The 144179-nt window shown below is 35.4% G+C and overlaps 4 protein-coding genes and 2 long non-coding RNA genes across 11 annotated transcripts; 4 read left to right on the top strand and 2 right to left on the bottom strand.

Annotated features, from left to right (window-relative positions):
- Nucleotides 1-58731: 58731 nt before the first annotated feature.
- LOC110632373 (GCN5-related N-acetyltransferase 3, chloroplastic) lies at nt 58732-61152 on the top strand. Of its 4 annotated transcripts, none has more exons than XM_058133922.1 (4): nt 58732-59340; nt 59900-59958; nt 60335-60391; nt 60793-61152. In XM_058133922.1, exons 1-4 carry the CDS (start codon nt 58813-58815, stop codon nt 60887-60889), a joined length of 741 nt encoding a protein of 246 aa, XP_057989905.1. In that variant the 5' UTR covers nt 58732-58812; the 3' UTR covers nt 60890-61152. The 4 variants fall into 4 exon arrangements, with proteins under 4 accessions (XP_057989905.1, XP_021636281.2, XP_021636282.2 ...); XM_021780589.2 differs by having other exon boundaries at nt 58733-59340; nt 60680-61152; XM_021780590.2 differs by lacking the exon at nt 60335-60391 and having other exon boundaries at nt 58733-59340; nt 60680-61152.
- Nucleotides 61153-77579: 16427 nt separating this feature from the next.
- LOC110632372 (uncharacterized) lies at nt 77580-83780 on the top strand. 2 transcript variants are annotated; one of them, XM_021780587.2, is made up of 6 exons: nt 77580-78038; nt 78141-78249; nt 78421-78512; nt 78604-78862; nt 82485-82628; nt 83461-83780. In XM_021780587.2, the coding sequence occupies exons 1-6, from the start codon at nt 77698-77700 to the stop codon at nt 83554-83556; spliced, it is 1041 nt and encodes a 346-aa protein (XP_021636279.1). In that variant the 5' UTR covers nt 77580-77697; the 3' UTR covers nt 83557-83780. The 2 variants fall into 2 exon arrangements, with proteins under 2 accessions (XP_021636279.1, XP_021636280.1); XM_021780588.2 differs by lacking the exon at nt 82485-82628 and having other exon boundaries at nt 77586-78038.
- Nucleotides 83781-85312: 1532 nt separating this feature from the next.
- On the top strand, nt 85313-97327 carry LOC110632374 (uncharacterized). The gene is made up of 4 exons (XR_002490656.2): nt 85313-86320; nt 86967-87025; nt 95705-95832; nt 96980-97327. It is a non-coding gene; the product is annotated as an uncharacterized LOC110632374 (long non-coding RNA).
- Nucleotides 97328-99450: 2123 nt separating this feature from the next.
- LOC110632369 (autophagy-related protein 18c) lies at nt 99451-104499 on the bottom strand. 2 transcript variants are annotated; one of them, XM_021780582.2, is made up of 6 exons: nt 104343-104499; nt 104147-104221; nt 102332-103184; nt 101443-101701; nt 100373-100496; nt 99451-99766 (listed from the first exon to the last, which is right to left on the bottom strand). In XM_021780582.2, the coding sequence occupies exons 3-6, from the start codon at nt 103079-103081 to the stop codon at nt 99673-99675; spliced, it is 1227 nt and encodes a 408-aa protein (XP_021636274.1). In that variant the 5' UTR covers nt 103082-103184; nt 104147-104221; nt 104343-104499; the 3' UTR covers nt 99451-99672. The 2 variants fall into 2 exon arrangements, with proteins under 2 accessions (XP_021636274.1, XP_021636275.1); XM_021780583.2 differs by lacking the exons at nt 104147-104221; nt 104343-104499 and adding an exon at nt 103264-104129.
- Nucleotides 104500-106275: 1776 nt separating this feature from the next.
- LOC110632352 (uncharacterized) lies at nt 106276-108573 on the bottom strand. Its single transcript, XR_002490653.2, has 2 exons — nt 107948-108573; nt 106276-106765 (listed from the first exon to the last, which is right to left on the bottom strand). It is a non-coding gene; the product is annotated as an uncharacterized LOC110632352 (long non-coding RNA).
- Nucleotides 108574-137548: 28975 nt separating this feature from the next.
- On the top strand, nt 137549-140297 carry LOC110633903 (40S ribosomal protein S11-like). Its single transcript, XM_058133921.1, has 6 exons — nt 137549-137680; nt 137783-137824; nt 137931-138024; nt 139264-139414; nt 139515-139641; nt 139747-140297. The coding sequence occupies exons 1-6, from the start codon at nt 137669-137671 to the stop codon at nt 139816-139818; spliced, it is 498 nt and encodes a 165-aa protein (XP_057989904.1). The 5' UTR covers nt 137549-137668; the 3' UTR covers nt 139819-140297.
- The last annotated feature ends 3882 nt before the right edge of the window (nt 140298-144179 follow it).

Raw genomic sequence — 144179 nt, 5'->3', positions numbered from 1 at the left:
ATGCGAAATATAGGTCCACATTCGCCTTGCATTGTCATCTTTGCTTCTAGTTTCGCTCCATATGTTATGTATAAATATGAGTCTATAGAGCTGTAAAATGTGCAGTTATGAATGTAGTTGGCTAATGCTGCAGAATTTCAGTAAAATGCGTAGAAGGTGAGAGCCGCCATCGCACAGAGCCGATGTGCCTCGACGAGGTGTCAAGACAGATGAGGCGCCGCCCCGAGGAGGCGGGTAGAGGCCTAGAGCCGCCAAGTAGAAGAGCGCTACCCACGCTCAGAATGGGCTTTCATGGCACAGGTCCTATGGACCCCATGGCGCCTACTCTAGCCGGGTTCGCAGAGAACCATCGACATGATGGCGCAGTATATGGTCCACCCTCCACAGCAGCAGCAGTCCACCGCACCAAGAGAGGAATCTTACAAACAGATCATAAATTTCAAGAAGTTGGTGCCTGGTACCTATGATGTGTCAGACGATGCATATCGGTTTTTGGATTCCTGCAGACAGGCAGGAACAGAATTACAGTTGACTGATAGAAGATTGATAGAGTGTATGCAGCACGTCATGGGGCCCATGCCTAGGCAATGGATGAATGACTACGTGTTACCCTGGATGGAGGGTTTGACATGGGCCTGGGCCAGGAACTTTTATCAATCGGTTTGTGCCGTAAAGTTTCAGAGATCGTAAAAGTGGCCTTTGAGGCCTTAAGACGTAATGGCAGTTTGTAGATGAATATGCTACAGCACTTCGAATTGAGCAGATATGCCCCTACAAAGCAGATTCACAGAGACTATTAAGGTGAAAAGATTCCTAAAGGGGCTTGACAGAGATATGCAAACCTAGCCATGATGTCCGATCGCCTTTGATGTGGTGGTTGACCGAGCTAGACAGATTGAGATCGCTTATGCCAGAGATGACAAATGAAGAGCAAAGAAAATAGAGCAGAGGGTTCCTCGTGTGTCCTTCCATGGGTACTCTGATAGTGGTGGCCGAGTAATTACAGAGGAAAGAGTAGGAACAAGAAAAGTGGTTTTAGACACAAACCACGAGGATCTGCACTGTGGTACTGATCCAAAGAAGCGGTCACAGCCTGGTACAAAGCCTGGTCCTGCTCAGATCCTCCTTGGCACCTTGTGCACAGTGTGGAAGAGGACATTCAGACCTTGTTTGATGGGATCAGAGTATGCTTCTGTGTGGCCAACCGGTCACTTTGCTAGAGAATGCCCCATGTTCAATGAGCCACGATGGGGTCACAGGTTCTCATGTAATGTTCCTCGACAGCTTGTATCCGGCGCCCAACATGGCAGCAGCTAGTTCATGGCCAACAGGCCGAGGACAAGGGGGACATGGATTTGGAGGCGATCAGAGGTAGAAGTCAGACGTGGTTCTCGCCACTCAGTAGGGGTCAAGCTCGGGTTTTCACCCCGACCCACCGTGATGCTCAAGCTTCAAATGCGCCAGGCGTGTATTCTTCTGTCCTGCTTCATGAGGCTCGTGTTTTGATAGATCCGGTGCTACGCACTCATTTGTCTCCCCGTGTTTGCCATGAGGTTGGGTAGAAACCCTACAACTTTAGAGTGCCCTTTGTCAAGAGCTACCCCACTTAGTGACAACATAGATGTAGACATGGTATTTCCGGTAGCCCAAAGGGTAGTGGATGGAAAGATCCTCCCACAGACTTGGTTCCTCTACCAAGAATGGATTTCATGTAATCCTGGGGATGGACTGGTTGGCAACTCATTATGCCACCTTAGACTGCAGGAACAAAAAGGTATACTTCCACATACCTGGTGTGGAAGAGTTTAGCTTTGATGGTGACAGGAGCGTGGCTCCATATAATTTGGTGTCAGCGATTAGTGCCAGAAAAATGTTGAGGCGTGGATGCCAAGGGTATTTGGCATTGGTGAGAGATACATCTGTAGAAGATGTCAGCATGGAAAATGTTCCTGTTGTCAGAGAATTCATGGATGTCTTCCCTGAAGAGCTTCCAGGGTTGCCACCAGAAAGGGGAATAGAGTTCTGCATTGATGTTATTCCGGGTACAAACCCCATATCCATGCCACCTTACAGGATGGCACCAGCAGAATTGAAAGAGCTGAAGGAGCAACTACAGGAGCTTTTGGACAAGGGTTTCATACGTCCGAGCACTTCACCGGGTGCTCCTGCTCTATTTGTGAGAAAGAAGGATGGGTCATTGAGGTTGTGTATCGACTACGCATACCGAACAAGGTGATCGTGAAGAACAAGTATCCACTTCCTGATCGATGATTTGTTTGATCACCCAAGGAGCTAGATTCTTTTCCAAGATAAACTCGCGTCGTGCTACCATCAATTGAGAATCAGAATGAGGACGTGTCCAAAACGGCTTTCGTGACAAGATATGGTCATTATGAGTTCCCGGTGATGTCTTTTGGACTCACTAATGCACCAAGAATTTCATGGACTTGATGAACAGGTGTTCAAGCCATTTTTGACCGCTTTGTCATCGTATTCATAGATGACATTCTCGTATACTTCTGATCGAGGAAGAACACGGTGGCACTTGAGGATGGTGTTGCAGACTTTGAGGGAGCACCACCATACGCCAAATTTTCAAATGTGAATTTTGGCTAGAAAGCATCTCATTCTTGGGACACGTGGTTTCTAGAGACGGTATTCAAGTGGATCCCAAGAAAATTGAAGTCAGAATCGATTGGCTTAGGCCTACAACAACCACCGAGGTGCTAAGTTTTCCGGGTTTAGCCGCTACTATAGGCGTTTGTACAAGATTTCTCCAGATAGCGGCTCCTTAACTAAGTTGACCAGAAGAATGTTCCATTCATTTGGACAGATGATCGTGAGGTGAGTTTCCGTGCTTAAGGAGTGTCTAACCACCGCCTCGTGTTGACACTACCCGTGAGTGGTGAAGGATACACCGTGTATTGTGACGCTCCAGAGTTGGCCTAGGTGTGTTTTGATGCGTAATGGAAAGGTAGTGGCTTATGCTTCAAGGCACCAAGAGGCATGAGCAGTAACTACCCCACCCATGATTTGGAAATGGCGTCAGTAATCTTTGCACTAAAAACTGGAGACACTACCGTATGGCGAAGTGTGCGAGATATACACCGACCACAAGAGTTTAAAGTACATCTTCCAACAGAGGGACTTAAACTTGAGACAGAGGAGATGGATGGAGCTCAAAGACTATGATTGCACCATCCAAGCACTCACCCGGGAAGGCCAATGTTGTAGCAGATGCCTTGAGCGTAAAATCTTCCGCGCTTACGACATTTCAAGAGAGAAGAGACCATTGATTCAGAGGTACATGAGTTGATGGATCAAGGTTTAATCCTAGATCTTTCAGATGAGGGGGTATTGTTGGCTCACTTTTCAAAGGAGGCCGACTTGAGGGACAGAGTTAGAGTTTCCCAAAGACAGAGACCAACAATTGATGAAGATCATAGAAAGAGTACAAAGAAGGTGAAGGTGGTGAGTTTGGGTTTGCCAATGATGGCGCCCTAGTGCAAGGTTCTAGGATATGTGTGCCCGATGTGGACAACCTCAGAATGAAATCATGCGAGAGGCACACTATACACTGCATGCTGTCCACCTGTGTTCCACCAAGATGTACCATGATGTGAAAGATAGCTATTGGTGGAATGGCATGAAGAGAGACATTGCAGACTTTGTGTCCAAGTGCTTGACTTGTCGTAAGGTGAAGTTTGAACACTGAGACCGTCAGTGAAGCCGCAAGAGCTCCCTATCCCGTAATGGAAGTGGGAAATGATCACTATGGATTTTGTGATCAAGGTTGCCTCGCACTCACGCGAGGATATGATTCGATATGGGTAATTGTAGACCGCTTGACCAAATCAGCTCACTTCTACCCGTGAAGACTACATATTCTCGTGGGCACAAGATGCCCGCCTACATTCGAGAAATAGTCGATTGCATGGAGTTCCTGCCCATAATATCCGATGAGGGCCCCGCCACTTCTCGGTTTTGGAGAAAGTTGCAGGAGGCTCTTGGCACACAGCTTGAACTTCAAGATGCCTTCCACCTCGCATGCATCGGACAAATTGAAAGGACAATCCAAACACTCTAAGACATGCTTCGCATGAGTGTCTTGGATTTTGGAGGTCAATGGGATGAGCAGCTAGATTTAGTGGAGTTTGCCTATAACAACAGTTATCACTCAAGCATAGGGATTGCACCCTATGAGGCACTATATGGAAGAAAGTGTAGGTCTCCTCCGTGTTGGACAGAAATGGGGAAGCGAAGGTGCATGATGTAGACCTAGTGCAAGACACTTCGAGGTAGTTCCTTTAATCGTGAACGATCAAGACAGCTTTTCAAAGCAGATGTAAGAGTTATGCACTCTGCACGGAGGGATGTGGAGTTTGCAAAGGCGACTATGTATTCCTCAAGGTTTCTCCAATGAAGGGAGTCATGAGATTTGGAAAGAAGGGCAAGTTGGCACCTCCTGGATATTGGACCTTTGAGGTTACTGACAGAGTAGGAGCAGCTTGCTCACCGGCTGAGCTACCACCCAACCTCTCTCACGCTCATCCCGTGTTTCACATCTCCATGCTCAGAAATACATTCCCGATCCTTCTTATGTATCGCAATGGATGTGATAGAGCTAAAAGAAAATTTGACATTTGAGGAGCAAACAGAGCCATAGTGGACTACCAAGTGAGACAAACCGAGATCAAAACAGATCCCTATGGTTAAGGTTTTGTGGAGGAGTCACTGTGGAAGAGTGCACTGGGAGTCGAACGGGACATGTAGCAAGTACCCTTATTTGTTCAATGTATAATCATGTGCTTTATTCTCGCTTGTGTAAAAATTCGAGGACGAATTTTTCTGTAAGGGGGGGAGAATGTAACACCCCAAAATTTTATTATTTATGAGTATTTTTGGTATTTTAATTTTATTTGAATTTTAGAAATTTTTTTGAGATTTTTCGGATTTTAAAAATCGGGTTTGATTTTCCGAAAATATAAACTTTGATGATTTTTTAAAAATTAATTTAAAGACCACGTGGCAAAACTAAAAATATATTTGGAGTCTACGTATTTTTTTGAGTTTTATGGAATTTTTCGAATTTTTGACCTCGCTGGCCCCGAGGCAGTAAAAATTCAAAATTTTGTGTCTCGAATCGAACCGCCGAATCGAACCGGACGGATCGGACTGGCCGAATCGGACCGTCTCTTCTCTTTTCTTCCTCCGCGACGCCCTCCCCTCTTCTCTCTCGCTTTCTCTCTCTCTCACCACCGGCCACCACCAAATGGGCCAAGAAGACGGCCACGCCTCAAATAGCCGGCCGCTCGAATGGCCGAAAACGCGCATGAACGCCTTCTCAAGGCGGCGCGCTTCCAGCCTTTCCCGCCAACCGCCGATCCGCCACCGATTGGACCGGGTCTTGTGTCCAAATCATCTACTCGAGAGCTTTCCATAGACACCAAGAACGCCAAATCCATCGAGCGATTGTCCGATTTTTGCTCGGAAGATTTTAGCCCATTTCGACTTTTGGGCTAGATTTCTAAAACCGTGAATCCCACAAGGAAACCGAGGCCACCAAAGACGCTCCATTCGCCGAGAGCTTCGCAACGACATAAATTTCGAATTTTTTCGACACCGCTTTTCGATGGGTCCCACTAACTTCGCAGCGTATTTTCGACCATTAAATGAGCTTAGAAAATTCTGAAAATTTATGTACTAACCCCGTGTTATGGGCTTCGTAGGTATCCTCGATTCGCGGAATTCGGCAGCTGACCGGTTCGCAAATTTCGCCGCATGCACTGCACGAAAAGTCTCCGAATTGGACCGAGGTTTTGGCTAGCCCCATTGTCGACGCCCCGAGCGCTGCCTCAAGTCGGAATCGCAAAGGTAAACCCGAACCTTATTTTTCGTAATTTTCTAGTGCTTAAATAGGATTAAAAATCCATAAAATATTCGTGGTAGCTTAGAAAATTACGATTCTTTTGCAATAGCTTAGTAATATTGCTAAGGACCACGGGCAAAGTTTTATAATTTTTAGAGCTTGTTTGGGCGCTTTTGCAAAAATGATCAATAATAAGGACTAAATTGAAATTTTGCGTATTGTGATGGATGATTGATTTGATGGGCCCAGAGGGGTCGTGTGATATGATTGAACTGTTGATATATGGATTGTGAATATAGAAGTGCATTTTTGCCCTTTTGCAGTTGGGTAGGTCCTAGGTATAGGAGACTCACGGATTTTCTGCACGACTTAGGACGATTTGATCTTTTCTTTGTTTGTATTGAGTCAAATTTATTAAATAGATGTAATGTAATTGTCAGTGAGCGATGCCTTTCTTCCTCCGCCCACCGCCACAAAGAATTTGTCGCCAAGTTTGTGAGTAAAATATTAATTTTAATTGTAATTTCGATATTATTATATGTTCAAAGATGCCCATGCATCACTTATATGCATATATTTATGTAGTTAAACTCTAGGCACGAATTATGTTGCATTCATAATCATAATGTGCCATGAGTGTTGTTGTGGTAATTTGGAGCAGCAGCGTGCGCATGCGTGGCGCATGGTGATGTGGTGTGGACTATGGATAGGACGGGGTAGTCACGCTTGAGTTCTTCACGGGACCCGCCTTCGAGGGGTAGTCACGGCTTGAGTTCTTCACTGGGACCTCGATTTGGTTTATTAAGCGAAAGTCCGCTTGAGTTCTTCACTGCACTGTTGGATTTAAGAGAGTCAGATAGGGATCACCCCAATATATTATGATTGATGCTACAGGTGTGTGAGTGCTCCAAATTACCTTTTGATGCTATGATGTGAATATGATGTTGATGTTGCATTTCACTCTACAGGTGCATTAGTTACGTATAGTTATAGAGATTATGGTTAAAATTGATATTTTACTCGAGTCGAACGCCACTCCTGCTCAAAAATTTTTACAGCCGCAGGAGGATATTTTTATTCGGGTTAACTCGCTTATACTTCGCAGTTGTTTATCGATATTTGTGTAATTTTATTTACTCCTAGAATTTCCGCATGTGTTAGCAGAATTATTTGAATTTGGTCCGTAATATTATTATCATGTTGGACCAGAAACTTAATATTTTAATTCAGATTTTATGGAATGGATGAGGGAGCTGAGCTACCATTTATTATAATTTTAATGAGGATGTGGAGGGTGAGATGAGATCACCAATTGATTCTTTATTTTGTTTAAACGTCGGGTGAGTCAAAAACTCCCCGTTGGTAAGTCCATTTTATGGCCGGACTCTGTCCGTTTGTTTTCTTGAAATTGGGCCCAAATGGGCCTCAGCATTGGGTAAATGAACAGTTAGGCTTACTACGGGCCTCGGGGGCTTTAGGCTGGCCCAGGTCCTAGTGCCGGTCTGGCCCATAGGTTGGGTCGTGACAATTTTAATTATTAAAATATATAGCATGTGTTGTCCTTTGTAGCAACCCAAGGGGGGGGGAGGAGGGGAATTGAGTGTTAATTAAAAAATTTGAAGGTTAAGAAAAATTTCGAGTGAAGAGCACAAAGAAAAGGAAAGAAAAAAAGGACACAAGAAATTTTATAGAGGTTCGGCTATCCCAAGCATACGTCCTCTCCTTAAGGCCTTCCTTGAGAGTTAACTCCACTAAAATCCTTCTTTGGGTGAAGAATAAACTCCTTACAATCACTACAAGAGCAAATCCTTACTCCTTTACAAATCCCTTTACACTCAAGAGCAATTTAATGCTCTCTCACACTCAAGTTACAATGAATGTTCACAACAACCTTGAACTAACTCTTAGAACAAAGAAATCACAGCTTAAAATTTCAAGCTCTCAATAATCAATTATAGTAGCTGAAGTTCTAGAGAAAGAGAAGAAAAAAAAATCTTTTGAACACAATAAATTCTTAAGAAATAATTGTTGTTCATTTCCTCTAGTTATAAATAGCCCCTATTTATAGTTTTGGCTAGAAAATAATTATTGGGGTGCATTAAATGTAAATATAGCCATTTAACCATCCAAAACTCTATTTTATCGAGTTTTAGAAACTCAGGTTCGGCTGTTGAAATTCTTTACTTCGGCTGCCGAAGGTTAAAGCGCCAAAAAATACCATTCAAAAAGTAAACTTCGGCTGCTAAAGTTTCCACTTTCAGCTGCTGAAGTATTCTTTGGACAAAAAAAGTTTAAACACTCAAAAATCATTATTTAAGGAGTGAATTTCAGCTACTGAAGTTTCTACTTTTGGTTGCCGAAGTGCTCTCTAAACAAAAGGGCACTTAGACTTTAAAAACTCATAACTTTTTGACTCGTACTATGATTTTCGAACTGTTTGAACTGTTAGAAAGCTAATTTAATAAATTTTTCAATGAAAATACTTTCAAAAACAAATTTGCATTTTCCCAAAAGTGAAAATTTCACTTTAATCCTCCTTGGTCATGAAAAGTTAAAAATAGAGATACTAAGAAGTTTAGAGATTCACAAACTCGTAACTTTTTTACTTGAACTTGGATTTTTTATCCGTTTGAACCGTCGGAAATCTAATTTAATAAATTTTTCATTGAAAATACTTTTAAAAATAAATTTGCATTTCTCAAAATTAAAAATTTCATTTTATTCCCGTTAGTCAAGAAAAAGTTAAAAATAGAGATACTAAAAAGTATAGAAATTCACAAACTCATAACTTTTTGACTTGAACTCAGATTTTTGATACGTTTGAACTATTAGAAAGCTAATTTAATAAAATTTTCAATGAAGACACTTTCAAAAACAAATTTGCATTTCTCAAAAGTGAAAATTTCATTTTACTCTCATTGATCAAGAAAAATTGAAAATAGAGACACTAAGATAAATTTTCGATCCGTTTAAATCATTAGAAAGCTAATTTAATAAATTTTCAATGACAACACTTTCAAAAAAAAATTTGCATTTACGAAAAGTGAAAATTTCACTTTACTCCTCCTTGGTCAAGAATAGTTAAAAATAGAGACATTAAGAAGTTTAGAGATTTACAAACTTATAACTTTTTGACTTGAACTCGGATTTTTGATCCGTTTGAACTGTTGAAAAGCTAATTTGATAGAATTTTCAAAGAAAACACTTTCATAAACAAATTTGCATTCTCCAAAAGTGAAAATTTCATTTTACTCTCATTGGTCAAGAAAAAGTTAAAAATAGAGATATTAAGAAGTTTAGAGATTCATAAACTCATAACTTTTTTACTTAAACTCGGATTTTTTATACTTTTGAACCATTGAAAAGCTAATTTAATAAAATTTTCAATGAAGACACTTTCAACAATAAATTTGCATTTCTCCAAAGTGAAAATTTCATTTTACTCCCCTTGATCAAGAAAAATTAAAAATAAAGACATTAAGAAATTTAGAGACACCTACACTTGAGCCACCATAACCAATCAATTGAGATTTATAAGATAAAAGAAAAATTTACATTGTAGTATCTCCTTGATCTTTGCTTGAATTTTTTGCTCTCTTTCAAACTTGAATTGAATCAATTTTTTAATTTTGAACTTGGGACCTATAACCTTAATACAAACACTTCCAAGGTAGATTAACAGTACACTAATTGTTTATTAACATCAAAATATGGATTAAGACCCCTGGGTCCAATAATCTCCCCCTTTTTGGTAATGACAAATAATTAGTGGATAAGGAAAATTAATCATAAGTTAAGTGTGTGTTTTTCTAAAATTCTCTTCCTTAATGTACTATCCCTTTCAAAAAATAGTTTATGCTTTAATATCTAGAATTTGTAGAGCAAATAAGAGAGGTTTTAACTTAATAAATCCTAGATAATGATGATTTAAAGGTTAAATTACAATCCAATAGATCAAAATATATATCATATATATACCAAAAAGCATTATATAAATATACAAAAAACATATATAAAGGTATTTCTATTCAGATTCTATATCAATACTATGTGTCACATCCACTATTTACATATATCCCCCTTTTGGCATCATTAAAATACACTATCTATATATCTCCCTAACAATGGCACCAATTGTAGGATACCAATTCTAAGATTGAGCGCTTACTACCATGCCAAAGCCTTAAGCTTAGCATCATTCGAAAATTATTTTAGTTGTAAGAGAGTCAACACATATCAAATTGTATGGTCAATCCAATAAGCACAACATTATCAAGGTGACAAACTAGCTGGTGAAATTATTAGTATTTTAAAGGGAAAAATACAATAGTGTGCACAAAGTAATGTCAATGGCCAAGAAATAATTTAACACGACCAATTGTGCAAGGTATTTTCAAACCAACCAACTATTAAAAAATATATATCTAACCTTAGCAACTGTAAAACCAATTTTGAAGATATAGAAACACATGGTAATATATGAAGATTATAAGAACACTTCATCTAATGAAAAACTTATAAAGTGCATTTTCAAGACAAGGCATAACTTATTTGATTTGAATCCTAACATAAGTATAAGTGTATTGATGAGACATTTAAAACAAATATATGGTGAATGCTTAATCTAGAGGCAGCATACTAAGCAACTACTCTCAAGAATATCCTACAAAGAGCCAAAAAGACTACAATACAAATTCAATAATTTCATGTGAATATGACTTGTAAAACTATCATGGAGTCCATTTAAAGCAACAAACAGAATTTTGGCAAATAATTTTCTTAGGATAATCAAAGAGAATGATCTAAATTAATGAGAAGTAGTGTTGTGATCATGTGTTAACCAAAATAAAAAATCAGTATTCTATTCATGTGAACAATAAATCACAATATGCATGCAATATCATAAAGCAAGCATAGATATGAACCAATAAGTAAAGAGAAATCTAACTCACAACAAGTAAGACTAATGACTTAAATTAAGCAAAATCTCAACATTGGACTTTAGAAACCATGATGCCACAAACATATATATATATATATATATATATACATACAGCAACTAAGAAAATAACATTGAGCTATCTCTGATCAATTAATATTGTATAACATGAAAATTAATTGAATAGATTGAATACTTATCCAAAAGAAAAGAAACTCAAAAAGAATTTTGAAAAGAGTTCCTAAGAGCCACAACAAATTAACAACTAAATGGAGTATGAAACCCTAAGGAGGTCCAATATAGCAAATTATGGTAAAATCGAGCTTAGGAAGGTTTGAAAATAATGAGTGCAAGGGAAAATTGATTTAAAAATTGAGTGAGGAGAGACTCGGGGGTGAGAGAGGAAAATAAAAGAGAAAGAGCTGAAAAGTTGAAGAGAGAGAGGGAGTTTAGGGGTTTTACAAAGTTTAGGTTTGATAGTCGAAATCATGGCTTTCAACTGTCGCTTTAGCTACTGCCCGATTTAAAAAAATTTGAAGGTTCGGCAGTCAGAACAAGGACTTTCGGCTGCCTAAAGTGCCTCTGCTTGAAATTCTTAGAAAAACATTTTCAATACCACAACAACATCAAAAACCTTTTCTTTTGAGTAAATAAGACTCTTAACACATAAAAATTTTGAAAAATATTAGACAAATCTTAAAACACCAAACATACACTAATTTAACAAGAATTTTCAAAAAATATATACACATTCAATCATCAAAGTTATCAAGCATGCCTAATTCTTTCTTAATGAAATTAAACATATCTTCACATAAAAGGTTTTGTAAATATATCAGCTAATCGGTGATTAGTATCAACAAACTCAAGAACAACATCACTATTCAATACATGATCACATATAAAATAATGTCTAATGTCTATATGCTTAGTTCTAGAGTGTTGTATGGGATTCTTGGTTAAATGGATTACACTTGTGTTATCACATTTAATAGGAATATGATCAAAAGACACTTTGAAATCCCTTAATTGTTGTTTGATCCAAAGTCTTTGGCTATAACAAAGACCCGCAGTCACATATTCAGCTTCGGGTGTAGAAAGTGCAATCGAGTTTTATTTTTTGCTATGTAACACCCTCCCTGTAGCAGCTCCGTACATTCTACTGTTCCGATGACCAGTGTCAGTCCGAATAGTTAGAACGATTGGAAAAATATTTAAACTAAAGTGAGGAACCATAATTAACTCAAATATTAATAAGAAAAATTTAGGAAAAATTTTAGAAATAAAATACAACCAAGTTAAAATGAGCCGGTGCCTTAGCGATGGGTAACCCAGTGGGAAGTTGCGGTTCTCGCAACTAGGAGCCCTAGACCCAAGAGAAAATTCATAAAATAATTTTTAAGACTCCAGAGAAGAGTCATTGAGGGTTCTATGGCATTAGAATGCCAAGAAAATGCTTAGAAAAAATTTTCAATCAGTACAGACAATTTTAGTCTGTTAAGCCAAACGAAGGGCATTTTGGTCATTTCGCCTTCAGAGGTGATTTGTGGCCGACTTGTCCAGTTAAGTAAAAAATTATTATGAATAAAATGTGAATAAATATTGCTAAAAATTAAATTGAAAATAAATAGAGAAGAGAAGAAAAGAAAATGAAAGAAAATGCTAATTATGACATCATATGATGTCATTAAACACTTACCCACCAATCCCATTAGATAACCACTTAATTAACTAATGAAAGAGGATAAATGAGACCAAAAATTAGAAAAGAAATATGCTCCTTTCTTCCTCAACATTTCAGTCGTAACCCATTTCCCCAACCCAACCTCCATGAAAGCTTAAGGCAAGCTTGGAACCACCCACTAAATCACCTTGAAATTACTACCTTGCTTCACAAAAAAGTGATCTTGCATATTGAACAACCTCTAGCCAGCAAAAAGAAGAAGAAAGAAGGAAGTTTTGGAGACTTGGAATAGTTAGCAAAAGAGGTTAGTGTCCAAATCTTTGATTCTTTCCTTTAAATTTTTGTTAGAATGCAAATTTGAGCTAGGATATGTGTAAGTTCATTGAAGATAAACATGTTAAGGTGTTACTCTATTTTTGGCAGCCATGGATTTGTTGTGGTCTTGATGGTTTCTTTAGATTAAATGAGTGAATGGGCTGCCCTTGATATGATTGTATCACTCAAAACATTAGTTTATGAGTTTAGTGCAAGAAAATGTAACTTTGGAATGTTAGGGTTAGGGTTTGAAACTCAAATATGTGAGTAGATATAATTGGACACAAAATGATGTTGTAATGGTCAATTAGCGACCATTTGAATATGTATGAGTAGGAATTGAAGTGAGTAAGGATAACCAAGTTGACCTTAGGCATGCTGCCCTTGGTGACCTGCAGGACTAGTTGTGAGTCTAGTAGGTTTGGGTAGCCATAAATGGAGTTGTATAAGTTCAATTGGTGCAAGGCTAATTGGACATGAAACTAGACACATAATGGCACAACTTTGGTGAAGAAACCTTACCCAGAAAACTAAACTAAGTTGACCTAAAAATTATCCTAATCTGGGTGACTTGCATTCTGCCTGGGCAAAATGACCAAATGAACAATATCTATTCATTTGGTCATAACTCAGTGTAGAAAGGTCCAATTGACCTGAAATTTTACCAGCAGAAAGCTGAGAAATAGACCTACAACTTTTATGAAAAAACACAAATTCAAATTCTGACTATAACCTAGTCAAATTGCCAACCAAACTTAGGTTACCAAATCTGATAGAACCAGTTTTGCCCAGAATTTTGGATTCTGTCTAATCCGGCCAGTTATGGTTTTTAGGCCATAACTTGATATACAAAACTCCAAATGGAGTGATTAAAAAAAGGAAATGTAACTAGACAAAATAAGAAACAACTTTCATGAAGACAATTTTACCAAATTCCTACTGTACAAATTACCAATAGAACAATAAATATGAAACTTAAAATCTGAAAATTTTGAATAACTAACACAAAGCTTAGAAATGGTATTGGCAACCAATACCAACAATTTTAGAATGCAAAATATGGTATGTTGGGAGTATTAGAACCAATGTACCTATTATCTATGCAAAAGTCAACATTTTAGTTGACTAATGAAATGAATAGTAACATCTAAACTTAAATTTCAAGAATTGTAAAGTTTAAAAGTGTAACATGCCCTAGTACACCACCTAGTAAGATTGGTTTGGATGGGTTGGCATACCAATAGGGTTCAGTTAGCAATACTGCATATAGCATTATGTCATTCTGTGATTTTATGACTTTTAGCAATTCTGATATTGTGTTGATACTTGGCCTTGTGCCTAATGTTATTACAGCTTATCAGTTCTGTTGGACACTGGGAGATGCATATGTGACCGATGGTGTGACGGCCCGAGGTACTAGATACCCAGTGCCAGTTTATCTGTTTATCCAGTCCAGTCATCTAGTATAGGTTACTTGGGCAACCAAAAATGCAAGTGGATAAATTTAATGAAATTATGAATATAGCAGGTACAAAATAAATAAGATTACCAATAATGATCGAAAAAGTGTTTGCATAAGACATCAGGACATGCACTGCATATTTATTTTATGTTATTTCTTTTTATTTTATTATTGGCACCACTAAGCATTATTGCTTAGCGCGTTACTTTTTTCCACGCGTAGGTTCTGGAGAGACCGACCGAGAGCCCAGTAGACCACAGACTGGGTGAGATCTTCTGCAGCTCTGCATAGTGTCCGTGTCACCTCACCGTCATCAGTGCATTGGTAGGACACTAGGTTTTATTTTGGTATTTTGTAATTAACTTTTATTTTCTCATGTGTAATTAAGACTTATGTAATGTATTTTAGTATTGATGTAAATTATGGAAATTGTGTTTATGAATGAACAAGTGAATATTTATTTATGACTTTTATATGAATTTCATATGAAATGAATGAATGAGAATGGGAGTATATATGAGAAATATTGGGATTTTGTTGATGAAATGGAGTTTGGGATTGATTGAAAATTTTGGAAGTGTTTTTCATAGGTTCCAAAGAACTGTTTTATTCATTTTTAGCCGGCATTCTGCCGGATTTTTTATAAAATTTGTAGAATCTTAAATAAATTATAATTTCAATAAATGACTTAAATAAATTATACTTTACTTCATAACTATGAAAGAAATAAATTAGGAAGAATAAAAATGATTAAAATAAAATAGGGTGTTCCGGTACACTGTGTGACATATCTTACTCAGCTATACTATAGACGAGTAAGGGGTGTCACATGCTATACCAAGAAACTAAAGAGTATCATAGGAGTTGACAAGTACCTAAGGTACTCTTCCTATCAAGGATACTTCTTGCAAAGTCAGCATCCGAGTAGGAACACAAATCAAAAGATGCATTTCTAGGATACCATAGGCCTAAATGCAATGTACCATTTAAGTATTTGAGAATGCATTTAACAGCATGTAAATGAGCCTCTTTAGGATGTGATTGAAAACGGGCACATAAACATATGAAAAATATAATATCCGGTCTACTAGCCGTGAAGTATAAGAGACTACCTATCATACCTCTATAGAGCTTTTCATTAATCGGTTTTCCTTTTTCATCCTTGTCAAGTTTGGTGTTTGTGCTCATTGGAGTTCTACTTGGCTTGCTATTCTCCATCCCAAGCCTCTTGATTAACTCTTTAGTATACTTTGCTTGGTTGATGAAGATGTCATCCTTAGCTTGCTTGATTTGAAGCCCAAGGAAGAACTTAAGTTCTCCCATCATACTCATCTCAAACTCACTTTTCATGGTGTTAGCAAACTCTTCACACAAATATTCATTAGTAGCACCAAATATAATATCATCAACATATATTTGCACTGTAAGGATGCTATTTTCATGATTTTAACAAAAAGAGTTGTATCAACTTTTCCTTTTGAAAAACCATTTTGTAAAAGAAAGTTACTAAGCCTTTCATACCAAGCTCTAGGAGATTGTTTCAAACCATACAAGGCTTTAGTCAATTTAAAAACATGATTTGGAAACTCATGATTTTTAAAACCAGAAGGTTGCTCAACATATACCTCCTTATCAATAAAACCATTTAAAAAAGCACGTTTAACATCCATTTGAAAAAGTTTAAAATTTAAGTATGATACATGTGCAAGCAAAATTTTAATGGCTTCTAATCTAGCTACAGGGGCAAAAGTTTTATCATAGTCAATGTGCTACTCTTTTTTATAGCCTTTGGCTTCTAACCTAGCCTTATTCCTAGTGATGTTTCCATCCTCATCTACTTATTTCTAAACACCCATTTGGTGCCTATGAATGGATGATCCTTTGGCCTAAGAACTATGGTCCAAACCTTATTCCTTTTAAATTGATTGAGTTCCTTTTGCATTGTAAGTATCCAACCTTCATCATTAATGGCCTCATTTATGCTCTTAGGTTATATTTGAGAAATGAATGCAAGATTATTATATATATTTCTAAGAGAGGATCTAGTTGTTACCCTTTTTAATGTATCACCAATGATTAGGTCCTTAGGATGATCCTTTTTGAAGGTCTAATCTTTAGATAGATCTTGTTGAACTCCTTTATGAGGAACTAGTTGAACTTGTTGCTCTTGAAGCTCAACTTCATCATCTCCCAATTCCTTCAAGGGATCTTCCCTGAGTTGATCTTGATTTTCACTAAATTGAGGATCTCTAAGAATTAACTCATTAAAATTATCTCCAATATCAACATCACAAGAAATATCCTTTCTAGGATTAAAGGGGTTAGCTTCATTAAATACAACATGCATTGGCTCTTCAATAACTAAAGTTCTCTTATTGAAGATGTCGCAATGGGATTTTGCGGTCGCCTGGACGATCACTCACCGAAGTGGGAAAAAGTGAGGAGTCGCCACCTTAGTTTTGGGGAAAACTAAAGAAAACCATTTGAGAAGTTAAATTAAAAATGAAACCACTTCAAAACAGAGATTCTAAGTTCGGGGTCCGTAAACGGGTGGGGAAGGTGTTAGGCACCCCACCTCGTCCCTTAATAAGGGTAAGTAGATTTAATTCTGCGTCCTTTATAAATTAGTTAGGAGGGCTTAGGCGGCAATGTTAATCCTTTTGGTAGAAGGAATATTTGATTTTTCACTAAATTTGGATTACCCAGATACATAAGTAAATGAGACAACCTCAGTGAACGGGTGTGAGAATCGGATAAGAACTCTCCTCCGATCTCTTTTAAGTTATTTATTAAAATTTTGAGGGGAGACCGGATAAGAACCCTCCTTCGATCTCTTTTAGAGTTATTTATTAATGTTTTGAGTTGAGACCGGATAAGAACTCTCCTCCGATCCCTATTTAATGTTTATTAAAATTTTGAGGGGAGACCGGATAAGAACCCTCCTCCGATCTCTTTTGGAGTTATTTATTAATGTTTTGGGTTGAGACCGGATAAGAACTCTCCTCCGATCCCTATTTAATGTTTATTAAGATTTTGAAGGGAGACCGGATAAGAACCCTCCTCCGATCTCTTTTAGAGTTATTTATTAATGTTTTGGGTTGAGACCGGATAAGAACTCTCCTCCGATCTCTTTTAAGTTATTTATTAAAATTTTGAGGGGAGACCGGATAAGAACCCTCCTCCGATCTCTTTTAGAGTTATTTATTAATGTTTTGAGTTGAGACCGGATAAGAACTCTCCTCCGATCCCTATTTAATGTTTATTAAAATTTTGAGGGGAGACCGGATAAGAACCCTCCTCCGATCTCTTTTAGAGTTATTTATTAATGTTTTGGGTTGAGACCGGATAAGAACTCTCCTCCGATCCCTACTTAATGTTTATCAAAATTTTGAAGGGAGACCGGATAAGAATCCTCCTCCGATCTCCTTTAAGAGTTGATTTAAAACTTTTAGGCAAGGATAGGATAAGGACTCTTCCAACCTCTTCTATTTTGACGGGACCCGGACAAAGACTTTTCCGACCTTTAAAAAAATTTAACCACAGCTACGGGTCCTAAGAACCTAAAACTAAGAATCCTGGCATTCAAAAATGCTGGGGATAAGGTTTCTGGATACCCTGTGGCTGAACGGGGAACACTAGACTTGATTCACTGACCTTTTCATGTAGTCATTTTACCAATATCTATTAACATCCGATCTATTCTGTTATGTTTACTTTGGTTCTATTTCGCTTTATGACATCTTGCCGAATTGCTGTTTACGTCAGCCTAATAGTTTGGCTATCTTCCTAACGTATTATTCATGTTCTCTCTTTTAAAAGAGACCCCTAAGTTGCAGCTACCTACGTTTACCCAACCATTTACATACTACTAGGAGTTAGAAAAACTTGTTTTTGAAATGACGGAGATCAATAAAGCAATCGATCACTAAAAAGATGATTTGAGAGTGACTTTCTTTGGGATTGCTTGTGCAGAAATGATCTTGAAGAAAATCGCAGATGTGAGAAGAACAAGGAAAATGCGGGAAATAAACGTAAACACTTAATAAAACAGTAGCATGAACTCTTACAACAACATTTTTCTTGGGTTCTCTTGTACAAAATAATCTTGAAGAAAGTTGCAGATGTATGAAGAACAAAAGAAGTGCAGAAAATAAACGTAAACAGCAGTATGAACTCTTACCTGTGAGGAGCCGGGTCTACTAAAATAGTTACGGGGTGGCAAATAGGGATAAGACCGTGGACTGATTAGCCTGAGAGTGGTGTTCTTCGTAAACTGGAGGGTGCTTAGCTAAAATGCGACCAGATCAAGATGAAAAGAACCGAATAGAATGAAGTTGAGCTTGGACAGAAATGATAAAATGGCAGAAAGTGAGAGTGTGACCAGATAATGAACAAACTGGAAATGTAGAGTTCCAGTATTCAGAATCTTTTCAAGAAAAACACTTCAGAAAACTTGTTTCAAAAGTCTTTTTGATTGACACTTCTAAGTAGCAGAGTAGTAAGCCAAATGAAATTTCAGAGTTCCTCTGCTATAATAACAGCCTCTTGTCTATTTTTTCTTGCCCGTCCCTTGAACAGTTTTTATGCAGGTATTTATAGGAATCCGGTGCTCTTCGTGAAGGGTCAGGATTTATTTTGAGGGAGATGGAGGGTCAAGATTTCGAAGGACATGATCGAAGGTTCAGGAATTAAAGAGAATCAAAATGAATGGTTGAGATCACTCTTCATAATATTTGTCATTTTCTTCTTTCCATCTGACGGTCCAAATTTCCTTGTCCGGAACGATCCGAGGGCTAAGAGCGAAAGGCGCTGGTATTGTCGTCTTCTCTCTTGATCTAAGGGTTCCGGGTTTGTCCTTACAAGTGGGATCAACGGTGGAGATTGGGATGTACAGGACTGTCATGACATACCCTGGCACCTGTCAGCATTGCGGGCGATTCTTTGGCGTGCGGTGGAGATCTCGTCTGCAACGCCTTAACTACCTCGGCTCTGATTCTGACGACGGTTATTGGAATTTGTCTTATTCTTTTTGCCTACCGATCCCTCCTCTTTCTGATCTCTTTCACATGTTCTTTCCGACCTTTCGTGCTGGTCTCCCACCTTCCGATCTACTATTCCGATCTTTTCCCTTCTTCAGGTCCGGTCTTGGTCAAAGTATTAATTGTCCCTCGATTCCCGAAGCGTTCGCTTCGTTTTCTGCTCAGCAATAAATGCTCATTTTCCCCTATATATACTCCTGTTGACAGAGACATTTCTTTCATCTGATTTTCCTCTCTTCCTTTCTTACTTTCCCTGTTCTAGCTGCTCCGGTGGAAGTTCTGGCTATAACTGTGGCTTTGATCTTTTTCCGATGAACTTCTTTACTCACCGACTGAAAATTCACGATCCCGGTGATCGAATGACCTTAACTGACGATGGTGAGAGGACTGGATTTGATCGATCTGTATTGCGGACCTTGGTTGTACCGATCTCGAGTCGCTCAACTGAGTTCATTCGGTTTCTCATCACATTGAGTGTTCCGACAGCGGTTTTCCTCCACATTGGGTGTTCCGACAGCGGGTCGGTTTCGAGTGGTAACATCGGTGACGATGTCTCTCATCTTCATGGGAGTCATAGTCACCCCATCTGAGCTGCACATCTATCCGATGCCAACAGCCGGTCTCCTGGTCAAACACATCTTTTGATTCAGCCACAAGACTAGGCTTTGACATAGGCCTTTTAGATAGGATGTTCCACCGGTCTCTAGAGATCGCCCAAATGATGTAATCCTAAAATGTAATCAGATCTCTAGAGATCGCCCAAATGATGTAGTTAGACCTTTATTGTAGTCCGATCCCTAGAGATCGCCCAAATGATGTATTTTATTTTCAATGCAATCCGATCTCTAGAGATCACAGAAATGATGTGATCCAATGTTAGTGTAATCCGATCCCTAGAGATCGCCCAAATGATGTAATCCGATCTTTTGAAAATAAAGACTTTATTTTGTCGGTTATCATCTTATTATTTTTGCATTGATTATTTTCCGATCTCTAATGTGGTTATCCGATCTGGTTCTTTACCTGAATGACACTTAACTGATCCTTTATTCAAAATATTTAACTTATTATGCCGATCTCTAATTAACCGATCTCTGAACATTCGGATATTTGAGAGAAGTGTCAGAACAGCTGTCGAGTCCCACCAATCGATGCGCTGCCTAGAACCTCGCGAGCATTAAATGCTCGGACTAGTATAAATAGGGGTGGGAGGGTTAGCCAGTTGTTCTCTCATTCCATTTTCAATCCCCTGCTCACAACTTCGAAGTTCTCGTTTTCTCAAGTTCTTAGACGCCGATCGGACTCGGTAAGGGCTTTGATCCTCTTTTAATTTAAATTCTTTGTTTCTTTTGAAAATGAACGGTGCCGAAGGTCAGAGAGCGGCGAGCCCTCCTTCGATTCAGTTCTCGTGGTCATCGTCTGAAGAAGAGGCAGTCGGGCCAAGCGTTCAACAAGAACCTCCCAGGGCCTCCGCTCCAACTCGGGGGCGGGTCATACCATCGAGGCTCGCACCTTCTTCAAGGAGAGACCCTTCCTATAGACGAGCTTCCGTCGGTTCTTGAGAATCCGATCTGCAATCGTTTGTTCAAGAATACAATATTTGTCACGATTCATATGAGTGATCAAGTGCCATGGCGATCTTCGTGTCGATCACTCTTTTGAAGAGAGTGACATGTTCATGGTGTACGAGGAACAGTTAAAGGTCGGTCTGAGGTTCCCTCTAGCCGATTTCTATAAGGAGGTCCTAAAACTTCACCGAGCATCCATTGTTCAAATTCACCCCAACTCGTGGCGGATCTTGGTAGCTTTCCGAGGTCTATGCCGAGCTAAGGGAATCAGACCTACGGCTAAGGTGTTCGCCGAGCTGCATGCACTAACTCACCAAAGGATGACGAACACTGGTTCTTTCAGTGAAGCCTCATTCGGACTCTTTTCCGATCTGCCTCATCCCTTAAGAATTGGAAGAACCGGTTCTTCATTCGAGGAGTAAAGATCCGAAGCTTTGAGGACTTTCCTCGTAGTGGTGGTACCGAGGGCCCTGCCAGAAGCACATTACCACGAGTCAAGAGGAAAGCTTAATAGTGATGGAGCTGAAAAGTCGGCCGCCACTCTAAAATATTCTGTCCAAATGCGGTGATCGCGAATCGCACCATTGGACCATGCAATCGATCACCGCCAAGATCGCGAACTTCCGCTCGACCTCGGCATTGGTATTTTCTATATCTCGGTTCTCGGGACCTTAGCGATCTCACTAACCTCTTTTACATGCGGTATGGCGGGTGGTGAAGGTTCTAGGAAAGCGAAAGAAAGAAAGAGAGATCTCGGAAGATAAAGGAGATGAAGCGTTGAACGACTTCAAACACCGGTCACGAACACGGGAGATACAAAGAGACCCACCTCAACCTTCGGTCCGCCGACCATCAAGTATCAGATCTCCTCCTAGATCGGAAGAGCAGCCCCCGCCTCTCTCAGTTATTCCAAGCACGGAAAGGGAGCCTTCTCAATCTTCTGGGAGGACCTCTTCTCGTGGCGCTCAGATACTGATCGATTCCTTGAAGGATAACCGGACTGTTAGGGAGAACCCCGATTTTGCCAAAGTCCTGGGGTCTACCATCTTCTTTCAGGAGGATCGGGACAAGCTATCCCGGAATGGTCTCGATGATATCTTGACTCGATCCATGAGCTTGAATGTGGAGTGTCCGTGAACGGACCATGGTTGGGAAAAGATTCAACGTGCAGGTAAGGAGGTCGGGAAGAAAAATCAGAATTGGCTTCCTCCGATCCCAACTCTCATCCGCTCGGGATTATATATCTCAAGTCGAGGGACGGCGAAGTACCATGAAGACCGGTGGCGAAAAGTCTCGTGACTGGTGAAGAGAACGGACTCTCAGAGAAGTCCAGGCACTTCAGGCCAACGAAGCCGCTCAGGTCGCTCAACTTATAGAGGAGCTTAACGCGAAGGATAAGGAGCTTACAGAGAAAGACAAAGAGCTTAAGGAAAAAGATGAAGAGATGGTATCAGGAATAGCCGGAGCCTATGTGAATGCTCATAAGGATCTCTTGGCCGAACTCCAAAGCGCTACCACGAAGAGGACTTCTCTGGATGGATGACTGGCTCCAGGGGCGAGGCGAAGATAGTGAGGAGGAAGCCGAAGGTGAGGGAGAGAGGAGAGTGATCCAAATGTAGATCAGTGGGGTGATCCCCACCAATAACTGTACAGATTATGACATGAAATGGAATGCCTCTTTGTTCAATGAATGATTGTGATCGGAAAATTTTAAACCATTGTTTGTCTGAGTATTTGATTGTATGAGCACAGCAAAACAAAAACTAAATGTGATTATTAATCTAAGTATGAGAGATCGGAAAGCACTTTAAGCATGAGATCGGTAGGGAAGAAATCTTTGAACGGAACTTGATTGAAAATTTAACTTGAACACTTAAGATCGGAATCCTCATTAAATCGAACCAAAACTTTAGCTCTTAAACTTTCGGAAAGGAGGTCGGCAATAAAACTGGTAGGAAAAGATCTAGTGCCAATTCATTTTATTTATCAACAGAGATCAGGAATATACTTGACAGGTCCGGAAATTCGACAACGGGTTTGGGAGGTCGGTAAATGATTTGAGAGATCGGCGAGGCTTTAATGAATGTGAGGACTTAGCATTGATTCAATTCTTTGTGAGGAGAGATCGGAAATGTGACCGCCTATCAAAGAGGGATCGAAAACGTGATTAAATTTGTTCAAAGAAGAATTTTTATTGATTCTAGGGGTCGGCCAAAATATGGTGTCGACAGCTGCCCCTCTTTACATAATTTCTATTAAAGGAAAAATTTCCGTATAGGAATTATGTAAAGATTCCGACTCATATTTTGGGCGATTAGGTGTTTGAAGTTAAGGAACTAAAGCATACCTAAGTTAATGACCTAGAAATAGGCAACAGAAGTTAGACCCAAATTAACTTGGATCAAAGAATCGGGAATAAAATTAAAATCAACTTTAGACAAGGATCCAGAAACGTAAAATTGAAATTAAAATCAACTTAGATCGAAGAACCAGAGGTTGATAACAGAAATGTAAATTGCATGAAATCAAAATCAACTTAGATCAAGGAACCAGAGGTTGATAACAGAAATCAAAATCAACTTAGATCAAGGAACCAGAGGTTGATAACAGAAATGTAAATTCCATGAAATTTAAAATCAACTTAGATCAAGGAACCAGAGGTTGATAACAGAAATGTAAATTGCATGAAATTAAAATCAACTTAGATCAAGGAACCAGAGGTTGATAACAGAAATGTAAATTCCATGAAATTTAAAATCAACTTAGATCAAGGAACCAGAGGTTGATAACAGAAATGTAAATTGCATGAAATTAAAATCAACTTAGATCAAGGAACCAGAGGTTGATAATGAAATGTAAATTCCATGAAATTTAAAATCAACTTAGATCAAGGAACCAGAGGTTGATAAATGAAATGTAAATTGCATGAAATTAAAATCAACTTAGATCAAGGAACCAGAGGTTGATAAATGTAAATGTAAATCGCAGAAATTAAAATCAACTTAGATCAAGGAACCAGAGGTTGATAACGAAATGTAAATTGCATGAAATTAAAATCAACTTAGATCAAGGAACCAGAGGTTGATAATGTAAATGTAAATTGCATGAAATTTAAAATCAACTTAGATCAAGGAACCGAGGTTGATAACGTAAATGTAAATTGCATGAAATTAAAATCAACTTACAAGGCAAGTCTAACCTCGACGCATGAAGTTCTTTCCCGACGAAGTGTACTTAACAAGATACCAAGGCCGATGATTAACGGAAAAGAAGTTGCAAGACTTGACCTATAACCCCATTTTCTTCAAATGCCCTCTTACATTCGATTTTCTTCTTATTCTATGGAAAGCGCCTCTGGTTTTCACTTTCTTTCCGTCCATTTAACTGTAAGCCTTTCTGTTTTCACCTCTAGTTTTTTTTTTTTTTTTTTTTTTTTTTTTTTTAACGGCCATTCCCTGCAAATCTCATAATAAAGTACGTGAGGTTATCAATTTTTTAATTCAAATCTTATGGCAAAAATTTAACTAATTAATAGCACATTAAACAAAGATAAAGGATAGTATTAAAAGGTGAGTAAATAGGAAAACAAAAGCAGAAGGAATAAAGTATGACTTTATTATGGCTTCAAGAGAAACATGGATAGACTTTGAAAGGGAAGGTACAAGGATAGATTTCGCATAATCCTTATAGTTGGTTTTGAAGTCTTTTAACTGCCATAATTTCAAGTTCTCTGAAGCCTCCTGTCGTAACGGTCTCCATCCTTGGTTTCATACCCCCTTCCTTATTTCTTCGTTTTGGTTCTTGGGATGCCCTTTCGGGTTTTCACCCCAAGTTTTTTTTTTTTTTTTTTTTTTTTTTGGACGCCCTTTCGAGTTTTCATCCTTCACTTGTTTATGCATAATACCTCTTGACAGTGTCGGCATTCACAGGTCTCTGAAACTCTTCGCCATCCATTTGGGTCAAGATCAAGGCTCCTCCGGAAAATGCCCTTTTAACCACATAGGGTCCCTCGTATGTTGGTGACCATTTGCCCCATGGATCGTTTTGGTTCGACAGCACTTTCTTCAGAACTAAGTCCCCGGGTTGGAATTCGCGTGGGCGAACGCTTTTATCAAATGCCCTAGCTATTCTCCTCTGATATAATTGCCCATGACATGCCGCTGCTAACCTTTTCTCATCAAGCAAGTTTAACTGATCCAACCTTGACTGAATCCATTCTGACTCATCAATTCCTGACTCATTCAGGATTCTTAGGGAAGGAATTTCAACTTCAATGGGCAATACTGCCTCCATACCATAGACCAAATGAGTATGGAGTTACCGGTTGAAGTCCTCACTAAGTCGGTATGCGTGAAGAGCGTAAGGGAGCATATCATGCCAATCCCTATATGTGACCGTCATTTTCCTGATTATCCTCTTTAAATTTTTGTTTGCGCCTTCCATCGCTCCATTCATCCTGGGACTGACGGGAGGAATTGAGATGCCGGATTTTGTATTGATCACATAATTCTTGAATCTTTGGACCATTCAAGTTCTTGGCATTATCAGTGACAATTTCATTCGGGAGACTATGCCGGCAGATGATGTTGCTTTTGAAGAATTTAAGGAACGTGTTCTGCGTGATGTGAGCATACGACGTTGCTTCGACCCATTTGGAGAAATAGTCGATGGCCACTAGGATGAATCTGTGCCCATTGGATGCCTTAGGATTGATAGGACCGATCACATCGATGCCCCACATTGCGAAAGGCCATGGTGAGACGAGGTTGAACAGTTTATGAGGTGGGACGCCATCGGATCGGCATAGATCTGACACTTATGGCACTTCCGGAAATACTCGATGCTATCCCTCTCCATTGTGGTCCAAAAATACCCACGTCGCATGATTTGCTTAGCCATCATGTGTCCATTGGCATGGGTCGCACAATTTCCCTCATGTGTCTCGAAGAGGATTCTCTTTGCTTCTTTTGCATCTACACATCTCAGTAATTCGCCGTTGGAGCTCCTCTTGTATAGGGTTTCTCCACTGGGGAAGTATCCCAATGCTAATCTCCGAATCGTCTTCTTTTCATTTTTGGTTGCCCCTGAGGGGAATTCTCCGGTTCTACAGTAGACCAGGATGTCATGATACCAAGGCTTTCCATCGGGTTCTTCTTCAATCGTGAAGCGAGGGTCGGTTCATCCCTTGCTTTAACCCTCAATGCTTGAGTTGTCTGCCCTTCTTCCATTTGGGCCATAACGGCTAGAGTAGCTAAAGCATCGGCAAATTGATTCTTGTCCCTGCTAAGATGAGTGAAAGAGATTTCTTCGAATTCCTTGATCAGCTCCAGTAAGTATTTCTGATATGGGATCAACTTGGGATCCTTAGTTTGCCATTCTCCCTTGACTTGATAAATTATCAGAGCCGAGTCTCCGTACACCTCCAACTTTCTGATTTTCATTTCGATAGCAGCTTGTAGACCCATCACACAAGCTTCATACTGCGACATTGTTGGTATACCAAACCTCAACTTGACAAATATCGGGAAGTGTTTTCCGTCCGGGATATCAAGATACTCGATTCCGTTTCCGGATAAATTGACTGCTCCATCAAAATACATTTCCCATACATCGGCGGGCCTCTCCTCTTCGCAGTCTACTTCATTAATATGCTCATCCGGGAACTCAAAATCCAGAGCTTCATAATCTTGGATAGGATTTTCTGCTAGGAGGTCAGCAATTACGCTGCCTTTCACCGCTTTTCGGGTCATGTAGACTATGTCGTACTGGGAGAGTATAACCTGCCACTTGGCTATCCTTCCTGGCACGCATGGGCTTTCAAATACATACTTGATAGGATCCATCCTGGAGATAAGCCATGTCTTGTGATTCAACATGTAGTGCTTGAGGCGATTTGCTGTCCAGGCTAACGCGCAGCAAGTCTTTTCTAAGGAAGAATACCTTGACTCACAATCATTGAACTTCTTGCTCAGGTAATAAATGGCCCTCTCTTCGGCAGATCATCATGTTGTCCCAAAACACATCCCATTGAATTCACTGGATCGCCATGTACAGATCAAAGGCTCGCTCACAGTGGAACCAATACCGTGGATTTGACAGATACGCTTGATTTTCTCAAAAGCCTCTTGACAAACCAATCCCATTGAGTAGAGTTGTTTTTCCGAGTAATCAAAATAGGCTCACTTTGGCAAGAAGATTAGAAATAAACCTCAAATGTAGTTCACTTTTCCTAAAATCGCACCTCCTTTCTGCTTTTGGGGATGGCATTTTTTGAATAGCTCGAACCTTGTCCGATCTACTTCTATCCCTTTCTCGCTACTATGAATCCCAACAACTTTCCGATTTAGCTCCGAATATGCATTTAGCGTGGTTCACTTCAAGTGGTACTTCCCGAGCCTTTCAATACCCTCCTCATCACCGAACGTGGCTCTCTTCTCCCCGGATTTAATGATCATATCATCCACGTACACCTCCACTTCTTTATGCATCATGTCATGGAATAATGTGACCATTGCGCTACCGTAAGTAGCCCCGCATTTTTCAACCCGAAGGGCATGACCCGATAGCGTAATACTCCCATTGAGTGATGAAAGCGCTTTATCCTTGTCTTCTTCGTCCATTGGGATCTGATTGTACCCTGATGCCCCATCAATACACGAACACCTGCCCAATCCCGCAGCATTGTCAACTAACACATCAATGTGGGGGAGAGGGAAATCGTCTTTCAAGCTAGCTTTATTAAGGTCCCTGTAGTCAACGCACACTCTGACTCTCCCGTCTTTCTTCATTACCGGAACGACGTTAGCCACCCATTGGGGATATTTGACCACTTCCAAGAATCCGCCATATCGCTTTCTTGACTTCATCCCGAACCTTGAGCAGAGTGTCGGGATTCATTCTCCTTAGTTTCTGCTTCACCGGAATTGTTCCTGGGATTAAGGGAATTTTGTGCGTCACTATCTGAGGGTCCAAACCCACCATATCATCATAGCTCCAGGAAAACACGTCGAGGAATTCCTTAAGCAGACATATCATATCTCCCAATTCCTCACTCTCCACTACCTTAAGTTCCCTTTTACTTCCTCCGTGCCTAAGTTTATTGTGCGCTTCGCTTTCACAAGGCATGAGGGAGGGTTCATCTTTTCATCGTCTTCTTCTGTAAGGTCTTCCTCGTAATCACTTGAAGTAATGGCGCTATGGGGATTTCAAAATTAACTGCAGGATTTTCTGAGTCTATTGGATTATTAGGTGTTAATTGATGAATGGTCCTGAATGAATAAAGAATAGAACATGTTATAAGGATGGAATTTAAAAAGGAAAGAAAGAGAGTGTTGGATTTAAAAATGCGCTATCAATTCATTAATAATATTAATGCCGTAAGAAAAGGTCCATTTACAGTATTACACTTGTCACCATGGACAAAGTGATCAAGTGTAGATAACCAGAGGTACTTTACTCGAGATTGAGTACGTGGATATCCTCCGTTGTCCAGCTTGTTCACTCCCGCCTCAACCATTTGGCGAGACTAGGGCCTCATACAAGGAGTCCAGTTGGATGACATCGATGGATGGATCATCGGGTGATTCTTCTGTATTTTTCGGATGTTGAATGACCGGTTTGGTGAAGATCTCCGTGATCCTCGGGACTATTTTCATCTTTCCCATCTTCTGGTCAAACCTCTGATCCCGAAGTATTTTCCTCATCCAGAATCGCCCATCCACGAGGGCATCCTCCTCATATCCCAAACCACTACGGCCCACCTTCTGAATAGCCGGTATGGGTTCCACGATCCCTTGTAATGTGGCGCCTAGGCCTTTACCCTCTTCATACCCGTTCTTTGACAGCACTTTGGCTACCATAGCCATAGCCCCCTCCTTCCCGGTATCTTGCAGCTCAAGGGACTCGAAAGAACTCTCCAACGATTCTCTACCGCTTCCACATAGGGAAGTGATTGCGCTTGGTGACCAAGATGGCCTCTTCGCCCCTCACGGTGATGATTTTGCCGCCCCTTAATGTATTTGATCTTCTGGTGCAAAGTCGAAGGAACAGCATTCGCAGAATGGATCCATGGCCTCCCCAACAGCATAGTGTAAGCCGGCTCAATGTTCATGACCTGGAACGTGACGTTGAAAGTACATGCACCGACTTGGATTGGCAAGTCAATGTCTCCCAGCACCTCTCTCCTGGTACCGTCAAAGGCTCTTACCACCATAGCACTCTGACGTATATATGATTGGTCGACCGGCAGCCTGGCTAAGGTAGCGCTAGGCAGTACATTGAGGGCTGATCCGTTATCGATGAGGACCTTGGCCACTATACAACCCTTGCATTTCACAGTTACATGCAGAGCTTTATTGTGCCCTAAGCCTGCGGGGTCTACCTCCTCTTCAGAAAAGGCTACAAAGCCGATGCCCGGATTTGTTCTACTATCTTCTCAAATTGCCCCGAGTAATGTCGGGTTCACAAAGGCTTGATCCAGATTCTTTGTAAGGCTTGTCGGTGCACTTCCGAGCTCGTGGATCGTGATAACAGTGAAATCCGGCGGTGTTTTTCTCAACCGCTCCACCACATCATACTCGCCTGTTTCATTATTTGGAGTAGCGCTTCTTCATCTTCCTTGTGCTCAATAGGCTCGCTTCCTCGCTTTCTCAACCTCCTCTTCCGTGTTTCTGGATGACTCTCCCATTTTTACTTTCCCTTTTCTCTTCTCTCTTTCTTCGTTCCCGTAACACCTCCCACTTCGAGTTATAAACTCGACTTCTTGCTCAGGTGGAGAGGATTTTGTTGCAATAACGGGCCGAGAACTGGTTTGGGGAGTAATGTTGCTAGTGTGTCCAAAGATAAGTCATTCTGAAGTGCTCGTGAGGAGCGAAACATGGTTTTGGTGGTGCCGGATGTGAGGCAAGACTAGGAGCGGATGTACTGCTTGACGCTCCCTGAGTGAAAACTTGGAAGTTATAGTTCCAAGGGACAGCGTGAGTATTGGTGATGGGGAGCTGAGGTGGAGTTTGGATAACTGTTACCGGTGGTGAGGCTACCGGGGGTGAGAAGGTGATTCTGGGTTTGGAGGTAGAAGCGTTCTGGCTGTATCCAGTGGTGTTCACTCCTTTTTCTGTCTTCAGCCTTGTCTGGCATCTCAGAACCCTGAGAGACAATAAGTTCCGGACTTCTTGCCTGAACCCCTCACAATCTCGCAGCTCGTGGTCAGCTGCCTCTCCATGGTAAGGACACCTCGTATTCTCTTCGAATCCCGTTACCTGAGGGCAAAGGTAGCCTTCCCTCGTTGCTACAGTAAAAATCTCCTCAAAGTATGGAACCAGCTCATCCACTTCTGGTATTGATCCTTCTCCCTTAGACTCTATCATATTTACACCACTGCCCGCATTGTGGTTAGGCAGTGGGTTTGAGGTAACATTGGGGAGGGAACCATTTCCCTCGATCTTCAACCACCCGTTTCGGATTAAAGCGTGCACTCTTCCTCTGAGTGCCCCGCAGTTGTCGGTTGAGTGCCCTTGTGCTCCTCCGTGATACTCACAACGGGCAGTGGCATCATACCACCTGGGATATGGCGGCTGGATTGGGTCCAAGGGGACTGGTACAATTTGGTTTATACCGACAAGGTATTGGTATATTTCACTGAGAGGGAGGGGAAGAGGTGGATCAGGGTTCCTTGGAGGTCTCGGGTTGTTTTGTGGTGGTCTTGGTTGAGCTGGAGGAGGTGGTGGTCTTGGTTGGAAATTTGTAGGTGGGGCGTATTGTGGGCATGGTTGTGGATGATTAGGGAAAGAAGGTGGAATGTTTGCGATGGTCTGGCCATGAGAGGGAGGATATGGCCGGTAGTTATTTTGGGGAAACTGGGAGTAATTATTCTGACGGGTGACAGAGTGCACATCACCCTCCTTCTTCTTGCCAAAGCTGGCAGTCTTCTTTACAGGGTTCTCAGCCAACTCCTGTAGTCTTCCTATTCTCAGATTAGCTTCAATTCTCTCACCAGCTTGGATGATATCTGAGAAGCTGTTGGAGGTATTTCCAATCATCAAAGTTGAAGTAGGAGCCTTCAATGTTTCGATGAATAGGGAGCAGAGTTCATTGTCAGTCACCGGAGGATATACTTCTGCAGCCTTCTCCCTCCATCGTTGGGCATACTGCTTGAAACCTTCCCGGTCTTTCTATACCAGGTTCTGGAGGTCTCTCCTTGTGGGTGCCGCATCACAATTGAATTTGTACTGCTTTAGAAAGGTATCGGCCAAATCCTTCCAGGAGTGCAGCTTGCTCCTGTCCAATTGTATACACCATCTCGTAGTCGCTCCGAGAGGCTCTCGTGAAAGAAGTGAATGAGAAGTCTATCGCCTTCTGTTAAGGCGCACATTTTGGCAATGTAGGTTGCCAAGTCGATGCGGGATCTGAGTTTCAGTGTACTTGTCAAATCCGAACCTTGAATTTGGGTGGTACCACCACATCCGCACCAATCTCGGTGATTTACACATCGATCGAACCATACATGTTCAGCCCCTCTATTGCCCTCGCCTTTCTTCTAGAGCCGATAGTTTCTGCTTTCTCTCGCCCTATGTTCTCCTTCCACCGTATGATGCGCTCCTCCAACTGGGAGCTGAGGGGTGGAGTAAACTGGAGGGATCGGGATTGAAGGGTGAGGCTCAGCATTTGAGATAGCGGGGTAATAGGAAAAAGGTGGGTCATTATTTATGGTCACCTGATTGACAGTGAAGGTCGGGTCCCGGATTGATGGCTGGAAAGTGAAGGAGGTTGAAGCTTAGTGAGACTAAACCGTTGTAGGAGGTGGGTGAGGTAATGGTAGGTTAGGGTCAGAAGTGAGCCTATTATGGGACATCTCCCTCAACATCTTCATAAGTTCTGAAACCTGGTCTTTTAGTTCAGACACTTGACCCTGTAGGTTCTGTACTTGTTCCTGGTCTTCCATTAGACTTCTTCATCGAGATCTTGTTAAGTACACTCTGAGGTTGAACTGCAGTTTGGTCAGACTTGCGTTGTTAGAAGCAATATTGATTTCCTGTGAGGAGTAAAAAAGAAAATTTTAAATAAACTTCGAATTTTGCAAAGAAACTAAAAGTCCTGGTCTGGACGAAGGATACAGTGGCATTTGAGAGCCAGGTTGAAATCTGTAAAAAGGATAATCGCCTCAGCTTTATCATGGCATCGTTCGATAGTCTGACCGTGAATGACGGGATTGAATGCGCATTTATGATACCTGTTCATATAGCGCATTTCAATTTTTCACATAACCCTAGCGAGGAAGTTCCTACGGGAGTCATACTATTCATTCACAAATTTTGCTAAACAATGGCCCAAAAATCACTTCATTAACTGAGTAATTTGTACATCGTATCTTTTACATTGGCCTAGGCTCTGGAAGGTTCTTTATAATAAGATGACATTTTCTCGAGATACTCATATAACCTTTCTTCTTGCTTCATGGGTCAAATGCTTTCAGAGCGTACTCGGATTCAGGTAATAGTTCTTGTTTTCCCCGTGCTATTGTTCTCTCCAGCTGGTCAACATTCTCTTTCAGTCCTTGATAGAGAGCACCTTGTTTTTCTTTCTCTTTCCTTTCTTTAGCACACTCTTTCAAGATATCGTTGATGAGTAGTGCTTGTTCTTTCAATTCGAGCTTCTTCTTTTTGTTTTCTTGCTTATACTCTTCGATGAGTATCTCTTGGTATTTCATCTTTCCGAAACTTGCTATTCTCGCACTTTTATTTCTTTGGTCTCACTTGAAGAGAGTCTTTTCCTTTTCCCATCGCACCTCTTGCTCCTCGAATCCCATCCTTTCGGCCCTTACCTCTTCCTTAAGTCTTCTTACTCTCCTTTTAAGTTTCTCTGTTGGTCCTTCAAATGCCTTATTTGTTCCTGCAGCTTGTGAGTTCTCGATTAGCCTCTCGTAGTGAGTCATCCAGATGGCCATTCGCTTCTTCTAATAGGACATCTCTGAGCGGGTTATCGCTTTCGAATTTCACAGCTTGAATGTTCTCGCCCCGTCACTCTCCATTTAAGATAATCGCCCGAGGTGCTTGGGCCCTTAGGCGATTTCTCCATCAGAGTGACGTTTTCCCAAGATTCGCGAGCCTTTTTCAACCCTTCTTCTCCTTTGAGCTCGTGGTAGAAGCGACCTTGGTGGTATTCTTCAATGTTGATCACAGACTGTGTTGAGCCGAACTACCTCATTACCAATGCCGGAGTGTAACTTGTGTATCCGGTTACTCCGATCGTGACACCGATCGAATACCCCTGCATCGATCAAAACGGGTTGGCTTGACGCCCACGCCTTCCTCCAACAAGAATCATGGCTATTGAAACTCAAAATCCGTTCCCACCACTGTTTTTCATTTTTCGGGCTGATCACTAACCGGATCATCTTCTCCATGGGAGGCTGGTCAAGGTACCAAGTCAATCCTTTTGTCTCCACAGGACACATGTGACTGATAATCCAGAGGTATAACAGTTGAGAACAACACTTAAGGGATCCTCTACCCTGTTGTCTGCAGTAGGTAAGGGTTAATAAAGTCTCCGCAAGGATTACAGGTATTGGATTAATCTGCTACCTTTCCACCGTCCAGAACACTTCCACCGCGTTGCAAGTTATGATTCCCAATGGTCCCGGAATGTAATCGCATCGTAGATTCCCAAAGCGAGAGCTACTGAAGCCCGGTCCCACTGTTTCTCTTGGAGGCATTGATCTAAACTTTTCTGGAGATATGTCCAATACCAACCATGTGTTTTTCCCTTGGCAGTTTCTTTGGACTTTACTTCTTCTGGGGGAGAACCCAACATATGTGCCAACCGTTTCCAGGTTTGCCTATGCTCGAGGTGTAAGTAGATCCGGTTTTGCAATGAGTATGGGATCCCCAGCAATGCCTGATATTCTTCCATAGTGGGGACCGTATCAATGTCATTGAAAGAGAATACCCCGTACTTAGGATTCCAAACCGACAACATGGCTTTTAATGCCGGGATTTGGACCTTGACTTGCATTAAGGTTGCAATCCTCCCGTACTTCTCTTCAAAATGTACCTTGGCCTGATCGGGAAGCGACCTCCATCCGTTAGACAGCACTTCGAGGTCGTTTCATTCTCGACTTATTTTATTCAGATCTAGCGAAGGTAGCGAGCCACAGTGCCTCGGAAGCATCATTTTGCGAGGGTACCGGACTATGAGCTGATTTGGACCAAAGTTTAGCATTCTGAACCTTTTCTGCCGACTGACTCGAGGATGCCATGATAAAAATGATGCCTATCCTTTTACAGACTCTTGGTTTGGTAATGCCTGTGAGAAAATTCGTTAGTAAGACAAATTAGGGTAACTTTGAATCATACTGTTGACAGAGTGACACGTACACATTTATCAAAGTAGGAAAATGTGTAGGTGTTCTAGTAGGATTCAAGATTACCCTCAAAAGAAATGAAATGTAAGGAAATTAAAGCAGAATAGGGTAAGAGAAAGTATGCCCCTTTTTGTCCTATAGTAAGGAGACTCCTAACACCGGGTGAGTGCTACCTACCTGGATAGTTCTATCTTATGAGGTAGTTTACTACGGCCTTCAACTATTGTGATAGTTTAGCTCAGGAACTAATTTTCTAAAAGCCACAGGTTCCCAAATTGCCTCATCAGAAAGAGAGCCCCATTCTACCCCATGATGTTATCGGAAAATTCCACGAGTATCACAAAGGATAGAGCGAGTTTCAATTTGAGCGTAAGCCTTCACGGATACTAACGGGTAAAACCCACTGCACCGCTACATGACTCCCTCCTACTTTCCTAAAAGGGTAAGAAAGCCCGGGTTAGGACCATAGTGTGTGAGGACATTGTGTGAGTGTTCAGTGTGTGAAGGGACACCTTTACCTCTTCCCAATTTAGGGGGATTTTATTTTTCCATTTTTTTCCATTTTTTCCTTTTTGAAATGAAGAGCACTGTAAGAGATAGAACAGGCAAAACAAAATAGTTAGCAGTAATGATAATTAACATATAAGACATCGCCGAGTGAACCCATCTAACTATAATTTGATCAGACAAAATTAAATCTACTTTTGAACCACTAGACCGGGGATAATATCCCCAGTGGAGTCGCCAAGCTGTCGCAATGGGATTTTGCGGTCGCCTGGACGATCACTCACCGAAGTGGGAAAAAGTGAGGAGTCGCCACCTTAGTTTTGGGGGAAACTAAAGAAAACCATTTGAGAAGTTAAATTAAAAATGAAACCACTTCAAAACAGAGATTCTAAAGGTGTTAGGCACCCCACCTCGTCCCTTAATAAGGGTAAGTAGATTTAATTCTGCGTCCTTTATAAATTAGTTAGGAGGGCTTAGGGGGCAATGTTAATCCTTTTGGTAGAAGGAATATTTGATTTTTCACTAAATTTGGATTACCCAGATACATAAGTAAATGAGACAACCTCAGTGAACGGGTGTGAGAATCGGATAAGAACTCTCCTCCGATCTCTTTTAAGTTATTTATTAAAATTTTGAGGGGAGACCGGATAAGAACCCTCCTCCGATCTCTTTTAGAGTTATTTATTAATGTTTTGAGTTGAGACCGGATAAGAACTCTCCTCCGATCCCTATTTAATGTTTATTAAAATTTTGAGGGGAGACCGGATAAGAACCCTCCTCCGATCTCTTTTGGAGTTATTTATTAATGTTTTGGGTTGAGACCGGATAAGAACTCTCCTCCGATCCCTATTTAATGTTTATTAAGATTTTGAAGGGAGACCGGATAAGAACCCTCCTCCGATCTCTTTTAGAGTTATTTATTAATGTTTTGGGTTGAGACCGGATAAGAACTCTCCTCCGATCTCTTTTAAGTTATTTATTAAAATTTTGAGGGGAGACCGGATAAGAACCCTCCTCCGATCTCTTTTAGAGTTATTTATTAATGTTTTGAGTTGAGACCGGATAAGAACTCTCCTCCGATCCCTATTTAATGTTTATTAAAATTTTGAGGGGAGACCGGATAAGAACCCTCCTCCGATCTCTTTTAGAGTTATTTATTAATGTTTTGGGTTGAGACCGGATAAGAACTCTCCTCCGATCCCTACTTAATGTTTATCAAAATTTTGAAGGGAGACCGGATAAGAATCCTCCTCCGATCTCCTTTAAGAGTTGATTTAAAACTTTTAGGCAAGGATAGGATAAGGACTCTTCCGACCTCTTCTATTTTGACGGGACCCGGACAAAGACTTTTCCGACCTTTAAAAAAATTTAACCACAGCTACGGGTCCTAAGAACCTAAAACTAAGAATCCTGGCATTCAAAAATGCTGGGGATAAGGTTTCTGGATACCCTGTGGCTGAACGGGGAACACTAGACTTGATTCACTGACCTTTTCATGTAGTCATTTTACCAATATCTATTAACATCCGATCTATTCTGTTATGTTTACTTTGGTTCTATTTCGCTTTATGACATCTTGCCGAATTGCTGTTTACGTCAGCCTAATAGTTTGGCTATCTTCCTGACGTATTATTCATGTTCTCTCTTTTAAAAGAGACCCCTAAGTTGCAGCTACCTACGTTTACCCAACCATTTACATACTACTAGGAGTTAGAAAAACTTGTTTTCAGAAATGACGGAGATCAATAAAACGAACTGATCACTAAAAAGATGATTTGAGAGTGACTTTCTTTGGGATTGCTTGTGCAGAAATGATCTTGAAGAAAATCGCAGATGTGAGAAGAACAAGGAAAATGCGGGAAATAAACGTAAACACTTAATAAAACAGTAGCATGAACTCTTACAACAACATTTTTCTTGGGTTCTCTTGTACAAAATAATCTTGAAGAAAGTTGCAGATGTATGAAGAACAAAAGAAGTGCGGAAAATAAACGTAAACAGCAGTATGAACTCTTACCTGTGAGGAGCCGGGTCTACTAAAATAGTTACGGGGTGGCAAATAGGGATAAGACCGTGGACCGATTAGCCCGAGAGTGGTGTTCTTCAGAACCGGAGGGTGCTTAGCTAAATGCGACTGATCAAGATGAAAAGAACCGAATAGAATGAAGTTGAGCTTGGACAGAAATGATAAAATGGCAGAAAGTGAGAGTGTGACCAGATAATGAACAAACTGGAAATGTAGAGTTCCAGTATTCAGAATCTTTTCAAGAAAAACACTTCAGAAAACTTGTTTCAAAAGTCTTTTTGATTGACACTTCTAAGTAGCAGAGTAGTAAGCCAAATGAAATTTCAGAGTTCCTCTGCTATAATAACAGCCTCTTGTCTATTTTTTCTTGCCCGTCCCTTGAACAGTTTTTATGCAGGTATTTATAGGAATCGGGTGCTCTTCGTGAAGGGTCAGGATTTATTTTGAGGGAGATGGAGGGTCAAGATTTCGAAGGACATGATCGGAGGTTCAGGAATTAAAGAGAATCAAAATGAATGGTTGAGATCACTCTTCATAATATTTGTCATTTTCTTCTTTCCATCTGACGGTCCAAATTTCCTTGTCCGGAACGATCCGAGGGCTAAGAGCGAAAGGCGCTGGTATTGTCGTCTTCTCTCTTGATCTAAGGGTTCCGGGTTTGTCCTTACAAGTGGGATCAACGGTGGAGATTGGGATGTACAGGACTGTCATGACATACCCCGCACTCACAAGATTGCGGGCGATTCTTTGGCGTGCGGTGGAGATCTCGTCTGCAACGCCTTAACTACCTCGGCTCTGATTCTGACGACGGTTATTGGAATTTGTCTTATTCTTTTGCCTACCGATCCCTCCTCTTTCTGATCTCTTTCACATGTTCTTTCCGACCTTTCGTGCTGGTCTCCCACCTTCCGATCTACTATTCCGATCTTTTCCCTTCTTCAGGTCCGGTCTTGGTCAAAGTATTAATTGTCCCTCGATTCGGCGTTAAGCCGTTTTACGCTCGAGAATAAATGCTCATTTTCCCCTATATATACTCCTGTTGACAGAGACATTTCTTTCATCTGATTTTCCTCTCTTCCTTTCTTACTTTCCCTGTTCTAGCTGCTCCGGTGGAAGTTCTGGCTATAACTGTGGCTTTGATCTTTTTCCGATGAACTTCTTTACTCACCGACTGAAAATTCACGATCCCGGTGATCGAATGACCTTAACTGACGATGGTGAGAGGACTGGATTTGATCGATCTGTATTGCGGACCTTGGTTGTACCGATCTCGAGTCGCTCAACTGAGTTCATTCGGTTTCTCATCACATTGAGTGTTCCGACAGCGGTTTTCCTCCACATTGGGTGTTCCGACAGCGGGTCGGTTTCGAGTGGTAACATCGGTGACGATGTCTCTCATCTTCATGGGAGTCATAGTCACCCCATCTGAGCTGCACATCTATCCGATGCCAACAGCCGGTCTCCTGGTCAAACACATCTTTTGATTCAGCCACAAGACTAGGCTTTGACATAGGCCTTTTAGATAGGATGTTCCACCGGTCTCTAGAGATCGCCCAAATGATGTAATCCTAAAATGTAATCAGATCTCTAGAGATCGCCCAAATGATGTAGTTAGACCTTTATTGTAGTCCGATCCCTAGAGATCGCCCAAATGATGTATTTTATTTTCAATGCAATCCGATCTCTAGAGATCACAGAAATGATGTGATCCAATGTTAGTGTAAGCCGATCCCTAGAGATCGCCCAAATGATGTAATCCGATCTTTTGAAAATAAAGACTTTATTTTGTCGGTTATCATCTTATTATTTTTGCATTGATTATTTTCCGATCTCTAATGTGGTTATCCGATCTGGTTCTTTACCTGAATGACACTTAACTGATCCTTTATTCAAAATATTTAACTTATTATGCCGATCTCTAATTAACCGATCTCTGAACATTCGGATATTTGAGAGAAGTGTCAGAACAGCTGTCGAGTCCCACCAATCGATGCGCTGCCTAGAACCTCGCGAGCATTAAATGCTCGGACTAGTATAAATAGGGGTGGGAGGGTTAGCCAGTTGTTCTCTCATTCCATTTTCAATCCCCTGCTCACAACTTCGAAGTTCTCTCGTTTTCTCAAGTTCTTCCGACGCCGATCAGACTCCGGTAAGGGCTTTGATCCTCTTTTAGTTTAAATTCTTTGTTTCTTTTGAAAATGAGCGGTCAGAAGGTCGAGAGCGGCGAGCCCTCCTTCGATTCGATCTCGTGGTCATCGTCTAAAGAAGAGGCAGTCGGGCCAAGCGTTCAACAAGAACCTCCCAGGGCCTCCGCTCCAACTCGGGGGCGGGTCATACCATCGAGGCTCGCACCTTCTTCAAGGAGAGAGACCCTTCCTATAGACGAGCTTCCGTCGGTTCTTCGAGAATCCGATCTGCAATCGTTTGTTCAAGAATACAATATTTGTCCTGATTCATATGAGCTGATCAAGTGCCATGGCGATCTTCGTGTCGATCACTCTTTTGAAGAGAATGACATGGTCATGGTGTACGAGGAACAGTTAAAGGCCGGTCTGAGGTTCCCTCTAGCCGATTTCTATAAGGAGGTCCTAAAACTTCACCGAGCATCCATTGTTCAAATTCACCCCAACTCGTGGCGGATCTTGGTAGCTTTCCGAGGTCTATGCCGAGCTAAGGGAATCAGACCTACGGCTAAGGTGTTCGCCGAGCTGCACAGACTAACTCGCCGAAAGGATGACGAACACTGGTTCTTTCAGGCGAAGCCTCATTGCGGACTCTTTTCCGATCTGCCCTCATCCCTTAAGAATTGGAAGAACCGGTTCTTCATTCTGAGGAGTAAAGATCCGAGCTGCTTTGAGGACTTTCCTCGTAGCTGGTGGTACCAGGGGCCCCTGCTTCCGAAGCACATTACCCTGAGTCAAGAGGAAAGCTTAATAGTGATGGAGCTGAAAAGTCAGGCCGCCACTCTAAAATATTCCTGTCCAAATGCGGTGATCGCCGAATCGCACCATTGGACCATGCATCGATCACCGGCCAAGATCGCGAACTTCCGCTCTCGACCTCGGCATTGGTATTTTCTATATCTCGGTTCGGGACCTTAGCGATCTCACTAACCTCTTTTACGTGCGGTATGGGGGGTGGTGAAGGTTCTAGGAAAGCGAAAGAAAGAAAGAGATCTCGGAAGATAAAGGAGATGAAGCGTTCAAACGACTTCAAACACCGGTCACGAACACGGGAGATACAAAGAGACCCACCTCAACCTTCGGTCCACCGAACACCTGAAGTCGGATCTCCTCCTAGATCGGAAGAGCGACCCCGCCTCTCTCGCTTATTCCAAGCACGGAAAGGAGCCTTCTCAATCTTCCGGGAGGACCTCTTCTCGTGGCGCTCGGATCTTGATCGATTCCTTGAAGGATAACTGATCGTTAGGGAGAACCCGATTTTGCCAAAGTCCCGGGTCTACCATCTTCTTTCGGGAGGATCGGGACAGCTATCCGGAATGGTCTCGATGATATCTTGACTCGATCCATGAGCTTGAATGTGGAGTGTCCGTGAACCGCACCATGGTTCGGGAAAAGATTCAACGTCAGGTAAGGAGGTCGGGAAGAAAAATCAGAATTGGCTTCCTCCGATCCCAACTCTCATCCGCTCGGGATTATATATCTCAAGTCGAGGGACGGGCGAAGTACCATGAAGACCGGTGGCGAAAAGTCTCGTGACACTGGTGAAAGAGAACGGGCTCTCGAGAGAAGTCCAGCACTTCAGCCAACGGCTCGTGTCGCTCAACTTATAGAGGAGCTTAACGCGAAGGATAAGGAGCTTACAGAGAAAGACAAAGAGCTTAAGGAAAAGATGAAGAGATGGTATCGTGAATAGCCGAGCCTATGTGAATGCTCATAAGGATCTCTTGGCCGAACTCCAAAAGCGCTACCACAAGAGGACTTCTCTGGATGGATGACCTGGCTCCAGGGCGACGGCGAAGATAGTGAGGAGGAAGCCAAGGTGAGGAGAGAGGGAGAGTGATCCAAATGTAGATCAGGTGGGGTGATCCCACCAATAACTTGTACAGATTATGACATGAAATGGAATGCCTCTTTGTTCAATGAATGATTGTGATCGGAAAATTTTAAACCATTGTTTGTCCGAGTATTTGATTGTATGAGCACAAAGAAACAAAAACTAAATGTGATTATTAATCTAAGTATGAGAGATCGGAAAGCACTTTAAGCATGAGATCGGTAGGGAAGAAATCTTTGACGGAACTTGATTGAAAATTTAACTTGAACACTTAAGATCGGAATCCTCATTAAATCGAACCAAAACTTTAGCTCTTAAACTTTCGGAAAGGAGGTCGGCAATAAAACTGGTAGGAAAAGGTCTAGTGCCAGTTCATTTTATTTATCAACAGAGATCAGGAATATACTTGACAGGTCCAGAAATTCGACAACGGGTTTGGGAGGTCGGTAAATGATTTGAGAGATCGGCGAGGCTTTAATGAATGTGAGGACTTAGCATTGATTCAATTCTTTGTGAGGAGAGATCGGAAATGTGACCGCCTATCAAAGAGGGATCGGAAACGTGATTAGCTGTTCAAAGAAGAATTTTTATTGATTCTAGGGGTCGGCCAAAATATGGTGTCGACAGAAGACTCTATATGTTTTACTAGATATAAAGTACCCCAAGAAGATACCTTGATCTATTTTGGTATTCAAAATGAAGCATTTGCAATCAAAGACTCTAAAATAACATACTTTAGGTTTCTTGTCATTTCATAGCTCATAAGGGGTTTTCTTCAAAAAAGGTCTAATTAAAACTCTATTTAAAATGTAACAAGCTATATTAATAGCTTCCACCCAAAAATAAGTAAGTTATATTCATTTGACATAGTCCTCCCCATGTTTAAAAAAGGTCTTATTTTTTCTTTCAACAACACCATTTTGTTGGGGAGTCCTAGGAGAAGAAAAGTTATGAGTGATCCCTAGTGAGTTATAAAACTTTTTAAATCTCTCATTTTCAAATTCTCTACCGTGATCACTACTAATAAAAAAAGTCCGAAAACTTTTTTCATTTTGTACCTTTTTTGAAAATTTCTCAAAAATATTAAAATATTCATCCTTATGAGCAAGGAATGTAACCCAAGTATACCTAAAGTAGTCATTAACAATCATAAAAGCATAATATACACCACCTAAGCTAGCTACTCTAGCAAGACCAAACAAATCCATATGCAACAATTGAAGGGGTCTAGAAGTAGATACCTTCTGAATAGATTTAAAAGAGCTCTTGACTTGCTTGCCGATTTGGCATGCATCACACACCTTATCTTTTTGAAACTTAATTTTTGGTAGCCATCAATTACCTCATCCTTGTTCAAGTTTACAAGAAGGTCCATGCTAGCATGTGCAAGCCTTCTATGCTAAGTCCAAGAGTCATCACTAATAGAAATAAAAGCACTTGACATCTTTGTTAGACAAAGCTTGCAAATCAATAACATAAATATTTTCAACTCTTTCACTAACAGATAACATTTTATTATCACGCATTATAAACACAAAGCAAGATTTAGACTAAAAAATGACTTTATAACCTTTATCACATAATTAACTAACACTAAGAAAATTATATTTTAAACCATTAACCAAAAGTACTTTGTCAAGAATTGGGGAGTTTTTCTTACCAATCTTACCTATCCTCACAATTTTACCTTTACCTTTGTCACCAAAGGTCACTGACACACCTCCATCTTTTTTCTTAAGTGAAAGGAAATGGTTGGCATTTCCAGTCATGTGTCTTGATCATCCACTATCCAAATACCACTTGTTGTCAAGTTTTGAGGATTTCAAGCACACTTACGCAACATAATTCAATTTAGGTACCCAAATGTACTTGGGTCCTTAGGGGTTAGCAGTTCCATTATTTGAATCAAATATTTTACCAAATCCAAGATACACTTTCCTAATGGCACACTTATAGTTGGTATGACCAAACTTGCCACAATAGTGATAATGGCCATTAAACCTTCTTGTTCTTGGTCTATATGTATGAGAATGTGCATATGGTCTCATGTGACCATTCTTTTTTAGTCCATTTTAGGCATGTGAGCATGAGATATGGTGAGTGTGATGATAGTTATGAGGCCTAATAGCATATCCCCTCTGAAAGTTTAGCCTAAATGCAACTCTCCTAGATGTGTATGTCCTATTTATATTTTGTATATGAGCATGTTGATAAAATGAAGTCTTTCTAGTTTCATTTCCACTTGATATCTTTGGTTATTGTCCTTTAGGATTGGACACCTTTGGACTAAGCACTTGGGGACTAGAATCACTAGAACTAGATATTTTAACAAAAATGGTCTTGGAAGGAGGTGCTCAGGCAAATTTGTTATAGCCAAGTCTATACTTGATGCTAGGAGACTTTTGAGAGTCCAAAATTACATCAAGTTTGTCCTTTCCTTTGGCAAATTTGGAAAGAGAAGTTTTTAGCTCAGTAATTTCATTTTTCAACTTCTTATTTTCTAATGAGAGCTCATTTAAGGATTTTTGCATATTACTATCTAAAGGTCTATTATCCTTAGAAGAGGTCTCATTTTCCTTCCTTAAACTAGCAAACTCACTTTTCAAAAGTTTATTCGTCTTATGACTTAATTCTAGTTCATCATTCATAACTTTAAGAGCACTAACTAGTTCATCATAAGAAAATTCAACAACATCATCATTTAAAGTTACCTCATTGGAGCTTTCCTCCATTTCCATGAAACACATTTAGGCAACTTGATCACTAATCTCCTCATCTTCAAAGTCACTTGATTTATCCCATGTTGTTTTATGTGCCTTCTTCTTGAACATCTTGAAAGGCTTTTTCAATTTGGGACAATCCGTTCTAATGTGACCCGGCTTGTTACATTCAAAGCATATGGGACGATCCTTCTTGCTAGTTTCACTTTTGTCCTTTTTGAAGTTCCTCTTTGAGATGAACTTCTTGTTTTAGAAGAGCATCTTCCTTATTTTCCTTTTCAATAGAGCCAACTCTTCCTCATCAAATTCATCATCTTCATCACTTGAGTTTTCGGATGATACTTTGAAGGAAATGTTCTTCTTAGCTTTGTTGGGTTCCTCCACTTACTCTCTTTTGAGGGTCATCTCATAGTTAATGAGATTTTCCAAGAGCTCATCAAGTTGTACCTTGCTCAAGTCCTTGGAATCCTTGAGTGAAGTTACTTTGGGTAGCCACTCCTTAGGAAGACTTCTTAGAATCTTCTTTACTAGCTCTTCATTTGTGAATGTCTTCCTAAGGGATTTAATTCCTCCTATAATCTCCACAAATCTATCATACATTTGACTTATGGTCTCATCTGATTTCATCTTGAACAACTCATATTGACAGATGAGGGAATCCATCTTATTCTCATTCACTTAACTACTACCCTCATGAGTAACCACCAAAGCATCCCAAATTTTTTTTTTCAGTAAACTTCATGTACACTTTATTATATTCACTTATACTTAGTATAAAAAATAAAACATAAATAGCTTTATTATTTAGAGCTACTCTTCTTTTCTCTTGCTCACTCCATTCACCCTTTGGCTTAGCTACATGCACACCATCTGCAATTTTAGTTGGGGTGAATAGCCCATTCTATACAACATCCCACAAGTCAACTCCTTTTGATTTAAGAAAATAAAACATTGTATTTTTCCAATACAAGAAGTCATTCCCATCAAAGAAGGGAGGTCTTACCACCGATTGACCTTCTTGTGCATTGAGGGTTGCCATTGATCTTTGCTCTAAGATGATTAAGTCTTTGAATGGAGACTAGCTCTGATACCACTTGTTGTCCCTTATAACAACCCAAGAGGGGGGGTGAATTAGGTGTTAATTAAAAAATTTGAAGGCTAAAAGAAATTTCTGAAGGAGCAGAAGCATGAAAAACACAAGTTTATATCATTGATTTAAAATTTTTTCACCTAGGGTCACATGCATCATGCAAGATTCATTTTTATCTATTTGATTTCAATGATAAACAACATATTAAAACTCTTCTAATATGTTTTTGGATCTACATTTTCCATTTAAGATTTTAGAATTAATCAGATTAATTTAAGAACCCTAGATTAGATCAAGAACAAGTGCACTAATCTCTTGATGCACTGCAGTGTGTTTGACACCTTTGGGATGCGTCTTTAGGATACTAGATGTTTTCCCTCTAGCTTGTCCACACCAAGATCACCTATGGTAGCCCTTGAACAGCTTCTAAAGCTTTTTATATGAATTAAAAAATCAAGTTTTGCCTTTTGAGAGATTATAGATGTAAACAGGACACTATAAATAATTTTTAGTATTTTTTAATTCAAGAGATTGATGGCTAATCTCTTTGAATTGATGAGAGATGAAGAAGAAGAGAGGGGAGATGTTCTTTGGGTGGCTGCACCAAAGAAGAACAGTAGCCACACGTTTTACTCTTGCATAACAACACTTATATAGCTAGGTCATCACTTAAAACCCTTGTTACATGTCACCTTCTGATTAGCTCTAGGCTTAATTAACCCAATCACATTGTGCCAAGTGTCAAACCTATATTTAATCTTAATTTTAATCATCTTACATGATTAAAAGACAAATGACAAGCTTATGTGTAGTGCCATGTGTCACCATCTCATGGTGCCACATGTTACCCTGTGAAATGACCAAAATACCCATGTGTCTTAATTTTGAGTTCTCAACCCAAAATAATTATTTCTCTTCTTCTAATCAATTTATATCAAATATAAATTAATTGATTAATCTCTATTAATTAATTTTCTCATTAATTAAATTAATATTTAAACACTTTAAATATAAATTTAACTTATATTATACATCCAATAACCTAGATTTGGTTTCAAGCCATGCTAGGGACTTTGCAATCTAATTGCAAACCAAACCTATTTAAATAATCAATTAAACTCTTTAATTAATTGATTAAATCATATTTAATTTGGTTATTACTTTTGTATGTATGTGACTTACTAGGCTCATCACTAATTGGCAATAAGACATGATATCAACTCTTAATATTATCAGAACTCTTTCTTATCATAAATGATTTCTCTAAATCATTTTATGCATCTCATAGACCATGGTTAACACCTAGCATAGCATGCCATGGCCACTCAATTAGTAATAAGGTTTACCTTAAATGAACCTATAATCATATGTTACCATGCACTAGAATCTCTCTGTTACAAAATCCCAACTCAAGCTAGGGTCATGGTTTATGTCAAACCCCATTTGCTATGAATATTATGTTCTATTTTAATTCCAGTTATTGATTAAAAGATTTTCTCATCAGAAACTCTTTTCTGATTAAATCTATCTGTCCTGGCCAGGAACTTGAAACATCAAGAATAATTAAATGAACATAGGATTTTATCCCTATTTACTTAGAGGAACATATTCCATCTTGATCAACACCTACCTCCATATATAACTAGTAGGAGCCAACGCATGCCCATATACTCATACACAGTACAAGTATGAAAGCAGTATCAAACTCAAACTACCTATATACAAGATAACTGTGCTATCTCAGTTCTAAAGATTATATACACTGATATGATTTATGACAATACATTGACAAGAGTAAACTCCATGTGCTTGTCATAAGTGTCACTGGTTCGACCTACTTATCATGTATAAGTGCCTATCATGTTTGTCATATGGCATGAGACTCACCATTCCATCTTATTTATATCTCATATAAATAACTTGGGAACCAACATGAATACAATCTTTCTGGATAAGTCATGTCCTTATTGTGAAGTATCCTCGATTGTGAACTTATTTATGATACTTTGTACTAGAAATACTGTCACTCATATTCTTAACAACTTAAGAATAGAATTTCTAACAAAATATCAATGGACCTTTTCTATTACACATAAATATATTATGTAAACAGAAAAGTGAAAATGTCTTTTATTAATAAAAATATATACAAGATACATACTAAATGATATGCTCTAGGGCATACTACTAACAATCTCCCACTAGCACTAGAGCCATTCATTACAATACCTTAAACCCATCTTCTCAAGATGTCGATCTAACTATGCTCGTGATAAAGGCTTAGAGAATGGATCAGCATGATTTTCAGCTGATGCTATTTTCTGCATGGCTACATCGCCTTACCCAACTATATCTTTGATAATGTGGCAGTGTCTTTCTATGTGTTTGGATTTCTGGTGAGACCAGGGTTCCTTATATCCAAACAGCTTCTTTTGCAGCATCTGATGTAGTAATATACTCGGCCTCTGTAGTGGAATCTACAGTCGTGCTCTGTTTGAAACTTTTCCAACTGACTGCGCCTCTATTACAAATGAACACATACCCAGATGTAGATTTTCTATCATCGATATCTGATTGGAAATCAGAATTAGTATAACCATCCAATTGCAAGTCTTCACCTCCATATATCAATAATAAATCCTTTGTTCTTCTCAAGTACTTAAGGATATTCTTGATAGCTATCCAGTGTTTCAAACCTAGATTGGATTGATACCTGCTAGTCAAACTAACAGCATATGCAATATCCGGCCTAGTACACAACATTGCATACATTAAACTTCCAATAGCCGAAGCATATGGAATCCTGGCCATTTTATCTCTTTCTTCATGTGTCTTTGGAGACATCTCTTTAGAAAGGTGGATACCATGTCTCACTGGTAACAATCCAAGTATAGACTTTGGGATAAACCAATTATTCATTTCACTTTATCTTTATAGATGCAAATCCCAAGAATATAGGTTGCCTCCCCTAAGTCTTTTATGGAGAATGTATTTGATAACCATACCTTTACAGTTGTCAACATACCTGTGTCATTACCCATCAACAGTATGTCATCCACATATAAGACAAGAAAAGTGATAGCACTGTCACTAACCTTCTTATATACACATGGCTCATCCTCATTTTTGATAAAACCAAATGATTTAATGACTTTATCAAAACGGATGTTCCAACTCCTCGAAGCTTGTTTCAACTCATAAATGATTGCTTTAGCTTGCATACATTGGAACTATCTTGGAATTCAAAACCCCTAGGTTGTTCCATGAAAATGTTTTTCTTCAATGTATTCATTGAGAAAGGCTATTTTGATATTCATCTGCCAAATCTCATAATCATAGTATGCAGTTATTGCTAATAGAATCCTAATTGATTTAAGCATGGCAACAGGCAAGAAAGTCTCCTCATAGTCGATTCCTTACCTTTGGCGAAACCTTTCGCTACTAGCCTTGCCTTATAGGTCTTTACCTTTCCATCAGAACTAATTTTCTTCTTGAAAACCGATTTGTTCCCTATGGGTACAATACCTTCAGATGGATCAACAAGATCCCAAACTTGATTCTTATACATGGAATCAATCTCGGATTTCATAGCATCAATCTATTTTGAAGAGTCTATATATAATATAGCTTCTTCATAGATAAGTGAATCATCTCCATGATCTACTTCTTCATGAGTAGACAACCCTTGTTCTTCTTCATGAAGAAAATCATATCTCATTGGTAGGTGAGATACCCTGGTTATTCTACGAGGAATAGATGTAGATGTTTCATCAATGGGTGTAGGCTGACTAGATGGATCTATATCCATCTGATCTGTTGGTTGGTCAGAATTCTCCAATTCTAACTCTATTTGCCTTCCTTTGCCTCCTTCTTAAACAAACTATTGTTCAAGAAATGTGGCATCTTTACTTACCATAACCTTTTGTGAAGTAGGCAAATAAAAATAATATCAAAAACTATCTTTTGGATATCCAACAAATCGACGCTCTTCTGACTTGGTTTCCAATTTATCAGTGTTCAGCTTTTTGATATAAGCTAGACAACCCCAAATCTTAACATGCTTAAGACTTGGTTTTCTTCCATGCCATATCTCATAAGGTATGGAAGAAACTGATTTTGATGGAATCTAATTCAGAATATACAAAGCTGATTCTAATGCAAATCCCCAAAAGGAGATTGGCATATCAGTATAGCTCATCATACTACGTACCATATCCAATAGGGTACGATTTCTCCTTTCAGATACACCATTCAGGTGTGGCGTTCCTGGAGGAGTCAGCTGGAAACAATGCCGTGCTCTCTCAAGTATTCATCAAATTCAGTACTCAAATATTCACCTCCACGATCTGATCGAAGAGCTTTAATACTCTTTTCTGTTTGATTTTCTACTCCAGATTTAAATTCTTTGAACTTTTCAAAGGATTCATGTTTGTATTTTATCAAATACAAATACCCAAACCTTGATTTATCATCAGTAAAAGTAATAAAGTAATGAAAACTGCCTCTAGCCATTTCCTTAAATGGACCACATACATCATTATGTATTAGCTCTAAAATATTTTCAGCTCTTAGCCCTTGTCCAACAAAGGGTGATCTAGTAATTTTGCCTTTGAAGGCAAAATTCACAAGTTGGAGTAGGCTCAAAGCCCAATGAGGAAAGAATCCCCATTTTCTCCAGTTTTGCAATCCTATCTTCTGCAACATGACATAACCTTAAGTGCCAAATATATTTTAAACTTGAGTTGATTTTCACCATGGCATTGTATTCATTCAAATCACTTGTATTCATTTTGTGTTTGTCATTATTATCTAAATAATAAAGACCATCATTCATATAACTTGAACCAACATATTTATTTTCAAAATAAACATTGAAAACATCATCTGTGAACTGAAATTCATAGCCATTTCTAGTCAAACTAGATATAGAAATGATATTCTTAAAAACATCAGGTACATATAAAATATTATCCAAACACAAAACATGTCTAGACATGTAAAAAGATTTAGATCCTATGGCTAAAGCTTCAACAGTTGAGCCATCGCTAATTCGGAGTCTAACATCTCGAGAACACAAGCTGCTACTATTTGCTAGTTCCTGCATATCATAAGAAATGTAGGAACTGGCACCAGTATCTAAAACCCAAGCTGTAGATGAACTATGAGTATCATCAGAATCTAAATAACAAGATATGGACATACCTTCCGAAGGTCTATCCTTCTTGTCCTTCAGAGAAGCAAGATACTCTGGGCAGTTCTTTTTTCAATGCCCATCCTTCTGGTAGTGGAAACACTTTCCTTTGCCTCCATCAGCTTTAGTCTTCCCTTTCTGTTTAGCTATTTTCTTGGAAGGACCAGGAATCTGAGGTTTCTTTTTCTTATTGCCCTTCTTCTTGTTGGACTTTCCAGTAAAAGAAGATGCAATCAAAGCTACCTCTTTTCCTTTATTGCCCAGCATATTCTTTTGGGCAATAACCAGCATGTTGAGTAAACCAGCCAAGGTGCATTTCTATTTAGTCATATGAAAATTTGTCACAAAATTCCCAAAAGACTCAAGAAAGGACTGAAGGATCAAATCCGTCTATAGTTGGAAATCCATGTTGAAGTTAAGATGTTTCAACTGCTCAATCAGTCGAATCATCTTGTGGACATGATCCCCAACATTCTGTCCCTCAGACATCCTCATGCGGAACAGCTGTCTAGATATCTCATACCTAGCATTCCTGCTGTGCTCACCATACAACTCTTGTAGGTGAAGGAGGATCTCACTCGCACTCTGCATGTTTTCATGCCGTCAGAACTCATTACTCATAGAAGCAAGCATGTAACACTTAGCTCTCATATCATGCTCCTTCCACTTGTCCAAAGTTTCATGTTCCTCTGGAGTGGCCTCTGGAGGTAAGGGACTAAGAACATTTGAGTCTAGAACATATCCTATATGTTCAAGGTTCAGGACAAGTTTCAAATTTCTTAGCCGATCAGACAGATTAGGTCCTGTCAACCTATTGCGATCAAGTATGCTTGCAAGCATATTGGATGGTGGTGGTTATTCTGTGCTCATTATTATCAGAAAATTAACTACAGAAAATAACCAGATTAATTAGTAAATATATCATGTAATTAACCAAAATGATTATGGTCTTTTAATCAAATTGGTCCTCCCACTAACTTAGCGAATCCTACACTTCCAAAGTAGAAAACGGAAGTCCTAGTTGGATGGATTTCTAGTGGGTGATTGAATTCTTATAATTCTATTGATCATCTTCAGGTACATCCATTATTGAAATTACAATAACTATAAGTGAGAAACTCTTTGCCCATCACATCTCATGTGAGATTCAATCCTTTACCTAGCCCCTAATGCTCAAAATCTTAGGTACATCCATTATTGACTTATCTTGCATTAGTTAAGTTGATCCCATTGAGCCAGTAATTATGCAAATAATTTTAATGTCCTCAGGTACATCCAATATTAGCCATCAAACCATTTACATATTTACAACGTCTCATACTTAACAATTATTCTTAAGAAAATCTCTTAAATTAATTGCATCTTATGCAATTATTTAAAATTTCTTAAAATAATCTTAAGAAAATCTCCCAATGGAGGGCCCATGTTATAATTATTTTAATTATAGCATTTCCAACTTAATCATTTGTTTGGAAGATTTTGTGGTTGTCTTAATTACTATAAAGGTCTCACTTTGCACATTATCCAATTAGCATGCATATATTATATACTTACATACATTCTCATACATCTCATGCATTTATGGATAATAAACAAATATGGTATGATCATGGACTTTCTAAGGGATTCAATTCCGAGCCATCAAGAATTGAATCAGGGTATTCCAAGGTACATTTTATTCATTCATTTTACAAGAGTTGCTGAAGGAGTGCATAATCAACACTTGATCTTGAATTCCTCCCACTGGTCCCACCAATGCTCTTGACCTCCTTAAACTTCTTTCAATCCAATTACATAGTAATCCTTGGCATACCAAGGCGAATTTACAAGAACTTAAATAAATGAAATTACAATCCAAAATTATTACAACCTTAATAATACATGCCCAAAATAAATTAAAATAAATTAATTAATTTATAATCCCAAAGAAACATAAAAAAAAATAAATCCAATCACATTGGTCTTTTATAGTCCATGATTATCCATTATGCATATCACCATTTAACAATTAAATAAAACATACATACTTAAATTAAATTGCATATCTCATATTCAACTTAAAAATCCAGATTTGAGTATGATTCAAACAAATTTAAAAATTCAGATTTAAATCACATTCAAACAATTTTTAAAAAATCAGATTTGAATCACATTCAAACAATTTTTAAAAATTCATATTTGAATATTATTCAAACAACTTTAAAAATTCAAATTTGAATATGATTCAAACAACTTTAAAAATTCAGATTTGAATCACATTCAAACAACTTTTAAAATTCAGATTTGAATCACATTCAAACAATTTTTAAAATTCTGATTTGAATCAAAATTTAATTATGTGATTAAAACTCTAATTAAATAATTTAATTAGACATAGAATAGGCCTTAGATCATAAAACAATTGCAGAATTTAAAACCAAACCTTGTGCCACCCATGAAGCCCAAAGATGGCGCACCATTGACGGTGAGATCAAGCATGCTGCCACACTTCTTTATCCAACTAGCAATGGATCTATCATCTCATGATTATTCCATACAATTAAATCATATAATCAACAATCTAAATGGCGAATATAGTGGCTCTGATACCAATTAAAGGAGTGGAAGCATGAAAAATATAAGTTTATATCATTGAATTCAAAATTTTTTCACCTAGGGTCACATGCATCATGCAAGATTCATTTTTATATATTTGATTTCAATGATAAACAGCATATTAAAACTCTTCTAATATGTTTTTGGATCTACAATTGCTATTTAAGATTTTAGAATTAATCAGATTAATTTGAGAACCCTAGATTAAATCAAGAATAAATGCATTAACCTCTTGATGCACTGCAGTGTGTTTGGCACCTTTGGGATGCATCTTTAGGACATCAGATGTTGTCCCTCTAGCTTGTCCACACCAAGATCACCTATGGCAGCCCTTAAACAGCTTCTAAGGCTTTTTCTATGAATTAGAAAATCAAGTTTTGCCTTTTGAGAGATTACAGATGTAAACAGGACACTACAAACAATTTTTAGTATTTTTTAATTCAAGAGATTGATGGTTAATCTCTTTGAATTGATGAGAGATGAAGAAAAAGAGAGGGGAGATGTTCTTTAGGTGGTTGCACCAAAGAAAAATAGCAGCCACATGTTTTACTCTTTCATAACAACACTTATATAGCTAGGTCATCACTTAAAACCCTTGCCACATGTCACCTTCTGATTGGCTCTAGGCTTAATTGACCCAATCACATTGTGCCAAGTGTCAAATCTATATTTAATCTTGATTTTAATCATTTTACATGATTAAAAGATATATGACAAGCTTATGTATAGTGCCATGTGTCACCATCTCATGGTGCCACATGTCACCCTGTGAAATGACAAAAATACCCCTGTGTCTTAATTTTGAGTTCTCAACCCAAAATAATTATTTCTCTTCTTCTAATCAATTTATATCAAATATAAATTAATTAATTAATCTCAATTAATTAATTTTATCATTAATTAAATTCATATTTAAACACTTTAAATATAAATTTAACTTATACTATACATCCAATAACCTAGATTTGGTTTCAAGCCATGCTAGGGATTTTACAATCTAATTGCAAACCAAACCTATTTAATTAATCAATTAAACTCTTTAATTAATTAATTAAATCATATTTAATTTGGTTATTACTTGTGTATGTGTGTGACTTACTAGGCTCATCACTAATTGGCAATGAGACATGATATTAACTCTGAATATCATCAGAACTCTTTCTTACCATAAATGATTTCTCTAAATCATTTTATGTATCTCATAGACCATGGTTAACACGTAGCATAGCATGCCATGGCCACTCAATTAGTAATAAGGTTTATCTTAAATGAACCTATAATCATATGTTACCATGCACTAGAATCTCTCTGTTACAAAATCCCAACTCAAGCTAGAGTCATGGTTTATGTCAAACCCCATTTGCTATGAATGTTATGTTCTCTTTTAATTCTAGTTCTTGATTAAAAGATTTTCTCATCAGAAACTCTTTTCTGATTAAATCTATCTGTCCTGGCCAGGAACTTGAAACATCAAGAACAATTAAATGAACATAGGATTTTATCCCTATTTACTTAGAGGAATAGATTTCATCTTGATCAACACCTACCTCCATATATAACTAGTAGGAGCTAACGCATGCCCATATACCCATACACAATACAAGTATAAAAACAATATCAAACTTAAACCACCTATATACAAGATAACTGTGCTATCTCAGGTCTAAAGATTATATGCACTGATATGATTTACGATAATTTATTGACAAGAGTAAACTCCATGTGCTTGTCATAAGTGTCACTTGTTCGACCTACTTATCATGTATAAGTGCCTATCATGTTTGTCATATGGCATGAGACTCACCATTCCATCTTATTTATATCTCATATAAATAACTTGGGAACAAACATGAATACAATTTTTTTGGATAAGTTATGTTCTTATTGTGAAGTATCCTCGATTGTGAACCTATTTATGATACTTTGTACTAGAAATACTGTCACTCATATTCTTAACAACTTAAGAATAGAATTTCTAATAAAATATCAATGAACCTTTTCTATTACACATAAATATATTATGTAAATGGAAAAGTGAAAATACCTTTTAATAATAAAAACATGTACAAGATACATACTAAATGATATGCCCTAGGGCATACTACTAACAATTTTAAGTGAAGAGCACAAAGAAAATGAAGGAAAGAAATAATACAAGGAATTTCATAGTGGCTCGGCTATCCCAAGCTTACGTCCTCTCTTCAAGGCTCTCCTTGAGAGTTAACTCCACTAAAATTCTTCTTTGAGTGAAGAATAAATCCCTTACAATCACTACAAGAGCAAACCCTAACTCTTTTATAAGTCCCTTTACACTCATGAGTAATTTAATACTCTGTCACACTCAAGTTACAATAAATGCTCACAACAACCTTGAACTAACTCTCAAAATAAAGAAATTTTAGTTCAAAATATCAAACTCTCAATAATCAATTATGGTAGCTAAAGTTCTAGAGAGAGAGAAGAAGAAAAAAAATCTTTTGAACACAATAAATTCTCAAGAAATATTTATTGTTCATTTTCTACAGTTATAAATTGCCTCTATTTATAGTTTTGGTAAGACAATGACTATCAGGAGTATATTAAATGCAAATATAGCTATTCAACCACCTAAAATTCCATTTTATCGAGTTTCAAAAACCAGGTTCAACTGCCGAAGTTCTTTACTTCGGCTGCTGAAGGTTAGAGCGCCAAAAAACACCATTCAAAAAGTGAACTTCGGTTGTCGAAGTTCTCACTTTCGATTGCCGAAGTGTTCTCTAGACAAAAAGGGTTTAAACACTTAAAAACCATTATTTAAGGAGTGAACTTCTACTACCGAAGTGCTTTTTGGACAAAAGGGGACTTAAGCTTAAAAAACTCATAACTTTTTGATCCGTACTCAAATTTTCGATCTGTTTAAACCGTTGGAAAGCTAATTTGATAAAATTTTCAATAAAAATACTTTTAAAAACAAATTTGCATTTTTTAAAAGTAGAAATTTCATTTCACTCCTCCTTTTTCAAGAAAAGTTAAAAATAGAGACATTAAAAAGTTTAGAGATTTACAAACTCATAACTTTTTGACTTGAACTAAGATTTTTGATCCGTTTGAACCATTGAAAAATTAATTTTATAAAATTTTCAATGAAAATACTTTCAAAAACAAATTTGCATTTCTCAAAAGTAAAAATTTTATTTTACTCCCTTTGATCAAGAAAAAGTTAAAAATAAAGACACTAAGAACTTTAGAGATTCATAAACTCATAACTTTTTGACTTGAACTCAGATTTTTGATCCGTTTGAACCATTGGAAAGCTAATTGAATAAACTTATCAATGTAAATTTTTCTTTTATCTTGTGAATCTAAATTGGTTGGTTATGGTAGCTCAAGTCTAGTGTCTTTAAATTTCTTAGTGTATCTATTTTAAAAATAAAGACATTAAGAAGTTTAGAGATTCATAAACTCATAACTTTTTGACTTGAATTCGGATTTTTGATCCGTTTGAACCATTGGAAAGCTAATTGAATAAACTTTTCAATGAAGACACTTTCAAAAATAAATTTGCATTTCTCAAAAGTGAAAATTTCATTTTACTCTCTTTGATCAAGAAAAATTGAAAATAGATACACTAAGAAATTTAAAGACATTAGACTTGAGCTACCATAATCAACCAATTGAGATTCACAAGATAAAAGAAAAATTTACATTGTAATATCTCCTTGATCTTTACTTCAATTTCTTACTCTCTTTCAATTTTGATTTGAAGCAATTTCTCAATTTTGAACTTGTGACCTACAATCTTAACACAAATGCTTTCAAGGTAGATTAGTAGCACATTAATTATTTATTATCATCAAAATATAGATCAAGACCCCTAGGTCCAACAATATGTAATTATAGTACTCTTACTTTAATACTTTATTTTTAATCTTTATATTTTAAATTTAAATTTTCAATAAAATTGCATTTCTTATTACTTTTTGCAATTTCATTTTCTATAAAAAAATAAATTAGTCAACATATACAATTAAAATATATCATCACTAATAAAGGTGTCATCATGATGATCTATAGTTAATTAATCACGAAATTTATAATATTCAAATTTAATTGAATAAATATAGTTACATATTTTACAAAATTTAACTATAATTATAATATATATTAAATTAAATTATATTTTTATTTTAAATTATAATAACAATTATGATAATTAAATGATAATCAATATTGTGATAAAAAATTTTGCTTTTATTAACTAATTACATAGGAATTTATTTAAAAAATAAAATTACATAGGAATTGAGAATCAATATAAGTATAAATAAAAATTGAAAATTTTGAAAATTGAAATCGATAACTTTCTAAAGAAACAACAAAAAAAAAGGGCAAATAAAAAAAAAGATTTGAGAGCACTAAAAAAAAAAAAATGATGAGACGAGAATACTTAATGTGTATGAAATGTCTAACATGACTTATTATATATGGACAAATAAATAGAATCTATTTAAATAAAAATTTAATTTTATCATTAAATATTATTTAATTAAAAAATAATAATAAAAGCATTCAAATTGAATTTTTACAACAATAAAACGTTTTATTTACTTGGCAATTTCAAACAATAATAATAATAATAATAATAATAATAATTATTATTATTATTATTATTATTATTATTATTATTAATTATTTATTATTATTATTATTATTATTATTGGGAAGATAAAATAAAATAAAATAAAATTATTAACATAAAAAATAATACATACAAATTATAATAAGTTAATCTCTATATTTTATTTTATAATTTTTTACGTAGACCACACATTTTATCTTAAATTTTTTAACAAAAAATTTCTAATAAAAATAATAAAAAATATAGTAATATAATAAAATTATTTATTAAAAATATAAAATAATCCAAGATTGATTAAATTATATAATTATTTTCATTATTTTAAAATATCAAATTTTTTTAATGTTCTCTTAACAAATTAAAAAATAATATACTCAAATACTATATTTTTTTAGTAACAGTAATATTATTTTAAAAAATAATACTAATAATAAAAAAAGCATTAAGGCAGTAAAAAAGAAGAAATAAAAATAAAAATAAAATTATATGTAGCAACAAAATAAAATTAATTATATTTAATAAATAAATTGTCAGTTATAACGTCATATGATAATTTATCTTCTTATAATGCCACATGGGCAAGTTATCGGAAGGGTTTAGCCTTGTCAGTTATAGTGCCACATGATAATTTTCCTTATTAAAATGTCACAGGGCAATCTTTTGAAAGAATATATGCTATTATTGAAAAAAAAAAAAAATATATATATATATATATACTATTAAAATTAGATAAATAAATGAAATATTTAATTCACAAAATTAAGTTTATAAAATCAACTAAGATAATTTTTAAAATATAAAAATAGATTTATAAATAATGACAATATTCTAACATTAAATAATAATTCACCTTAGAAATAACAAGGTGTTTTTATTATTATTAATTTTTTTAAATAATAAGGTGTTTTTATTAAGTTGGCTAAAAAAAGTGTTTATATTAAGTAATGACAATAAATTGTGGTTAATTAAATATAAATATTTATTAATTTTTTTTCATTTTATGGGTAGTTTTTAAGCTGACCCTTGCACTTTGTTTCATATTTTATTTTTGCCTTTAACTTTAATTTATTATTAAAAAAATCTTAAACTTTAATTTTATTTCATAAAAATCCATCTAATCTACTATAATAAATTTTTAAGTTTAAAAAAAAATAATAAAATTACTTTTTTATCTTTTTTCTTCTCACACTAAAAAAAAAAACTCATTATTTCAATTAGAAAGAGTTGAAACTATATTTATAAATATCACACTATAATTTAAAGAAATTTTTTAATTTAAAAACTTATCATCTAAAGTTAATGAATTTTTTTTAAGCAAAGTTAAAATTCATGAATTTTTTAGTGATAAATTAAAATTAAATAAATGTGAATTTAAGGATGGGTTATAAAATGGTTTAAAACTCAATTATATCTTATATTTACTAGAGAAATTTAATTTAATTAATTTTAATTTTTTATCTAAGTTAATTTAAAATTTTTAATTTAAATTCTATTTAATTTAAAAAATAAAAAATAAAAAATTAAATTTCTCAATTTTTTTAGTTTAATTTAAAAATTTTAGTCCTACAATTAATAAATTAAATTTTTAATTTTAATTTCAATCAAGAAATTTATTCCTTATATTTAAACTTTTAAATTAAATTAAACTTAAATTTAAACTTTTAAATTAAATCAAATAAAAATAAAAATTAAATTAAATTAAATTAAATTAAAATTATGCTAAATTAAACATTCCACAACGGGTCTGCTACCCTTTATTTGTCATTTCTCTGCGCAATCTTCACCGAGCCACAGAGAAGGCATAGACAAGGAAAGATGGAAGTTGCTGCTGTGGCCATGCAGATGAAAGGTGCTGCTAGAGGATATGGTATTAAGACCATGGAAGTAAGATGGGCAACCACAAAAGATTATGGGAAGAGATTGTCATCGAAGTTAAAATCTAGAAGAATTCCCATTTACATATCTACAAATCCGTCTGACATAAACCCACAGGACCTGAGAGAACTCTGCACAACCTGCAATCACTCGTGCCACCGGTTTCCAGCGATCGACCATAATGGAAAGCTAGTAGAAGCAGTTGATTTGAAGAAGCTTCGCCTTGCTCTCTCCCACAGCTCTGTTCTCGTCTCCGTCTTCTGCAATTTACAGGATGCAGTTGTTGATAATAACCAGCCTGAAGAAGACCCTCCTTCTCCTCCTCTTATGGGTTTAGGAGATTTTTTGCGGAGAGTGACGCCTCTGCCTCTTCATCTTCCTGTTGTCTCTCCCTCCAACAGCCAACTAGTCGGCTTTGGCCGCGCAGTTTCTGATTTCGGATTGACTGCTTCCATCTACGATGTCATGGTAATTACAAAGCACCGAATTTTCACCCTCAATCAGTCCCAATTTATCCTTTTTTGTTACTTTTCGCCATCAACCCCCAGACATTTTTTTAATTGGGCCACCTATCAAAGGGATCAAGGGCTTCTGGCTTCTTGTTAATTTAGTTTACTCTTTTTATGTTCTTCTTAGCTCAATCTTTAAAATTAAGTGCTGGAACCTTCAAGAATCCTTTACTCACTCCTGGGTTGGTATTTTTGAAGCTCTGTGCAATTTCGATTTGATTTTGTTCCATAAATGCCCATTAACTTTATTTGGCTGCTAGAAATAAAATGAAAATGGTGTAATGGATGAATAATTGTACTTTTTGTAGAAATAATATGCTATGGATCCTTCAGAATTTGCATTGGGGGCCTCAACTCTTAAAATCATCATGTCCATTCTAAAAATTCTGTTTCTTGTTCAACTGTTTTTGTTCCACTCAATAGACTATACTAGTTGGTTGATTGCTTAGGCTCGGTACCTTCAGCCAGATAGTTAACTTCGACTTGTATTCATATAATTGTGTTTCAGTGCTTCCCAGGTTGTACCTTCACTGCGGAGAATGGGAATCGGGAAGATGATAGTTAAAAGAATTATAAGGTTATTCATCATTTATCTTCTTCTCCTAAATGCTTATTAAATTTTAGATTTTGATTTGCACTTTCTTAATACTTTCCTTGCTGTTTGTGCCAACATATTTTTGTATGTTCAAATTGGTATTACATAGCCCATCTTGAGTTGATACCTTGTTTGCTTGCTCCAATGCATCCACCTATTTTGGCCTCTTTAAAACAACTAAGTATTTTTCTTTTATCATCCTTGTGATCGCTGGAAACCTATCCATTTAATCTATGTATCATTTCTTGTAGGCAAATGCTCACCGACTTCGCAACATCCTCTCCCCCACCCTTTATATAATAATACAAAATGAAAAGAACCATATCTGAAGTCTGACATTTACCTTTTCTCCTGCCAGAATGCTCACAAATAGAGAAATTTATGATATTGCAGCCCTTTGCTCTGCCAATGAGAGGTAAATGTACAGAAGCCTCAAATTCATGGCAGCTAGTTAATTTTATGAAGGTTGCTCGTCCATGATGAATATTCACATGAATTATCATTTATATCTTGTGCATCCCACAAATATATTTTCAAAAGTTCCCTTCTGCTTCTTCTAGTTGCCTTTGGCAAATAGAACTCACTGCAGCTAGAGAAGGAGCATGGGTTGCAAATTTTTTTCTCGGTAGGCATGCTCAGATATTTATATTCATGTACATGAAAAGCTTAGCTGGTAACCAAAATTTACCTGAACTTTTGTTAGGTTGTTCTTCAAAGCATGTGGTTTTGGAGATGACATATTGGGTTCCACGACAATGATGTATACAAGGAGTGTTTCTACTGATCCTGAAAGTGACCAGATGGTTAAATGTGCAGGTTGAAAACTTTTGCTATCTCCGCCAGTCAGAAAAGCACTATGAACCTTCAAAGACTATCTAGTAGTAGAGTTGAGCTGCAATGTGTTTTAAATTGAAGTGCAGTTGTCCAGACTATTGAAGAGAAAGTGAGTCCAAATATCATTCTCGAGTTATGGAGTAGCTGTTGAAACAGTATCTGAGAATGGAGGAAAGAAAGGGGACAGTAAACAGAGGGTGGACGTCTGATTTTAATGACAATGTGGCAACTTTAGCTGCTTGTCATTTGCATCCTTGTAATGAAATCGAATTAGTTGCTTGTCATTTGCATCCTTGTAATGAAATCGAACTCATATATCAATATTGTTCCTTTATTATTGTATGTCTCACTATTCATTTGATGATCTAGCAGTATCTATTGACCATGAGCATATTACTCGTGTGAGATCAGTAGATTTCTTTTGCTGAATTTTTGGGAGGACTAGAAGACTAACAGGGGTGTTGCGTCCACAATGTAAGCACCGCCAACTGAACTATAACTTGCAGATCATCCGCATGAACTTACAAACTATTTGATCTTGATGGCATGAAATTTGAATTTTTCTTTGTGCATGGTGTGCGGTGGCTCATTGAATTTGTACACTTTTATTTTTCTTACCCTACTTCTATAATTTTTCCCATATTATTGGACTTTTCATGATTTCTTGTCATAGAAAGATTCTTGCTTATCTGTGATACACTTTTGTAGGATAGAGGTGGTGGCAACTTACAAACTATTTGATCTTGATGGCATGAAATTTGAATTTTGCTTTGTGCATGGTGTGTAGGGGCTCATTGAATTTGTATGCTTTTATTTTTCTTACCCTACTTCTATAATTTTTCCCATATAATTGGACTTTTCATGATTTCTTGTCATATACATATTCTTGCTTATCTATGATGCACTCTTGTAGGATAGAGGTGGTGGCAGCATATTAACCTATAGTTGTGCTTAGGTACAAGAATTTGCTCTTTACAAAAATATGGGAAATTTATAGTCTAGTGTCTAGGTTTTACCTTTAATCATTATTTAGTCCCTGTATTTTCATGTCAACTCTCTCAAAAGAAAAGCTTTAGACAGAATAAGTGAAGTTCTCAAACCATCTCTTGATTTTCAGTTGTCTAGCATGGCAAAACTTGGATTTTTTTAACCCATCCATGAATTTTACTTCGTGTTTCACTTATATCCCTTAATTTTAATTTATTACTAAAAAAATCTTTGAACTTTAATTTTGTTTCACAAAAAATCTCTCTAATTTGCAATAGTCGGTTTTCAGATTAAAAAATTCTTCTAAGCTACAGTGTGGTGTCTACAAATGCAGTTTTAACACTTTCTGGTGAAAGATAAATCCTCATTTTTTTTCAAGAAATATATTGTTGTGATGGCATTGGTATTTTTATGATAGGTCCAGATGGTGATTAAAATAATCGGTATTTTTTGAGTGTGAGAGTAAAGAAAGTAAAAAGGCAATTTCATTTTTTTTTTTCTAACTTGGAAACTTGCTATAAAAGGTTAGAGGAATTTTTGTGAAATAAAATTAAAATTCATGGATTTTTAGTAATAAATTAAAATTATAGGACAAAAGTGAAACACAGAATAAAATTCCAGGACGAACTAGAAAAATTACCTCAAAACTTGGATTGAAGTTTGCTTGATATCTAGTCGTGGGCTCTCGTAGTTCCTCTCTTTAGAAACTTCAATGGCTTGTTGTTGCTTGGGATTTGGATTGATCCTAGCAACAAATATTGCACCAAGATCGGTGCCTAATGCATTTCATTTGGAAAGCCAAGTTTGCTGCCTTTGTTTGATGATGCAAACTTTCAAGATATGACAGTATGGGACGACATATTGAAGTATACAACAAAGAACCCATTTTCCTTAGGGAAAGACTTCCAAGGAACTGCAAATGTCATTTTGAAAGAATTCCTGGCCAAGTACACCAGAACTTGAAAAGGGTTTGAGAAGTAACCAGGAAGGTAACTAATAATAGAACCAGAGAGAGACTATGAGAGATGAGAAATTATTCTAAGGATAAATAAGAAAAATTTACTATTTGGTTTCTAAGTTTTACTATTAATCACTATTTAATTGTTATATTTTGAAAATTGAATAATATAATCCTTATGTTTAATTTTGTCAAAATTACAAATTCCTCCGTTCAATATAGCTATTAGTTTAATTGATTTCAATGATTAAAGGAGAGAGAAAACTTTAAAATGACTAAATTATCTTTTCTCCATTCTATTTCTCTCTCCCTACTATTTCTTTATTTTCCCCTTATTTTCTCTTTCTTTTTCTCTTCCTATTATATTTCTCTTGTGGAAACTTATATATATTTATTATTATTTTATTTTAATTAGTTAATAATAATTAATATATTTAAAAAAAATATTTTATTAGATGGTCTGTTTATTTATTTTTATTTATATATTATTTTTGAAATTAAATATATATCTGCAATCTGAACGACCCGATTCAATAATAACTCTGATCCCATTCTATACCTAATAGAACTCTTCAAATATATATACTCTAATAATCTCTTTCTGCCAAACTTCGTTCTCAAGTCTGTTTATCACCTCTCTTTTTTTTTTTTCTACCAAATACTCTCAACAGGTATTTTCATCATCGTTTATTTATTGTTATATATGTATATATATAAATATATAAAATTTACAATTTATAATCTGATGTGCGTAGGGAATTCATAAATTCTTACTTCTCTATTCATCACCTTCGATTCTGTTTTCAAGGTAAAAATTCTCGTTTTTTGTTCAATGGTGGGTGAATTTGATTTCATTTTCTCTCCTTAAATCGTTACAACTACTATAGAAATTTATTTTTCTTCTCTTTGACTATTGATATTGAATTGGGTTGATCATAATTACTGTGAGATAATAAACTGAAATTTAGATATATATATATATATATATATATATATATATATATATATATATATATATATATTAAAATCATTTTATTTTATTGTTATTTGATATTTCTCTTCTATATTTTGGGTGTGTAGGAGATTCGAATATTCAATCTGTCAGTTGAAATTATCTCTCGTTCATTGAAAATAACTATTGTCTTGGAGGTTCCAAGTGAGTGGTAATTATAGTACATGACACCGTTTTAGTCCCTTTTAAAATTTCTTAGCATTAAACTTGTTATTAAATGAAATTTTAAATCAATATTTTAACAATTATTTTACATGTGATTTTCTAGAGTTTTATTTTGTTATTGAATTTTATTATGATTTTGATTAAATAATTGATATTGTCAATTATCTCTGCATTAGAGCCATTAGGATTCCGGGAACAGGCCTTTAGTGCCTTTATATTGATTGATATCTGACTATAAAATTTACTGATGTATTACACTAAATTTATTTGAGATTGATTTGATCTTATTGACTCCCTGAAATTATTGAAATAAACTATTGAAATTGCACTATCAGTTATTATTTGCTATCTGAAATTTTTTGTTGATTTTGATTGATTTGTACAAATTGATTTTCTATTTTTAATTGGTACCTGTGCCCAGTATCAGTTATTATTTGCTATCTGTCTATTCCTGTTCCGTTGTGTGCTGTAATTATTATTCACTGAGTATTAGCTCAAACCACGTTTTCTCTGTCTGTTATCTGTTTCAGATCAGTAGAATTTTGCAGCTGATTCAAATATTCAGTCCATTTTCTAAAGAGGGATAATCTTTGATTTGTTCTCATGTTATGCCCGAATTCATGTTTTCTCGAGCTAATAATTAGTTTAATTTATTGAACAGTTTAAGTTTTTATTTGAATCTGTAGAGACTCTGCAGTTTACTTATGAGATATTTATGATGTTTATTCAGTATTTTGTTTATTTAGATTTTATCTATTTTTTTTTATTAGTAAGTGACAATATATTTATTTAAGATGCTCTGATAAGGCTTGCATGATTTAAGAATACTTAAATTATGCGCCGGTCATAGCTCAGAATTTTGGCTCGTGACAAAGTTGGTATTAGAGCCACTCGTGTGTCCTCTTGGGCAATGGTGGGGCAAACCTCAGCGAAGACGCAGAGTCCTGAAAGGGGGGGAGAAAGGTCTCTTAGGCAAATCCCACATCGGTAAAGCGCAGAGATGGTCTTGGGTTTAAAAAATAATGATATATAAAATGGGGGAACTAATCACTAAAGGCGTCTTTTGGTGGAATGGCCTGGAGAGTTGGAAGAACTCCAGGGTTAAGCGTGCTCACTTAAGAGAAATCCTAGGATGGGTGACCTCTTGGGAAATTCTCCATTCCACCTATGGGATAAAACTATAAGGCTTATGGCCAAAGCGGATAATTCCTCTAGTGATTGGAGCCTGATCATTATAATTAGTATCAGAGCTCGGTTTTGGTCTAGTAAACTTACGGAGCATAGGATCCTTAACATCTTTTCATTTTATCATTGCTTTAGATATCTACGTCCTTTGTATTTTTTCACCTGTCTTAATTTGGCTCGCATTTTCATATTTAATGCTTGTTTATTAAAATGAATAGATGTCTGGGTCTGTTAGACGTAAGAGGAGAACTAGGGCCAAGGGTCTTAATGGTGCAAACCTTGATTCAACAGGGGAGGTACCACCTCAAACTATTAATCAGACATCTGAACAGATACCTATGGCTAAGGTTGGGGCACAGCCATTCTAATTAGCTACTGCAGCTCAAGCACCTAGAGCTGGTCAGGTTATTGTGGCAGATCTGGTAGTGGGATTGCATGCAGTAAATCGTGCTGTTAATACTATAACTGAGTATCTTACAACTCAACCACAACAACCAGTGATTGGTTTTATTTTAGCACCAACTCAAGATAGGGTTCGATTCCTTAACTCTACAGACTTTCTCAAGCTAAAATCAAAGGAGTTCACTGGAGAGGATGCATTAACTGATCCCTTAGATTTTCTAGATGACATGGAGAGATGTTATGATATTATGGGTTGCAGTAGTGCTAGGATGGTGATGTTGGCAGGAAATCAGCTCAAGGGAGTTGCTCGTAAGTGCTATATCTCTAAGAAGAATGGGCGACCTGAAGGTTCTATCCTCTGGCCTGAGTTTCACTCTTTCTTCTTAGAGCGATTTCTCCCTCCCAGTGTTCAAGAAGCTAAGGCTTTGGAGTTTGAAACCTTGAAGCAAGGCAATATGACAGTTACGGAGTATGAGATGAAGTTTACCAAATTATCCTGCTTTGGTAAACACTTGATTCCAAATGAAGAGAAGAAGGCTCGCAGGTTTGAAAGGGGCTTACGAGACAGGCTAATTGATCGTGTAGTTCCTTTACGACTACCTAAATATAAGGAGGTGGTTGATCGAGCTAGACAGATAGAGATGTATGATGATGAACGTTGAGCTCGTGAGCAGCGCAAGCGGTTTAAGAAAGATAGTCAAGGTAATCAGTTTAACAGAGGACATAGTCATCAAGGTTCTTATCAGGGTAATAAACAGGGTTATCAGTCTACAGTTGGTAATATGGCACATCAATTTAGAGTTGGTTAGGGACGTGAGCAGAGGACTCATGCAGGGAATGCTCAGTATAGTCAGATTAGCACTAGGCCTGTTTCCCCTCCTTGTCAGCATTGTGGTAAGCCACATAAGGGCACTTGTCATTGGGTCACTAGAGCATGCTTTGGTTGTGGACAGCTGGGACACCGTAGACAGGACTGTCCTACTAGTGGGACAACTCAGGATGCTCATTCTACTCCCTCTCAGGTTCAGCCAATTTCATAGTATAGTAGTAGAAGTCAGGGTTTTGGTGGTAGAGGTTCTGGTGGTAGAGGATCTGCTCAAACTCAGGGACAAACATCTGGTGGTAGAGGTTAAGCCAGGGTTTTTGCTTTAACTCAGCAGGATGCTCAGGCATCTAATGTAGTAGTGACAGGTACACTTTCTATTTGCTTATTTAATGCTAGAGTACTGTTTGATCCTAGTTCCAGTCATTCCTTTGTTTCTCCATACTTTTCCATGAGATTTAGTGCACTACCTACTTTGTTAGAGTATTCTTTATCTGTATCAACACCTATGGGGAATGCAATAGACACTGATATTGTGTATAGGGGATGAGATAGGAAATTAGCTGCAGATCTTGTTTCTTTGGATATGTTTGAGTTTGATATGATTTTAGGTATGGATTGGTTAGCCACTTATCACGTTTCATTAGATTGTCATAAGAAAGTTGTACTCTTTAAAATTCCTGGGGAGGTAGAATTTCAATTTCAGGGAGATTGCAGTATAGCCTCTAGTAATCTTTATCTCAGTAGTGAGTGCTAGCCGATTATTGCGAAAGAGGTGTAAGGGGTGTCTAGCTTATGTTAGAGACGTTCAGGTAGAAGGTGCAGGTTTGGAGAATGTTGCAGTGGTTAAGGAGTTTCCTGATGTGTTTTCAGAAGATTTATCAGGTTTACCCCCGGAGTGAGAGTTAGAGTTTGGTATAGACTTAGTTACTGGAACTGAGCCCATATCTTTGCCATCTTATCATATGACACCCGCAGAACTTAAGGAGTTGAAGGAGCAGTTATAGGACCTACTAGATAAGGGGTTTATTCGCCCTAGTGTTTCTCCATGGGGTGCTCCTGTGTTATTTGTGTAGAAGAAGGATGGGTCTTTGAGAATGTGCATTGATTATGGGCAATTGAATAAGGTGACTGTGCATAATAAGTATCCTCTTCCACGCATAGATAACCTGTTTGACCAACTTCAAAGTGCAAAGTATTTTTCAAAGATTGATCTTCGATCTGGGTATCATCAATTGAGGGTCAAGAAAGAAGACATACTCAAGATGGCCTTTAGGACTAGGTATGGACACTATGAGTTTCTTGTAATGTCTTTTGGTCTTACCAATGCTCCAGCTGCTTTTATGGATCTCATGAATAGAGTTTTCAAGCCTTTCTTAGATCAATTTATTATAGTGTTCATCGATGACAGTCTAGTGTATTCAAAGAGTAAAGAGGAGCATGAGCAGCATTTGAGAATTGTCCTTCAGACCTTACAGGAACACAAGCTATATGCCAAGTTCTCAAAATGTGAGTTCTGATTAGATAGTGTAGCTTTCCTAGGCCATATAGTATCTAAGGATGGGGTGTGTGTTGATAAGAAGAAAGTTGAGGCAGTGCTTCATTGGCCTAGACCCACAACTGTGTCAGAGATTCGTAGTTTCTTGGGTTTAGCAGGGTATTATAGATGGTTTGTTCAAGACTTCTCTCGTATTACAGCAACTTTAACTAAGTTGACATAGAAGAATGTAAAATTCCAGTGGTTTGAGGCTTGTGAAAAAAGTTTTCAGGAGCTTAAGACTCGTTTAACTACCGCACCAATGTTAGCCCTTCCATCTGGATCAGGGGGTTATGCAGTGTATTGTGATGCTTCTAGGATTGGTTTAGGATGTGTTTTGATGCAGCATGGATGGGTTATTGCATATGCTTCTCGTTAGTTAAAAAGGCACGAGCAGAATTATCCAACTCATGATTTGGAAATGGCTGCAGTAATTTTTGCTTTGAAAATCTAGAGGTACTATCTTATACGGTGAGACTTGTGAAATCTTCACTGACCACAAAAGCCTCAAATATATCTTTTGTCACACCTTATCCCTTGTAAGGTACGACATGTTCCCGTAGCATACCTAATGAATTACCGAACTCCACCTACAGATAACCCATTAGTTATGCTACAAAGGATTTTAAAACAAACTATAGCTTTTTATCTTATCAATTCTTTTGCAGAAAACTACATGAAAATAGTTAAAATTCCATGTAAATATTCATTGGAAATAATAATAGACTAAATATTGCAAAAGTTACATTTTCATAAGTCTCAAAGTAAAATACAAAATAGTTACAAACTCAAAATGTGATAGCAATGCAATGCTTTTAAATACAAACTGCTCAATGTCTGTACAATCATACATATAGGTACAAAATACATCCAAAAGGAAATTACAGGGGTATACCTACGATATATACCCACAATCAAAACCAAAATGCTGCTTCGAAATCTCTCACTTAGCAGCGTTCTCCTTTCCCGTTCCTGCGACAGCATAAATAAGCTATCGCTGAGTATATCACTCAGTGGTGCACAACTAATAACTTTAAAACTTAAAGTAAAATAAAACTTGTTAAGGCATAATAAATCACATCTTTTTTAAGCATTTAAAACATCACGATAGTTCATAAAAGCCATTTATTGGAATAACATTTCAAATGAGAAATCATACTTCATAAATCACAATTCACAAAGCATTAGTGTTGCCAACATCAACACACAATTTAGGCTATGACACAAAATTTCACGATCAGTGCCGTGTTGTACACCATGACAAAGCAATCTCAACCTCACTAACCGTTATTAATGAGGGAAGGGCTAGCTAGCTAATGAGTATTCATGTAGTCTTACCCCACTAACCGTTATTAATGGGAGACATAATCAATATCAATTATCAACCCTAAGTAGCCGTTACTACTGGGGAGTTCCAAAAGGGACTGTCATACTAACTGTGGTTTCAAAACAGTTTTCAAAAATTTGCCACTCAACAATCACATTTATAAACCAATAAATACATTTAAATTCATCATAATATCCAAATAAAGGTAGCAACACCCAAATTTTTCAAATGCAAGAGAAAAACTATATTCCAGTCAAAGTAAATTTGTTCAAAGTAAACTCATTCAAATAAACACATTCCAAACAATTTACAAGTTTAAAAACGAAGAAAATGTTAGTTGTGCACAAACCTTCAATAATTCTCCTTCCTTGTTACTTACTTCTCCTTGTCCATTCCAACTTCTTTTTCTACTGAAAATACACAAATAGAATACTTCAATACCAATCTCAATTGCTGTCAAGAACTCATTATATGCATGTCTAATGCATCCCAAGTTAGCTTTGAAAATTTTAGAATATTTTGGTTTTGGGATAGCTTGGTACCCCAATCTTTGAACCCAATTTGTACCTAGTTTCGATCATAATTTGATGAGGTATTCTTCATGAAAATTGTTCATTTAGGTCTTAACTTTATTTTTCTTTTTGAATCGCCTAATTCAAACCTGTGTAGCTCAAGTTATGATCAAAATACGGTTACTGTTCACGTCACTGTTCATGCTGCAGATTCAGTTCTGGCAGATTTATCAATCTAATTTCATTCAGCAATTTGATCAAGTTAAGTCCATAATTTGGACTAATGTTCTTCATACGAAATGTTCTATGTCTTAGGTTTCCATCGGTTCAAGAATCGCCTAAATTGTAGTTTTCTAGAGAGAGTTATGGCCATGCAAAGTTTACTGTTTATATGGTAAATCTACAATTCTGCAGATTTAGTGATTTAACTTTGCTCATCGGTTCATAATCCCTCTTTTTCAATATACCCAGTGAATCCTTATATTTTTGGGTCACTTGAATTTTTATTGTGTGTATCTCAATTAATTTTCTATTTATTTTTGATCCTCAAGGTGTCTTTAAATAGTACTAGTCACGGACCAATTGAATTTTTATTGTGTCTATCTCAATTAATTTTCTATTTATTTTTGATCCTCAAGGTGTCTTTAAATAGTACTAGTCACGGACCAAAAATAGTACTATTCATAACTCGGAGGTTCGGGGTGTTATATCTTTGACCAACGTGATCTTAATCTTAGGAAAATGAAATGGGTAGAATTGCTGAAGGATTATGATTGCACTATACAATATCACCCTAGAAAAGCTAATGTGGTGGCTGATGCTCTAAACAAAAAATCTTCTGGTAGTTTAGCCCATATATCTACCAAGAGGAGGCCTCTGATTGGTGAATTACATGAGTTTCTAGATCAGGGAGTAGAGTTTGAAATCATAACTGGATCGTTCTTAGCACATTTTTAAGTTAGTCTTATCTTGATTGATCGAATTAAGGCTGCTTAGAAAAGGGATTCTCAGTTGTGTGAGATTATAGATAGTATTTATCAAAGCCAAGCTCAAGGGTTCATGTTAAATAATGATAGAGTTTTTCATTATGACACTAAACTTTGTGTCCCCAATGTTGATGAGTTGAGAAGAGAAATCATGGAGGAGACATACCATTCTGCTTACACAGTACACCCAGGTTCAACTAAGATGTACCGTGATTTAAGGGAGTATTATTGGTGGGGTGGCATGAAGAGGGATGTTACAGACTTTATTGATAAATGTTTGACTTGTCAACAGGTTAAGGCAAAACATCAGAGACCATCTGGGTTACTTCAGCTGTTGCCTATTCCCGAGTAAAAGTGGGAGTACATTGCTATGGACTTTGTTGTAGGTTTACCTAGTACACGAGGTGGTTACAATGCAATCTGGGTGATAGTGGACAGATTGACAAAATCTACTCATTTTCTTCCTGTGAAGAATATATATGACTTTGGTAAACTTGCACAGTTGTATATAAACAAGATTGTTAGTCTTCATGGTGTTCCAGTTTCCATTGTCTCTGATCGTGGTACTCAGTTTACTTCTCGATTTTGGAAGAAATTCCGAGAAGCTTTGGGAACACGAGTAGACTTTAGTACTGCTTTTTAACCTCAGACAGATGGACAGTCAGAAAGGACCATATAGACATTGGAGGACATGCTTCGTGCATGTGTTATGGATTTTGGTGGCTATTGGGATCATCATTTGCCTTTAGTGGAGTTTGCTTATAATAACAGTTATCAGGCAAGTATAGAGATGACTCCATATGAGGCATTATATGGTCGAAAGTGTAGGTCACCGATTTGTTAGGATGAAGTTGGAGAAAGAAGGCTTACTAGACCAGAGTTGATACAGTTAACTTCAGAGAAGGTTCGACTAATTCATGATAGACTTTTGACTGCTCAAAGTCGACAGAGAAGTTATGTTGACCCTAAGCATAGAGATGTAGAGTTTATGGTTGGTGATCATGTCTTTCTGAGAGTTTCATCTATGAAAAGAATCATGAGGTTTGGGAAGAAAGGGAAGCTTAGCCCTTGTTTTGTTGGTCCATTTGAAATTTTGGAGAGAATTTGAGTAGTTGCTTATCGTTTATCCTTTCTACTTGGTTTTGCATATGTACATCTAGTTTTCCATATTTCTATGCTTAGGAAGTATGTACTAGATCCATCTCATATTTTGCAACCTCAGACCATACAATTTAGGAATAATATGTCATATGAGGAGAAACCAGTAAAGATTTTAGATCGACAAATTATGAAACTCCGGTCTAAGAAAGTGGCTTTGATCAAAGTCTTGTGGCATAATCACTCAAGTAGTGAGGCCACATGGGAGGCAGAATCTGAAATGCGAGCCAAATATTCTCACTTATTTGATTCTTCAGGCTAGAATTTTGTCTATTCAAATTCGGGGACAGAATTTTTTTAAGGGGGGAGGCATGTGAAAACCCATATATATTTATTATTTATTATTATTTTATTTTAATTAGCTAACAATAATTTAATATATTTTAAAAAAATATTTTATTAGAAGGCCTGCATATATATATTATTTTTGAAATTAAATATATATCTGCAATCTGAACAACTCAGTTCAATAATAATTCATATCCCATTTTATACCTAATAGAACTCTTAAAATATATACCATAATCATCTCTTTCTGCTAAACTTTGCTTCCAAGTCTGTTTATCACCTCATTTTTTTCTACCAAATACTATCAACAGGTATTTTCATCATCGTTTATTTATTATTATATATGTATATATATAACTATATAAAATTTATTATTTATAATCTGATGTGCGCAGAGAATCATAAATTCTTACTTCTCTATCCATCACCTTCGATTCTGGTTTCAAGGTAAAAATTCTCGTTCTTTGTTCAATAATGGGTGAATTTGATTTCATTTTCTCTCCTTAAATAGTTACAACTACTCTATAAATTTATTTTTCTTCTCTTTGATTATTGGTATTGAATTAGGTTGATCATAATTACTGTGAGATAATAAACTAAAATTTAGAATATATATATATATATATATATATATATATATATATATATATATATATATATATTAAAATCATTTTATTTTATTGTTATTTGATATTTCTCTTCTATATTTTGGGTGCGTAGGAGATTCAAATATTCAATCTGTCAGTTGAAATTGTTTCTCGTCCATTGAAAATAACTATTGTCTTAGAAATTTCAGGTGAGTGGTAATTATAATACATGATACCGTTTTAGTCCCTTTTAAAATTTCTTAACATTAAAATTATTATTAAATAAAATTTTAAATCAATATTTTAACAATTATTTTACATTTAATTTTCTAGAGTTTTATTTTATTATTGAATTTTATTCCGATTTTAATTAAATAATTGATTTTGTCAATTATCTCTGCATTAGAGCCATTAGAATTTCGGAAACAGGTCTTTAGTATCTTTATATTGATTGATATTTAACTATAAAAATTACTAATGTGTTACACTGAATTTATTTGAGATTGATTTGATCTTATTGATTCTCTGAAATTATTGAAATAAACTATTGGAATTACATTATCAGTTATTATTTGCTATTTGAAATTTTTTGTTAATTTTGATTGATTTGTACACATTGATTTTCTATTTTGAATTGGTACCTGTGCCCAGTATCTGTTTCTGTTATCTTGCCCTACCGTGTATCACGGTATTAGGTTACATTGTTGAGTCATGCATCATTGCAGTTTATGGTTTGCATTAGTATCACATGCATTGATATCCGTGAAGGAGGAGGAAGGTATCTAATATCTGGTAGTGTGCTTACCATCTAGTCTTTGGTGATGTGGGGTATCATCACCTTGGTGTACTACTGTACCATAAAAATTTTATTGAATGAATTTCTTTTATATATATATTTTATGAAATTTTTTTATTAATGATTTTGATAGCATAAGCATGATTTTATTGAATAGAAAATGTATTGTGAAATTAATCAAGCGTCTGCCTATTCCTGTTCTGTTGTGTGCTGTATTTATCATTCACTGAGCATTAGCTCAAACCACGTTTTCTCTATCTATTATCTATTTCAGATCAGTAGAATTCTGCAGCTGATTCAAATATTTAGTGCATTTTCTGAAGAAGGACAATCTTTAATTTGTTCTCATAGTATGCCCGAATTCATGTTTCCTCAAGCTAATAATTAGTTTAGTTTATTAAATAGTTTAAGTTTTTATTTGAATCTGTAAAGACTCCGCAGTTTACTTATGAGATATTTATTCAGTATTTTATTTATTTAGATTTTGTTTATTTTTTTTATTAGTAAGTGACAATATATTTATTTAGGATACTCTGATAAGACTTGCATGATTTAAGAATACTTAAATTATATGCCGGTTACAGCTCAGAATTTTGGGTCGTGACATTGTAATGATTAGCTCCAATCACTAGAGAAATTGTTCGCTTTGGCCATAAGCCTTACAGTTTTGTCCCATAGGTGAAATGGAGAACTTCTAAGGAGGTCACCCATCCTAGGATTTCTCTCAAGCGAGCACGCTTAATCCTGGAGTTCTTCCAACTCTCCAGGCCATTCCACTAAAAGGCGCCTCCAGTGATTAGTTCCCCCATTTTATATATCATTACTTTTTGAACCCAAGACCATCTCCGTGCTTTGCCGATGTAGGATTTGCCTAAGGGACTTTTCTCCCCCCATTTTGGGACTCAGCGTCCTCGCTGAGGTTTGCCCCACCATCGCCCAAGAGGACACGCGAGCGGCTCTGATACCAATTGTAACAGTCGGGCTCCAACCACTAGAGGAATTGTCCGCTTTGGCCATAAGCCTTACAGTTTTGTCCCATAGGTAGAATGGAGAACTTTTCAGGAGGTCACCCATCCTAGGATTTCTCTCAAGCGAGCACGCTTAACCCTGGAGTTCTTCCAACTCTCCAGGCCATTCCACCAAAAGGCGCCTCTAGTTATTAGTTCCCCCATTTTATATATAATTATTTTTTGAACCCAAGACCATTTCCGTGCTTTGTCAATGTGGGATTTGCCTAAGGGACATCGGCAAAGTACGGAGATGGTTTTGGGTTCAAAAAGTAATGATATATAAAATTGGGGAACTAATCACTAGAGGCGCCTTTGGTGGAATGACCTGGAAAGTTAGAAGAACTCCAGGGTTATGCGTGCTTACTTGAGAGAAATCCTATGATGGGTGACTTCCTGGGAAGTTCTCCATTCCACCTATGGGACAAAACCGTAAGGCTTATGGTCAAAGCGGACAATTCCTCTAGTGATTGGAGCCTGATCGTTACCTCTCTCTTCCCACATTTTCCCTGTTTTTGACTTTCCCTTCTCAATCTCTCCTTCCTCATGTTTCTGTGTCATCATCATATCAACACCAGTAAAACTGAACCAACAAGTCATGGGTAGAGCCAACAAAACCCTACCCCTCAATGCAGACCATAGAGTTAATAAATTCAAACAAAACCCACTAGAACTTGCTCGCATTCCTTCAAGTTAGGATCAATGCTATGAGCCACATCAGTGGTTGCATCATGGAATGGTTGCATGTACTCATTTGGGTGGAGCTAAAATTCAAATACAAGGAAGAGAATCATCGGCATTCAAAGACACCTGAATTGTGCATCTCCAAATAGCAATTCAAGATAGGAACCTGAATTGTGCATCTCCAAATAGCAATTCAAGATAGGAATGATTGGACATTGAGTTGGAGGGCATAATTTGTGATATTGTCTCTCTAATCTTGCTATTGTTACTGTTATTCATTAAATAATCCAAATCTATTGTTGTTTATGTCATCAAAGACTGGCGCTTGGATGTTGAAAGAATTTTGCAACAGTCGAGCCCATGATTGCGATATGGAAGTGAGAAGCGGAGCAAAGGAGACCTTGCAATGGTAGAGAATGGGAGTTTTAGTATGCTTTCACCAATTGAGAGATGGGTTTATTAAAGAGAGCAAAGTTGCGTTCCAGCCTAATTGACTTTTTTTTAGTGTCTGTTTTGTATTGAGGTTGGAGGGTTAAAACTGCTTTTTAAATAAAAATATTGTTTTAGATATTAAAAATAATTATTTTGTTATGTTAATATTTTTATGATTAAAACTTATTAAATTTAATTTAAATTTTTTTTAATATTATTTAACTATTATATTTAAAAGAGTAATTTTCTCAATGGCAGTTTCAACAGCAACACTAAATAGACACTTAGTTATCGATGAGGATTAGATAGGATGGATGAACTCACTGAGGTGCCTATGTGATAAGAGAAAACCCGATGACGATCAAATCGATTCTAGATTATACCAGAGATGGGAGAACTCGCTAATGAAAGGGCCAGGTCGGTGAGGATGCCTATATGACCTTGAACTGACAAGGAATGAGGGCCAATGTGACCTTCCCTTCGTTCGCTGACGAGGACTCACTAATGAGAGTGATGGGGGAATCATTGACGATATCTAAGGATGCCTATGTGCTTGATGCTCTTAGGATGCCTGCACTCACTGAATTATGTGCTCGGTGTGTGCTCAAGATGCACTAATAAGCTGATGATGAGGAATGAGGACCAATGTGAAACTCTGAGGATGCCTTGGGTTCTAGATAGGTGAGGGTGCCTAAGTGACAATACCAATGGTAAGGAGAGTGACAATGGCAGAGCAATAGAAGCCCTTGTAGTTGTAGCATTGCTAATGATGGGGCGAGCTAAACGATTTTAAAAGGGGGAAGAGAGATAGCAAGAGAGAAAATAATCCTAATTTAATTAGAGTAATTTTGCCTTTTCATTTATCATGGAAAGGCCTATTTTATAGAAAAAAATGGAAATAAAAAGTGAGTAAAATTATAAAAAAATAAAGATTTTTTAACAATAAAATTATTATTTTTCTTACAAATATTTTTAAAAAGAAAAAAAAAGAAATAATTATTTATTTTCAAATTTTAATAAAAAATAAAAAATATTATATTTTTATTATTATGCACGTATTAAATAAATAAAATTATATTAAAAATAATTATTAAAAAACACATAATCAAAATAAAAAATCTTCATTTTTTTTTATAAAATAGAGAAATTAGACTTTTATTTTTTTCTTTGATAAAGGGCTAAATTCTTCAATTTTTAAAATATTTAAGATTAATAGTAAAATTTTAGAATCAAATACAAAATTTTTCTTAAAATGAAAAATGCAAAGAAAGGAGGTCTGGTCTGTCCAATGAGGCTACACGACAAAGATTCAAAGGACACAAAGTAATGACACGTTTCACAATCGGCATGTCGTATATGTGATTCTAGGGTGTAACAAAAATAAATATATATCAAAAAAGAGTGTGATTTATTTTTATTATCTAAACTGAATGAATTATGTTAAGATGAAAGCGAAATATTAATTATAATAATATTTTAAAATCTAAATGTTATAACAAATAGTATATAAATTTTAATTTTTTATTTAATTTTTTAATTATTTTATTATAATATTTTTTTATATTTTAATTTTTTATTTAATTAAAATTTAATTTAATTTAATTTTAAATGAAAAAATAATTTTTTATAATAAAATATTAGAATATATAATATTAATTATCATAATATTATTTATTAAAATAATATTTATATTTTATTTAAAATATAAAATAAAATATTAAAAAAATTAAAATTTTATTTTATTTAAAATCTATATATTATTTATAATAATATTTAAAATTTAAAATATTATTATTATTAACCTTCTACTCTCATCTTAATATAATTCACTCATTTTAATAATTCACTCATTTTAATAATTAAAATAAAACCTACCCTATTTATCTGTTTTTATTACACCTCCCTTATGAAAAAACCCGTGATTCTCATTGTACAAACGCAGACTATAAAACCCATTTCTTGGCTGGAGTTGCCATCATAAATCAGATGTCATCGTTCGATTAAAAAAAAAAAAGAAAAAAAAAACAGCAGAACGTGAAAAATGGAGGCTCTGGTGTGTGTGAAATTGGGGGATCCAGTGGGGAAAATGGACGAGAATTCCCCAATAGTATTGAGCAAAAACCACCCAATTCCACAACTGGACTCCCCCACCGCAGTTAGAGTGAGAGTGAAAGCCACAAGCTTGAACTATGCCAATTACCTCCAGATTTTGGGCAAATACCAAGAAAAGCCTCCCCTGCCTTTCGTCCCTGGCTCCGATTACTCCGGTATTGTCGATGCCGTCGGTCCTAATGTCTCCATTTTCAAGGTTGGGGACCGTGTCTGTTCCTTCGCTTCCCTCGGCTCCTTCGCTCAATTCATCGTCGCGGATCAATCCCAACTGTAAACTTATTTCTTCCTTTGATTGCTTATTTTTTTTTATTTAAAAAAATTATTTTGCTGCTTTTGTCCTATTTCGATTTTCTTCTTTTTATTTCGAGAAAGGTTTCGAGTGCCAGAGGGATGTGATCTGGTGGAGGCCGCTGCACTGCCCGTCGCTTTTGGAACCTCCCATGTCGCTCTTGTCCACAGAGCTCACTTGACCTCTTCTCAGGTACCTGATCATCTATTGCATTAATCATTTCTCTCTTCTTCTTCTTCTTCTTCTTCTTCTTCTTCTGCTTTTCCCTCTACATATGGCTTAACACGCCTTCACATATCACATACGAACTGGAAACTGGGTAGACAGTGAACCTTGGCATGTCAATGCTATGAATTCTTCTAGGTGTTGCTGGTTCTTGGAGCCGCTGGAGGTGTTGGCCTTTCTGCTGTACAAATTGGCAAGGTTTGTGGTGCCATTGTTATTGCCGTTGCTAGGTATTATTCTCTGTTCTTCCTTTTGTTTTTGTTTTAAATCAGGAAGATGCTTTACCGCTAAACTTTTTATTTGCATTGTAACTACGATCAGGGGAGATGAAAAGGTAGAGTTTTTGAAGTCATTGGGAATAGATCATGTGGTGGACTCTAGCAAAGAAAACGTCACTGTGAGTGTCAAGGACTTCCTCAACGCAAGAAAACTTAAAGGTGTAGATGTTTTGTATGATCCTGTTGGAGGCAAGTCCACTAAAGAAGCCTTAAAACTTCTGAATTGGGGTGCTCAAATTCTGGTCATTGGGTTTGCTAGTGGGGAAATACCTGTCATCCCAGCAAATATTGCTCTGGTTAAGGTACTTGATTCTACTTATTCATTTATCCACTAATTGAATTGCCTATAATTTTCCTGCATACCATATGTAAAAGTATATTAATAAATTATTTTATTTCTAAAAATAATGAATTTAATGTAAAAAAAATGAGGAAAAGATGTTAGGGTTTTGGAACCCTAAGAGATCAAGAAAGAAGAATTGAGAAGAGAAATAGCGAGAACCGAAGAAATTGAGGAAGAATAGATAGAAAGAGACTTAGAAAGGGAAGAATTGAAGACAGAAGAGATATTATTTCAGATAATTCTTGAAATGCCTTTCTATAGAGTATCTTCTGCCTTTATTTAGCCGTTATTAGGAGAAGAGCAACTGCCTCAAACAATTCTAACCACTTCAAAGTAGTTACAACTAACTCAGCTATTGTTTACAACAGATAACCGCCACAAACAGATTCTTAAACCTATTTCCCGCCTTTCTCAACAATTCTGCTCATAATCTTATCTAACTACACAGCTTCCATACTTCCTTCTCCTATACAGAACAATACCCCCCCTCATGAGCACATTCTTGTCCCCAAGAATGTGAAAATTCAGGAAAGTTTGAGTGGAAGTTGTAGGTACTTCCTCATTTGCAGCTGGAAATATAAACTCATAATTTTTTTCCTTTTTCTTCTCCAAATTTCCCATGCTTGTTCCTTTAAGATCACAATACCATTTGATGCTTGAAGCACTGACTGATTATCCCTAGTAACAACTCTGGTTTGCAATACTTTTTCAAGGCCAACAATGTTTGTTCTGATCATCTGTCATAGATGGTAGCTCCAGAGTAGGAGCAATATTACCTCCAATCTTCTTCTCGAGTAGTGATACATGGAATACTGGATACACAGAAATCTTTTCATCCAATTCAACATCCAAAAAAAAATTCTTCACATGCCCCACAGATTTCATTTGCTATACAAATACCCTTTACTTCATCAACTCCATCTAGCAGCCCACAATAGGGAAATAATTTCTTTCTATGTCTTCTTGATATCTCTCATTTATCTTGCATGAGAATTATACAATTACAAAAGCTGAATTTATGATGACAGCGATACGTGTCTAATATGGATAGGTGAGAGTTGTTAGACTGTTAGAATAGATAAAGTGAAGAAGAGATTCAATGGTTAGCTGTTGGTTATATAAAGAAGGAGATTCTTCTGTAATTCAGTGTGTATGATGAATAAAGATCTTCTCTCTTTGAGATTCTTCTTTTCATTCTTCTCTTCCTGTAATCCTTTTGTGTTTCTTCCCTTTCTAGTTCAAATCTCCGTTTGGTTTGCATCAATATTGTTACGATCCCAAATCACTAAGGAACAACCTTGGTTAGAGGTTAATAAGTCCCTAGGTACCCTCCCCTTACAAGCCAGTTTCCAAGGGTGAGTTCTATCTAGGTGGCTTATCCTCACGTGGTGCAACCTTAGTGAATCGTAGTGCTTAACAATTCATATGTCTTGGAATCAAAGCCAGAGTGGTGGCTTAGGCCCATTGTATAAAAATAGGTGGTCTAATGTGTAGGGTGCTAGCCGTAACCAATGAGTGGGGTATGTTACGATTCCACATTGCCAAGGAACAACTTTGGTGAGAGGTTAATAAGTCTCTAGGCATCCTTCTCTTGCAAGCTGATTTTCAAGGGTGAGTTCTACCTACATTGCCTATCCTCATGTGGTGCAACCATAGCAACTCGTGGTGTTCAATAGTTCATGTCACACAGTCCTCACAATGCTGCCACTTCCTTACAATATCTCTAATTCCTACAACTCCCTTATTCTTTCCTTTATAAAAAGAATCCCATTTACAATTGACTTGTACAAACCCAATTGCTTTAAATGACACCCCAAATGTTTTTTCTAAAACTTCAATAGATTCAAGGGCAAGAATCATATTCATATTCATAACATGGTTATCATGATTTGAGGGTGTAAATCTGGAGTCTTTCATTTTTCCAGCAGTAGCCAAGGACTCATCAACCTTCAATTTTGGTCCAAGATTGCTTTCTTCCTACTCTAACTTTGATGATCTTGAATTTGGAATTTCTGCCCCAAATCCTGAAATTGATCTTTAATCCATGAATTTTCAGATATATGGATGTTGGTTTTTAAAGCTTGAAAGGACTCCAGCATCTTACCTGTTTGCTCTTCAAATCTTTCCATTTTCTGATCTAATTTTTGTACTATCTGAACCAAAATTTTCAATCTTTGTTCTAGCCACTCTTCTTGTTCTTTTAATCTTCTATTGAGAATTTCCAACCCTCCAATGAGAAGCTTTTGTGTCAAAGATTGTACTTCCATGATTCAAGAATTTCAAGAACAGGTTGCAGTAGAAGGGAAGAAGAAATTAATGGAGCGCTTGTTACACAGTAGAATCTTAGGCCAACATCCACCCCAAAAAGTCTAGGATTGTTATTTAATCTGGAATATGGGTAGTAACAGAAAGAAAGAAGCAGGGAGAAAAAGAGGGAAAATAAGATATAAAGAAGCAAAAAATTGAGATAAAAGCATAAGAAGTTTCTTGAAATGCTGGAAGTGAGAAATTAAAGAAGAGAAATAGAAGAAAGAACCAGAAAACAGCAGCAGAAGAAGAAAGAAATTTGATTCAAGAATTTCAAGAACAGAGGCAAAAAGATGAGAAAAGAAGAGGGGGAAAAGAGAAGAAAAGGAATAGAGAGAGAATAGAAAGGAAGAGAGAATGCAGAAGCAATCCTTAGGATTGTGCTGCTTTGATACCAATTGTTTAGGATTTTGGAACCCTAACAGATCAAGAAAGAAGAATTGAGAAGAGAAATACAGAGAACTGGAGAAATTAGAGAAAGAAGATGTAGAAAGAGATTGAGAAAGAGAATAATTGAAGAGAGAAGAGATATTAATTCAGATAATTCTTGGAATGCCTTTCTGTAGAGTATCTTCTGCTTTTATATAGCAGTTATCAGTACTAGAGTATCTGCCTCCAACAATTCTAACTACTTCTTAAGTGGTTACGACTAATCCAATATACAACAGATAACTACCACAAACAGATTCTCAAACCTATTTTCTGTTTTTCTCACGTACAATTCTGCTCACACTCTTACCTAACTACTTAGCTTCCGTACTTCCTTCTCCTTTATGTAACAAAAGAATTGGAGAACAATAGCATGACCAAAAGTTGGTAGCATCACCAGGTATGACTAAGAAGATAAATCCCTATGCGCTTGCTAAGAATTATGGGGCTCGAATTCAATATAGCTCAGGAGAAATTGCCTGGCCTCAAATCACAAGCTTTGCCACTTACTCTTTTAGTGTAGAACTTTGGAATGAGGAGATGTCAGATTTAGATTCAATTGAAGGAAATTGGTGATGATGGCATAAGGATGGGGCACAAATCCCTGGTTCCAGACTGAATCCTTCAAGTACCTAGTCTGTATTAAAAATAAGTGAATATATATATATATATATATATGAAAACTATGCTGAATAAAAATGGCAGTTTCACAAACAAAGCACTCTGAATATAGGATGTCTTTCCTGTTCAACAGGCTTGTCTGGTCTTGCTTAGTTAACATAGTTCTGTAGCACACATTTTCATTATCTCTGTTAATAGATAAATGTTGATTACATGTTATCCAGAACTGGACCATACATGGACTTTATTGGGGTAGCCACAGAACACATCGTCCAGGTTTTCTGGAAGATTCTTTCGGGGAGCTACTCTCTTGGATGGAAAAGGGCCTGATTACTATCCACATTTCTCATATTTACAGCATGTCAGAGGTCTGGAACTCAGCCCTTCTTGTTCTTATTCTTCTTCAATTAAGTAAACTTTTAGCTACAAGTTGTATAACCATACTAATGGTTTCCCACTGAAAATGAAAATGATTTGATATTTGAAAACTTGATTCTAAGGGCTATTGCTCAGTGCAATAGTAACTTTCTTTGGCTTGCGATCACAAGGGTGTGATAAGCCCCCTTCTCAAATGAATAGAACTAAAATAAGAATGTCCAAAATTTTAGGATGATGTTTGTCGAATTTATGTACTGAGTTTGGTTAGAAACAAGGTTACTAAGAATCTCCATGCAATCAAGGCCAAACGCTAAACGAGATAATCACTGAACTAAGATTCTGTACATATTTTACTTTATCTACATTTCTGAAATATTATGTTTGGATGATCTCATGATCTTCATTTTTGTGGTCACCATATGTGAACCTGCAATTGAATCAGGTTTCTCAGAGTCACTTGCATATTGGTTTTGAATAAATGTTACCGTGTGATGACATGATTCTCTGGTTGCTTCCACTTGCGATATCACAAAAGGAAATACGTGGACTAGCCTTAGGACCTAGCTTATTAAATTACAATGTTGTTTTGGTACCAACAATTACAAGTGGAGTTACCATTCATTCTAGGTTGAAATTCTATTGGTAGGTTTCTTGGTCATGGGAAAGAAACATGCTGATTTTTTTTCCTTTGATTAATCATGAAATTTACATGATAATAGTAAATAAAACATAGATGCCAATGTTTTGCCTGATTGTTGCTATTATTTTGATCTTGTTCTAGTAAGTGTCATCTTGATCTACTTGATTAAATGTCCTTGACAGGCAAGCCTCGCCTTTTGTGCTATTAGAGATCGGAAAGCTATTGGAAAGGTGATGATTGCTTTTGATGATAAAACAAGTCCAACATCTAAGCTTTGATTTAGTCAGGCTTGAGCAGGAATAGAATGCAGAATGTAATCCTTGGCTCTTGAATATCAGAATCTTGTCCTTACAATCCTTAGCCACTACATAATGTCATAATTTGTAGATTCTATGATCAGATAAAAAAAGATTGGCAAACAATAAGGATACAAGAAATTGTCAAATAAAGGAATCAGTTAAAATACTGTTAATATAATAAACTGGAACAAATGAAAATGCAATTGCTTTTTCCTGCCTGATGGGATGCATTTAGCGTTTGGTGGCACTGGGACAGATTACGAGCCCGTTTGGGATTGCGTTTCATATGGAAAAAAGCTGGTTTTAGTCTAAACGTGGTTTTTAAATCTGTTAGGTAAAATATTGTAACCACGTGTTTTGAAAAAGCATCAAAATTGATTAATTTATGTATGTACTCCCATACATGTAGTCTGCTGCTTGCAGCTATTTTGAGAATGACTGTTGCGATTCCAATTTTTGTTCTCTCATTCGTGGATTGGGAGCTGTGATTGATCTTGGAGGATTGCTTTATGCCTTCTCTGCCAGTTCCTTTTCCACTAGCAAACTTTATAATGCATTTTGGTTAAGTTTGTAAAGCCCCTTTCAGATTTGATGTTGCTATTTTCCGTGTTTGGCCTTGTAATTCGATTACAGGAACCGTACGAGTTGAGGCCGACTTCCGGAGATGGCCTCTTCTCATCTAGGTGGTCTTCTTGCTGATACGTGTAATAAAGAGAGCGTCTCTAATAAAGGATACGTGTACGAGAAGACAGTATGGGAGAAGGACTGCTCGCCCCGATCGCTGTAACCGGCCTTAATAACTTATTATTTATTAAAAACAATTTATTTTTATATATTTATATATTTAAATGTTATAATTTTTTAAAAAAATATGTATAGCTAAAATTATTTTTAAAATTTATTTTTTAATCTATAATTTATTTTTGATAAATAAGTTTTATATTATATAATAATAAATTAAAATAAAAAATTATAATAAAAATCTCCATAAGGAGCCTTGCCTTGCCTTGCCTTGCTTTGCTTTCCCAATGGGATAATTTAGGTTTTAACCTTGGTTTTCTGTGGGGTAAAGACAGGAAAATAATGTTTATTTTTGACTCACTCTGTTATCATTCCTAGATATAGGTATTAGAACGAAGATGAGGTTATACGAGTTAAAGGGCTTCTCCCACTATGCACTTAGGAATGGTAAAAGCTTTCGAACTCAACTTAATCCTATTAATTTTTATTGACTCTGTCTCGAGTCTTTATAATTTTTTTTTATATAATAATATTATTATTTTTGGTTAAAAATAATATATATATATATATATATCTAAATTATATTTTATTTTTAATCAATAAATTTATATTATATAATAATAATTTTTTTAAAAAATCTCCATTGAGAAATTTGCCTCGCCTTGTTTCGCTTCCTGATGAGAAAGTTCTTGTCTCAACGTAAAACTTTAATAGGGCAGGGATGGGGAGAGTGCTCCCTACCCTTAACCTGTCCTATTGTTATTTCTATTAACATTTCAACAATCAAATAGAATAGCCTTTTCTAAGAAAAGGGGGAGAGAAAAAAAATAAACAGAGAGAATAAATAAATCGAGATAAGGATTAAAAGAAAAAGAATATTTATATTTACTTTAATTATGACTTGTATACTAATCTGCATTCAATAAAATATTTTCATGTATGTGTTGTTCAATAAGTGGTCTTATAATATTCAAATTAGGTTTCAGATATGTCTAATAATATCTCCCTAGATGGTTATGATTATTTTAAGTTAAAAAAATGGTGGTTATTGAGAGTAGGACGCAGTTTTTAAATTGTTGTGCAATAATAGGCTTACTACACGTTAATGATGGGCAATTAACCTGTGTTTATTAAGCCGACTAAACGTCTTATCACTAAGTGTGGGAGGACCTATGAAATGGCGAGACCTTTAGGGCGATTAAATGAATCAGTTCCTTCTGAGGGATAGCTAATATCGACCGAAAGAACAACCTCTTGAGAAATCGTTCAGATGACTATCTTGCTATTCATCATCTCCATCGGATAGGCCAATTGGAGTAGTCGTATAACAAACAACTTGTCCTTTATTAACAACAGTTTTCTATTTCACTACTAAACAGGTAAACTGCTGTTTTAGTTTTGAAACAGCAGTTTCATGATCGGCGGTTTTGAAATAGCAAAAGCAGAATCTATCTATGTAAATATCATAAAGCTGAGCTCTAATATAGGCTCACAATACACTGCCAAGTGGCGCTCTGTTTTGCTGCCATCTGGTGCTCTGTTGTGAATCATATATTACCTCTATTTTCTCCACATTTTTAGCCCGTATTTCCTCCAGCTTTTTAACTCCCACCGTTAAGTTATCAGACACTATGCTTTCTCCTTTATATCTTCCCCTCAACGTTTTAACTCCTTAACAAGATACATGTTTTCAGTAACTATGTCTCTCCGTTTCATCTTTCAGCCCATTCCAATTCCATGTTTCATCTTTATGTTACAACAAAAATCCTTTTGATTGCCATGAAAGTTCCAACTCATGTTACAAACAAAAATGCTTTTGATAGTGCAAATATTTTCATATTCGTTACTTCGCGTGTTTGATCTATTTGCTTTAATTTCATGCTTAGAACGTGTTTGGTGCAATGCCTCTCTGTTTTCATGGTACAAATTGGACAAGAAATGCTGTAGTGGAGGCTATAGACTGCAGTTTAGAAATCAACAAATCAGGCCTCTATCTCACCAGGTGTCTTATGCAGATGCTTATTTTCTTCAGATTAATTCATTTACATATTTTTCCTTTTAATAGAAGATCAAATACGCATTCATTATAATACATTGCTGCACATTGTTTTATTGTCTTTCCTGAAATCTTATTGTTGTATTTTACTTTATAGTTTTTAAACTTTTATAATTTTTTGTTGTGCGAAAAGAAGTGAAGTTTTTTTTTTTTGGAGCTTTTAAGTGAAAAACTTATCAACCAGTGCTGAGTGGAAAAATGTAAGATTTTCAAAAATCATACTTTAAAAAATCATGAATTCTCCCAAACAAATATTTATAATTTTAGAAACTTATAAAATTTCTCATTACCTTATAAAACATAGTGTTAATTACCACTGTTATAATGTAATCTATATTCTGTTTCATAAGCAAGAGCAACAAACTTTTTTATCAAACACCAAACTGCGCAACAGCAAGTGGGTTTTATGCTTTTTTTTTTTACCATTTTATTTTGGATTATTATTCAGAGCCTTTTCACTTTGTGGACCTTAGATATGCAGGTCCTGATCTGGCTCTTTCATATTGTTTGTTGCATTTTAATATTTACAGCTCTTGATGCATTAGATTATGGATTGTGACAACTAATCTCTTCTAGGCATTTTCTTATACAGTATGCATGCATTATATTTGGCAGTCGTGAGGTTGTTCTCTTGCAATCATCAATAAGCTGGTATAGTCTCTGATAAATCTTCCTTTGATAATGAGTTTATTGATTGATACAATTCTTTCTTTCATGTGTTGTTATTTATTTTTACTTCCCTTTTTTTAGCACTGGGAGAAAAATTTTCAGCTACGGATTCTGTTTGCACCATGCAAATATAAATACGTTCAAGGCTTTCTTTCTATTCTATACATGAAAATAGAAAAAAAAGAAACAAACTTTGCTGAGTTTTATATGTTTAATGTTTTGATTGTATATGAATTTGTGGGTGGGAAACAAGCTACATGCATAGTAATAGACATAGCTTGGTGTTCTTCAACTTCTCATTTAAATGAAATTTGCTATGTAAAATACATTGGTTTATGCAACAAACGAAAAATAATGAACTGGTCATTTTGTTTTTTTCTTTTTTCTTTTCTTATTACTAATATTATTCTATTATAGATTAATTTTTATGTATTATATTATAAATAAATGTCACGACCCAAAATTCTGAATCGTGACCGGCGCATAATTTAAGTATTTTTAAATCATGCAAGCCTTATCAGAGTATCTTGAATGAATATATTGTCACTTACTAATCTCAAAAAATAGACAAAATCCAAATAAACAAAATGCTAAATAAACATAATAAATATCCCATAAGTAAACTACGGAGTCTCTACATATTTCAAATTAAAACTTAAACTATTCAATAAACTAAACTAATTATTAGCTTGAGAAAATATGAATTCAGGCATACCATGAGAAAAAATCAAAGACTGTCCCTCTCTAGAAAATAGACGGAATATTTGGAGAATTCTACTGATTTGAAACGTGGTTTGAGCTAAATGCTCAGTAAATGATAATTATAGCACACAACGGAATAGGAGCAGACAGACACTTGATTAATTTCACAATAAATTTTCTATTCAATAAAATCATGCTCATGCTGTCAAAATCATTAATAAAATAATTTCATAAAATATATATATAAAAGAAATTCATTCAATAAAAATTTTATGGTACAGTGCACCAGGGTGATAATACCCCACATCACCAAAGGCCAGATGGTAAGCGCGTTGCCAGATATTAGATATCTTCCTCCTCCTTCACAGATATCAATGCATATGATACTAATGCAAACTATAAACTGCAATGATGCATGACTCGACAATTCAACCTAATACCGTGATAGTCCACACGGTGAGGCCAGATAACAGAAACAGATACTGAGCACAGGTATCAATTTAAAACAGAAAATCAATTTATACAAATCAATCAAAATCAATAAAAAAATTTCAGATAGCAAATAATAATTAATAGTGCAATTCCAATAGTTTATTTCAATAATTTCAGAGAGTCAATAAGATCAAATCAATCTCAAATCAATTCAGTGTAACACATCGGTAAATTTTATAGTCAAATATCAATCAATATAAATACATTAAAGGCCTGTTCCCGGAATCCTAATGCCTCTAATGCAGAGATAGTTGACAAAATCAATTATTTAATCAAAATTGAAATAAAATTCAATAATAAAATAAAACTCTAGAAAATCACATGTAAAATAATTATTAAAATATTGATTTAAAATTTCATTTAATAATAAACTTAATGCTAAGAAATTTTAAAATGGACTAAAACGGTGCCATATACTATAATTACCACTCACCTGGAACCTCTAAGACAATAGTTATTTTCAATGGAAGGGAGACAATTTTAAATGACAGATTGAATATTCGAATCTCCTTGAAAATAGAATCGAAGATGATGAATAGAGAAGTAAAAATTTAGAGATTCTTTGCGCACATCAGATTATAAATCATAAATTTATATATATATATATATATATATATATATATATATATATATATATATATATATATATATATATATATATAAGATGATGAAAATACCTATTGAGAGTATTTGGTAGAAAAAAGGAGGTGACAAATAGGTTTTGAGAGCAAAGTTTAGCAGAAGAGATGATCATGGTATATATATTTTAAGAGTTCTATTAGGTCTAGAATGGGATAAGAGTTATTATTGAACTGGGTTGTTCAGATTGCCGATATATATTTAATTTCAAAAATAATATATATATCTAAAAATAAATAAGTAGGTCATCCAATAAAATATATTTTTTTTATAAATATATTAAATTATTGTTAGCTAATTAAAATAAAATAATAATAAACAAAATTCTAACCTGAAGAATCAAATAAGTGAGGATATTTGACTTGCATTTCAGATTCTGCCTCCCATGTGGCCTCACTACTTGAGTGATTATGCCACAAGACTTTGACTAAAGCCACTTCCTTAGACCGGAGTTTCCTAATTTGTTGATCTAAAATCTTTACTGGTTGCTCCTCATATGACATATCATCCCTAAATTGCATGGTTTGAGGTTGCAAAATATGAGATGGATCTGGTACATACTTCCTAAGCATAGAACTATGGAAAACTGGATGAACATGTGCAAAACCAGGTGGAATGGCTAAATGGTAAGCAACTGCTCCAATTCTCTCCAAAATTTCAAATGGACCAACAAAACAAGGACTAAGCTTCCCCTTCTTCCCAAACCTCATGATTCCTTTCATAGGTGAAACTCTTAGAAATACATGATCACTAACTATAAACTTTATGTCTTTACGCTTAAGGTCAGCGTAACTTCTCTATCGACTTTGAGCAGTCAAAAGTCTATCACAAATTGGTAGAACCTTCTCTGAAGTTAATTGTATCAATTCTGGTCTTGTAAGCCTTCTTCCTCTAACTTCATCCCAACAAATTGGTGACCTACACTTTCGACCATATAATGCCTCATATGGAGCCATCTCTATACTTACCTGATAACTGTTATTATAAGCAAACTCCACTAAAGGCAAATGGTGATCCCAACAGCCACCAAAATCCATAACGCATGCACGAAGCATGTCCTCTAATGTCTGTATGCTTCTTTCTGACTGTCCATCCGTCTGAGGGTGAAAAGCAGTACTAAAGTCTACTCATGTTCCTAAAGCTTCTTGGAATTTCTTCCAAAATCGAGAAGTAAACTGAGTACCATGATCAGAGACAATGGAAACTGGAATTCCATGAAGACTAACAATCTTGTTTATATACAACTGTGCAAGTTAAGCAAAGTCATATGTAGTCTTTACAGGAAGAAAATGAGCAGATTTTGTCAATCTGTCCACTATCACCCATATTGCATTGTAACCACCTCGTGTACTTGGTAAACCCACAACAAAGTCCATGGAAATATGCTTCCATTTCCACTCAGGAATAAGCAACGGCTAAAATAACCCAGATGGTCTCTGATATTCTGCCTTAACCAGTTGACAAGTCAAACATTTAGCAACAAAGTCTGCAACATCCCTCTTCATGCCACCCCACCAATAATGCTCCCTTAAGTCACGGTACATCTTAGTTGAACCTGGGTGTACTATGTAAGCAGAATGGTGTGCCTCCTCCATGATTTCTCTTCTCAACTCATCAACATTGGGGACACAAAGTCTAGTGACATAACGAAAAACCCCATCATCATTTAACATGAACCCTTGAGTTTGGCCTTGATGAATACTATCTATAATCTCACACAACTGAGAATCCCTCTTCTGAGCAGCCTTAATTCGATCAATCACGATAGATCTAACTCAAAAATGTGCTAAGAATGATCTAGCTATGATTTCAAACTCTACTCCCTGATCTAGCAACTCATGTAATTCACCAATTAGAGGCCTCATCTTGGTAGATATATGGGCTAAACTACCAGAAGACTTCCTGCTTAGAGCATCAGCCACCACATTAGCTTTTCCAGGGTGATACTGTATGGTGCAATCATAATCCTTCAGCAATTCTACCCATCTTCTTTGCCTAAGATTAAGATCACATTGGTCGAAGATGTATTTGAGACTTTTGTGGTCAGTAAAGATTTCACAAATCTCACCATACAGATAGTGCCTCCAGATTTTTAAAACAAAAATTACTGCAGCCATTTCCAAATCATGAGTTGGATAATTCTGCTCATGCCTTTTCAACTGATGAGAAGCATATGCAATAACCCGTCCATGCTGCATCAAAACACATCCTAAACCAATCCTAGAAGCATCACAATATACTGCATAACCCCCTGATCCAGATGAAAGAGCTAACATTGGTACTGTAGTTAAACGAGTCTTAAGCTTCTGAAAACTTTTTTCACAAGCTTCAGACCACTGAAATTTCATATTCTTCTGTGTCAACTTAGTTAAAGGTGTTGCAATACGAGGGAAGTCTTGAACAAACCATCTATAATACCCTGTTAAACCTAAGAAACTACAAATCTCTAACACAGTTGTGGGTCTTGGCCAATGAAGCACTGCCTCAACTTACTTCTTATCAACATACACCCCATCCTTAGATACTGTATGGCCTAGAAAAGCCATACTATCTAACCAGAACTCACATTTTGAGAACTTGACAAATAACTTGTGTTCCTGTAAGGTCTGAAGGACAATTCTCAAATGCTGCTCATGCTCCTCTTTACTCTTTGAGTACACTAGAATGTCATCAATGAACACTATAACAAATTGATCTAAGAAAGGCTTGAAAACTCTATTCATGAGATCCATAAAAGCGGCTGGAGCATTGGTAAGACCAAAAGACATTACAAGAAATTTATAGTGTCCCTACCTAGTCCTAAAGGCTGTCTTGAGTATGTCTTCTTCCTTGACCCTCAATTGATGATACCCAGATCGAAGATCAATCTTGAAAAAATGCTTTGCACCTTGAAGTTGGTCAAACAGGTCATCTATGCGTGGAAGAGGATACTTATTACGCACAGTCACCTTATTCAATTGCCTATAATCAATCCACATTCTCAAGGAACCATCATTCTTTCGCACAAATGACACAGGAGCACTCCATGGAGAAACACTAGGGCAAATAAACCCCTTATCTAGTAGGTCTTATCGCTGCTCCTTCAACTCCCTAAGTTTTGCGGGTGCCATACGATAAGGTGGCATAGATATGGGCTCAGTTCTAGGAACTAAGTCTATACTAAACTCTACCTCTCGCTCCGGGGGTAAACCTGATAAATCTTCTGGAAACACATCAGGAAACTCCTTAACCATTGCAACATTCTCCAAACCTGCACCTTCTACCTGAACGTCTCTAACATAAGCTAGATACCCTTTACACCTCTTTCGCAATAATCAGCTAGCACTCATTACTGAGATAAGATTACTAGAGGCTATACTGCGATCTCTCTGAAATTGAAATTTTGCTCCCCAGGAATTTTAAAGAGTATAACTTTATTATGACAATCCAATGAAACGTGATAAGTGGCTAACCAATCCATGCTTAAAATCACATCAACCTCCAATATATCTAAAGAAACAAGATCTGTAGCTAATTTTCTATCTCCAATGTGAACTATACATCCGCTCTACACCATATCAGTGTCTATTGCGTTCCTCATAGGTGTTGATACAGATAAAGGACACTCTAACAAAGTAGGTGGTGTACTAAATATCATGGAAAAGTATGGAGAAACAAAGGAATGGTTGTGCTCCAGTCTTAGCCATAGGTGTCTATTCAGATGTCTGATTAATAGTTTGAGATGGTACCTCCCTTGTTGGATCAAGGTTTGCAACATTAAGACCCTTGGCCCTAGCTCTCCTCTTACGTTTAACAGACTCAGGCACATATTCATTTTAATAAACAAGTATTAAATATGAAAATGTGAGTCAAATTAAGACAGGTGAAAAAGTACGAAGGACGCGGATATCTAAAGCAATGATAAACTAAAAAGACGTTAAGGATCCTATGCTCCGCAAGTTTACTAGACCTCAACCGAGCTCTGATACCAACTTTGTCACGACTCAAAATTCTGAACCATGACCGGCGCATAATTTAAGTATTCTTAAATCATGCAAGCCTTATCAGAGTATCTTGAATGAATATATTGTCACTTACTAATCCCAAAAAATAGACAAAATTTAAATAAACAAAATGCTGAATAAACATAATAAATATCCCTCAACCGAGCTCTGATGCCAACTTTGTCACGACTCAAAATTCTAAACCATGACCGGCGCATAATTTAAGTATTCTTAAATCATGCAAGCCTTATCAGAGTATCTTGAATGAATATATTGTCACTTACTAATCCCAAAAAATAGACAAAATTTAAATAAACAAAATGTTGAATAAACATAATAAATATCCCATAAGTAAACTGAGGAGTCTCTAAAGATTTCAAATAAAAACTTAAACTATTCAATAAACTAAACTACTTATTAACCCGAGAAAATATGAATTCGGGCATACGATGAGAAAAAATCAAAGATTGTTCCTCTCCAGAAAATGTACTGAATATTTAGATCAGCTGTAGAATTCTACTAATCTGAAACAGATAACAGACAGAGAAAACGTGATTTGAGCTAAATGCTCAGTGAATGATAATTATAGCATACAACGGAATAGGAACAGGCAGACGCTTGATTAATTTCACAATAAATTTTTTATTCAATAAAATCATGCTCATGCTATCAAAATCATTAATAAAATAATTTCATAAAACATATATATAAAAGATATTCATTCAATAAAAATTTTATGGTACAGTGCACTAGGGCGATGATACCCCACATCACCAAAGGCCAGATGGTAAGCGCGCTACCAGATATTAGATACCTTCCTCCTCCTTCACAGATATCAATGCATATGATACTAATGCAAACCATAAACTGCAATGATGTATGACTCAACAATGCAACCTAATACCGTAATAGTCCACACGGTGGGGCCAGATAACAGAAATAGATAAATTTGTACAAATCAATCAAAATCAATAAAAAATTTCAGATAGCTAATAATAACTGATAGTGCAATTCCAATAGTTTATTTCAATGATTTCAGAGAGTCAATAAGATCAAATCAATCTCAAATCAATTCAGTGTAACACATCGGTAAATTTTATAGTCAAATATCAATCAATATAAATATATTAAAAGCCTGTTCCCAAAATCCTAATGGCTCTAATGCAGAGATAGTTGACAAAATCAATTATTTAATCAAAATCAAAATAAAATTCAACAATAAAATAAAACTCTAGAAAATCACATGTAAAATAATTGTTAAAATATTGATTTAAAATTTCATTTAATAACAAACTTAATGCTAAGAAATTTTAAAAGGGACTAAAACGGTGTTATATACTATAATTACTACTCACCTGGAACTTCCAAGACAATAGTTATTTTCAATGAAAGAGAGACAATTTTAAATGACAGATTGAATATTCGAATCTCCTTGAAAATAAAATCGATGGTGATGAATAGAGAAGTAAAAATTTAGAGATTCTCTGCGCACATTAAATTATAAATCGTAAATATATATATATATATATATATATATATATATATATATATATATATATATATATATATATATATATATGTTAAGAGTATTTGGTAGAAAAAGGAGGTGACAAATAGGTTTTGAGAGCAAAGTTTAGCAGAAGAGATTATCAGGGTATATATATTTTAAGAGTTCTATTAGGTCTAGAATGGGATAAAAGTTATTATTGAACTGGGTTGTTCAGATTGCAGATATATATTTAATTTCAAAAATAATATATATATCTAAAAATAAATAAGCAGGTCATCCAATAAAATATATTTTTTTATAAATATATTAAATTATTGTTAGCTAATTAAAATAAAATAATAATAAATAATATATATATATATATATATATATATATATATATATATATATATATATATATATATATATATATATATATATATATGGGTTTCCACAATAAATTATTCATGCCAAAATTAATTAGTATAAAAGTGAGAGAGGTTAGTTGATAAAAATATGTATAATGTAGAAAGAGATACATATTCATAAAAAGAGTCATCTTATTATAATCTAATCAAACCAATTGATTAATGGAAAAAAAATATGTCTTGCCTATCATATTTGTAGGAATACAATATTTTTTCTGAAAGTAGCAAACAGGGGATCAGCATTACTTTTTTTATAAAATTAAAGAGGATTTTTTTTTCTTGAAAAAAAGAGAATTTATGCTTCTAGAAACAAAGGGAAATATCTATACATAGATACTCTTTTTGGGTTCTTATTTTGAGAGGAAAAGAAAAGAAACTAAAAGAAAACAAAAAGAGAAAATCTTTAATGGCAGAGATGGGGAAGTTTTTGTCCAACCAAAGTGAACACTGTAATTAAGAAGAGAGCTTTAATTATTTTTGGGTTAAAAATGTAGAATGAATAGGCCATGTTGGAATTGACATTTGGGTGATTAACAAATTATATTGTATAACAAAGGAATGGTTAGGACTGCTTATCAGAATAATTGGAAAACATGCATAGAATTTTTTTCTTGATGATGCTGATGGATATGAGCAAAGATTGCTACTTTATATTTAAAATCATAAGTTGCCACCATTACTACCATCTCTGATGCCAACTCAATTTTTCTCCATCTGTTTTAGCCTATTAGAGAGGTCCATATATATAATTCTACAGGTCAAGGGAATTATGAGATCATCCATCCATTCGCAGTTTTCTTTCATGTCTTCCTCACTTAATTTAATGTGACTTGTGAGAGTTTATTGTGGCTTGCATATCTTAAGAGTATATGAGAAGATTCATGTATCAACTTTGTTGATCCAGTGTCCTGTGACTTTCTGTTTCCAGTATGATTGATACTTCCAGTTCTACAAGGAGATTTTGATAGCTCATCTGATGAACAATCCCCCACCCACCAAGAAAAAAAAGGGTTTATCAACTACATAGCCTATCATAACTAGCGACAATTTTTTGAGGTTTGGATTTCAATTGTTTATTTATTTCACGATTCTTTGTCATTTGGAATTACATGTTCTTATCATAAAAATATTACATCTTTCATTGGTAACTGACTTTATAAATTATCCGTATGGATGGATAGTAAAATTTCTTAAGCTCATGCAAAGCACCTGGTTGATTCACATGTGTTCATGAGGAAAGCAGGACAATGAATCACACTACATTTGACATAATTTTTAGCCTTTGGATCCAGTAGAGCAGTAAATAAGATCTTGTTTTGCACTTTAATTTGCATGTGGTAAATCTCCTACCATAAATCGATTATACATATATGCATTTTAATCTTGAAAATTCTAGCATGTTGGGCATATTTGATATAGAATAAGAAAGCACATGATATTCACAACCAAATAACTATGAATAATAGTATTGAGCAGAGGTGAAAGAGGAGTAGTTTTTCACAACTTTTATACTCTGAATGCAGTGAAGAGGGGGCAAAATTTGGTGCATATGAGATTTTTCGAGTAACTTTGTCTTGCTTGGAAATGAGGAAATCTAAGAATATAATGGACATAATGCAATATTTAACAATAAGTGTATAATTAATGCTCAATTATTCTATTATACGTTGCAATTTCAATAATGTGAAACTTAGAGAATTGATTGTAACCGCAAATATATGAAGAAAAACTACCTATAACAGGATGGGATTGTCATTTTCAATTGGCATACTTATTTTTTAAAGTGTTAATGTAGATTTACCATCACTAAAATACTGTGTCTCTGATGGCACTAAGGTCAGTTTTTCTTTGCACTTGATTTGCAGAGTATGCATCCACTAGCATATTTTGGCCATTTTATCTATAGCTATAGTGAGATTGAGAATGTCATTTTCATAGTTCGATTATAATGTCCTCTTTTTAACGGTTTAATATATTTCAAACAAATTCTTGACAAGTTCTATTTTCTTAACATGATATTTTGTTTCTTTACTTTTTTTTTTTATTATTATTATGCTGAGCAAAGTTCAGCAGATTATGTGAATTTTACTGTTATTTGACACTGATTTTTTTTTTTTGCTGTAATTTTTATCCCTGCATGTGAAAATCTATGTATAATTTTGATTTTCGACCAGAGCATGTGTTGATGCAAATGCTTTTGTAGAGCATCTGAAAGAGGAACTAAATACGATGGAATCTGAGAGTGCTAAGATCTCCTGTGAAATTGAAGTTCTTACAAGAAACCATTTGAGGGGTAGGTTTATCTTTGTTCTGAATTTAGTATTTAGTTATTCATGTGTTTTTGACCTAGGTTCATTGTGTGTTTCTAAATTCTACTCAATTGGAGAGTGACACTGAATTGTTGAAGTGTTCGTTAGGTATCTCCTATGAGTTTCGATTTGTATCAGTTTTATGTGGGCATTTTCCTTATATCTGGAAGTTGTAGCAATACATTGTATTGCAGCAATTGCAAAGAACAAAAGACATTGACAGATTAATGGGAAAATATGTCTCTCTCTCTCTTTGGGTATTTTGCTATTGTATTACATATCTTTATCTAATTAATTTCATGTTGGGAAGTATATGTTTCTCTTTAGTGTACCTGCCCTCTCTTTATATTGCTAAAAAAGAATTTTTTCCCCTCCTCATAGAACAAAATTGAATTTTCCCAAGGAAATATGTTTTCATTAGAAAAAACTTTCAAACTAAGTTTGTGTAGAGTTGACATGAGAGGGAATGAGAAAAAAAAAAAAAAACTAAAATTCTCTAAATGTTTAAAGAGGTTAATGTTCTTAACCTATCTATTGATTTCTGATCCACCCTCCTTTCATATTACTTAAAAGAACATTTTTTTGTCCAGCTCAGAGAACATAATATAGCCTCCCTAAGGAAATGGGAACTTTTCATTAAAAAAAATTTTGAAAGATTAGGTTGAGCTGGCATGGGAGGGAATGAAAAAAAAAAATTCTGGAATACTTTGAATGTTTAAACAATTGCATTGCTCTTAATCTATCTACTTCTAGGTTCTGATGTAGGGCATACAAAGCACTCTGCATATTGAACTGGATCTATCACTACTGTATAGAGGGACACCATGTCCATTGGATAAGTATGCTTGCTTCCCTCTTGGCTTTCCCACGCCCCATTTTCCTCTCCTGGTGCATGTACATACCTTTGCATAAATATGAATAGGACTGAGCATTCGGTTTAAATCGAATTGAACTAATCAAATTTATAAATATTACAAATAAAACCGAATCGAATCGAAATGTTAAGAAAATTGAATTGAACCAAACCAATTTAATTCTGTTTTGTTGAACTAATCAGTTTGGGCTTTTAATGGACTTTTTTATTTGGGCCTAATTTTCATACTATTTCATGATTTTTATCTTGATTTGGACCTCATTTCACCTAATTTTGTTCGATTCAGTTTTACTGAAAATTTTTTCTCCAAAACCGAACTGAATCGAGAAAACAAAAAATCTCAAAAACTAAAAGCAAACCAAATTGCCAGATAAATCTAATCGAGTTACCTAATTAAATCGGTTTGGTCGGTTTATTTGGTTAGAACTGAATAATATTCGCCCCTACATGAATAGTACTTATTTGTTTGAAAGCCATTTTCATAATTTTTCTTCTCTTGCAGCTTAAATATTAGGAATCGTTCATACATTACTCTGCAGATTTCTATTTATTTGTTTGAATGTCATTTTCATAATTTTTCTTCTCTTGCAGCTCAAATATTAGGAATCGTTCATAAATTACTCTGCTGATTTCTTCTGTGATTACTTCCAAAGGTAGATGCTTGAAACTTTATACAAAACCATCTTGGCTTGTGTTGATAATTGCACAAAATGATGATATTATGTATGGGATGTTTACAGCTAGAAGAACAATGTAAAGCTCCATTTACTCAACTTAAACATGAATTATTCTTTTATTGTCTTCACTACATTTGTTATTTTTGAAAGAAAAATGTGCTTTCGACAAAGAAATGGTTGAAGGAATTTTTAGTAGAAGAGGTAAATATAGCAAATGTTGGTATTAAGTGTTTGGCAACACCTATAAGATGGTGCATTCATATATACCGAACTTGATCATTTGTTTATTTTAATTATCACTTCTTTCATTTCAAACTAATGAGTTAATAGTAAAAAACTATACATGCAGGAAATTCTAGAAATTCCTCTATGAGTGGTACAGCAGTATATGATATAGTTCAGAAAAATACCAGTACAAGAATGTTGACACAATTTGCAAACAAGAGTGCACCAAAACATATGCTGTGTAAAAGGATTTTAATTTTGAAAGAAAAATGTACAAGGAAGAAGATGAATCTTCACCATTTTAACTTTTACGGGTATATTCTCCGCAACCATTATACTCTTTTTTTTTGCAAATTTTAATAGTTTGCATTGTAAAATGACACTCAATAATTTTATATAACAATTTTGAAAACTTTAAAAAATCACGCAACGCGGGCAAATGCCCAGTGTAATGGTAATGCCAAACAGAAAGACTATTAACTCAAAATGTGTACTTAAAAAAAAAAAAAAAAAAAAAAAAAAAAAAAAAAAAAAAAACTTATTGGAGAACACAGTTAAAGTTTCTGTACCGCTGCAGCAAAGTTGAATATACCAGAGAATGTTACCAATGCATTCATTGAGAATCCATCAATGGTAATATTTGCATTGCCACCAAACAATTTATTGCCCTCAAAAGGCGACTGGAACAGCATTGCTTATATGCTATACACTTGATGAGATATTTCATGCAACAATATTTACATTGCTAAAATTTAGGATCCATATTTACACGAGGCAAAAAGTATATAATGGGCATGAATAACTAATAACCTTATCTAGGCCTGCTCTCTGTTTTCAGGAAGCGTGCATATTCCTGCTGCAACATCTCTCCTCCATGAACCAGATCAAAGCTGCACCTGTAGAAACTGATAACAGGGTTGAAATCTGTGAGATGGAAGATGGTGGAATGGAGTGATCCATCAAAATAAGTAAATAAATGGTTGAAAACAATTTATTTCCTATGTGATCACTATTATCTAACATCCTGCAGTGTCCACTAAAAATCCACTGATAACAATCCCCATCTCAAATTATCATAACTGAATTTTGTACTCAGACCAGATATTACTTATAGTGTCTCTATGACCTCAATCATTACGGATAATATCTCAATATTTGGCCAGCTAGACCTAGTTTTTCAATAAAATGTTAAAAAGAGTAATGTTTAAGAATGAGGAAGCTGAAGCAAACGCAAAATCAGAAATATAATGTGAGAAAACAAAGATGGGAGACAGCTCAGGATAGAGGGAAATCAGTGATAAGGTTTTAGGAGATCAAGAGAGGAAATTGGGCAGAGAGGTTAGTCATTGTCAAAAGACCAGACACAAAGCATTTTTTTATTAATTAAAACAGCCATTAAGCAACAAACTCTTATATTCAAACAACTCAAAATTTCTTATTGCAAATAAAGAGGAACACAAATGCAAATGAACTAGAACTGTAGCAGGTAAAAGAACAAGATAAGCTCATACCTTCCATCCATGCCAACAATAATAACAGTATTCTGGGATCCAAATGCTGCAATGAATTGGGTGTCTTCTGGTAAGTGGAACTGAGCAAATGACCACTCAGAGCTAAAATACTTTGGTAATACCCCTGAAAGAAGTATCAAAAGCATAAGCCTTGAAAAAACTAGAATTCATACAGCAATGTCAGGTGTAAGACACAAGTCTTGTCTCCCTTCCTGACCCAAAAGGAAGAGAGTTAGGCAGGAGAAAGAGGGAACAGAAAACAGGAAAGAAACTTGCACTTGTCCTCCCCTACAAATGAAAACTTTTAGAAATGGAAAAGGCAGGTGTATCAATCCAGCTTTTGAGCACATTCTCTTGGGAAAAAAACATTTATTTAATCCAGATTAGGGAACATTATGATGGGGGAAAAACACATATCAGCATTTAAATGTTGAGTTAAGAAATCCCTAGCAGAGAAGAATAGAGAAATAGAGATATAAGGGAGAAAGATAGAAAGGTAGAGAGAGATAGAGAGAATAGAAGAAGATACTCTATTCTTGATAATTCTTGGAATGAATTGCAAGATAGCTACACTGAGTTATTTATACTCTCCCCTAACTGCCCAGCTGACTACTTTAACTAACTAACAGAATTAGTTAGCTATAACAGAATCTACTAACTTTCCACCAAACTGATCCCTTCCATACTCTCCTAAAACTTTTAGAAATTACACTCACTCACATCACATCTTATTCCTATATCTCCTATATTATGTGACATTAACATATGGAATTTCAGATACTTATGTTGGGTTTCTAGAACTTATTTAGCAATTTTTATCAGATTTTATTGAAATAAATACTGGCATTTTCATTATAAGAATTACACATCATAAACTTGTTATCAAATGAAACCTTCTTATAAACTATCATGCAGCTCATTGTTATCAAAGTCAGTCAAGGCCTTTTGGCTTTTGCTCAATGGAGAAAAAGAGAAAAAAAAAAAAAGATAGATGAAGAAGACACTAAAGGTAGCGTCTTAGAAACATTTATTAATAAGCTTATACAAAAATATAGATAAAATCTTCTCACCTCTCATAAAAGACAAGGATGAACCAGGGTTAGCACTAGTGCTTGGAGAGATAAGGGCATCAAGGGAAGTTGATGAATTCTGGTTTAACAATGCTGGACCCTGAATAGGACTTGAGTGACAGGAAGAGTCCTCCCCAGCCACACGAACTCTAAGACTGAAAATATGAACAGTACCTTTGTCACTTGACACAGCCAACCACTGAACATTCCGAGAGAGTGCAATGCCATAAATTTCTGCTCTGTCGACTCCTCTTCGCACCTGAAGGAAAGCACTTTTATGAGTCTAAATTCTAATTAAAAAATAACACTACCCAAAAATCTGTTACCAGGAAGCATTTGAAATAAGTGTAAGACAAACAGCATTTGAAATATGTTTGAAATGCTGATTTAGTCATTTATATCAAATCAAATTGTTTGACTGTGGAACATCGTATGAGAAATAAGCAATGTGAACCAGATGCTAAATTATCAAGTCCAACCACAATTTTGTAATTACTCTGAACTCTTAAAAAGGTTAAAGAAAATTATATGTTCATTTTTCACATAAATTCATAGAGGAGAACTGGTTAAAATTTAATTCAAACATTCTATTTCTTAAGCTCCCAAATAGGCCACTTCTTCTGATCAAAGTTCAATAATTAATAAATAAACTAATGAGTTGGACTGCTTTAATGCACCAGTTTTATTTGACTTAAGGTTAAGTAGTGTCTACAAGACTACAAGAAACTGAACCTAAGCCAAACCTCATAAAAGAGGAGTCTTGTGCACTAAATACACCACCTTTTACAAGTAAGAGAGTAATAGACATCCTAGAAAAGAAAGTTTGGTGAATTTTTAAGATAACCACCATATTCACACTACTCATAAGAAAAAAGGTCCAACAAGCTACCTCTTGCAAGCGAGTCCCATCCATTGTATTGAAGATTCTTATCAAGGTGCCCCTTGTACTAGCAGTTGCAAGAAGCAGGCCATCCATTGTCAAGGTGATGCATGCAAGATGAGAATCATGAGCATTAATCAACTTCATGACATTCAGCCCAAAGTGTTCAACTCGAACCTGGCCTCGTTGAAGACCTGGGCAAGCTAAAACAGATGTATTTGAATGGTGAGAAAGGCAGCACAGTCCCCTGGGATTTGTCAGAGTCTCAATCTGATGAAGAAGTTTTAGATCCATGAAACTATAAACATAAATTTTGTGCTCAAGAACAACAACAATTCGATCCCGTCTTAATTTCACTGCACGAACCTCAGACCTAAATGAAAATTCACCAATGCACCGGCTCTGATGATCATCCCAGATTAAAACTTTGTTTGGAGGATACTGGGAATTAGAATCACTGCCAACAAGTGCCAAAATATTGCACCTGAACAGCATCTCAACAATTTTGAATCCCCCATTTTTCAGATCACGTCTGAAAGTTTCCTTAAAGGGCTCACAGTTATATATACGAAACCCCCGGTTTGTGCCAGTAGCAAAGCAACCATAATCCTGGTTCCAGGATACAGAGAGCAACTCTGCTTCATCACTATCTAGCTCAGGCTGACCTAAAGATCCAGGACCAATGATACTTGAGGATTCAAAGGAGCTATGCCTTGTTGGTGGAATAAATCCTCGAGAAGTTGAAACAGTTGAAGTCATGAGGGATGAAGGAATGGTCACCGAGGCTTGCTTAAAGCAATCAAAAACTGAAGGAATCCATAGGAAACAGGATAGACAACGTTGCAGTAGCACAGGTAAAGCTCTGTCACAAAAGATAATAACTGTATGAATGGAACTTGAAATGGACAAGCTGATCACAAGATGTAAAGTTTATATGTTACCTGTTAAAATATCTGAATGCTGCTGATCAATAATGAGAACTGATAATAAATCACCAGTTCTTCTTATAATTGGGGTTGACTATATGGTATATATGAGGAAAATTAGGTAAGTCCAGAAACACTAGAGGGTTTCTAGAATTCAAAATTAATGCTTTTGGCATGTAGGAGGAAAAAAGGCTTGTAGACTGGCATTGTGTAAAGATTTTGATATTGGAGTATTTAACCAGAGAGAAACATTAAGATGTTAGGAATCAAAGATTGTTTATAAAACAATTGTAGACAAAATTATGGCTCCAACCCGCTTTTTGGAAAAGCACTGTTCTAGATACTGTTAAAAAAAATTGAAAAAGCTGTTTAGTGAAATTTTTTTACTAAAAAATTTCAAATTTAACTTAACTAATATATTTAAGATGAGTGTTTGTCTCTAGGGCATCACAGTACAGCAATATCAAACAGACCCTTCCAGGAGGATTTTGAAGGAGTGGTTTTGGCAGACATCAATGAGATTGGAAGGAGCTTCTTCATTAGCATTTCTCTTATTTATTCATTGCAAAAATCTTGTTTCACTATCAATTATTGAAAAAAAAAACTGAAATGCAATGAAACCAGCTAGTAAAGCAGCAAAATAATTGATAAGGCTGGAATGAGCTATATATTAATGAAATTACAGGACATTGTAACTTAAACTTGCCAAGCACGAGAGGAAGTTAGAGTTAAAATGTAGTAAGAGAAACCCATCCTCAGGAGCCGAATCAAATTTGATTCAGAAAGTGCCACAAATGTAAAATCAAGGAAATTGGGCGAAAATTAGGAATCTAGTCGCCCTATCAGTCGATTTTAGGTATTTACTGAAGAAAAAAATGCCAGAAAAATTTCCACTTACAGGAAAGTTGAGGAGAAGGACGATGAATTATTTCCTCTAATTTTGACAGAAACTGATCGGTGAACTCGACTATTTCTGGATATAAAACAAGCTATAAACATCAGAAATAGCGAAAAAGTCATTGAAGATGCTAGATTTTGAATTAAATATGAGCATTTCATATAAAATTAATTGAATTTGAGCAAAAATACATAACCTTTTGAATTGAAATAGAAACTGCAACTGCGAGCGATTCTCTGATCTCTAGTTTCTTCGTTTCCCCAAGAAAGCCCAACCTCGCAGGTAGATCTAATGACTAGCTCATTCCGCTACCAGCAATACACAATTTCCTCCCTCTTTTTTTGTTCATTTCTTTTTGTCTTCTCATGCATTTTGCCAGCTGGCAACTGTATATAATATTTTCTTTTTTTTTTTTAACTGCGTATATAATATTTTCTGTTATTTGCCTTTTCTTTTTTATGATATTGCTTTTCAAATTTATAGTTTTATAAAAAATCGACGAAACATTTAGTTTTATTTTTTAATAAATTAACTATAATCAGTTTTAAAAAAAAATTAATTAATTATACTTAAATTTTCATTTTAAAAATTTTAATTTATTAAAATTTAATTTGATTTTCTAAAAAAAATTAAATAATTTATTTTTAGTTAATTGTAATTAGATTGCGAATTATAACTAAAAATTAAAAAAAATAACTAAAATTATGAATGAAATTTGTCCTAAATAAGTTTTAGATAAATAAAAAACAATCAAATTGAATGATTTAATTTAATTTATTATAAATTTGGTTGATTTATTTTTTTTTTAATTTTTTAAACCAACTAACTCATATGTTTCATAAACATTTTTTAGACTTTATATTATATTTGGTACGCTTTAATCTAGAGTTTAAACTCCCATATATTAAAATTAATTAAAAAAAAGTAATATGCCTTGATTTAATGATAAAATTAGGTAAAACTGAATTTTCAGAAACAAATTTCAAGTTAAAGTTTTATCATTATTAATAATTTGAGTTATTATATTTTTATTATTGATAAATCTATTAATTTTAATTGTAACTAAGATCATTTTTATATATTTTATATTCCTATCTCATGTACGGTTCCGGTAAAAACTATTAAAAAGTGAAATATGAATTAAACTATAATATGAAGTAATGATTGAAGATAAATTATTATATTTATTAATTTTAAAATATTTAATTTTAATAAAATATTTACAATAAAAATTTTTACTAATTTTTTTTTCTCATTAACTTTCCATTCCTCTTAAAACTCTCAAATGTAATAATTTATAACCTTTTTTTTTTAAAAAAAAAAAAAAAAACACAGAGGTTATGCAATGGAGATGGTCCACTACAGCATATCCTTGTATGAATTAGAATTTCTTCCCACGTGTATAATTTACGTATGAAGAAATTTATAAATTATATCTTCCATTATATATATATATATGCACTTACATAAAATAATTTATTTAATTTATAAAATGAGGTGCTTTTTTTCCATGGATTCACACTATAAATAATGAAATTTGAAATATTAGGATATTATTATTATTATTATTATTATTATAAAAATAATAAAACAACTCTATTTATTTTTTTAAACACATTTAAAAATAAAATTTTCGAAAAGTATTATTTTAACAGTTGAACCTCAAACTGCCTATAAAATAAGCAAAAAAAAAAAAAAAAGGCGAAGGCACCCAAAATACAAGTTGTGCCAGAAAGAACAAAGTTGAATTGCTAAAACGGGAACAAAACTGAAGACCTAACCTCGTCCATATTTGGCAATACATCACACATGTTCCAAATTCCAAAACTAACATACAGCAAGAAGAACAACTTAATTAATTAACGTATTTGTATTTCCAAGAACTTAATTAAATTAAACAAATGGCGTGCAGCTTTCAAATGAAAATATCAAAAAATATTTACATGTACTTTTCCCCTCCAACAACCAAAAATAAAATACAAATAAAAATAAAAATCGAAGTGAGAGCTGTGAATCTTCGACGTGGTTAATTATTATATACTTAAAACTAACCACTAGGCATTAAAGTATATGTGCAGTTCCAGAAACTTTTGGTTTTACCATAATAATCAAAATCCCTTCAAGAAATGAACAGAAAGGAGGCTGCATTCTTGGCTTGCTATTACTGTACTTCATACATACAAAGGCAATAGAAAACGAGGACAAATCAAGTTTACAAGTATGCAAATGCAAATGCTATATATATGTATATATAGCCAAAGGAAATTAAGTTATCGAGAACAAGAAGCTAAACAAGGAATAAAAACAAGTAGCTGGCGAGGTGCAACCTTGCAACTATATTGCATCAGAAAATACTTTTCCTTGTGTAGCCAGCTAAAAAAAGGAAAAAGGGAGATATATGCTAGCTATTGCTGTCAGTGATACATTGCCCAGCACAAATACATATATTGGAAATGATGCAAATTATATCAACCAATTTTAACTTATTGATAATTGAGTCGTCTCAAACGAATCAAATGAACTTAAAGAAATAGTAAGTTTTTATTTCATTGTTACATATTAACCAACATTCATTTTTTTTAGTTACTCGTACGTACTTGTTGATGTTTGCTGGTGTCTCTGCAAAGCATTAAAACATGTGTCAGAAATGTACTATATATATATTGACAGTCATGTGGTGGGAAAACGTCTCAATAGTTGCAAGGGCTTGTTATTATTGAAGAACATTATTAGCTGGCCGTATGTAACAGTAGCTATAAGAAATTATCCATAAGCTCTACTTAATGTTGTGGTGACAGTGGAAGACGTAGGATAACAAACAAGCAAAATGAAGGCAATAGAAAGGAGGAGCTCCCTTCAGTCCAAGCACAGAAAAAGAGGGATGCAAAATTATCTCCCGCATCATTCACACAATCACAGTAGCTAAAACAGTATTTGCCACTATCTCTTTGTCTACTAGTGCTTGAATGAATGAGTCGGCAGATAGTTCCAGCCCCTTTCACCCCATCCATGAGTGGGCTGAAGGAAGCTCCCCCACACCATTTCTTCATTTAACTATTTCTGACTACAACACTATCTTCTTCAAGATACTGCAATGCTCAGTGCACACAATTCTTTAATTTTCAGTCAGAACAGATGATGATCAAGTACGGATCTTCATTTTCTGTTCATGAATTCTTCACCATTAAATCATCACATATCATAAAATAATTTCACATATTAAAAGAAAAAAAAAGAGACAAATTGAATCACAAAGATACTATATATGGTTCTCAGTTGTTGGTGAAGGGCAGATAATTTAAAATGACAGCCAACCGCTTAACAAACTCAAGATGGAAAGTAATTTGAGAGATTCCCATCTGGCTATTTAATATTTCTCATGCACTAGTCAAATTAAGCATGAAAAATATAAAGACAAAAACAAAATTAGTAGTGCCCTTGCCCTTTTTATTTTCCCATATTCATATAAGATGGAAAGCATATTGACTACCCAAAGTTATAATAGAAAATTAGTAAAGAGCTAGGGATCTAATATTCCATTATTGAACAAAATGAAAGAAAACCCTAAAATAGCAACATCATTTTTTCTTCTTTTCCAGTAGGCAAAGTGATCCTTCTATACATATGTAAACTTTTAGATCAAGCAATGAGATTGTTTTCTTATTTTTTTGACAAGGTCGATTAAAGATTAGAGGAACCAAACATCTTCTATTATAAACATGCATCAAGGTAATGTTAAAGTAACTCCGTAGAGGAAGAGAAAAATGGTTAGAAAGATGTCCAAAGGATATCTAGATTTACCTTTGAATTCTTGGCAAAGATCCCAGAAAGCAGCTTTTGTCCTCCAGAAAAACCATTTTTTTTTAATCTGCAAATAATATCTATTCGTGGAGTAAACATAAAGAAAGTAAATTAATTAACGAGACATACACAGAGAGAAGTATACATACAATATTCAACTTAGAAGATAATATGTATATAATCAGAAAAGGGCTGTGAAACCCTAATTGTGACACTATTAACTAGGCAAAAGAAAGAAAGAAAGAAAAGGAAATGAGAGAATTTGAAGAAAAATACAAAGAAAAGAAATAAACAAGAAAAGGGGTTTGCACAATATAAGAAACAGAAGATGATTTTTATTGGATCAGAAGGTAAGTGATGGGTCATCATCGACGTCGTCACAAGAGTCAGACAGGAAAGCGACTCCAGATCTTAATAAATCTAACGGGAGGGAGAGAGGGTTTTCTTCTTTCTTTTACTGCCCTCTGGGGGATTCTGTAGCGGAAATATTGTAAGGGATAAGGCATTTGCAAAAGTGAAAGGCAGAGGAATGCCACCAACAGTGACTAGCTTGTTCTTGTTTGGAATTCTATGTTACTTTGACTATTAAATGCTTCACCTTTCTAACAATGATTCTCTCTTTCTCTGGTGTGTGCAAGTATTCTGGTCCACTTAAAAAACACCTCCCTTATCTTATTAGACGTACAAACCAAGATTAGTCGCCAAATAGTAGTCATCATTGTAATTTTATAGTATATATTTGCGAAATCGAATCTTAAATAATAATAAGTCGCATCTTTATCAATTATATTAATAAAATTTCTACTACTTTCACCTTATTTGTAATATGAGAACATTCTCTACAAATAGAATTAAGAAGTTATAACAATCCATAATTAGGTTAGATTAGATTAAAAAAAAAACAATATTTTAGTGTGTCCTTAACCCTAGCTCTATTTTTATAGAGGATTTGAGAATTTATAGTTTAGCATTAATCCTTTAAAAATTAATATATGTTTTAGATTTGGGTACGTTGTGGATTTGCTGTATGAAACATATATTATTCAAATTCAATATGCTATGTTACGCTGAAAATTTGAACTAATTCTTAAAGGTAGATTCAAATCGGATTCAAATTCTTATAATTGAACATAAGGTGTTTTAATCGGATGCAAAGTGTTTAGACTAGATATAACATGTTCAAACTAGACATGAGGTGTTTAAACAAGAGGCAGGATGCTCAGATAAGATGTAGAGTATTCAGATAAGATGCAGATTGTTCAGATATAACATAAAATATTAGGATAAGATAAAGTGTTAAGATAAAAGGAGCTATCTTAAAAATTGGATATATACTGATGGGATGTGTCATATTTCTATCGAGAATATCGCTATATAACATGTGGCGTCTCCCTAATATACAAAGGAAAATTATTGGATATAAACTGGCAAGATCCTGATTATGGTGAAAAGGTGTCATTCCCTGCCCTATGAATATAACTCATGACACCTACTAAGGGATGCAATTCAATTCTTTTAACTTTCTTTTAAGTATTGGCTTTGTCATCTTTAAGCATCTAATGACTTGAGCACTGGAATGGCCTTACTCAAGTCACCGATGCTGCATTTTTACTTACTACAGACTACAAAAAAATTAGTCACACACCTGAAAATCTCAAGCAACGTCATTATGTAATATCAAATTAATTATCGCATAGGATCACTAAATAATTAAATATAAAATTTTGAAATATTAGATTGAATAATAAAGTTCTTTTAAGTATATTTAAGTATATTCATTTTAAGATTAATAGGGTTATAAAAAAATTATTTAATTAAAAAATATGGAAATATATCGATACAAATTGTTATCATTGAAAATAGTTGCAATACAAAATTTATTTTTAAAATTTAAAATAGCATAATAAGTAATAAAGTATAAGTTAATTAATGAAACAAATATAAATACATATTATTATTATTATTATTATTATTATTATTACTAAGGATAGTGTTATACAATCGGCACATAATTTGATTATAAGCAATTGAGCATGCTTCGTTTTGTGACAAATTCATTACTACAAATATTTATGATATTTAAATGAGTCAAATATACTTAATTTGAATATTTAAATCAATACAAAAGAAAAAAATAGTATAAATTAGAGATCAAAACCTTCTTACAATATTAATTTTTTATTAAAATAATTTCAATATAAATCTTAAAAATTAAATATATGAATAACTATATTAATCACGTAAAGCAATATTTGATGGGTCATTTTCAGTGGGTTATTCTATCTTTAAATGAAGGTATATTTATTCATATATTTGATTTTTAAGATTTACATATTGAATTTGTTTAACAGAAAATTTAATTATTGTAATAAAGTCTTCTATATCTAATTTATATTATTTTCATGTTCATGAAAAATTTTAATTTTCCTTTCAAAAAATAAAAAATTTCTAAATAATTGTTATATCTTATGAAAATTTTTAAATACAAATATTATATTTTAAAAAATAAGAAATCTTTTATGTAAGAAAATAAAAACAAAGCTTGGACTAATTCAGCTGTGGAAAAGTAGAGTAATTTTTTAAGAAAATCGTAGTAGTTTAAAAAAAATAAAAAATAGAGTTCTATATCTATATGTGTCAATTTTTTCAATAGAGAACTGAAAATTTTAGTTTTATATTTTTCATAATTTTTTATAATAAAAGCACTGTTTTTAATTATTTTTCTAAAAAAAATTATAATAAAAATTATATTATAACTTTATATAACTAAAATTAAATAATTATTTAAGAAATTTTTATTTATAATGATAAAAATTAATTATATTATTATAAAGTAAATGAATAACATGCATTGAATTTTTTAAAAAAATTAATTTTAAATATATTTTATAATAATTAAAATTAATTATAAAAAATATATAATATTTTTTATTTTTTTTGGAATTAAAAGACTGTTTCCCTCGCCATTTGCTAAACAAATTGAAAATAAATATTTGATAGCCTTAATCCATTTCAGCCTTATATTGTAGAATATCTAATATCGATCATTGGCCTTGCATCTTTTGATTTTCAGGGTATCCATCCATCTACTTAATTGAGTTGATCCCCTCTCCCCATATAGGCAGGCAGAAAACTTTATTATTTACATGGATAAAAGAGTTACGATTAAGAAAATTATGTTAATTAAACAAGTGCGTTGGTCTCAAAACTGACTAGAGAGATATTTTAAGATATTTGAGATCAGAGGCGAAGGCTTGAAATGCATAAATTTAATTAGGTAAACTTTTTTGGGGATAAATATCTTCAATTTAAATCATCTCGTAAAATGCACCGGTTGTTGAGTATTGTTGGAAGACTAAGAATGAATTGAAAGTATATATTGAAAAAACACATGATTATCAGAAAATCAAGTGATTGACTAATAAAAATCAATCAGTTGAGTTGATTAATCTTTTTATAAGAGAATTATTTGTGTTTTATTATTGTGTATATCGAATGCATAGGCTTCTAACAACTGACCCACGTTAATCCTTCTCTTATTTGAAATCTCAACAGTGTATACAACAAAGTCAATGGCTGTGATAAAATAAGTTAAGGGTGAGTGCATTACAGTGGTAGCAATGAAAGACAGAAATAATAGCACTGAATTCAAAAGGCTGTGAAGTCATTTAGTAGTCTCTGTGCATCACTGAGAGTGCCATTGTGGTGACCACGCACTTTTAGAGGTCATTTGACGGAGCGGTGCTAGATCCTTACTTTATTTGTAGGCCATGGTCTTAGTTGCCATCATCATACTGTTTATGCTGTAGGAATAGGGGCGCAACTTCTGCAAAGTCACTGACGATACAATGCCAAATGGCGACCATATGTGGATCCCATCACGTTCAAGGTCAGACTCATTTACCTATACATGTCTCATATATGAGAGAATTGTTGGTTTTCCATCTCTTGTTTTAAGAATTGGTTATTGATATCCTAGCAAGTGAAAATATATGAAGATATAAGGCAGATGTAAGAACTTTGCAGTGGAGACTTCTTAAATGGACAATAAATGAGAAAACATTCAACTTTGAAGCAAGCACATGGGATATTGTTTTTCCATATTGCTATTCTAAGCACTAATCTGTGAAAGTGGAGGATCCCAGCTGATGTTACTTGCTGCTGCCACTATCTCCCCATTATGGGAAGCATATAGTGACCAAAAACTCATCCTATCTAGAGATATTGACTGTACTAGGGTATTGCTCCAAACAATATATCATAAAAGTGTTTTGGTTGAGTTAATTATCAAAACGTTATGAATAGAGCTGACCTAGAAAGAGGTAGTAGAAAACTCTACCAAAACGCTAGTATGACTAGCGTTCGAAGACTAGCCAGAGATTCCCTACGTCCTATCACATCATCACTTGGGGACGCTATTATAAATAGTGATCAGATCTTGGGAAGCCATTTATAATGGCGTGCGATGTGCAGCACTGACATGAATATTCTGTCACATTGGTAACATGCAGGGGTGTGGGACGCCATTCATACTAGCGTCTAGAGTACTAAGGCACGCCATTCACGCTAGCATCCAGAGTTCATTTTAAATTTATTCCCTCAGCCACATTCATATATCCTCACTAATCCTCAATGCTCTCATTAACAGCAAGAAGAAATTTTCAAAAACCTTCAGTTTCTCATCCCTCTCTTCTCTCATCTTGGTGGTGGAGCATCCTTCTCCTGGTTAAGCAGTTATTGTGGAGCAGCCTTCCTACTTGGTGGACTAGCAAAGAGACAAGGACATGTAGTGTGGACCAGCAAAGAGGACATGTAGTGTGGACCAGCAAAGGAAAAGGTGAAGTTTGTCTTTGGCTAAAAAGAGCACAGAACTAGTTTGAAGAAGTGATTTTTAGTGTGAACTGTTCTAGGTACGTATTATGCTTATTTAAAAAATTTTGCATGTAATATGATAGTATGTTTTGAGTGTTTAATGTGTTTATTGTTGTGGAAAGTTAATGAAATTTTTTTTAATATGCATGCATGTCTCATAAGGAAGGTTTTGTGAAATTTTTGTAGAGCGTAGTGTAATATTTTCTAGTGTAATATTATCATCTATGTCACGACCTAACCTATGAGCCAGATCGGAACTAGGACCTGGGCCAGCCTAAAGCTCCCGAGACCCGTAGTAAGCTTAACTATTCCTTAACCCAATCCTAAGGCCCATTTTAAGCCCAATTTCAAGAATTCAACTGGACAGAGTCCGGCCATAATATGGACCATATCATGGAGAGTTTTTTACTCGCCCAACCTGTAAACACAATATATAACAATTTGGGGAGCTCAGCTCACCCTCCACATACTTATCATGTCATAAATCAAATGGGAGCTCAGCTCCCTCATCCAATCCAATCACACTCACACATACATGTATTTAATGTTCTTACAAATTCAACATAATATTATATTACAGTCCCAAATTGATTAAAATACTCCTAAGACATGCGGAGTCTAAAATTTTAGAGAATTGTACAAAATACATTAGATATTATTAATTAACCTGCTAAAAAGAGAAGCAGGTTAGTCACAATAAGTAATCCTCTTATAGCCTAGAAAAATAAGGTGAACAGGAGTGAGCGTTCGACTCAGCGAGTAAAATATCAATCTTAACTACAATTTCTATAGCTACCTAGAGCTAATGCATCCTAAGGAGTGGAATGCAACACCATCGAAATTTTCATACATATCACATCATAACAGCAAAAAGGCAATTTGGTGCACTCATACACCCAATAATGTTTAAAAAATACTTATATGAGAGTTGATCCCATATACAACTCTCTTAATCCAACCTCTGCCAGCGAGTGTCTCTTAAGCCGGATTTTCACTTGATAAACTAAATGTGGGGGGCCAGCGAGATCATTTCAAGCCGTGCCTACCCTGACTTATCCATAAAGGACTGGGTCCTAGCGAGTGTCTCTCAAGTCGCATCTGCTCGTCCTATCCATATCCAATACCACATACCACAAGCATGCCAACGCACGCACACTGCTCCAAATTATCATAAACAATATCCATGACACTTCATCAATTAAGAATGCAATATAAAATATGTCTGGTATTTAACTACATAGATACATATTTATAAGTGATGCATGGGCATGCCTAAACATATAATAATATTGAAATTATAATTAAAATTAATATTTCACTCACAGACTTGAACTGAGGTCACTGCAGTGGCTAGGCTGAAGAGGAAGGCTGTCCCAGCTCACCTAAGAACTTCATTGAAATTATTTAATATATTTGACTCAATACAAGTTTAAAAAGGACCAAAGACGCCCTAAGTCGTAACGAAAATCTGGCAGAGTCTCCCCTATATCTAGGACCTATCCAACCTGTAAAAGAGTTTAAAATATACTTCTATATCCACAAGTCACACATCCACAACTCAATCACATCACATGGCCCCTCCTGGGCCCATCCAAACATTCAACAATCACAATTTGAAAAATTATAATTTAGTCCCTATAATTAACCCTTTTGCAAAAACTATCCAAATGAGCTCTAAAATTCTAAAATTTTGTCCCGCGGTCCTTAGCAATATTATTAAGCTAATGCAAAAGGAATTATAATTTTTTAACTTACCATGAATATTTTATAGATTTTTAATCATAATCAAGCACAAGATAATTAAGAAAAAGTAATATTCGGGTTTACCTATGCCAATTTCGACCTTAGGAACGCGTCCAGAACGTCTGAAAATGGTGGGATAGCCTATAATTTCAATCCAATTCTGAAACTTTTTCGGTAGCCTGCTTGCCCGACTCGAAATTGTAGACTCGAGTAACTGTTGAATTTTCACGAATTGAAGGTACCTACGTGAAGCACACAATACGGGGGTTAGTACATAATCTTTACGAAATTTATTAAGCTCATTTAGTGCTCGAAAAAATACTGCGAAGTTCCGTGGGATTTACTGAAAAACAATGTCGGAAAAATTCGAAATGGGTATTGCCTCGAAGCTCTCGCCAAGGGGAGCACTCTAGTACTCTTGGATTTTTCATGGGGTTCTATTAATAGTATACCCTAGAGTATATCATTTAATATGTATCTTGTACATATTTTATTAATAAAATGTATTTTCACTTTTCTGTTTACATAATATATTTATGTGTAATAGAAAAAGTCCATTGATATTTTGTTAAAAATTCTATTTTTAAGTTGTTAAAAATATGAGTGACAGTATTTCTAGCACAAAGTATCATAAATAGGTTCACAATCGAGGATACTTCACAACAAGGACATGAGTTATCCAGAAAGATTGTAATCATGTTTGTTCCCAAGTTATTTATATGAGATGTAAATAAGATAGAATGATAAGTCTCATGCCATATAACAAACATGATAGGCACTTATACATAATAAGTAGGTTGAACCAGTGACATTTATGACAAGCACATGAAGTTTACTCTTGTCAATATATTGTCATAAATCATATTAGTGCATATAATCTTTAGACCTGAGATAGCACAGTTATCTTGTACATAGGTAGTTTGAGTTTGATACTGTTTTCATACTTGTACTGTGTATGGGTATATGGGCATGTGTTGGCTCCTACTAATTATATATGGAGGTAGGTGTTGATCAAGATGGAATCTGTTCCTCTAAGTAAATAGGGATAAAATCCTATGTTCATTTAATTATTTTTGATGTTTCAAGTTCCTGGCCAGGACAGATAGATTTATTTAGAAAAGAGTTTCTGATGAGAAAAATCTTTTTAATCAAGAACTGGAATTAAAAGAGAACATAATATTCATAGCAAATGGAGTTTGACATAAACCATGACTCCAGCTTGAATTGGGATTTTGTAACAGAGAGATTCTAGTGTATGGTAATATATGATTATAGGTTCATTTAAGGTAAACCTTATTACTGATTGGGTGGCTATGACATGCTATGCTAGGTATTAACCATAGTCTATGAGCTGCATAAAATGATTTAGAGAAATCATTTATGGTAAGAAAGAGTTCTGATGATATTAAGAGTTGATATCATATCTCATTGCCAATTAGTGATGAGCCTAGTAAGTCACACACATATACAAGTAATTACCAAATTAAATATGATTTAATTAATTAATTAAAAAGTTTAATTGATTAATTAAATAGGTTTGATTTGCAATTAAATTGCAAAGTCCCTAGCATGGCTTAAAACCAAATCTAGGTTATTGGATGTATAGTATAAGTTAAATTTATATTTAAAGTGTTTAAATATAAATTTAATTATGAGAAATTAATTAATAGAGATTAATTAATTAATTTATATTTGATATAAATTGATTAGAAGAAGAGAAATAATTATTTTGGGTTGAGAATTCAAAATTAAGACACAGGGATATTTTGATCATTTCACAGGGTGACATGTGGCACCATGAGATGGTGACATATGGCACTACACATAAGCTTGCCATATGTCTTTCAATCTTGTAAGATGATCAAAGTCAAGATTAAATATAGGTTTGACACTTGGCACAATGTAATTGAGTCAATTAAACTTAGAGCTAATCAAAATGTGACATGTGGCAAGGGTTTTAAGTGGTGACCTAGCAATATAAGTGTAAGGATGAAAGAACAAAAAGCATAAGCTGCTGTTCTCTCTTTGCACCGCCACCCTTGGCTGCCACTCCTTCTCTTCTTCTTCATCTCTCATCAATTCAAAGAGATTAGACAACAATCTCTTAAATTAAAAATACTAGAAATCATTTCTAGTGTCCTATTTACATCTGTAATATCTCAAAAGGCAAAACTTGATTTTCTAATTGATTGGGAAAGCTTTAGAAGTTGTTCAAGGGCTGCCATTCGTGATCTTAGTGTGGACAAGCTAGAGGGACAACACCTAGTGTCCTCAGGCACATCCCAAAGGTGCCAAACACACTGCAGTACATCAAAAGGTTAGTGCACTTGTTCTTGATCTAATCTAGGGTTATAATGAATTAATCTGATTAATTCTAAAATCTTAAATGGCAAATATAGATCTATAAACATATTAAAAGAGTTTTAATATGCTATTTATCATTGAAATCAAATAGATAAAAATGAATCTTGCATGATGCATGTGACCCTAGGTTAAAAATTTTTGAATTCAATGATATAAACTTATGTTTTTCATGCTTCCACTCCTTCATGTTCATGGTTTACGAGAAATCTAACCCAAAAATCAAAATAGGCTAAAACTTATTGGACAAAAATTGGACAAACCGCTCAATAGATTTTGGTGTTCTGGGTGTCTATGGAAAGCTCTCGAGGTGTAGATGGGTTTTGAGACAAGACCCGATCCAATTGGTGGCCGAATGGACCGGAATCGGCCCGGGAAGGCAAGATGTCGCGCACGCGAAGGGAGGGAGTTTGGAACAATTTTTCGCCCAACTGGGGCGTCGGCCGACGGCGGGGAGGGTCCCTGGAGTCGCGCCGGCTAGCTGGGGAGGGAGGGGTGGCAGTGGGGCGGCAAGGGGCGGAGAGAGAAGAGAGAAAATGGTGAGGGAAGAGAGGGAGTCGGGCGCGCGCGGGGAAGGAGAAGAAGAAAAGAAAAAGGCTGGTCTGATTCGATCGGTCAAATCCAATTCGGTTCGATTCGGTCGGTCTGATTCAGGATACCAAAAATTAAAATTTTACTATGCCTTAGGACAAAAAACGAGGTCCAAAAATTTCAAAAAACTCAAAAAAATTCATAGAGTCTAAATATATTTTTAGTTTTGTCACATGGTCTTTAAATTAATTTTTAAAAATATCAAAGTTTCACATTTCGGAAAATTGAACCCGATTTTTAAAATCTGAAAAATTTCAAATAATTTTTTAAAATTTAAATAAAATAAAATATTAATATTTACCCATAAAATAATAAATTTAAAAATTAGGGGTGTTACAATCTAGTAGATGAAAAAATAATTATGTATTGTTAATATTTTTATATCAATTAATTGTGTAATATTTATTTTATTGTTGTAATATTTTACTAGTTTATAGGTAACCCGAAAATAGTAGGGATTATATATATATATATATATATAATAGTGTTAAAATTAGTAGAAGTTATTGAAAAAAAATTAATAGAAATTTGAGTTTTCAATAAATAATGGTAAAGAATGTTTAGAAAATATAATATAAATTTATAATATGAAGATAATATTTCAAAAAAATAAAAAAATTATAAATCAAAATTATGAACGAAAATGAATTTTATATTAATAAGAAGTAAATTTTGAAATATAATGATTGAATAGAAAATTTTAGTTTAACCGAAAACAATAGTTTAAGTTTACAAAAACTTATTATACTAATATATTATATAAAGAATGTGTAAGAAATATAATAATAAAGTTATATTATTAAGATAAAATTTGAAAAATGAAAAGAAAAATAGTTTAATAAGTTAGAATACAAAAGTTTACATTAACCTAAAATAAAAGTTGACTTTAGAAAAATTTGTAAAAGCTATATAAAAAAGAAAAAACTCATCCAAAAATAAAAACTATCTAAAAATTATATTATTAAGAAACTAATGTAAAGCAAAAATAAAAAAAAAATTAGAAAAATAAATTCATCCCAACAGTAATGTTAAATCGAACTAGATCAGTATCCAGTTCAATTTAATTTGTTTTTTTTTTTGCAAGAAATAAAATTGAATTTTTGTTGTGAATCGGAATGTTTGAGCTGCCAGTTATAGCAATTCTTACCGGTTCTGATAATTCTGAGTAGTAATATTAAATCGAACCGAATCAACGTCTGGTTTTATTTAATTAGTTATTTTTTTAAGAAACAAAATTGAATTCTTGTTGTGAATCAGACCATTTATGCTACCAGTTGTAGCCATTCTTACCAGTTCTAATAATTTCGAGTAGTAATGATAAATCAAACTGGATCAACATCCGGTTCTATTTAATTAGTTTTTGTTTTTTTCAAGAAATAAAATTGAATTCTTGTTGTGAATCAGATGGTTTATGCTGTCAGTTATAGCGATTCTTAACAGTTCTGATAATTCTAAGTAGTAATGATAAATCGAACCAGATTAGCATTCGGTTCAATTTAATTAGTTTTTTTGCAAGAAATAAAATTGAATTCTTGTAACACTCCTCACCCGACTACAGTGTAGCCGAGCGAAGTGTGCTACATTCGGTGCCAGAGCACTCTATTTTATCTTACTTTATTATTTTAGTAATTTTGAATTCGTTTAATTTAATATCAATTATTTTTTTATAGAGAAACCAGCGAAATTTTCCCTATTTTATTTCTATTTGGCGCATTTCATTATTCACCTGCTTGAAAATTCATCAATATTTTCACAATAAAAATATCATTCATGCTCATCATATTCATCTCACATTCAATTCTTGTAATTCACATACTCATTTGTACAAATCCATTTATACTAAATTCATATGTAAACATTCTCAAATTATATAAGCAAAATTTTCAAATTTCCTTAATTTACATAATTTACATAATCTACCAATTAATTACAGTTCTATAATCTATATTTTAACATACAATTCATAGTTTACATTACAAATAATAACTAATTATAATGTACAAAATACATAATATGATCTATATGGGCCCTATCTACATGCATTGCTGAGGAGGTGACAACCTTTGACACTCTGCAGATCTGGACTCCCAAAATTCCTAGTCAAACGTCTATTGGGTTCTAGCTTCAGTATCTGCGCGAAGGAAATAATTCCATCGCTCTAAGCATTGTTGCTTAGTGGTGCAATAATATGACAAGAAATAATGTATACAAATAAAAATAATTTGAGCATATTTTCTATACACGAGAATTTTACTGAGTTCATATGAAATTTGCCATACAGTACATTTTTCGTCATTTATGTTGCTCTCTAGAATCTCTTCTGTCATAAGTTTATAATAATCATTTATATAATATACAAATAAATCTAAATATTTAGTTTATGTTTATATTATTATGAAGGATGCATTTCTATTAATTACTTACGTTATGCTTATTTTGCTAGTCTTTCATTTACTCTATTAATATTTTCTATGTGTTGTGGATCATTTCATAATAATTAAATTCTTAATACTAGTTTAATACCTTTTGGATTTTTCTCACTGATTTATTTAGTTCCTAATATTTTTAACTTATTTCAATAAAATTTTCTGCCTAGCTAACCTATGATAGACTGACTAAACTGGATAATGGGTCGTTGGCACTGAACACCACGATGCCTCGGGCCGTCATACCATGGGACGCAGAACGTCAACCACGTATGCAGTCAGTATGGCTAAAAAGCCATGATAACACATAATCGGTCATAAAAAGCCATGATAACACATAATCGGGCATAAAAAGCCATGAATGTTGGCATAAAGCCATGAATGCGGACATAAAGCTATGAATACAGGCATAAAGCCTTTCGCAGTACTGCTAAAATAATACCCTATTGGCATATCAATCTATCCAATCTGACACACGTGTCTAGGCAATACATGGGCACATAGTACCATTAGGAGTCTATATGTTTCATCATTTCATTATATTTTTCATTTATATTTTTATAGCATTTTAATTTTGTTTATAGTGGAAGCATAATTTCCAAATTCACATTTCTAGGTAATTTATGCATTCATCGTAATATTCATACTAATTTCAATTCACATTCATTTGATTTCACGTACCATTTACATTCAAACATTTTTCCTTTCTCTCTTGATGGGAATCTAAATCCCAAATGACACTTTTATCTCATTTATACATTCAACAATCTATTCATGTAAAGTACATTTCATATTCAAGTGGTATCACTTATGTTTTATTAGACCTACTAGTAATGGGAATACAAATCTTAACTATATACTCACATAACTTAAATGTTCATTAAGTCATTTAGGTAAATTACTATTTCTATTCCAAGTAATCCATGAATATTTCATGGATTCCAAATTTCATACTTTAATTTCCTCTACCAATTTAATTCTTACACTTTGTATTACTATTCACATTATTCACTTAAATTGTTGACTTTTTAATACATAATAAATTCATTGAACCTAAGTTCACCAAGATACCACATTTTGCATTCTAAAGTTGTTGGTATTGGTTGCCAATACTATTTCAAAGCTTAGTGTTGGTTACTTTACAATTTTCAGATTTCAAGCACTAAGTTTACTGTTCCATTGGTCATTTGTACAGTAGGTATTTGATAAAATTATCTTCATGAAAGTTGTTCATTATTGTGTCTAGTTACATTTCTTTTTTTGAATCACTCCATTTAGAGTTTTGTAATTCAAGTTATGGTCATTTAACCATAACTAGCCAGATTGACCTGTACCCAGAATTTCTGGGCAATTTGGTTTTGCCAGATTTGGTGACCTATGTTTGATTGGCAATTTGACTAGGTTATGGTCATAATTTGGATTTGTGTCTTTCATGAAAGTTGTAGGGCTATGTCTCAGATTTCTGTTAGTAAAATTTCAGATCAATTAACCTTTTCTACACTGAGTTATGACCATTTGACAAACACTATTCATTTGATCATTTTCCAGGGACAGCATGTTGGTCACCCGGATTAGGGTAATTTTTAGGTCAACTTGATTTGGTTTTCTGGGTAAGGTTTCTTCACCAAAGTTGTACCATTATGTGTCTAGTTTCATGTCCAATTGGCTTTGCACCAATTGAACCTATACAACTACAGTTATAGCTGCCCAAACCTGCTAGACTCATTTCCAGTCCTGCAGATCACTAAGGGCAGCATGCCTAAGCTCAACTCCATTATCCTTACCCATTTCAATTCCTCCTCACACACATTCCAATGGTCACTAATTGACCATTACAATGTTAATGTACCATTACATAAGCAAAACTCTAATTTTTCACAAACCCTAATTTCTAAAGTATCCATTTTATGCTATCCATGCCATCAAACACATCCAACACACATAATTCAACATCTAACTTAAGTTTTCTCATCACAAACTACTTCTAAACAATTCAATTCATACAAATCAACAAATCTCAACCTTCTCCCATGGCTGCCAATTCTCATACACACTTCAATATAATTATTTTGTTCAATTCTACGACAAATTCTCATTTAATTTGTCTTCCTAACAAAGATTAAAAAGATAGGGAAGTGAGTATAGGCACTAACCTTTTTGAGCTTCACTTAACCTTGATTAACCTCCCTAATCTCTTCTTCTTTGGCTGCCAATAGCTTTTTCTAGGTGAAAGATCAAATTTTTGTAAAGGGACTTGGCAATTTTGGTAAACAAATGGAGGGGAAATTCAAGCTTTTAAGCTTGAAAATGGTGGAACCTCTTCTCTCTTTCTCTCTCTCTCTCTCTCTCTCTCTCTCTCTATGGATAGGTTCATGATGAAGAAGAAGCTGCTGGTTTTATTTGTTTTTATCCCATTTTATTTCATTTTTTTTCTTTAATTAATTAGTTAAATGGTGATTGGTGGGTAGACTTTAAATAACATCATCATGATGTAATAATTCTAATTTTCTTTATTTTTCTTTTCTTTTCTACTCATTTTCAATTTAATTTTTAGCAATATTTATTCATATTTTAGATCATAATAATTATTTACTTAACTGGACCAGTCAGTCAAAAATCATCTCTAAAGACGAAATGATCAAAATATCCTCCGTTTGGCTTATTGAGCCCAAATCGTCTGTACCAATTGAAAAATTTTCATAAGCCTTTTCTTGGCATTCTAATGCCATGGAAACCTCAATGACTCTTCTCTGAAGTCCCAAAAATTATTTCATGAATTTTCTCCCAGGTTTAGGGCTTCTAGTTGCGAAGACCGTAACTTCCCACTGGGTTACTCATCGCTAGGGCACCGGCTCATTTAACTTGGTTGTATTTTATTTCTAAAACTTTTTCTAAATTTTTCTTATTAATATTTGAGTTAATTTTGGCTCCTCACTTTAGTCTAAATATTTTTCCAAACGTTCTAGCTATCCGGACCGATACCGGTCACCGGAACAGTAGAATGTACAGAATTACTACAGTGAGGGTGTTACAATTCTTATTGTGAATCAGACCGTTCATGCTACTAGTTACAGTGATTCTTACCGGTTCTGATAATTTTGAGAAGTAATGATAAATTGAATTTTTTTTTTGCAAGAAATAAAATTGAATTGTTGTTGTGAACCAGACTAATTAGTTGTAATGATTATGCGGCCAGTTGTAGTGGTTGTAATCAGTTGTTATAATTTCGAGTTGAAATATTAATCCAAACCAGATCTTAATTCGATTCCCTCTTTTTTCTTACAACATTATTGAATACTATTAATGATAATTTTTGTTATACTTCATTTAAATAATTTAGTTTCTTATTTAATCAGAAAATGTCAATTCCATCTTTTGCTATATTATATTGGGATGGAAAATTTATTATGGATGATGAAGGCTATGACTGTTGTGGGGGTTCATCGATGGTCATTACTATTGGTAGACACATGAATTTTGGTACTTTAGGTATGAAATAGTCCGTGGAATTGGTCTTAATGCTGGAAGTGAATTTATTTCAAATGTCTTCTTCAGACAATTACCCATTGGAGGAGATGGTTCGGTGAAATGCGACTGCATGGGTTTGGCTAACGATGATGATGTAAATACGATATTTTAATTCATTGATCAAATTGGAGGTATGTCATCAATTGAATTGTATATTGACATATTTCGACCAAATGCATCTGAATAAGATGTTGATGAAGTGGGACCATCAAATGCTGGTTCCATTGATGCAGATGCTTATACGAATTAAAGTGATTATTTTTCAAATGATTATGAGGACGAATAGGATGGTGAAGAAGAATGGATTGAAAATGATGACACGGACGTAAGTGAGGATGTTGATCATAATAATGACCTGGCATTAGATTTGCCTATGCACTACAATACTCATGTTGCCAACCCAATAATGCCACTTGTCCCTCCTCCACCTTACTCTGAAATTGATTTTTCATTACCAATTGTTGATCCATGGTTAAACCGCCATGTACTTCAATGTGGGATCCATCAAAGGAGTTTGAAGTTGGAATGATATTCTCTTCTAGAGAGTCTGTTCAAAAAGCTACCAAAGAATATCATTTACTTAGGCACCATGAGTTTTGCAATAATGAGACAAAAAGTAAAACATATGCCATCTGGTGCAAAGATAGAAAGAGCAATTGTAAGTGGAGAATGAGTGCGTCACGGCAGAAAGGATGTGATATTTAGAAAATTACATGATATAATGGATCCCATACATGTGTTAATCCATCACTCTTACAAGACCATAGGCAATTGGATAGTAGATTTATAACTGAGTTCATCCAGGCTATTGTACGCAAACAACCAAGTGTGAAGATAGCTACATTACAAGTAAAAATCAAAGATAAGGTCAGATATATGCTGAGTTATTGGAAAACTTGGAAGCTAGACACTGAGCAATTGTAAAGATCTTTAGTGGTTGGGAGGAATCTTATGGAAGATTGTGCCAATTCATGAATGCTTTGTGCAAACACAATGCTGATTGCTCGTTCCTGATTGAAGATGACCCTTTTTTATTAATAATAAATTAAATCTCGAATATCGGGTTTTTGATAGAATGTTTTGGGCTTATAAACAAATAATAGAAGGATTCAAGCACTGTCGATCAAATATTTTCCTAGACTCAATGTTTTTATATGGAAAGTACAATGGTTTTTAATTTTATGCAACGGCACTAGACGGCAATAACCACATTTTCCTAATTGCATGGGCAATAGTTGATTGTGAAAATACAAGGAATTGGGATTGGTTTATGTCTTGTTTGAGGGTGTTTGTGACAGTTCATAAAGGTATTTGTGTTATATCAGATAGGCATATTGCTATAAAAAAGGCAATGCAGCAATATTGGTGGCAGCCTCCTAATGGACATCATAGATACTACTTAAGACATGTAACACCCTTAATTTTTAAATTTATTATTTTGTAAAAAAATATTAATATTTTATTTTATTTCAATTTAAATTTTAAGAAATTATTTGAAATTTTTGGGATTTTAGAAATCGGGTTCGATTTTTCGAAATTATAAAACTTTGATGATTTTTAAAAATTAATTTATAGAGTACGTGGTAAAACTAAAAATATATTTGGACTCTACAGATTTTTCTAAGTTTTCTAGAATTTTTTCAAAATTTTTGGGCCTCGTTTTCAGTCCCAAGACAGAGTAAAAATTCAAAATTTTATATCATGAATCGGACCTATCGAATCGAACCAGACCGAATAAAACCAATCGAATCGGACCGGCCTTTTCTTTTCTTCTTCCTTCCTTCCCCGCGCATTCCCGTCCCTCTTCCTCTCTCTCCCGTTTTCTCTCCCCTCCCTCCTCTCCACGCTGCGCCACTGCCACCCCAGCCTCCCCACCTCGCCCGCGCACCGCCCAACCCTTCCTCATTGCCGGCAGGTGCTCCAGGCAGCCAAAAAAGACGCGCGAAATCCTCCCCTACGTGCGAGCGCCATTTCAGCTTCTCGGCCAAAATCTGACCGATCCGGCCACCGATTGGACTGGGTCTTGTGTCAAACTTCATCTACACCTCGAGAGCTTTCCATAGACACCAAGAACACCAAAATCCATCGAGCGGTTTGCCCAATTTTTGTCCATAAAGTTTTAGCCCATTTCAATTTTTGGGCTAGATTTCTCGCAAACCGTGAACCCCACGAGAAAACCGAGAGTACCGGAGCGCTCCACTCGTCGAGAGCTTCGCGGCAATATAAATTTCAAAATTTTTTGACACCGTTTTTCAATGGGTCCCACGAAACTTCGTAGTATTTTTTCGAGCACTAAATGAGCTTAGAAAATTCTGTACAAACCCTCGTGTTATGGGCTTAGTGTAGGTACCTTCAATTCGCAGAAATTCAACAGTTGCCTAAGTCTGCAAATTTCTGGCCAGACAGACAGGCTACCAAAAAAGTCTTAGAATTGGGTCAAGATTTTGTCTACCCCACCATTATCAGACGTCCTGAGCGCGTTCCCGGGGTTGGAATCGGTATAGGTAAACCCGAATCTTCCTTTTTTCTTAATTATCTAGTGCTTGAATGGGATTAAAAATCCAAAAAATATTCGTGGTAGCTCATAAAATTATAATTCCTTTTGCATTAGTTTAGCAATATTACTAAGGACCGCAGGGCAAAGTTTTAGAGTTTTTAGAGCTTATTTGGATAGTTTTTGCAAGAGGGTCAATTCTAAGGACTAAACTGTAATTTTACATATTGTGATTGATGACTGTTTGGATGGGCCTAGCAAGGGTTGTGTGATGTGATTGAGTTGTGAGTGTATGGTTTGTGGATATAGAAGTGCGTTTTAAGCCATTTTGCAGGTTGGGTAGGTCCTAGGTATAGGGGAGACTCTGCCGGATTTTCGACATGACTTAAGATATTTTTGGTCTTTTATTAGCTTGTATTGAGTCAAATGTACTAAATAATTGTAATAAAATTGTCAGGTGAATCGGGATAGCCTCCTCCTCAGCCCAGCCACCACAGTGACTGCGGTTAAGTCTGTGAGTAAGATATTAATTTTAATTGTAATTCTGATATTATTATATGTTCAAGCATGCTCATGCATCACTTATATGTATGTATCTATGTAGTTAAACAATAGGCACGTTTTACATTGCATTCATAAATGTTGAAGTGCCATGAATGTTATTTGTGGTAATTTGGAGCAGTGTGCGTGCGTTGGCGTTTGTGTGGTATAGTGTTGGTTATAGACAGGACGGGTAGACACCGCTTGAGATCTTTACTGGGACCCGGTCCTTCAGGGTAGACACGGCTTGAGTTTTTCACTGGGACCCCGTGTTTGGTTTATTAAGAGAAAGTCTGACTTGAAATCTTCGCTGGCAGAGGTTGGATTAAGAGGTCTGTACAGGGGATTAGCTCCCATATATGTATTGTTTGATATTATCGGGTGTGTGAGTGCTCCAAATTGCCTTTTTGATGTGATTTGTATGAAATTTATGACGATGTTGCATTTCACTTCACATGGTGCATTAGCTTTAGATAGCTATAGAGATTATAGTTAAAATTGATATTTTACTCTCTGAGTCGAACGCTCACTCCTGTTCATTTATTTTTTCAGGCCACAGGAGGATTTTTGTTGTGCCTAACTTGCTCTTCTTCTTCACAGGTCTATTGATAGTTTTAAATGTGTTTGTTATATTGGGTTAAAATTCTTAGACTCCGCATATATTAGAAATATTTATTTGATTTGGGTCTGTAATATAATGGCTATATTGGACCTGTAAACTTATTAAAAGCATGTATGTTGGAATGGATGAGAGAGCCGAGCTCTCATTTATTTTTATGGCATCAGGATTATATAGAGGGTGACTGAGCTTCCCAGATGATTATATATTATGTTTACAAGTCAGGCGAGTCAAAAACTCCTAGTTAAATGGTCTATGTTATGGTCGGACTTTGTCCAATTGAATTATTGAAATTGGGCCCAAATGGGCCTTAGAGTTGGGTTGAGGAATAGTTAGGCTTACTATGGGCCTCGGGGGTTTTAGGCTGGCCTAGGTCCTAGTGCCGGTCCAGCCCATAGGTTGGGTCGTGAAAAATGTGGTATCAGAGCTTAGGCTCCAGATTCATTGGGAAAAATTGTCTAAAGTGTTGGAAAGAGTCTAATAGGAGTCACGTGCGAAGAATAGGGTCCACATTCATCTTGCATTGTCATCTTTACTTCTAGTTTCTGCTTTACATAATTGTGTGTAAATATGAGTCTGTAGAGCTGTGTAACATGCCGTTTTGAATTTTTATGGGCTAATGCTACTGAATTTTAAGGAAAATGCGTAGAAGCAAAAGAGCTACCACTGCACCACAACCAGATGTGCCTAACGAGGTATCAGCACAGGATGAGGCACCTGCCCCAAGGAGGCGGGGTAGGAGGCCTAGAGCTGCTCAAGTAGAAGAGCAGCTGCCACCAGTTCAGGATTAGTCTTTTGTGGCCCCGGGTCCCATAGACCTAATGGCAGCTACTCTAGCTGGTTTGCAGAGAACCATCGATATGATGGCACTGTATATGGTCCACCCTCCCCAACAGTAGCAGTCCACCGTACCAAGAGGAGAACCTTACAAACAAATAATTAATTTCAAGAAGTTGGTGCCGGGCACTTATAATGTGTCAGATGATGCTTATCAGTTTTTGGATTCCTGCAGATAAGCAGGGACAGAGTTGCAGTTGACTGATAGGAGACTTATAGAGTGTATACAGCATGTCATGGGGCCTATGCCTAGATAATGGATGAGTGACTAAATATTACCTTGGATGGAAGGTTTGTCATGGACCCAGTTTGTGAAACTGTTTATCAATAGATTTGTACTAGAAAGTTTCAAAGATCAAAAGCAGTGGGCCTTTGAGGCCTTAAGGCAGAATGACAGGTTTGTAGATGAATATGCTACAGAATTTCTAGAACTGAACAGATATGCCCCTACAACAGTGGCTACAGAAAGTATGAAGGTGAAAAAGTTCCTAAAGGGGCTGGACAGGAGGTATGCAAACTTGGCCATGATGGCGGATTAGTATCTTGATATGGTAGTTGATCGAGCGCGACAGATTGAGATTAGCTATATAGGAGATGACAGTGGAAGAGCAAAGAAAAATAAAGCAGAGGGTTCTTCAGGTGTTCCCCACATGGGTACTATGGATAGCGGAGGCCAAAGTAATTACAGAGGAAGAAGTAGGAATAAGAAGAGTGGTTTTAGACACAAATCTCGAGGATTCAGACCAAGGTATGGATCTAGCAGTGATCACAGTTTGGGACACAGCAGTTCTGGGTCTGGTTCAGGATCCTCCTTGGCACCCTGTGCACAGTGTGGAAGAGGACATTCAGGACCTTGTATGATGGGTTCAGGAGTACGTTTCAGGTGTGGCCAACAAGGTCACTTTGCTAGGTAATGCCCCGTGTTCAGCAAGCCACAGATGGGGTCACAGGGTTCTGTTGCAAATGTTCCTCGTCAGTTTTATCCTGGTGCTTCCAGCATGGCAGGCAGTCAGTTCAGTGGCCAACAGGGCTGAGGACAAGGAGGACGTGGATTTGGAGGCAGATCAGGAGGTAAAAGTCAGCATCAGGGTTCTACAACACAGGGTAGGGGTCAAGCTCGGGTTTTCACCCTAACCCACTAGGATGCTTAGGCTTCCAATGCAGTTGTGGCAGGTATTCTTCTAGTCTATTTCTATGAGGCTCGTATTTTGATAGATTCGGGTGCTACGCACTCCTTTATCTCTCCAGTGTTTGCTATGAGATTGGGTAGGAACCCTACAACTTTAGAATGCCCTTTGTCTGTAGCTACCCCGCTTAGTGAAAATATAGATATAAATATGGTTTTTCCGAGCAGTCCAGTACTAGTGGATGGAAGAATCCTCCTAGCAGACTTGATTCCTCTACCAGTAATAGATTTTGATGTAATTTTGGGAATGGATTGGTTAGCATCTCATTATGCCACTTTAGACTACAGGAACAAAAAGGTATATTTCCACATACCCGGTGTGGAAGAGTTTAGCTTTGATGGTGACAGGAGCGTGGCTTCATATAATTTGGTGTCAGCAATTAGTGCTAGAAAAATATTGAGGCACGGATGTCAAGGGTATTTGGTATTGGTGAGAGATACATCTGTAGAAGGTGTCAAAATGGAAAATGTTCCTGTTGTCAGAGAATTCATGGATGTCTTCCCTGAGGAGCTTCCAGGGTTGCCACCAGGAAGAGAAATAGAGTTCTGCATTGATGTTATTCTGGGTACAAACCCCATATCAATGCCACCTTGCAGGATGGCACCAGCAGAATTGAAAGAGTTAAAGGAGCAACTACAAAAGCTTTTAGACAAGAGTTTCATACGTTTGAGTACTTCACCCTGGGGTGCTCCTGTTCTATTCATGAGAAAGAAAGATGGGTCCTTGAGATTGTGTATTGATTATAGACAGCTAAACAAGGTGACTGTGAAGAATAAGTATCTACTTCCTCGGCTCGATGATCTGTTTGATCAGCTCCAAGGGGCTAGATTCTTTTCCAAGATAGACCTACGATCAAGCTATCATCAATTAAGAATCAGGGATGAGGATGTGTCCAAAACAGCATTCAGGACAAGATATGGTCATTATGAGTTCTTGGAGATGTCTTTTGGACTCACTAATGTACTAGCAGCCTTTATGGATTTGATGAACAGGGTGTTCAGGCCATTCCTGGACCGTTTTGTCATCGTATTCATAGATGACATTTTGGTATACTCTCGGACTAGGAAGAACAAGTGTGGCACTTGAGGATGGTGTTGCAAACTTTAAGGGAGCACCAGCTGTATGCCAAATTTTTAAAATGTGAATTTTGGCTAGAAAGCATCTCATTCTTAGGACACGTGATTTCTAGTGAAGGCATTCAAGTGGATCCCAAGAAAATTGAGGCTGTAACTGATTGGCTTAGGCCTACAATAGTCACTGAGGTGCGAAGTTTTCTGGGACTAGCTGGCTACTATAAGCGTTTTGTGCAGGATTTTTCTAGGATATCAGCTCCCCTAACTAAGTTAACTCGGAAGAATGTTCCATTCATTCGGACAGATAATTGTGAGGAGAGTTTCCAGAAGCTTACGGAGTGTCTAACCACTGCCCCTGTGTTGACATTACCGATGAGTGGTGAAGGATATACTATGTACTGCGATACCTCCAGAGTTGGCTTAGGGTGTGTTTTGATGCAGAATGGAAAAGTAGTGGCTTATGCTTCAAGGCAGCTAAAGAGGCATGAGCAGAACTATCCCCCCCCCCATGATTTGGAAATGGCGGCTGTAGTCATTGCACTAAAAATCTGGAGACACTACTTGTATGGTGAAGTGTGTGAGATATACACCAACCACAAGAGTTTGAAGTACATCTTCTAATAGATGGATCTAAATTTGAGACAGAGGAGATGGATGGAGCTTCTGAAAGACTATAATTGTACCATCTAGTACCAACATGGAAAGGCCAATGTAGTAGCAGATGCTTTGAGCAGAAAATCTTCTGGCAGCTTGGCGCACATATCAGCAGAGAAGAGACCGTTGATTCAGGAAGTATATGAGTTGATGGATCAAGGTCTGATCTTAGATCTTTCAAATGAGGGGGGTATTATTGGCCCATTTTTTAGTGAGACCAAACCTGCGAGATAGAGTTAGAGTTTTCCAGCACAAAGACTAACAATTGATGAAGATCATAGAAAGAGTACAGCAGGGTGAAGGTGGTGAGTTTGGATTTGCCAATGATGGCGCCCTTATGCAAGGTTCCAGGATATGTGTGCCCGACGTGGATAATCTCAAAAATGAAATAATACGAGAGGCATACTATACACTGTATAATGTCCAACCAGGCTCCACCAAGATGTACCATGATGTGAAAGATAGTTATTGGTGGAATGGCATGAAGAGAGACATAGCAGACATTATGTCCAAGTGCTTGACTTGTCAGAAGGTGAAATTTGAACATCAGAGGCCGTCAGGGAAGCTGTAAGAGCTCCCTATCCTAGAATGGAAGTAGGAAATGATTACTATAGATTTTTTGACTGGGTTGCCTCATACCACGTAGGGATATGATTCAATATGGGTAATTGTAGACCGCCTAACTAAATCAGCTCATTTCTTACCTGTGAAGACTACATATTCTGTTGTACAGTATGCCCGGCTCTATATTCGAGAAATAGTCAGATTGCATGGAATTCCTGCTTCCATAATATCTGACAGAGGGCCCTAGTTCACTTCTCGATTTTGGAGGAAGTTGCAGGAGGCACTTGGCACATAGTTGAACTTTAGTACCGCTTTCCACCCTCAGACGGACGGATAGTCCGAAAGGATAATCCAAACACTGGAAGACATGCTTCGCATGTGTGTTTTGAATTTTGCAGGTCAATGGGATGATCAGCTACCCTTGGTGGAGTTTGCCTATAACAACAGTTATCATTCTAGCATAGGGATGGCACCCTATGAGGCACTATATGGTAGAAAGTGTAGGTCTCCTCTGTGTTGGATGGAAATGGGAGAAGCGAAGGTGTTTAATGTAGACCTAGTGCAGTACACTTCAGAGATAGTTTCTTTAATCAGGGAACGATTGAAAACAGCTTTCAGTAGGCAGAAGAGTTATGCATACCCCAAACGGAGGGATGTAGAGTTTGCAGTAGGCGATTACGTATTCCTGAAGGTTTCTCCAATGAAAGGAGTCATGAGATTTGGGAAGAAGGGCAAGTTGGCACCTCGGTATATTAGACCTTTTGAGGTTACTGATAGAGTTGGAGCAGTTGCCTACCGGTTGGAGTTGCCACCCAACCTTTCTTATGTTCATCCTGTATTTCACATCTCCATGCTCAGGAAATACATACCTAATCCTTCTCATGTGCTACAGCCGGATGTAGTAGAGCTGAAAGAAAACTTGACATTTGAGGAGCAACCTGTAGCCATAGTGGACTGCCAAGCGAGGCAGCTAAGATTAAAACAGATCCCTATGGTTAAGGTTTTGTGGAGGAGCCAATCAGTGGAAGAGTGCACCTGAGAATCAGAGCGGGATATGGGTAGCAAGTACCCTTATCTATTCAATGTGTAATTCTGTACTTTATTCTGTCTTGTGTAAAATTCGAGGACTAATTTTCTGTAAGGGGGGAAGAATGTAACACCCCTTATTTTTAAATTTATTATTTTGTGGGAAAATATTAATATTTTATTTTATTTAAATTTAAATTTTAGAAAATTATTTGAAATTTTTCGGATTTTAGAAATCGGGTTCGATTTTCTGAAATTATAAAACTTTGATGATTTTTAAAAATTAATTTAAAGACCACGTGGCAAAACCAAAAATATATTTGGATTCTACAGATGTTTCTGAGTTTTCTAGAATTTTTGGGCCTTGTTTTCGATCCCAAGGTAGAGTAAAAATTTAAAATTTTATATCCTGAATCGAACTGGCCGAATCGAACCGGACTAGCCTTTTCTTTTCTTCTAACTTCCTTCCCCGCGCGTTCCCGTCACTCTTCTTCTCTCTCTCATTTTCTCTCTCCTCCCTCCTCCTCACCTCACCGGCGCGCGACCCTAACCCTTCCCCACCGCTGGCTGGCGCTCCAGGCGGCCGGAAACAACGTGCGAAATCCTCCCCTATGCGCGTGCGCCGTTTCTGCTTCTCGACCAAAATCCGGCCGATCCGGCCACTGATCGGACTAGGTCTTGTGTCAAACTTCATCTATACCTCGAGAGCTTTCCATAGACACCAAGAACACCAAAATCCATCGAGTGGTTTGCCCAATTTTTATTCGAGAAGTTTTAGTCCATTTCGAATTTTCGGCTAGATTTCTCGCAAATCGTAAACCCCACGAGAAAACTGAGAGTACCGAAGCACTCCACTCGTCGAGAGCTTCGCGGCAATATAAATTTCAAAATTTTTCGACACCGTTTTTCATTGGGTCCCACGAAACTTCGTAGTGTTTTTCTAAGCACTAAATGGGTTTAGAAAATTCAGTAAAAATTTTGTACTAACCCCCGTGTTGTGGGCTTCGTGTAGGTACCTTCAATTCGTGAAAATTCAACAATTGTCCGGGTCTATAAATTTCTGACCAGACAGACAGGCTACCGAAAAAGTCTTAGAATTGGGTTGTGATTTTGGCTACCCCACTGTTGTTAAACGTCCCGAGCGTTTTCCCAAGGTCGGAATCGGCATAGGTAAGCCTGAACCTTACTTTTTTCTTAATTATCTAGTGCTTGAATGTGATTAAAAATCTATAAAATATTCGTGGTAGCTCAGAAAATTAAAATTCCTTTTTGCCTTAGTTTAGTAATATTGCTAAGGACCGCGAAGCAAAATTTCAGAATTTTTAGAGCTTATTTGTGTAGTTTTTGCAAAAGGGTCAATTCTAAGAACTAAACTATAATTTTATATATTATGATTGATGACTATTTGGATGGGCCCAGGAGGGGCTATGTAATGTGATTGAGTTGTGGGTGTATGATTTGTGGATATAGAAGTGTGTTTTAAGCCATTTTGCAAGTTGGATAGGTCCTAGGTATAGGGGAGACTCTGCCGGATTTTCGGCACGACATAGGACATCTTTAGTCTTTTCTTAGCTTGTATTGAGTCAAATATACTAAATAATTGTAATAAAATTGTTAGGTGAGCCGGGACAGCCTTCCTCCTCCTCCCAGCCGCCACAGTTAAGTCTGTGAGTAAAATATTAATTTTAATTGTAATTTCGTTATTATTAAAAGCATGTATGTTGGACTGGATGAGGGAGCCGAGCTCTCATTTATTTTTATGGCATCAGGATTATATGGAGGGTGAGCTGAGCTCCCCAGATGATTATATATTATGTTTACAGGTCGGGGGAGTCAAAAACTCCCCGTTAAATGATTCATGTTATGGCCGGACTCTGTCCAGTTGAATTCTTAAAATTGGACCCAAATGGGCCTTAGAGTTGGGTTGAGGAATAGTTAGGCTTACTACGAGTCTCAGGGGCTTTAGGCTGGCCCAGGTCCTAGTGCCTGTCCGGCCCATAGGTTGGGTCATGATAAGACACATCCTCAGTAATTATAATACAATGTTTAAAAATACTGACATGAAAGAAGCTCTTCGAAAGGTAGGTTAGTTAGGTAATTTTAATAGTTATCGTAACTTTACTTAAACCTTCATTGTCAGATAATGCACAGAATTGACAGTGTTTTTTGTAACAGCTCACCAAATGCAGAAAAAAAAATTATGAGGCTATGAACACAATAAAGAGCAAGCATCCAGACACGTTTGAATGGGCCATAAAGATATCTTTGGACAAATGGACACATTTTCATGATGGAGGGAAATGGTATGGCTCCATGATAAATAGTATTGAGTCGGTTAATGGAATGCTTAAGGGGATTCGTGCCTTACCAATAACTATAATAGTAGAGAAAATTTTTTACCTGTGTGTCGAATATTTTGACACAAGCAGAATGACGTTCCGCGAGCAACTGCAACTGGGCTTTAAATTTACACTGGCATGTTGTAAACTTTTAATTGAAAATTTAATGCAGCAAACTCACTTAATGTTAGGTTGTTTAACCGCGATTGTGGTGAATTTGAAGTTTGGAAGGGTGGATTTGGAAAGAAGCATGTTGTGAAACTTGATAAAAGGACATGCACGTGAAGGAAGTTTCAAGAGATACACATTCCATGTTCTCATGTTATAGCTGCATGCTAATTAATGCCAATTAATTATGAGCAATAAATTTAAAATTATTATACATTGAATTGAACGCTTAAGCGTTATGAGTGACAATTTCATGCACTTGGACATCATGATGATTGGCCGGCAAACAATGATCCAATTCTTGTACCAAATCCAACACGGTAAAGGTCTAAAGGAAAAAGGAAGAAGAATAAAATGAATTGGAGGGTGAATGGAAAAGTTGGGGAGACATCTAAAATCCATTATTCACTCTGTCGTGAACAAGGACACAAAAAAAAAAAGAGTTGTCCCGTGTGAAAGACAACCATGAAATAATTATGTTACTCTTCTCAAATACATTGTATTGAATAAATCTTCTAATTATTTTTAAATTACCATGTATTTTTGCAAACTATTTTTATTTTTAATTATTCATTTTATGTGTGTAAATGTAATATGGATTAATGCATAGGAAGATGAATTGTGTCTCATCACATAAGAGTCATCCAGACACTTTAAATAAAAAAAGCCAATGAAAATATAGTGGACAAATATACAGACCCTAATGGACGTACATGGTATGGTTATAAAAGAGCGTTTGTCAATCTGAAGTATTATACATGTCTGCAATAAGGATTTGCAAACCACATTTTATAGTACTACAAGAAAAACAGAATTTTATGAAGAATTTTTTGTGACGGAAAAATTTCGTCACAAATTAGAGACGAATTTTTGATAGATTACATCATTGGACGAATTTGTGATGAAATATCCGTCATAAATTTTTTAGTTATTTTTTAATATTTTAATTATTGACAAACGGATTATTCTGTCTCTAAGCCGTCATAAATTTGCAATAAATGAATTTATCCATCACTAATTTGTAATGGAAAAATACTGCCATAAAAAATTTTGTGACGAAATATATTTCTGTCATAAATTAGTGATGGAAAATAATTGTCCATCACAAATGTTAGACGGAATTATGACGAATTAACTCATCGGTCATAAATTTGTTACGAATTAACTCATCCGTCATAAATTTATGACGAATTAACTCATCCGCCACAAATTTGTGACGGCATAATATATTCCGTTACAAATTTTTGACGAAATTATGTTTTCCTTCAAAAATTTATAATAGAATTATGTTTTCCATAAAAAAATTTTGACAAATAAGTTGATCCGTCACAAAAGCTCAGCTTTAAAAATTAAAATTTCCTAACCAAACAATATTATAGTATATAATAGAATGATTAATTAAACTAGTGTTTTTAATCGAAATAACAAATTAATAATTAATTAATAAGTGTTTAATATTTTTTTCTTGATACAAAAATTATATTTTTTAAATTACTTATAGTTATCCATGACTCAACATAATATATCACTCTTTATATTTTATATTAATTTATTTTTCTAATTAAAGTCCTAATTAAGGCTCTGCATGATTTTTAAAGGTCCCAAATAAAAATGAAAAATCGTATTGAATCGATAGGAACTGTATTGATTTAAATTTATTTTAATATTTTGATTTGGTTATGGTTCTTCACTAAGAACGAAATAGAAACCGTATTAAAAACACACCAAAAACGCACCGAATCGAGAACTGAATTTATATATATATATTTTATATGTTTTTTAGATATATTATATATTTTCAAGATAATTTTTTATATATATATGAACTAAATATAACCTAATATTATATTTCATTTCTCTATATTTTTTTAATAATTTTGGTTATAAATGCATCAAATTACCTTATACTTCTTAATTATAAATGTACTATTATACTATATATAGATTAATTCATGATTATATTTATATCTTATAATTAAATACTACATAATTAATAAATAGTTAAAATATACATTATATTATGCTTATACTATAATATTATTTAATATATTTAATCATAAACTATATATGCACTTTATAATTAAAGATTATACAATTTAAGAATAGTTAAAAAATATATTATATGATGTATTATGTATTAATGGTCCTATTTAAAATTTAAATACTAATTTAAATATGACTTTTTAATAAAATAATTATATAAAATTATTTCAAGAATCGAGAATTGAACCGAAACTCTACTAAACTGAACCAAAATTAAAGAATCGAAAATCATATCAAATTGAAAACCAAAATAATAAAAAATTAAACTAAAATCATATCAAAATTTTAATTCAATTCTAATTTTTAGGTAGATCCGAACAAAACCAGAGCCGTACACCCATACTCTAATAGATCTAAGATATAATTTTCCTTTGAAAATGGCCATTTTCCCGGTTTCAATTTAATTTCAAATTTTCTTTAAAATAGAAAATAAAAAAAAAAAATCTAAGAATATTTTTTCTCATCGAAAATGGTTGTGCAAGGGCGGCCCATCCATAGCCAATTAAAAGCCCATTTTCATCAGTTACATTACATATGACCAAATCTAAGGTTATGGGTGTTGTATCTAGCGACTGAAAAATCTCTCCTTCTGTGTCTCGTGCCTCTCTTACTGTCGCTTCTGCTTCAACAGCTTCCCTGAGAAAGAGCTTTCAATTATGGTGGAGCAGGTTCCATTCAGAGCCTTTTGCTTTCCATTCCTTCGCCGTTTTTTTTTTAAATTACGCAGCGTTTTGGATCTTACTATCTTCTCTGTTTATTCTTTATTGTAGACTGAGAAGGCATTTTTGAAGCAACCCGAAGTGTTTCTATGGTAAAATAAGATTAAAAAATATATATATAACATCTCCTTTAATATGGTTCTGTTGTTTGGTTTTTAATTTTGTTTTCTATTTTTTGACTTTTTTTCACAATTCAAAGAAATCTAGGAAGGGAAAGAAAACTGGAAAGGGTGGAAATCGATTCTGGAAAAGCGTCAGGTTTGGTTTTAAGACTCCCAAAGAAGCTATTGAAGGTGCGGTTATTATGCTCTCATTTATATGTATATGCACCAATTCTGGGTACTACTATTGGTTCATCTATTCTTGGGCTTTGAATGTATTTATAGGTGGGAAAAAAGTAATCTTTCATCTCTTCTCGGGCTTCCATTGTAATATTTCATCTAATTAAATTTCAGTTTTAAATCTTCACTTTATGATCTAATTTGGTAGTTTGTTCTTGAACCCATTGGAATAAATCCAACCTCTATTGGTTCATTTTCAACTATTTCTTTGGCTTCAGAAGAAGTGATTAATTAATGCACATTTTCATTGTGCTTTTTACTTGGAATTTTTAATGCCTGATTTACCATCATTAGTGTATGTGCATTGCATAATTTTCTGTATGATACTTCACATTCGGTTTTGAAATATAGCTTCCCATGAAATTATTTGCTTTTAGGTAGTAAATAAGATTCTGCATTTCAATTTCTGTATGGCTCCAGTTGAGGTGTAGAGATTTAGCAAGCATAGGTTGAGTTGTCATTTAGTCAAGTTATGCTCTATAATCAGATTATTGTATACATGATTAAATCAAGGCACTTTAAAATTGACTAATAATATAGTTTTGTTCAGTGAATGTTCAATTGAGGGGCAAAAAATAGGGGATGGATGTGTCTATCCAAAGTTATAGATGACAGTAGTTTGCTTTTGTATCCATTGAATTATTTGGTTTCTGTGCAAAAAAGATATTGCCTTGGGTCAGGAGTAATTTTCCAATCTTAATTCTTAAAGTTCAAAGACAAATATTTAGGAAAAGATAATATTAAATTATAAAAGTGACCTAGCAATAGTATCCTACCTTAAATTTATGTGTGTGTGTGTATTAATTGTTCATGTTTATATGGGCTGTAAGTAATATAAATATTGTATTTATTCAACTAATTCTCATTGTGTGATCTAGAAAAGAGAAACAATTTGATAACATAATATGCATAGGTTAATAATTAAATAACTTAGGAGTGGATCATGCTCCTACATCCAAGGTAAGCCATGTGTTAGATACATGGCATATTTTTTTCTTAAAAAATAATAATAAAAAAGTCCATTCATTGATGGGTCTTAGTGCTTCAGGTTTTCTGAGCTTTCATGTCAAGTCCATCATTGCCTTTTTGTTCATGTAATTGCTATGTTCTTTATGTGCTTCTCCACAGTAAAAAAAAATAAAACAAAATATGATGTTTGCTGATTCAATGCTTGAAATATGTTTCTTACAGGAACTTATATTGATAAGAAATGCTCCTTCACTGGAACTGTGTCCATTAGGGTTCGTATCTTAGCTAGAACTTGCCACAGTGCCAAGATGATGAGGATAAGGACCATTATCATCCGTCGGAATTACCTTCATTTTATAAATAAATACCAAAGGCATATATATTCCAACATTGCTTTTGATGATGTCATTTTCCTTAATTCCTTTCATTACTTATATGGAAGAATAATCGTATTTCTCTCTTCTTTTTCGTAGATATGAGAAGAGACATTCAGTTATTCCAGCACACATATCTCCATGTTTCCGTTTGAAAGAAGGAGATCATGTTATTATTGGGCAATGGAAATTAGTTTCTGTATCTCCATGTGATTCATTTTTATATGTATAATTTACAATTTTTGGTCTCCTCATTGCTCATTTGTAAATTTCATTTTCCTAGTTTCATTATTACTTGTAATTAATTATTAACTCTAATAATTATATACAGGATCAAATGGAGGCTATGGTGGCTGCTACTACTGCTGATACTACTTTGAACTCACAGAATGACGATTCATAAGAGATCTCAGTCAATATGAATCGTCTATACTTGGCTATTGTAGGTGGAAAGTGAAGCGGCATGTGTACGGTTTGGACTCTCATACTTCAACTTTGTACCTAGACTTATTCAGTAGCTCTGCCACTTCACATAGGACAGCTACGGTGACAAATCATGTTGCTGATGAGCGCATTAGAATGCTTGAGAAGGAGATTGTACGTATGAGAGAAAATCAAGAGTGAATTCTCTAGCAATGTGTTAAGAAGGAGGTATTGCGCCTCAAGCAACAGAGTGAAGAGTAATCTCACTCTATGCATAAGGAGATGAGATGTATGATGAGGCAAATGGTGTCATCATCTCGCCCTTCAAGTGATTTTGTTGATCCCCATGATCAGAGCACACCAAATCTGCAGCTTGATATTATTTATACACATTTGCTAACTGAACTTATACGATTAACTTTATACTTTTATATAATATATGGTATTTTTATTTACTAATTATTATAAATTTGATTATTATATTTATTTATGCTCATTAGTAATTATATAAATATAATAATTCTTAATTCAATATTATTTGTTCATTATTAAAAAATTAGAATATCAAAAAAATAGAAAAAATTAATTTTGTGACTAATAATAATCTGTCACAAATTTGCAACAGACTGATCAATTACAAATTTGTGACGGAGTGATCCTCACAATTTTATAACGGAAAGCTTTTTATCAAAAAATAAAATAGTCAAAACAATGTGTGACGGATAATATTTTGTGATGGACTTGTCGTCACTAATTCGTCTCAATTTTGTGATGGATTCGTGCTTTGACCGATCAACATTTTGTGATGAACGAATGAATTCCATTACAAATTTTAACAGATGTTCCATCACAAATATGTGATGGAATTTTCTTGTTCGTCACTAAAAATTTGTGACAAGCAAAATTTTTAGTGACGTCAATTTTTCCGTCATAAATCCGTCACAAATCCAATTTTGTAACGGATTTTTCTGTCACAAATTAAAATTTTTCTTATAGTGTAGGCAAGCATTCAAAGAATATTTCAAATTTTGGATGAATGGAAGAGCTTATGGGACACACGTTGTGAACTAGAAGCATACTGTAGATTTCATGATTTACCCATCCCAAAGGTTCGATCAGCTGAGGTAGAAAGGAATTTAATCTAAGGTATCCAGAAACTTAAAGCACTATTGTGTGCTGAGAATGAAATAATGAATAATCGTTTTGAACTATTTCACAAACAACGAATGTCATTCATAAATATGAATGAAGTTAATAGAATACTTGAAGCCACCTTAAAATTAAAAGATGATGAGATTTCTGATTTTAGTAACGGTGACGATAGTCATTTTGTACATTATCTCCCACATTGCTTACCGTCGTGTTGCTAGGTTTAGTACAGTTCAATGTTAACTTAATCTTTATATATTATCAGTGTAAGATAAATGTAATGCAATTTTAAATATATATTGTTGCCTTTTGATGTATTTGTTTTGCAATTATATTTTTTAGAATTAAAAGGAGTTATTTACTGTAAGGATGAATTAAAATAAAACAATTAACGAGAGAGGGGTATGGGTGAGACAATTGATGAGTTGCTTAGGACAAGTAGCATCCTTACACTGAGCATAACGATGTTTGTAACATCGTGTAGAGCCGAGACGTTATTATTCTCAGTGTCAAGGCAAGGATCCATGTCACATTAAGGATATCAATGGTAGTCATGGTAGTGATATTTGTTGCTTGTTGAAGGATATTAGCGCCTTGACTTAAATTTTCAATTTAAGCCCCTAAGTTGCCACCATCATCAGCTAGCAACGAATATCACTACCATAACTGCTCATGATATTTACTTAATGTGACTGAGCAAAAGGGAATCACTGCATCCCTTCATGGATGATGATAAGAATAGCGTCCCGACTCTGCACGGTGTGTTAGATGGTCTTCCACTCCCACTTTGTAATTTCTCTCAACTCACCCATATATCGTTACTTGTTTTATTTTATTTCATCCTTACGGTAAAGAGCTCCATTTATTACATAATTGAACACACTGGTTGCATTATTATGTGTTTCTTATTTATTTATTTGCGCTTCTTTTTGTTTTTGTGTTAGATAAAATCATGGCTTATATAATGCTCACTCCAAAAGGGATTGTTAGTTGACATTAACGAAAAAGAGTACATGTTATGATTAAGAATTTGATTAATCTACCTATAGAAGTAACAATCTCAACTACAGGGGATTACCTACTTTGCCTTGTGAGGCATATGATAAGGGTTAACGGGCTAATTCAACAAATTATATAGGAAGGAGAGCTATTAATAGATAAACCTAGATATTTGGGTTTGAGGTCAGTTTTTAGTTGTGTTCACAATAAGGGTATACTTGATCGCCTCTAGCGAAAATTGAAAGCTAACAATACCCCATCATATTTACTACTACTTAAAGGCTTTGTGAAAGAGTATGCTAGTTGCGTCGCCACAAGGACTATGTGTCGGTCGAGCGGTATACATATGTGTGATAGTAATAAACATTCTCTGGTGAAGTCAATGTTACCTAAAATTGACTTAAAATTGGAGAAAGACCTTTATAACGAGCTAATTAGATCATGTCCAGTGAATAAAATAGTCAGGATGACCTAGTTAGTTGTAATGTTATGAACAGTATGCATATATTTTGTTTATGTACTAAACAATGTTTTACTTATATCTTTGTATTTACTATGTATTGCAGACTTATAATTAATGCATGAATGAAAAAAATATTAATTAGTATAATTACTGTAATACTTGTTTTTATTGCAATTCATGTATTAATTCATGTACAAGAGACATATGTGCATTGTTGTAGTTGTGAAAATACACTTTAAATATGTATATTTGCCATAACGAATCGGCATGGCTAGACAACAACAAAGAAGAAATTACATTATGCCATGGCCGATTGATCCATAGCTCCTGTGACTCTAGCCTTAACACCATTCTAAAGGGATTTGGAATGGTATAATTGAACATAAAGTGCTTACCTGCAGAAGGCAGGGGAACATCTTGCATTCTAACATTAACAACTGAATAATTCCTCATATCCGAGAGTTTGGATTTATTGGTATTGCCCAACTTAGATTTTTTTCACTTGACTGGCACCTAATTAGTGCCTCTGTAGAGCGATGGCGACCGGAGACCCATACATTTATGATGCTAATTGGTGAGTGTACAATTACTCTCCAGGATGTTGGCATTATTCTGATTTTCCAGTAGATGGTCCTCCTGTAATTAGGATGTCAAGGGCCAACTAGCCAGCACTTTGTGAGATATTGTTGGGAGCTAAACCACTCCAAGGTATGATAAGAGGACATATACTAAAATTATCATGGCTAGCTGATGAGTTTGGAGACATTCCACATCATGCAGATGACTTAATAGTGTTACACCATGCAAGAGCATATATATTACGCTTTATTGGTTCTATATTTCCAGATAAAACAAACTCACGTGTGAATTTGGTCTTCCTAACCCTTTTAGAAGACTTGAGGGAAGTTGCAATATACTGTTGGGGGGGGTGCATGGTTAGCCTTCCTTTATCAAGAGCTATATCGTGTTGCAGTCACTGAAACGAAGGAGATTTTAGGGCCACTATTCATTTTTAGATATGGGCTTGACAGAGATTTAAAATAATCTCTCTATCATTAAGAGATCCATCAACATTGGATGATGCACCACTTGGTGCTAGGTATATCCCTACATTTTTATTTTCTTTCCATTAAGCAATTAACAAATTGAATTTTATTACATTACATCAATATTTTTCTTTTCAACTAATAGGTGGAGTAGAGTTCGACAGATTACTGAAGTAATAACTCATGTACCATCATAAATCTAATGATTTACAACACTTATTACTTATTGTTATTCATATTATATAATTTTTAATGCTAAATATAATTTAATACATGTATGTTTATATTTACAGAAGGACGAAATCGATGATTGTTTGTTAAAATTAGAGAATCCATTAATTGAAAATGTGGCACAAGTTAAGCGTACACTGAGGAGTATGATGAATGCTCTAAAGCAAGAAAGTCAACTTTGCCAGATGCCACCTCCTTAGCCCGCACCTCAACCAGCAACTTTTATAGAAGAATTGGAAGAGGACCAACTCGTCTAGTAGCCTGAGCCCTCACATAGACGACGTCGATCATGTCCTGCTCGACGTTGACAATAGCCACATTGTCCATCCTCTCCGTTTGGTGATGTTTTGCCCCCACCTGTCGCATTCCCCCCTTACTACCCATATTCTGAGCCTAATCCTTCTGATCTAGCTCCCTTGCTGCTTGTACTATCTGATCCTAGTCTGTCCACAA

The sequence above is a fragment of the Hevea brasiliensis genome, chromosome 14, assembly GCF_030052815.1.
Source record: "Hevea brasiliensis isolate MT/VB/25A 57/8 chromosome 14, ASM3005281v1, whole genome shotgun sequence".
NCBI classification, from domain to species: domain Eukaryota; kingdom Viridiplantae; phylum Streptophyta; class Magnoliopsida; order Malpighiales; family Euphorbiaceae; genus Hevea; species Hevea brasiliensis.
This window is presented reverse-complemented; position numbering and strand designations above follow the sequence as displayed.

Excerpts from the sequence above, each read along its gene's own strand:
- LOC110632373 (XM_021780589.2), top strand. The coding sequence starts at position 58,813 with ATGGAAGTTGCTGCTGTGGCCATGCAGATGAAAGGTGCTGCTAGAGGA. Across the intron at positions 59,341-59,899 it reads CTTCCATCTACGATGTCATG|GTTGTACCTTCACTGCGGAG; the intron begins GTAATTACAAAG and ends AGTGCTTCCCAG. Across the intron at positions 59,959-60,334 it reads ATAGTTAAAAGAATTATAAG|AATGCTCACAAATAGAGAAA; the intron begins GTTATTCATCAT and ends TTCTCCTGCCAG.
- LOC110632372 (XM_021780587.2), top strand. The coding sequence starts at position 77,698 with ATGGAGGCTCTGGTGTGTGTGAAATTGGGGGATCCAGTGGGGAAAATG. Across the intron at positions 78,250-78,420 it reads CTCACTTGACCTCTTCTCAG|GTGTTGCTGGTTCTTGGAGC; the intron begins GTACCTGATCAT and ends GAATTCTTCTAG. Across the intron at positions 82,629-83,460 it reads ATATTTACAGCATGTCAGAG|GCAAGCCTCGCCTTTTGTGC; the intron begins GTCTGGAACTCA and ends TGTCCTTGACAG.
- LOC110632369 (XM_021780582.2), bottom strand. The coding sequence starts at position 103,081 with ATGACTTCAACTGTTTCAACTTCTCGAGGATTTATTCCACCAACAAGG. Across the intron at positions 100,497-101,442 it reads ATCCTTGTCTTTTATGAGAG|GGGTATTACCAAAGTATTTT; the intron begins GTGAGAAGATTT and ends TACTTCTTTCAG. Across the intron at positions 99,767-100,372 it reads ATTGTTGGCATGGATGGAAG|TTTCTACAGGTGCAGCTTTG; the intron begins GTATGAGCTTAT and ends CCCTGTTATCAG.
- LOC110633903 (XM_058133921.1), top strand. Across the intron at positions 137,825-137,930 it reads AACCCGAAGTGTTTCTATGG|AAATCTAGGAAGGGAAAGAA; the intron begins TAAAATAAGATT and ends CACAATTCAAAG. Across the intron at positions 139,642-139,746 it reads CATGTGATTCATTTTTATAT|GATCAAATGGAGGCTATGGT; the intron begins GTATAATTTACA and ends AATTATATACAG.